The sequence below is a fragment of the Micromys minutus genome (genome assembly GCF_963924665.1).
Source record: "Micromys minutus genome assembly, chromosome: 25".
Lineage (NCBI taxonomy): Eukaryota > Metazoa > Chordata > Mammalia > Rodentia > Muridae > Micromys > Micromys minutus.
Genome location: NC_137960.1, coordinates 23,284,407 through 23,402,485, shown reverse-complemented (window position 1 = coordinate 23,402,485; position 118,079 = coordinate 23,284,407). Strand labels below are relative to the sequence as shown.

General features: G+C 50.1%; 2 protein-coding genes and 1 pseudogene across 3 annotated transcripts; 2 read left to right on the top strand and 1 right to left on the bottom strand.

Annotated features, from left to right (window-relative positions):
• Window positions 1–5,538: 5,538 nt before the first annotated feature.
• On the top strand, window positions 5,539–17,475 carry TBATA (thymus, brain and testes associated; the record flags this gene model as incomplete). Its single annotated transcript, XM_080938198.1, has 9 exons — window positions 5,539–5,579; window positions 6,850–7,097; window positions 8,498–8,656; window positions 9,279–9,358; window positions 12,382–12,573; window positions 14,333–14,414; window positions 15,217–15,361; window positions 16,526–16,578; window positions 17,390–17,475. 9 exons carry the CDS (start codon window positions 5,539–5,541, stop codon window positions 17,473–17,475), a joined length of 1,086 nt encoding a protein of 361 aa, XP_080794324.1.
• Window positions 17,476–21,556: 4,081 nt separating this feature from the next.
• Window positions 21,557–22,001, top strand: LOC308437124 (glutathione S-transferase 3, mitochondrial-like; annotated as a pseudogene). Its single transcript has one exon. The product of its transcript is annotated as a glutathione S-transferase 3, mitochondrial-like (transcript).
• Window positions 22,002–26,163: 4,162 nt separating this feature from the next.
• Window positions 26,164–98,656, bottom strand: ADAMTS14 (ADAM metallopeptidase with thrombospondin type 1 motif 14; the record flags this gene model as incomplete). The annotated part of the gene is made up of 22 exons (XM_080937663.1): window positions 26,164–26,728; window positions 28,099–28,209; window positions 28,997–29,126; window positions 30,498–30,705; window positions 32,895–33,027; window positions 33,410–33,578; window positions 33,757–33,920; window positions 39,632–39,712; window positions 40,625–40,748; window positions 41,083–41,216; window positions 45,420–45,595; window positions 49,114–49,262; window positions 50,935–51,048; window positions 52,253–52,385; window positions 53,296–53,439; window positions 55,007–55,112; window positions 57,259–57,406; window positions 58,014–58,097; window positions 71,819–72,009; window positions 75,582–75,738; window positions 96,560–96,960; window positions 98,575–98,656. 22 exons carry the CDS (start codon window positions 98,654–98,656, stop codon window positions 26,247–26,249), a joined length of 3,621 nt encoding a protein of 1,206 aa, XP_080793789.1. The 3' UTR covers window positions 26,164–26,246.
• Between the last annotated feature and the right edge of the window lie 19,423 nt (window positions 98,657–118,079).

Below are 118,079 nucleotides of genomic sequence, written 5' to 3'. Positions count from 1 at the left end.
TTCTGTTTGTTTTGTTTTGTTGTTTGTGACAGGGTTTCTCTGTGCAGCCCTGGCTGTCCTGGAGCTTGCGCTATAGACCAGGCTGTCCTTGAACTCACAGAGATCCACTTGCCTCTGCCTTCCAAGTGCTGGCCTTATAGCCATTTGCCACCACAGCCTGGCTTAAGACATTTGTTAAGCCATCTGCTGCCTTCACCATGCATCCAGACCCTGCTTCGGCTTTTCACACAATGGATGCATTAAAGGGCACCCGTAGGATTCGTGGGGGGGGGGGGGAGGCGGGGTGTTCTCAGCTGTGTCAGCAGATTCTGTGGGAAATCCCCCCAGAATGCTGGAAGCTGCAGGGAGAAGCTTGCATGAGGGGAAGCCCTTCTTTCAAACACAGTAGGATTTAGATCAACGGTCACCAGACTGCCCAGGAACATGTAACAGGGGCTTTCAAGCTGGTTTCCAAAGCGTCGCTTCGAATCCTGCAGAGTCAGACCCAGGAAAAGTCCCCTCTCAGACAGAACATACTCTCGTGAGTGAAGTGTTTGAAGCAAGGGCAGAGTCAGAGGCTGTCTTCCTCTGCAATGGCTGGGGTCCTGTCACATCCTCACCCCTGTCCCAGCCCCCACTCCCTGGCTGCTTCAGGTAAGCAGGGTGGGCAGAACATTAGGAGAGGTTAAGGTTTGCCCATAACTATCCATTCAACCCCCTTGCTCCCCAGAGAGTCTAGACGCCTCGGAACACTGATGTGAGCCAGCCCTGACATAAGCCACAACATCAGTTCTGAAAACAGGTAGCCTTGTTCCTAGACGCTTTCTCAAGCCTTCTTGGCTTACAGAGCCAATACACATGGCTCCCAACCGAAAGAGCTCCCAGATCAAGGATTAACCCTCATCACTGTCTCTGGGTTGGACTTCAGAGAAATAAAGTGAATGAATCACGAAAGGTAGTTATGGACAAAGAAGTCACCCCACATTCCACTTTCACTTAGTGACCAGTAATGGTAGTCATCATTGTTCTTTGGAACATCTCTTTGATTTGTGTATGTGTGTGTACACAGGTAGAAGTGAACATGTGTGCACATTTGAAGGTTAGAGAGCAAACTTAAATAACATTCCTCGGGCAACTCCACTTTTTTTTTTTTTAAAGACAGCATCTCTCACTAACCTAGAACTCACCAAGTAGGTTAGGTGTCCTAGTTAGGGGTTTTCTATTGCTGTGATGAAACACTATGACCAAAGCAACTTGAGGAGGGAAGGGTTTATTTGGCTTATGCTTCCACACCACTGTCCATTGTTAAAGAAAGTCAGGACAGGAACCTGGAGGTAGGAGCTAACACAGACCAGGAAAGGATGCTGCTTCCTAGCCTCTGGTTTGTTCACCTTGCTTTCCTGCTCAGCTCAAGGGTGACTCCGCCCATAGTGGGCTGGGCCTCCCTCAACCAATCATTGATTAGAAAAATGCCTAGCAGGCTTGTCTACGGCCCAATCCTAAGACAGCCTTTTCTCAGTTGAGGCTCCCTCCTCTCTAGTGACTCTAGCTAGCTTTAAGTTGACATAAAACTAGCCAGTGCAGGGCTGACCGGCTCAGCTACCTCCCAGGCCCAGGCCCATGGGTTTGAGTTGGTCCACCCCAACATCTACATCATCTGTGAACTGTTGAGCAGGAAGGGACTGTTCTTGTTAATCCAAAGCTGCAGGATCTCCATGACACAGGGCAACAAAAACAGGTTAACCGGGGGAGTCCCAGTGAGGTTCCAATATTGATTGTGTCACAGAAGCCAGAGACCTCGAACCAGATCAATGACTCATTGCAATGAACATTTGCAAGTGAAGTTGTGTGGACAGAGGGGTACACTGTGGGACACAATGTGACACGTTACAGCTTCCATGATGAGATGTTTTCTATGCTTTGTGTGTGTGCCTATGTGTATGTTATTTTGGGGGGCAGTTGCAAGGGCAGAGGGCAGATATGAGGGGATGAATGAGACTGGGGTGCATGCTGTGAAACTCACAAGGAATCAATAAAAGGTTCAAACAAACGAGAATCTACCCAGCACACTAAGCTAATGGCCCAAGAGTGTCAGGGGGCCAGCTAAATCTGCCCAGTGCTGACATTGCAAGTATGACAACACTGTGACCCAGCTTTTTGATTTTTTTTGTTTGGTTTTTTTGTTTTTTGTTTTTTGTTTGTTTTGTTTTGTATTTTTGACATGAGGGCTCTGGGGGTTGAACTCATGCCCTTGTGCTTGCAGGGTGAACACTTTGCGGACAGAGCCACTTCCTCAGTCCGCGTATTTTAGCATCTCCTGCATGCACTGTACTCACGACCGGCTCATTTATTCTTCAAAGCAAGCCCGGAAGTAGGCAAGAGCAGTCATTTCCCAGTCAAGAGATCAGATTTGATGCTGCATAGTGTGCTAAGCACTTTAATGTGTGTGAACTTGATTTCCAAGGGACCCCATTTCAGCCCTACCAGACGTGAGCCAGAGAGTAATTAACCCCCTGCTTGGCCTCCTGAGCAAAATGTTGAAAATAAAAAGCCCATAGATTCATTAGAAAATTGTTCAAAATTGTTCATAACATGCATAGCTGGTTAGATTTAGATGAAACTCAGGGAGACTGTTGAAAATAGACATCTGCTAGTCCTGCTATACTGGGAACTTGGTTTTACAGACATTTACATCATTCTGAATATAGCAGGAACTCTGTCTGATAGGGTCAGGGATATGAGGTTCAGAGCCTTTGGGTGGACTGAGGTCACATCAGGATAAACAGCACAGTGAAATTTTAACAGAGGGTCCTTTGCACTTCATACCTCTGGCTACAAACTGAGGACCTTAATCTTCCCTCCCTGCCACCTGGCCAAGTGAAGCCACAGGAACCCTCCAGATCCTGTGATTGGGTCCCCCTTTTCTACCTAAGAAATAGCCAACCCCCCCGACCAATCCAAAAATCAAAGCTCCCAGAGGCAGAGCAGCATCTGGCTTTGATAAGCTGGCAATATCAGAATCCAGCCTAGCCTGAATCCTTGGACAGATTTTCACCCTCCATCGGCTGCTGGCTGGTTCAATCAGGCAGCTAACCTGCTTGAGTGAGTTCGTATTGGAAGTGCCCGGATAGGAAGAAGAGGAGGAGTTTCAAGGGAGAAGAGAGTGTCCTCTGTGAGCTGTCTGCCCCCCCCAGGAAGGGGAAAGATGAACTCCATGGTGGTAAGGGAGAAAGGTGTTGGGCTACGTTCTGGAGTTGTGGGGAAGGGGTAACCTAGCAACCACTGGGCTCAGCACAGTCACAAAGCAACAGGTTTGCCCACAATTCCGACAAGCCTCACCCTTGATTAGTCTTCTAATCCATCCTGGTCAGGCACCAGGGGCTTCTTGCTGATATGCTATAGTGGACATCTTCCTGGTGAGTTCAGGGACCTCTCTGGAGGGCAGGGAATTAAATGGGCTCTGGCCCCAGGTGACAAAGGAATAGGGGGATAAGAGGGTGCCCTGTGGTTATATTGGTGGCTCTTTTCAGATCTCATGTACCTGACTATCAATGAGCCCAGGATCAGAGGCAGGGGGGAGGACAGGGATGGGCTGCAGTGACTTTGTCTGTCTCGCTTCCTAGGTCCCTAATGACCCCTGTAGGTGGGTGTTGACTCAAAAGCTTATTGAAGAATTTAGTGGGTCATGTATAACATTCATAAAGAAAAAAATAGATGCAAGTATTCACGTGCATCTTATGTATAGATACTGCTTCCGAGTACCCCCGTGTCCATTGCAGACATATACACACATGCACACACTTACACATGCACATGCATACACACAAACACTCAACGCAAATTTAGACCTAAGGGAAAATGGATTTCTTGCTGCGATGGTCAAAAGCGTTGAGAGTTTCTATTCTAAGGAGCATCTTTCCTGTAGGCGGGTGGATGAGGGACTTCCAAATGTCCTGTCTTCAAGCATGAAGCGTCTAAGAACCCCAGCCCCTGTCACTGGTGATTCCTGCATGAAACTTCCTGAAGAGGGAGCTCTGCTCAGTGTTTTTAGACAAAAGATCAGCAGCCTGTGAGTCAGATGCCTGTGCTGGCCCTTGGCTGTGCAGCCTCAAATGAGGCAAACCCATCACGTAACTAGCCTGATGGTGGTGGTCCTGAGGCCTCTCAGACAGCCTTGCTGAGCTGTGGTCCTAGGGCCTTTCTCAGAACTCACTCACATCCTGTCTCTGTGGGGGCAGTAGATTTAACCACAATTCTGGCTTTGATATCTGTCATCTTTCATCCATTTTTTTTTTCCGTTGGTTTACGTACTAGCGCACTGAGCTGGAGTAAACGAGCCACCTCGAGCCACAGCACCACCACGAACTGATCTCCTGTGTGTTCTCTTCCTCGTGTCACCCAAAATACCATTAGGGGAAAGTCCTTAGTTATTTTATTGTCTGATCTCATGTTTGCAATAATTCTGTTTACCTGGGAACTGTGTGTGTGTGTGTGTGTGTGTGTGTGTGTGTGTGTGTATTTGGAGACGTGTATATGAGTGTGTGCATGTAAGGGTATGTGTGCATGGAGGTGTGTGTGTGTGTGTGTGTGTGTGTGTGTGTTTGGATGTTTGTGTTTGGATGTGTGTGAGAGAGTATATGTGTATGGATGTGTGTATGTGTGTGTGTGTGTGTGTGTGTGTGTGTGTGTTTGGATGTTTGTGTTTGGATGTGTGTGAAAGAGTATATGTGTATGGATGTGTGTATATGTGTGTGTGTGTGTGTGTACGAATGTGCCTCAGCCTGTTGAGCCACCTTACTGCTCCTGTGAACTTTTACTTTTAAAAAACATTTCAAAGCTTGGCATGGTAGAGGTGCCTTTAACCCTGTCACTCAGGGGTCAGACACAGGTGGATCTCTGTAAGCCTGAGACCAAAGCTGGCCTGATCTCCATATGAGTTCCAGGCCAGTGAGGGTTACATAGTGAGACCCTCTGTCATTGCTTCTCAACCTTCCTAATGCTGTGACCCTTTAATGCGGTCCCTCATGTTGTGGTGACCCCAACCATAAAATATTTCTTTGCTTCTTCGTAACAGTAATTTTGACACTGTTGTCAATCATAATGTAAATATCTCATATTTGACCCCCGTGAGAAGGTCATTTGACTCTCCAAGGGGTTCCGACCCCCAGGTTGAGAACCACTCATTATGTGGGCTTCCAAACCATACTGAGCACTATGTTTGCAGGGTTTGTCCATGCTGTGGTTGTCACTTGGGTCATGGCTTCTCACAACACAGTGCCCTGGCTTTACATGAGTGTTTAGACATAGGTGAAGTTACTGGGTTTGGGTTGTTTCAGACCCTCTGAATGGCACTACTCCCCCAGACAGCCGCTGTAGGGGTTTCTCTTGTGTCTGGGAGGGAAATGACTGGTCCAGCTTTACCAGGTGTTGTCCTTTTCTCGCCCTCAGATCGTCTGTTTCAGTTTATACACCAGTCACCCAACCACCAGAGCTGCGCTGTCCATCGAAGACACAGGCGTTCTGAGTCTAGTCTTTCCATCTCTTATTGCAAACCCTGATATGACTACAGAGGTGAAACTGGCTGAGTATCCTCTAGTGAGGTGAGGCCCTAAATATACATGGGCTGGAGAGGTGCATGTAAGGCCAATGGGGAGGTGACCTGGCAGCATAGAAGAGGGCTTTGGAGGAACTTGGTAAACAGGGTCCAAGTCCTGGGAAAGCCTTTCTACCTTTTGGAAAGCCATCTACCAAGGGTCTGGGTAGCCGTGTTGACACAATATCTGATATACACCGGGAGGAGGTAGGGCTACAGCTGAGGGGCTCTGGAGTTTCCAGAGACTTGCCCTTTATTTGGGAGTAGAGGAAGTCTCATACTGGCACTTCAGAGAGGTTTGCTTTCTTTCTTTAAGACCCGGATTGCCTAGAGCTGAAAGGAAGGAGAATGGAACAGGTTACCCAGGGGGCCGCCCAGCAACGTCTTCCCAAGAATCGCGGGAGGCACACCTTGCTTAGCACATTCCCAGCCCACCTCCACTCCACCAGGGGACCTCCCTTCAGCCAGGGCCAGCAAGAGAAGGAAGTGCAGAAAGCTACCAGGCAGGTGGTAGGGTGCTCGCTCTCCTGGGACAGATATCGATCTCCTTCAGGGACAGAAACTAAGCATCCTCAAATCCTGGCCATGGGGTGGATTGCGGGAAACCTGAGTCGGCTGGTCTCCGGCCCCACCCAATAAGAGAAGAGTTGTACGCTTCTGGCGTCCGTTTCCCCATCTCCGCCCCACCCTCGCGGCTTGGTATCAGCTCTGCGTCTCCAGAGAGGGACCACGTGGGCAAAGGACTCACTAGGACCCTCCCTGGTCTTGGCTCTAGTTCTGACCCCTGGGTTCTGAAACTAAGATAATAATGACCCAGGGGAGGGTAACAGCCTGAAGCTGGTTTCCTGGGGTTGCCAAGTTTTTGGTTGGGGAGAAACTTGTGTTGGAGCCAGCCTCTGTCCCTAGGGAATGTATATAAGAGGCGTTTGGCACCTCGTAGGGGATGAGGTGACTAGGTGAGTCTGAGGTTTCTCTTTCTGGTTTTAGATCTGGTCTCAGGAAGAAAGCGGGGATCCTGGGAGGTTCCATCTGTTCTCTGACAGATGGGCCCCAGCTCCTCACCAAATCATCTTAGGAAGACAGAGGTCCACTGAGACCAGATGACACCACTGGGAAAGGATTCTGGGGAACCAAGCTTTGGGGGTTGGGGGGGTATAGTAGGGTGGGGCATGCCATGAAAGCAGATGGTCTCTGGGGCTGGGCTTCATGATAGGTACTTGAGTCCTGTTAAGACAGAGGAAACACCACTGGCCTCTCGTCAACTATCTCTGCTTCAGTCCAGAGGCAGAGCCCCAACCTAAGAAGAAGCCGGAGCAACTTCCAAGGAGCCACGGGGATATCGGTCCCCAGAAAGAGCCTGTGGTCCCAGGCATCCTGGATTTCGAACTGATCCATGAGGAGCCGAAGACCACAAAACCCCAGACACCACAACCAACACCCAGTGCCTACCGCTTCGGACGCCTCAGCCATCATTCCTTCTTCTCGAGGCACCACCCCCAACCTCAGCGGGTGACTCATATCCAAGGTACGGCGCACTCCTGACCACGGGAGCCCGCAGAGGCGGCAGCCGATCAGCAGAGGGCGCACTCCTGACCACGGGAGCCCGCAGAGGCGGCAGCCGATCAGCAGAGGGCGCAGGACCTGACCACGGGAGCCTGCAAAGGCGGGGGTGGGGGTGGGAGTGGGGGGAGGTCGATCGCTGATTGCTCATGAGATCTGCTACAGAGGCATGCAGTTTTCCTGCCAGAGTCTAGAGAATGTGGAGTCTGACAGGGGTTCTAAGACTGCCCAGTGGCCAAGCCAGGACTGACCTGGGGGTGGGGGTGGGGATGCTAGAGGAAAAGGCAGCCTATAAGGGCATATTAGAGGTTCCCTACGGAATTTCCCTCTCAGTCAGAAAAAGAAGGGATGGGTGGCCCACTCTAAAACAATGCTGACTTCTGACCAATCAATCCATCCACAGCATTGTGAGCTCCAGGAGGGCACTTGTCTGGATTCTAAGGCTATGACAACATGTGTGCGTGTGTGTACACATGCGTGTTCATGTGCATGTTCATGTGTGTGCGTGCAGAGACCAGAGCTGTTGTCCCCCAGACACCATCCCATTTAGCTAGGATGGCTGGTCCTGTGAGCACGAGGCCTCCTCCTGCCTCCATCTTCCCCGTTCTAGGATTATAAGCATAGGCCGCCATGCTTGGCTTTCTGTGTGGGTGTGTGCGCACATTCACCTTTAGGAACGTGGGTGAACCTGTGGCGTGTGGAGGTCAGAGGTCAGCCTCAGTGGTCAGTCTTTGCCTTCCACCTTATTTGATACAGAGTATCTTTGTTTTCCCACCAAATATGCCAGGCTAGATGGCCAGCAAGCTTCGTTGATATTTTCTCTCTTCCCCGAATCTCCCCATACATACATACACTAGATTATAGATGCCCTCGGTACATATCTGTCTTCGATGTGGGTCCTGGGGAATTCAAACGCAGACCCTCCCATTCGCATGTCAAGTGATTTTACTTACTAAACCATCTTCCCCAGACCTTTCGAAAAGTCATGGGTCTAAGCATTGGACACACGTTTTCTTGCTTTCAGTTTGCAAACCCTTCCCAACTCAACTGTCTTCCCAGCCCCTCTGTCTTCATCGTAAACTACCTACAATTCACTGACCTGTCACAGAAAGCCAGAAAGACCTCAGGAGGAGGTCTCATGAAGGCTTGACAGTCTTGCATCTGTGTGCCCAACTCACTGGTGTCCCTGAGCAGGCCCTTGTCCTTATGCCCATGAGTAAGGCAGCTGCTGGTCTAGTTGTTGCCTCTAACACTGAGTGTCTAGTTACAGGAAGAGGAGGACCTGGAGCACTCCCTGCTCCTCCCCACCTCTTTCTAGCCCCCTGGCTCCTGGGGTCCAGCCCACGGATCTCACTCTCTCTGCAGATTTCTCTGGGAAACCCGTCTGCGTGGTCAAGGACGAGTTGTCTCTGGCGGCCTTGCCTCACTCCACTTTCTTATCCCACTATCTGATGGGACTGCCCACCATCTCTGTTCCCATTGGGGACCCACAGTCCAATCGGAACCCCCAGCTTCCTACTTCCGGTGAGTACTTGGGCCACACCCTTCTATCTGGGCACACACCTTTCCCAAAGTGTGTGGTTGGGAAGGGGCCAGAGCAGGAAAGATCCATCCTTCTTCTCCCGGGGTTCCCCCCTTTCCCTCATTTCCTGCTACCCTCAAATAGTGCGCCTTTTTGGATTTAAGGAGTAATGAAGAGCGAAGTTAAGCCGATTTGGGCCATAGTCATGTGACTTGGAGCTAGAGACAAGAGTGACACCTTATATTTAGCTATATTTAGTATCTTGTAATATTTAGGGACAGGTACTCGCGGGCAGTGGTTTATCATCACCTCCAGCTGTGATGCTGGAGAGACTTTGGAGGCCAAGCCCTACTCTTCTGTTCCAAGGGTGTGGGGGAGCTGCGAGGGTAGCGTGTGGTAGAGATCCTGCTGAACAGGATGGCAGCCAGTTCAGGGCAGAGAAGTTTGAGAGCTGACTGTGGAACAAAACAAACACTATTATCTGTCTTGAGAGTCAAGACTTCTCCCTGTGGGGTAGAAAGGCTTGCAGAGAGAGAGGCTACTTCTACCTAGAACCTTTCCCCTCCATCCCAGTCCTGACGACACAGGAAGGGCAATCCCCCTCGTCTTTTCCTGTCCTCTCAGACACCTGGAGGAAGAATTTAAAGGACCTGGCTTCCCGAGTGACCGTCTTCACTAAGGAAATCGAGTCAATGACCAATGAGGTTGGTGTTGAACAAAGAATGAAGCCTAGAGAAAAGCCTTTGTAAGTCCCCCCGATGCTCAGCTGCTGGCATAAGAGGGGAAGGACCCTCACGACCACGAAGGTGACAGTGACAGTGACAGTAAAAAAAAAAAAAAAAAAAAGAAAACCCACAAAATCACACCTAGCAGAGAAATCCAAGAAGGGTCCCCAGAAGCGCTCTCTAAAACAGTGGTTGTCAACCTGCCTGGCGCCTTGACACTTGGATACAGTTCCTTGTGTTGCAGTGACCCCCCCCCATAGCATTATTTTAATTGCTACTTCATAACTGCAATGTTGCTACTGTTATGAATCATAATGTAAATACCAGACATGCAGGATGGTTTTTTAGGAGACCCCTGTGAAAAGGTCACTTGATTCCCCAATGGGTCATGACCCACGGGTTGAGAACCCCTACTCTAGGGTCCTCCACGGTTGCTTATATGGGGAAGACTTCTGAGCAGAGACTCTCCTGGCCCATCTCAGGACATCTTTATCGAGAACAGATCCTGGAGCACAGGATAAAAGTGGGTATCAAAGGTGAGAGGTGGGGGGGTTGACTTTAAGTGTAGGAAGGAAGAAGTTCTTCTTTAAAAATATTTATTTATTATCTATAAGTACACTGAGGCTGTCTTTAGACATACCAGAAGAGGGCATCAGATCTCATTGTAGATGGTTGTGAGCCACCATGTGGTTGCTGGGATTTGAACTCAAGACCTCTGGAAGAGCAGTCAGTGCTCTTAACCACTGAGCCATCTCTCCAGCCCAAGGAAGAAATCTGAACTTCTCACACAGGTTAGCATCCCATCTCATCAGGAGTGGAGAGTCACCAGCGCCTTTCCGACAGAATGGAGGTGACTTTGAGGGTCCTATTCCAGGACAAAATGCTAAGAGACAGACCTGGCCCTTTTTAATGGAATGTGCTTTGAGCAGCCTGTGTGTAGAGGTGTGGACATAGCTTCTTGTCCCTGCTTGCAGCTAACTCATTATGGTGCTCAGGGTAGCTCAGGTGAGTGCCCAGGTCTCCTTTGCTTTAAAGTGTGGAGGAAAATGGGCTTGGGGATGCACATCACTAACCCCAGCACCAGGGAGACAGAGGCAGGAGGATTACTGCAAGTCTAAGGCTAAGCTGCTTTCCATAGTAAAGTCCCAGGCTTGTCAGTGCTACTTACTGAAGTTTTGTCTCGAAGCAAATAAAAGTAAAACAAAGAAAAAAACATGGGGGGGGGGCAGATAGTAAACTCTATAGCTAGAATTTCAAGGGCAGGAAGCTCTAAGCCTGCTTTGCACCCAGAGGCTTCCTGGGGCAGAAAAAGAAAGTCAAGAGCTGGGAACACCGCTTCTTCAGAAAGCACTTGCCTACGTATATGTGTATGTATATGTGTATGTGTATTGTATGTATATATGCCACTAAACTGATAGGCATAGTGGAGCATGCATTTAAACCCTTGAAGGCAAGAAAATCTCTATGAGTTTGTGACTTTGAGGTCAGCCTGGTCTACACAGTGAGTTCTAACATAGCCAGATCTATGTAGAGAGACCCTGTCTCAAAATAAAATAAAATACAGTACATTTGTGAGGACCCAAGTTTAACCTTCGACACCCCCTTTTTAAAGTCCCTGGGGATTGGAGGGCTGGAAGGATGGCTCAGTGGCTAAGAGTACCGGCTGCTGCTCTTCCAGAGGACCCAGGTTCAGTTTTAAGTATCCACATGGTGGCTCACAAGAATTCGTAATTCCAGTTCCAGGGAATAAACAAAAGAAATGGCACACATGTGGTGCACATTCATACATCCAGAGAAACACATACACACAATTAAATAAATCTTAAAAAAAAAAACTTGACATAGCAATGCATGCTTATAATCTTTGCTCTAGGAAGGCAGAGATGAACAAGGTTCGCTGTGATACCTTATTTCAGGAGGGAAAAACATAAGAAATGACACTTGAGGTTATTCTCTGAACACACATGCACACCTGAGCATCCATATGTACCTGCATACACACACACACACACACACACACACACACACACACACACACACGGTGTGAGGAAGCAGATGGAGAAGAAAGGGTGTTAATGTGTAAGGAACAGACCTCACACAGAGGGGTAGCTGAGCCAGGAATTAGGGTGGAGAGTGGGGTGTGTGGAGATGAGGGTTGGGGTGTGTGGAGTTAAGGGTTGGGGTGTGTGGAGTTGAGGGTTGGGGTGTGTGGAGTTGAGGGTTGGGGTGTGTGGAGTTGAGGGTTAGGGTGTGTGGAGTTGAGGGTTGGGTGGTAAAGAGGTGGTAGTGAAGGTGTCCACAGTCCACTAGACCAGAAGGGGAAACAGCGGAATCTGAGAGGACATTTGTTGTTTTGGGGTGTACTACTTTTTGGGAGTCAGGAACAGAGAGAAAGAGGGAGAAGGGAGGAGGGGAGAGTGGAGGTCTATCTTTCCCTGGCAGAGAGGGGAAATCGAGCTGGAGCCCCAGATGAGCAGAGCCCAGTCTGAATGTGAACGAGGGCTGGAAGGGAGAAGGCATTTCTCCAGAGTTCTAGGTGTGGCTCTTTAAGGCCTTCCCCCACAATCCTTAATGAAAGGCCGATTTTTGTTTGTTCACACTGGTTTATTTGGCAGCGGATGTGAATGGCATACACTTTATTCAGGGTGAACCAGGGATTAGACACCTTTTGGGGAAAGGAATGCCCAGGCAGGGGAAGCTCATTGGCTGAACACTCAAGGGCTCTCTGGATACCTCTTCAGCATGAAGAAGAACTCCAGATGTTGATGCTACCCAGCGCTCATGGTCCTCAGTGGGGTGTCATGGTTACCTGCTCCAGAGCAGGTAGAGGCAGGTAGGGGACATCTCCACTCTTGCTGGTCTCAATTCGGAGATTCCAGGAGTTTGAGCTCATTCAACGTTACCATTCTTATGCCTGTCTGGTAGCACGGTCCCATGTCCCACCCTACATGCCTTCTCCTGCCCTCACTGGCTCCTAGAGTCTCCCGTCATTTTTGTTCTAGCAGAAGGAAGAGCCTTCTTTGAGGGATCCTCCTCCGAGAGAGCAGGGGGCCAAGTACTCAGCTGAGACCGGTAGGCTTATCCCTGCTTCCAGCCACACCCTCACCCGCCGCTATCGCCAGGGCCAGCGGGGCCACACTTCTGCCAAAGATGGAGGAGTCCAAGCCTCCGCTCTTCAGGATCAAGAGCTGTTGGTAAGCCCTACTCTGGACGCAGGGACTGCAATGGTCTCATCCTTCAGGTTCCCAGGCCTTCTGAGCCAGTACCCATCTCTGTGGGAGGCTTTTTTAGAGAAGCCTCCTAAGACTGTAAGACCAGAAAGACCCTGTCCCAGGAGTCAGCTTCCTGGGCTTCTGATACCCTCTGCCTCTAGACAAGCCTGTTGTCATCCTGATCCCCCACTGTGTAAGTCCCCTCTCGTGGGTCATTGGCCAAAGTGGGACCATGCGTATGTTTCCACTGTGTGGCAACTGAAGAATGCTTCCAGTGTTAACAGCCATTGTTGTTGAGAAAGCTGTACAGATGCTGAGAAGTTAGGAGGGAGGGGCCTGCCCGGTGCATCCTCAACCCAGAGCCTGCAAGGCTAGCCTAGCCTGGGCCTTCTGTTGCTCCTTTTCTCATTGAGGCTTGAAATGAGCCCCACTGTGTGACAATGGATTAGGGCACTGGGGATCCCAGTGAGCCCGGTGAAAACATGAGAGTGCTGTTCAGAGCCAGAAAGTCACCACCTCCCTCTTAAAGGCAGTGCTTTTGGACCCCGCAACATGGATAGATCAGGCAGATCCCAGTATCTCCATCAACAGATGAGGGGGTTTGGACTCTGTTGGGTAGTGTTCTGTGGCTCAGGTCCCTAAAGGATGTCTAAGCATAGCCAGGCTGGTATTGGTACATCCTCCACCATAGGGCGGCCTCACCGAACCTGGAGTTAAGTTCATAGGTCCTGTGGGGAAGGGGGCTCAGGGGAGGTAAGGAGGATGGGGAGGACTGGGAAGGGCCAAAGGGCAGTTCAGGGTGGGTCACCACTGCAAGGGGCTGCTGGGAGCCTAGGGTGGGCATCTAGCAGGTACAGGCCTGAGGCAGAAGCCCAACCCAGTTCCCATCCCACCAAGGATTAAGTGGACCTGCCAGGGTCTTGTAGACCCTTCTAGGTCCTTGGAAGGCTGACTGGAAAATGCTAAGGAAACCCCACTTTCCTAGGGCTCCCAGGGCTCTACCTCCTACCTCTGGTATCCCCTCCACCCCTCCATAGCTACAGACACTACCAGAAACCTGGCCTAGGAAGTCCCCCAGGACACCCGGGAAACAGGTGCCGTTAATTGACCAAAGGCCACAGAAAAAGTCAAAAGCAGCTATGGGTCAAGATTCCTGGCTGCTTCACTGGATGGAACCCCTCACTAGACATTTGGCAGAAACAACCCACTCTGGCCAACAGGCTGCCTGCAATGAGTCCCCTACCTCCTAGCAAACATTTTCAGATTGTTGGAGCTCCAGGGTGGGGAGGCCCGTGGGGTACCCCAAGTCACCACCCAAAACATCACAGCATACAGGACTCAGTGCGTCTCTTAGGAGGTGACTGGCCAGCTCTGATTTTGCTGTCCCAGTGAGGGGCCCTAGGTTCTAACCAGCTCAATGGAGATTATGGTACTGAGGGGTATATCTGTCTGATAATTAAGGCTTGATTCTGTTTCTAAAGTCCCCACTTGATGGCTTCCTTTTTCCAGGCCTCACATTTTTTACCTGCCCAACAGGGAGCTTAAGTGTATCTAGGACAATTGTGAGAAAAAGTCTAGACCCTCAAAGTGCTAGATCCTGTGAAGGAACCTTTAGAGGAAGCAGCTTGGCCATGTCCAAGGACTGACCCCAGGTTGAGGGGAGGAGCCTGCTGTTTCCCAACACATTTTCCTGTCTGTGACAGAGGCTCCCACTGACCATGGCCTGTCCTCTTACACTCAGATCTTGGAGCTTCTTTGCCAAATTCTACAAACAGATTCTCTAAGAGCAATCCAATTCTGGCTGCTGTACGCTCCACCAAAAGGTGAGGACCACAGAATGTGACTCTCTCTCTCTCTCTCTCTCTCTCTCTCTCTCTCTGTGTGTGTGTGTGTGTGTGTGTGTGTGTGGAGGGGCATATGTGGGCTGTCAAGATCTTGCCCTTGTTCCTGATCCTGCAGGGCAGATACCACCCAGTTTCTACTCCAGGACCTTCTCTCCTTTCTTTTGGGAGTTCAAAGCACCCCAAAGTCTTCCCAGCAGAATTTCTGTGGCTCCCATCCCTTGGAGGAGACCCTTCTTTAGTACTGACCTAGGGCATAGGGATGAGAAAAAAAAAATCCAGATTGTACCTAGCAGACACAACCCCCCCCCCCCAGCTGCTGTTAAAAGCATATGCACACTGGTACAAACAGAGGAACAAACACACAGGCTTGTATATAAGACCCATGAGTACACATGAGGTTTCTAGATGGGAGGAGGGAGTTGGAAGGGAGGGGTGTAAAATCCCAGATTTCCAAATGTGGGGTGGGGGGAGGAAAGAAGTGGGAGGGAATGGAAAGGGCCCAAACCAAAAGTGCATATGGGCTTTCATGGTTGGAGGGGGTGCTGAAGGGCTAAAGGTCTCTGCTCACATAGCTACAAGCACTGTTGGGATTCTTCCTTGGAAGCGGGGGTGGGTGTGGTGTGGTGTGGGGTGGTGTGGGGAGTTTGGAGGGGAGTGTGGGGGGTACGGTGGTGATGGTGTGGCCTTTGAGGAATGTAACACTGTAACACTACTGGAGAAAGCTGTCCTTAACTGGATGAGGTAGGAAACAGGGCTGAGCATACTGCCTGTGCTTTTTCAGAAAAAGATTTAGCTTTGGGGCTTCTGCAGACTGCTGTGGCTCAGCTCATCCCTCAGCCCCTCCCCTCCATCCCAGCAGAGAAGCTCTGGAATCAACTCCAAGAGCTTCAAGAGCCTCCTCAAGAGACACAACAGGCAACGTACAGGTGGGCTCCGGCCCCTCTCCAGTCCTTCTGTTCCCAGAACCACACCCTGCCGCTGCTGCCGCTTCGGGGTAGTCCCTGGTTTACTGACCCACCTATAGTCTCACTGTAGATGGGGAAAGGAAGGTGGATCCTTGAACAAAGCTGGTTAGCTGAGCTGATCTATCAGTGTGGTTGGATGCAGTTGAGAGGTCTTGCCTCAGGGAGCAGGACCAAGAACACCGATGTGGGTGCTGGACTTTTGGTCCTCACACACTTGCACACCAAGTGCAGTGTGCACATAGTCATCTCCTAGCCAAACACTGAGGGTTGGAAACGGCAAAATTGAGAGGCTGGGGAAAGGCCATCTCAGGAAGTAGGAGGAGCAGAAGCCTACTGGTCAGGAAAGGACACACTGCAGGAAGTAACATTTGCCAGAGAAAGTGGCTTTGATTTGGGGGAGGCTTATTTTGGTGGGAGGTTTTTGTTTTGTGGACCAAGCTGGCCTCAAACCTGCTTTGTGTCTGAAGATGACCTGGAACTCTTGATCCTTCTGCCTCTGCCTCCTGAGTGCTGGGATTACAGGTGAGCACCACCACATCCTGTTTCCAGGATGGACGGGGGTTCATTCCTAGACAGTTTTATAGGCCCTGGGTTTTGTTCCTAATGTTGCATGCAACATTGTAACTAAGCCGACCGGAAAGAGCCCAGTAAGAAGGGCAAGCTCTACTGTGATTGGATGAGAAACCCCAAGTTTGCCTCTTCACCTCATCTCTAAAGCCTTCTGCCAGAGTTACAGAGTTACAGGGGTGAAGAGGGCGACAAAGGCTTAGGACTCACACTAGGTAGGAGACCATTAACCACTTGCCCAGAACCAGCTTGAAAGACAGGGTCTATGGGATCAGCAATAGCAGTTGCTGTCCCTTACAACTCTAGACAAGAGGTCCTTGGTTCCCCATGGTGTCAGCATGCATAGAAGCACAGCTGACGGGCTCCTGCTTAGGAGGTGCAGGGAGGTGCCTGGGTCTGTGTATGGACAGTCCTAAGCCAGGCTTTTCAGGAGGGGTGGGGTGTCTTGCTTTTCTTGAGAGCTGGTGGTATCACACCCATGCCAGCCACCAACTCCTACCCGCCCGACCACCTGTAGACTCAGCCGACCGATCCTGTCTTTTGTATTTGGTTATATAGTCCATCTCTGAAGAAGAAGAAGACACCACCTCTATCCAAGACAGACAAACCAGGTAAGAGTCCTCAGAAGGGTTCAGTGAAGCCAGCCAGAGCAAGCAGGTTGGCTTCCTTCTCCATGCAGCAAAGCCTGATTGAGAACTTACTATGTGTCAGGCTCTGGGGAGTCATGAAGGAAGAACTGGGACAAGTTCCTATGTCATCGGGGCTTATTTCTTAGAGAGGAAGTATCCAAAGAACAGAATGCCCTGGGAGGACAGTAGGTGAACCAGGGAGGACTCCCTGTCATGAGGCACAGACGCTCCCACTTGGCAATGCCAGGCAGAGTCTACAAGTACAGCTTTCTCCTGCCTGGTATGCTGACAGAAGGCCACGCTGAACAGGGTATCTGGGCTCTGTGGGGAGGGGGCAACCATATGAGGTAAGACAAGAGGGTCGGCCTCTTGAAGAGTGTAGGTCACTCTGGAGGTTATGAGCAGGATATGATATGTCCCTGTGGTCACTATGCAATGCACAGATGGCAAACAGGGACTAGGGAGCCCAAGAAAGAGGCCCTGGCAGTGGACACAGTATCTTAGACCAGGGAGTGTGGGGGTGGGGTGGCAGCTACAGGGAAGAAGAGAATGCTTGTCATCGGTGGACGTGACTCTTTCTTATCAGGCTGTGCAAGGGTCCCAAGCACCCAGTAGTGTCTGGCATAGCACAGGGGCTCAGATTCGTGTTTGTTACACAGATGAGAAGGGACCTGGGTGTAGCTGGGCTCCCAGAGGGGGACCAGCGCGTTCAAAGCTGAACTCAAGGAAAAGCTGGCCTTGACCGTGGCACTGCCTAGTCTGCTCTCTTGACATGGCCCTTCCCATCCCCTAGAGCACATGGGCAAAGCCCAAGTTCTCCTAGTGCATCCCAGCGAGGATCCAGAGGAGAAAACGACCAAGCCAAAAGCAGAAAACTGAGGAGCACAGGCCGGAGCACGGAGACTTTTGCCTGGCTCAAAGGCATCTCCTCAGCTTGGAGAGGGGTGGGTGGCTCCAGTCCTGCTACCTCAACTCCAGCCCCTGGCCTCCAACAGTACTCTGCTAAATAAAATGCTGCTCTCCCTCCCTGGGTGAAGGCAGTGCCACACACCTCCCCAGGAGTGTCTGTGTTTGGATGGTTTATTCTACAAGAGTAGTGTCCCCTCCCACAGAGCAAGCCCATGGTACCACCCACAGTTAGCAAAGGTGTTCACATGTTCATGCAATCGAGATAATCTCCCACAGGCATGCACTGAAGCCTGACTTGTAGGTGATTCTAGACACTGTCAAACTGATACCTAACATGAACCATCCAGCCATTATGCCTGGCCTCCTGCTTCCTTTTCCCCCTTTGCCCCCCACCCTCTCAGTGGCAGTCTAATCAACAACTGTGCCCATTGCTGTTCTCTGGCTTCATCTTTACCCTGCAAGTATATGCTTCCCAATTACTTCCTTTCATGGTTCGAAAAATGTGGTCAAATATAACAGGAGTGGTACCATCTAAACCACCAGGGGGTAGCAGTTTGAATAAGAATGGCCCCTTGGATCTCCTGTTTATGTGTTCAGGAAGTGCACTGTTTGAAAGGATTAGGAGGTGTGGTCTTAGAGTGGGTGTGGCCTTGTTGAAGGAAGTGTGTCACTCACTGTGGGCCTTGAGGTTTCCCAAGTCCATGCCAGACCCAGTGTCTCTTCCTGCTGCCTGTGGATCCAGATGTAGAACTCTCTGCTACCTCTCCAGTATCATGTCTACCTCTGTTCCACCATGTCTCCTCCCAAGAAGATACTGCACCAAACCTGTGAAACTCTAAGCCAGCCCCGATGAAATGCTTTCTTTTGTAGGAGTTGCCTTGGTCATGGTGCCTCTTCATGGTAATAGAACAGTGACATAAGACAGAAAGGCTACTCCATTGTGAGACCGTCACTCCCTCCATCTCTGGAGCTTTGACGTCTTGCAGAAGTGAGACTCTGTCTTGTCTTTGTTTTCTCTGTTCGAAAAGCTACCACACAGATACCTTGGATTAGGTAATTCATAGGCAATTGAAGTTTGTCTTACATTCTGGGAGTGAAAAAGTCCAAGGTCAAGGCTCTCGTAGGTTTGGTGTCTGGTGAGGACCTGTCATTCTTGAATGAGGACCTTCTACATGTTTTAGATCATAATGGGGAGACAGATTCCCCACAAGTCCTCTTAGAATGGTGCCTATTTGCTCCCTATTCATGAAGTGAAAATTCACATGAGCCCATTTCTTTCCAAATGCCTGCTTTTTTCAAACTGAGATGGGGCTCTTCATTTAACCTCATTCAGACTGGCTTTGAGTGTACATGCCTCTTGGTTCAGCCTCTCCTGTTCTGGGATTACAAATATAAGCCACCACCCCTGTCCAGGTCCCAACTTCTTAACACTATGAGTCACCTTGGGGGACAGTGTTTAATACTGTCACCTTTCAACATATGAATCCAGGGGATCGACCAGCAGTGGACCCATAGCACCCACAAAACAATAAGTTCCCATTCCCCTCTTCTTGACTGCTGGAAACCACCCTCCAGGTTTCTGTGTCTGGGTGTGGAGCAGTTCCTAGGTGTCTCCTAGTAGAATCCTCTTCATCTTTTTGTATCAGACTTGTTTTTCTTGGCATAACTTCAAGAGTTCAATGTGTCACAGTCTCCTGCCTCCTCTGTTTTTATTGATGTAGGTAGCACTGAAGCTTTCCAGTTTCAACTGCCGAAACCCCACCGAGGGTCCATTCATGGTGAAGGGGACATAATACAGTCACCTTCCTTATCCTAGATAAACTATGGCTGGCACTAAATCTTCTTGGGTCCCTCAAAGTGTATTATTATGGGTGTCTTAGGGTTTTACTGTTGTGAACAGACGCCATGACCAAGGCAAGTCTTTTAAAGGACAACATTTAACTGGGGCTGGCTTACAGGTTCAGAGGTTCTGTCTGTTATCATCAAGATGGGAGCATGGCAGCATCCAGGCAGGCATGATGCAGGAGGAGCTGAGAGTTCTACACCTTCATCTGAAGGCTGCTAGAAGACTGACTTCCAAGCAGCTAGGATGAGGGTCTTAAAACACATAACCACAGTGACATACTTATTCCAACAGGGCCACATCTAATAGTGCCACTCCCTGGGCTGAATATATACAAACCATAGCATGGGGTAAATACCAGTCGTTGTGGATTCTCCCTTATTTTAGTTCAGGGGATCAGTCTCTGGTCAGTGGCTGCTCTGCTATAGTCCTGGGGGGGCAAGAGCATCTTGACAGCAAAATGCCAACGGAGGTAAGAGTGTGTAGTAGAGGTGGTGGTCACTGCAGCCAGGAAGCAGGGAGAGGGACAAGAAAGGAACCTGGGACAAGATCTAGCCTCTGAACACACAGCCCTGTTGGACACCTCCCTCCAGCTTCTCCCCATCTCCAAAAATTCCCACCATGTTCCAACAACCGGACTCCATCAGTGGGTTAATCTTGAGGGAGGGGCCCCCTGTAATTTAACCTCTTGAAGTTGGGTTTAGCCATCTGGGGAGAGAGAGGAAGTACCTCCTCTCCCAAGCTTTGCATGAAGCCAGGCTGTGTCCAGTCAGGGCCTGGTCCTTTGGCATAGACTTGATCAATGGGAAAGATAAGCGTGTGACCTGCACTGGGCCAAGCACACGCTGACCTCGGGAAGATTTCGTGCTGGCCCCTGAGCATCACAGGATTCCATCTGTCTTTAGTCATCAGTCCACGGAGACAGAAGGCACATTCCACTCATCCCTGATTCGCCCGCACTCCTTCCCATATGTGAGCCATCAAAGTACCAAAAGTGTTTCCAGGTTCTTGTGGCATAGGCCTTTTATCCCAGTACTTGGGAGGCAGAGGCAGGGGTTCCAAGACAGCCAGGGCCACACACAGAAACTCTGTCTTAAACACCACCACCAAAAAATTCCAAATAGTAACTTTTTTGCTTATTGCTCACATAAGACTTGCCATTTTGTCATGTTGAAGCATCAAGAATGTTCCAACTGTTCCCACTGCAGTAGAATCTTCCTCATCCTTTCCTAGGGCAGCGGCTCTTGCAAAACCTTTATTGCTGTTAAACAGGAATGCTCCTTCCCTCCTCCAAGCCACTCCCAGCTCTCATTCTATTTTGTTTCTGAGTATTTGGCTGCTCTAGATTTAGAGCATCTTTTCCTGAGTGGCTTATTCCATGTAACAGTTCATACACATAGCATGTCAGAATTTCCTACCTTTTTGAAGGCTATATAGTATTCCACTGTTTAGCCAGATTACATTTGTTGGGTTGGTGTTAGTATTGGTGTGTGTGTGTTTTTGTTTTGGAGGATGGGGCTAGTGTACCCAGTGCTCTAAGAGTTGGGCCCAGCTGGTTAGAAGAGACGGAGAGTGTTATACCAAAGATAACTCTGTGTACACACACAGGAATGTTCTGGTTCCAGGCTTCTCCCCTCCTAGTTCGATTGCTCAACCACCAGGCCCTTCCCTATTCCACTGCAATAGATAAAGGGACATCAGTGGCAGGGAAGTTCATCCCATAGTCTGGCTGCAAACTCTATATCAGAGCATGGCCTTGAACTCTTGATCCTTCTGTTCCAGTGGGCTTGGGCTACCTGCATCTTCACCTTCAACTCTTAACAGTTTCATCGACCCAGAACTTTCAGGGGGTAGATGCTTTTGTTGCAACTGGATTAGGGACTTAAAGGAGTAGAGCATGGTTCGGGGAGATGGTTGAATAACCTGGGTTTGGGTACTCAGAACCTGTTGCAATATCCTTTTCAACCCAATCGCCAATTTGTTGCATTTTCCTCTTCAACCCAAATAAACCCATTCAATGAAAACGCGACTCAGTAATTAGGAAAATAAACTGCGGTCTATTTTGGGCAGATTTGCCACTACACTCTGCTCCCCTCCTAAGAAATCCCTCTCAGTGGGGCGGGTCCAGCGGGACAGCTAGAGCCGCACCCAGGCAGCTCTGCGCCTTTCAGGTCTGCAGCGAGCGCGCCAAGGTGAGCCAGAGCCAAGATGGCTGTCCTCTCTAAGGAGTGTATGGCTCTGTGCTTCTTACTGGTGCTGCCAGCTTCGTGATGGTGCTCCACCTGGCCATCAACGTGGGCAAAGCCCGAAAGAAGTACAAGGTAGAGCACCCTGTCGTGTACAGCACAGATCCTGAGAATGGGCATAGCTCAAGTGCATTCAGCGCGCCCACCAGAACACATTGGAGGTGTACCCTCCCTATTTTTCCTAACCATGGGAGGTGTTTACCATCCGCGCATAGCTTCTGGCCTGGATTATTGGGCTAGTTCTATATGCATATGGCTACGGCGCAGGAGGCCCTAGCAAGCGGTATCGAGGAGCTGTGGGCTCTCTTGCCCTCGTTGCCTTGATGGGCACAACTGTGTGTCCCGCCTTCCAGCATCTGGGCTGGATTAGGCCTGGCCTAGGCTACGGGTCCAGATCCTACCTCTGAGGAATGGGAGGCCTTTCAGCTCTTACCCTTGCTTCCAACTCCACTGTTTTTTAAAATATAATAAAAACTTACGTGGCATCAAAAAAAAGAAAGAAAGAAAGAAAGAAAGAAAGAAAGAAAGAAAGAAAGAAAGAAAGAAAGAAAGAAAGAAAGAAAGAAAGAAAAAGAAATCCCTCTCACTTGCCGTGAACAGTCCAGTCCTCTTGTTCCCGTTCTGTCCTCTCCTCCTTGTCCTCTGACTCCTCCTCTTCCGTTTTACTCCCTGACTCTTCCTCTTCCGTTTCCTCTCCTTTTCCCACCTCCTCTCCCTGTCTAATTATGTATTGCCTTAACATAAATCTACAAGAACCCACAGGAACCTAGGCACAGCAGTGTAGACCTGTAATCGCAGCACTTCTGTATATCGATGGGGGACAGGCAGAAGACTCCCTGGAAGCTCATGGGGCAGCTATCCCGGTGCACAAAGTGGTAGATAAGAAGGAATCCTGTCTCAGATCGGATGGAAAGCTAGGATGGTCACCTGGGGTTGTCTTCTGACCTCCAAACACACACATAAGAACTGCAGTGATTTTTATCGTGAGGACTCAGAGATAATCCATCTTACCTGCTAAGCATGCTGCTGGATTTAACAGGTCCTAGTGACCCATGTCTCTAAGCAGCACACAGATCAAAAAGCAGCTGAGGCCCAGAGAGGGCTGTGGCACTTGTTTGGAACATGGAACATCAGAGCTGAGTCTGCTCTGAACGCTATGGGAACACCTGGTTCTTGTTCTTGGCAAAAGCTCTCAGGCAGCACAGCCTGGTTTTCATGGTTCTCCTGGAGTTCAAGACCCCTGCCCAGTTCCACTGCAGGCCCTGGTTACCCACTCCTGTGTCCTCAGCCCCTTTCACTCCATGCTCAATGGCCTTACCCACAGATCTCCAGGCTGGGAAAAGATTGGGCCCCAGGAAAGGGAAACTTTGCCCATAGTCACTGCACAAGAAACACACACACACACACACCCACACACACACACCCACACCCATGTTAGGTCTTTATGTAGCCACCCATTTTTCAGGCGTGCTGTTTTTAAGGTGTCCGAATAAACATGCTCTCTCAGAGTCTCTGTCTGAGGTAGGGTCTTAGGTATCCAGACTGGCCTCAAACTACATAGCAGCAGATGACCTTAAATTTTGGTTTCTCTTGGTTCTACCTCCCAAAGTGCAGGCAAAAGCTACCACATCTGAAAATGGAGCACTGGCCTTCCTACATGTGAGAGATGCATCCATTTGCTTTCCAGTTGCTTGTGTAAGACATTGGCCAAAAGCAACTTGGGAATGAAAAGATTTGCTTGGCCTCCATGTCCCCAATCAGTCAACCATGGGGAAGTCAGGGCAGGGACTCAAGTAAGAGCAGAGGCAGGAACCATGGAGGAGAGCATTTTTCTGTCTTGTTCAGCTTGTTTTCATGAACTATCCAGAACTGTCTGCCAGGAGGTGGCTCTGGCCACAGAGGTCTGGGCCCTCTTGCATCAATCATTGATCAAGAAATTGACCCCACAGACATGACCACAGGCCAATATGATGGAGACAATTCCCCTTTCCCAGATATGTCTAGGTTAGAGTCAAGCTGACGGAAACTTCCCAGCATGCTCACTATCTAGACTGTGCAGATGGGCTCAGGGACCCCAGGAATGCTAGACAGTGAGGACTGCTTGAAGAAGCTTCATGTCCAGCCTGGATTCTGTGGACTCCTTAGGATGTGGGACAACCCTGGAGGTCCCTTGGGCTTGTTTCTGGGCCTCTCTTTTACCCTGCAGTGGGAATATTTGCTAGATGCTCAATCAGCATGTAGGGAGAAGTAAGGCATATGGAAGCAGAGCTTCAGTATCCCCATCAAGGAAGAGAAGCCACTGCAGGGTAAAAGTTCTGTAATAGACTAGTAATGTCTGCTGTGGGCACAAGCTGGGAACACGTAGTCTGTGTGTCCCTGAGAAGTCTGGATGGAGTGTGTTCAATAAGCCAGAGCTGAGTCCTCTAACAGTATCTCCCCAGGTTGGTCCTCTGAGATGTGCATTCCCAGGCCCATGTGGCTGTCTACAGAGAGGCAGCTCCTTGGAGCAGGCAGTCTGTCAAGGGATAGAGATGGAGCTTCGGTGTGAAGCCTTCACTGTCCACACTGGCATGAAAAATGCCTGCCAATTGGAAGAAAAGAGGCATGTGCTCTAATTGAGGGTGGGGGTTTGTATAGTCTTAGCCAGGGTCGTAAAAACATCAGGGAAGAGACAGTATAGTAATAGATTATTGATGTCTGACACAGACACAAAGCAAGATATGGATTAATTTACCCTTCAAGCCTTCCCAACCGCAGCCCTCTCTTGGCTGTGAGGCTAAACCCATGGCTCAGAAAAGCAAAGCAAACATTCTACCAATAGGAGGTGAGGTAGGCTGATTCTTTCTCTCTCTCTCCCTTACCTCTGCAGTATTGGGACCAAGGGACTCTTGCATGCAAGGAAAGTACTCTATCAACTGAGCCCAATGGATTAGTACTTTAACATCGCACAGTGATTTCTCATCAGCTCTTCTTGTCCAGTGAGATACAACCACAACCCTTCTTCCTGCTTGGCACCCAGATTCTTTTGAATCCTTCCTGGGAGAAAAAACTGTTTCACCACCTTCCAAGGAAAGTTACCCCTTGCAGGGTTGCAAAGCTCTGATCATTAGAATACTTTTCTTTCTGTGGGTTCCAAAGCCACCACCCAGCCATCTCCACCCTTGGGGTGGTAACTTGCCCAAAGCCATTCAGGTCTTTGGTGGCCCTTCCTTGTTTGTTTCCACCTTACAACTGCTGGGCCCAGCTCTTAGAGAGCTTGGGTACACTATCCCCATCCTCCAAAACAGAAACACACGCACGCACGCACGCACGCACGCACGCACAGCATCACTTTTGTTATCTAAAACAAAACACCAAAAGCAATACTAATAAATAGGCAACATTTTAAAAGTCCGAATCTCCAGGCAGGCCCACACATGACTTGACTCAGGGTAGCCCCAGCCACCTGTAAAGCGGAAAGCAGGAGTGTGAGGAGCACCCAGCATCCCTGCTCTCCACAGAGCTTGCAGGCCTGGGGCTTTCCTTCCTCCAGATAGGAAGGCAGATAGACAAGCACCTCTGCCACTGACCCTCAAAATGAGGATCTAGGTGATTTCCTGAGAGCCTGAGGACCAGGACGGTGCTCTCTGCATCCTCCCTACCCTAACCCGAGAGCAGCAGCAGCTAGCATCCTGCCCAGGCCCTCTGCACGGTCCAGCTGAGTGGATTCTCTAGTCGTTGGCTGTGTGACCCACCTGACTGACCTTTTGAACATCACACATTCAGGCCCAGCTTAAGTCAGAAGGGAGGATCCCCCTTCCCCCCAACTCCAGCAGGAGTAAGCGTCAGCATAGAGTGACGGATTTAGGGGACAGTCTTGGAAGTGACATCCCTCCAGTGGCCACCTTTCAAGCTGGGCCTCCTGCAAGCCCATGATGACTGAAGTCACTGTTCCTGGCCCAACCAGGGGTCAGACCCCAGCTTGGAAACTCCTGGATGTTAAAGCCATGTATCCGGCCCGGCCTCTTCCTCCGGTGGCTCGAGTGTGACACTGGGAGGTCAGTCTGTTACCTAGAGTCACCAGCAGTGACATCTCCAGGGACAGAGTGGGCCACAAAAGTGACAAAGGTGGCCCTGCCTGGGAACAGCAGCTCTCAGCTGACAAGAGCCAGGCATGAGACGAGCTCTCCCCTGCCTGACCCTGCAGCCGTGAAGCTTCACCTCTACATCCATCTCAGACCCTTCCCAAGTCTGCCTTGTGTGCAGCCCTACCTCCTGAGCCCTGCTTTGCTTTGGGGGTATGTGTGTGTGGCTGTTCAGGCCTCCCTGGTAGTCAGAAGTCATGGACAGGCCCCTGCATGAGTTCCAGCCTTATCCAGGCCTGGGGGTTATGGAAAGACACAATACTGAGCTTAGAGGAACAAAACATAGGAAACTGTTGGAGGTGAAGCCCGGGCTCTGCTGGCTGAGGTATTTCTGGTTAGGGCAGTCCCTGATCTCCCTTCCCCCACAACCCTGGCATGGGAGTAAAAAGTGTCACAGCCCCAAACAGAACTAGAGGGCAAATAATTTAAGGGAACCTGTGTTACCTCCTGTCCCCTGTACTTGAGTCCCCTGAGCCAGGATCACGGGGGAGACCACATGCAGGGTGTAAACCTGACCAGGGGGATGGTTCATGTCACTGGGGAGGTAGCAGGAAGGCTGGTGCCTCCAGGTCCTGGTTCCTCCCTGGACTGTCCTTGACCCTCAGAGGTTGGCACAGCCGTTTGGGTCTGGTCCCAAGGTGGGCCCTGTGGGGTGGTGGGAGAATTTCCCTCAAACGCTTTAGGGCTTAGCATCTGGGGGGTGACCGGATGCTGAGTCACTGAGGGGATCCTGTCCGCCACCCCTGATAGCTGCGTGGGCTGGCTTTGCCGGCGATCTTCCAGTCTGGTTACCCCCCTGGTAGATTCCACATCCTCCTGAGTGGCCTTGGGTTCTGGCAAGAGACTCCCAGGGGTGGAGAAGGTGGGTAGTGAGGCCAGATGGGTATTGGGACCGGAGGTCTTCTTTATGCAAGATTCACAACACAGCCGGAGGTAGCCGGGGATGCTGCAGTAGCGGTCTAGCACTTCCATCCGGCAGAAGATGGATCTGTCTCCCACACAGGGCTCCACTGTACATACACAAAGGCAGAGGGGTGCCCATCAGGAGGGGACATCTTTCCTCCTCCTGTCCCAGCTCATTCCACCCAGGGAAGAGAAACTAAGCTGCACCCCACCCCCAAACACACTATCAGCATCCCTAGAACCTTGGTGGTGAGACCAATTGTCAAGCTCCATGCCGACCTGAGCCAGATCCTCTAGGGTGGAGCAGAACTATTTTTAAAGAACCCTCCAACCGCTTCTGGAGTATAGGAAGAGTCCTATAGCTCTGTCTGGTTCAACCACATACTCGGCTATGCTGGTTATCACCCAGGAAGTCTAGATTCAACCAAGCGTGAGAACCCTGCTCTAGGGAGAAGATGGAGCCCCTGAGTCCCCTAGCTACCCAATTACCCCTGCAGCTAAGGTCCGGTAAGCTCTCCTGTAACCAGCAGATCAACATCCAGCCACTCGTTGGGGTGCAGGTGGATCATTAATCCCCTCCCACTAAATCTCAGTCAAGAACACCGTGGTTGAACTGTTCTAAAATGTATCTATGGTTGGCCCAGGCAAAGCCCTTTAGAGAAACGTGGTGGCAAAAGCTTAGCTTTGTGCTTCCCCCGTCCCCCGTCCCCGCAGCTAGAATCAATAGCGGACTCTGGAACAGAGACAATGAAAGCCAATAGTCGCTAGATGGCGCCAAAGCTCTAGGGCCAGAACCAGACCCTCCAACTTTAAGAAATTTGCCCAACTTCTGATCTGAGAAGCTGAGAGGTCAAAGGGTTGTTCAAGGTCACATTCTTTAACTAGAATCAGGGTCTCATCTTTCTGCAGATTATCTTGCTTGACAATTGGGGGTGGTGGTGAAGGCTCTGGTAACTAGGGAGTGTATCATAGTAGGTGCAGGACCAGTCTTTATTCACAGAGACCACAGGATGAATTAACTGCTACTCCTCTGAATAGCAGGGGACACTGGTTCCCTCTCACGGTTAATTCTCTCAGCTGCTCTGAGAATGCAGCTCCTCTCTGCGACTGCAGCTCCCAAAAGCACGGAAGCAGATAGATGAGCATTCTGAGCTCTGGGGCATGCTTTATAGATAAAACAGGACATCCTCACAACAGTGGGACAGCACCTTGTCACCAAACATGGCAATGTCCCTTCAGCAGAGAAGCCTGCATGACTTCTTTTTAGTCTGTGGCAGGTTTGGCCATCACAGGAATAACACCAAACTTAGCTCTTGGGACCAGTGCGAATCACAGAGTAGGTCATCGACTAGAGTGACATCATTTGTACTTTCTGAGGCCACCCAGACAGGTAGGCTACGTCTGTCCCATTGCTATGCTCCAAACCCTGGGACGACAGAAAGGTTGGGGGAGGGGAGGGGCCCATGACTATACTTACGTGTTGAGATCCTGTTCGTGGGAGTCAGGGGCGTGGATTGGGGGTCCCAGTGTCCCACTTTGGTCACAGGGTCCTGGACCTCCACCTTTACTGTAGAGTTCTGGAGATCTCCTGAGAACAGAGATATAGCTGTATTCGATGGTGAGAGTCCCTTACCCAGAATGTTTGGGACCAGAAGCGCCCCCACTTTCTTTCCCTGGAATTTGGGATATTTACATAGACATGATGAGGGCTCTTAGAAGCAAGGTCCAGATATAATCCTGGGGAGTGCATCTGTTTCTGTTTTCGCTTGTTTGCACTTTGTCGTGTGTGTGTGTGTGTGTGTGTGTGTGTGTGTGTGTGTGTGTACCAGTGTGGGTGATATGAGCCGCAGAGCACCCACAGAGGTCAGAGGAGAGCTTTGGAGGAGTCAGCTCTCTTGCTTATTTATACCTTATGAGACTTGGCAGCACGTGCCATCATCCACTGAGCTGGCCCCATTGGTTCCCTATGCCCAAAGTGTGCAGGTAGTTTTGTACGATGCTTTAAATGGTTTGGGAACTGAAATGAGGTGTGTAAATATAAGAATGCAAGAGTCTTGGAAGGCCTTTTTTTTTTTCTCCTCTAGGATGCTGGCTAACTGGGCAGTGATGTTTCCATCAGAACATATCCTCTGCAGTCAGGAATGGAAGCGCACATCCGTGCGAGCACTCCAGAAGTTCTGGATTGGGAAGCATTTTGGATTTTGGATTAGGGATGCCCAACCTGTCTTTGGAATTTCAAAGGGCCAGGAACCATGCTGCTGGGTGGTCTTGGCCAGAAGAATGAATGGGCTAGGCCTCCGATCCCATCATCATCATCATCATCATCATCATCATCATCATCATCATCATCATCATCATCATCATCCTCGGCTCACCTCCACAGGCAGGCAGGATGCAGACTTGCACGGTGTCTGGCTTGACCCCCTCGCACGGCCCGAGGGCACTAGAGCTGTTCCTGCACACCACCTGCCGTTGCTGGATGCCTTCTCCGCAGGTGGCAGAGCACTGTATAGGAGCAGGAGAGCCAAGAACCAAAACGCCGGGGGCAAAGTAGTTGGGGTGGGAGGGGAAAGGAGGGGGGCAGTGAACTCAGAGGTCAGAAGAGTATCAAGATGTCTGCTATGTTTTTACTCAGACTTGCAAAGCCTGTAATCTCACCAGGACCTGCCATTGTCAGGTTCTCCTGAGACCATGTGACCAGCACTGTCCAATGGGACTCCCTAGATCATCCCACAGTTTGAACTGAGTCTCAGATGAGGATTTCCGGGGCCCGTTCCACCAGCTGCCTCCAGTCTCCACTCTGCCCAATTCTCAATTGCTTTATGCTCCGCTCTGACAGGCTCCTCTGTTCTGACCCTACCACACTGACATGCCCTGCCTGGCTGACACGCTGACACACTGGTTCAGTTTCCTATTCTGTAAACCAGGAGAGTTGGAGGACAGACCTGCAACAAAGTTGGGGCTCCTTTTACCCAACACTGTTTTGCAAGGGTATGTCCACAGGGTCCTCCTCCTAGAAGTGTCAGTCAAGAACAGAAAGCAAACTGACCCCTATGTGCAAAGGTTATCATATGCCACCCACACAGTGTCCATATAGTGACACACTCCTGTCTATGATAAATGGACTGGCCGGCACTGGGGTGGCAGGGCAGGATCCCTGGGAAAGCCCTATTGCCCCACGTGACTGGGTCACTTCTAGACAACACCTACAGCCTCTCCTCGAAGGACCTGGAAGAATTTTCACTGAGACACGTGACCACGGATCAAGACACAAGTGTCACAGAACCAAAGGGAACCAGGGGACACGTGACTCATCTTCCTTTGTGCCTGTTGCATCCCCAGAAACCCCTGCAGGTCCAGCTTGCAGTGTGTAACATTTGTCACTGGCCTGTTTATCTCTTTTGTTCCCTCATGGGATTGGAAGCTCCTGGGCTTCCAGCCTTCTTTGAATAACCTCTGGCATACAGTCGTTGTTCAGTAAATATTTTTGAAACACAAGAATGTGCCTTAATTTGTTCCTCTATGTCACGGGGGCATGCAGCTTAGAGGAGATGAGAATGGAGGGAGGAACCTAGCGAAGGGTCATCATGCACAGCGCGCCCTCGAACCATCATGCACAGCGCGCCCTCGAACCATCATGCACAGCGCGCCCTCGAACCATCATGCACAGCGCGTCCTCGAACCATCATGCACAGCGCGCCTTCGAATCATTATGCACAGTGCGCCTTCGAAACGTCATGCGTAGGCCCGCTTGGGGGCTGCTCTTTTTCTGAGAAATGTCAGCCCTCAGGTGCACTAGAACCTCCTCAGACACCTCCCCTGCCCACACCCGTTTCTGTTCTACGTGCTTCCACCCACTCTATGAGGAGCACTCACCTGGGACCAGGCTCCTGTTCGCCACTGGGCTGGGCAGGGCACACGGAGACATGGCCTCTTGGCCTCTGGCCGGTTACCTAGGCAAGCCTTGGCTGGCATGGCCTTGTGGGTGCCGTTGGAAAGAGGTAGCAGGCATTGCACCCCCCGGGTCTGCAGCCCCAGCTTCCCACAGCTCCGGCTGCAGGCTCCCCACTCTTCGGTCACCCACCTGGAGACAGACAGGAGCGAGTTAGAGGGAATGGGACCACGGGGACACTTCCCCTTGGGGCCGCATCCCACCAGAAAAGGCACATGCTTCAGATTGCTGCTGCCTGGTTAGTTGGCTTCTGGGAGACCACTAGTCTCTCTTGCTGTTTTCTTGGGTAGGGGAAAGGTAGCTATTAAAATCCTGACCCCTCAAGTGTCTTTGGGCAAGCTGTTAACTCCACCAAGCCTCAGTTTCCCCATGTTTACACAAAAGGTTCAGAGCTACCGTATGCAGGGACGTTCCGGATGCTGAGACTTAGGGGTGCCCCCAAACACACCATAGCCACACTTCTTGTAGATGTCCCCTCTGTTGGAGACAGGAGTGCTACTAAGACTGCTCTCAGCACCCAGGGACTTCAGCAACTACAGCTCTATAGTGTGTGTGTGGGGGGGGGGGTGTCTGTCAAACTTCTCAGCAAGCAGTGCCAGGGAGGAGTTAGGCAGCAACCTAAGCATTCAGGGGTAGAGAGAGAGAGAAGGAAGCCCCAACCTCGAGTCTTTTCGCTAACTGGAGTGGGAGGCACATTCGCAAAGTCAACCCTTTTCTTTAAAAACAAAACACAACAAAACAAATTTTGCCAGGTATGATGGCATATACCTGTAATTTCAGCACTTGAGAGGCTGAAGCAGGTGGCAGCTAGCCTGGGTTGTGAAGTTTGTTACACACACACACTGACACACACACACACACACACACACACACTTTCACACACACATACACCCCACCCCTCAGAGATGGGCAGAGATGGGAGAAGAAGGGAGGGAGAGAGGAAGGGAGATAGAGTGTGTGTTGTGTTTATAAAAGGATAAAGAGAGGAGGAATATGTTTGATGGATGTGTAGTCAGGTATGGGGGAAGGGGTGCCTTGGTCGGTGCTGAGGTATCCCTTCCCCCTGAGGGACCAGCTACATGATGGTGTAGTATAGAATAGAGTTTATTCAGGGAATGGGGAAGGGAGTTGAGAAGGTAGTAGAGACAGGGAAAAGGGGGGGGGGAAGGAGGTAGGGAGAGAGGAGAGGAGGGGAGGGGAGGGGAGAGGAAAGGAGAGAAAAGGAGTAAGGCCCAGGCCATGAGCACGTGGAGAAAGGGGGAGAAGGGAAAGGGGGGAAGAGGGGATGGGATGAGAGGACAGAGTAGGAGGAGGAAAGCAAGAGCAAGAGAGAGGAGGAAGCAAGCAGCCCCCTTTATAGTGAGTCAGGCAGACTTGGCAGTTTCCAGGTAGCTGTGGGGTGGAGCCTAGACAAAATGCTAACAGAGGTGGTGGGCAGAGGAAGAGGAGAGGAAGGGAAGGGATGGGGTGGGGGGAGAAGAAAGAACTGCCCCTAGCAAGCCCTAAGATTGGTTGGAGAATAGCCAGCCCAGGATCTTAGACAGTGAGTCCTGCCGCATGCCTCAGGATCACAGTTGTAGGCAGTCCTATGAGTGACAGCGGAAACACAGAGTGGATGACACTGTCCTTTCCTGGTTGTGCCCCAGAAGATCACAGTAGACTATTGCTAGCTACCAATTCCCACCCCAGATCACATGTCCAGCCCTGGAGATCCACAGCCCAGCCGGGGACTCCTAGGGACGCAAGAGTGTGGTGAAGACCCTTTGCAGTTTCCTATCAAGCAGCTACCCCCACCTCTCTGGGAGTCCCTGGTCAGCACTGTCACAGGCTGGAGCCCAGCTCAAACCTCTCCCTTCAGACTCTTTTGAATAATCCCAAGAACAAGATCTTGGGCTCTGAACAGCCTGCTTCTCAGGTTAGGGAATCTTAACCAGGGATTAGACCATGGTGAAGGCTAGACTCCCAGTGACCTAGTAGAAATAGAGAAGGCAAGTAGATCATATTCTGGCCTAGAGACAAGAGCCCCCTGCCTCACCAGCAGAAAGCCCAGGCCCTATTTGTGAAAGAATGTTGACTGGGGCAAACCTGGCGATACCATCTTCTTTCTGGCTGTGTGGGATGGCAATGCAGAAACCTAACAATGATGGCTGGCCATGAAGGGTAGCCACAGTGCCTCTTGTGGGCTGTGGTCTATCCCTGAAAGATCTGAGGCTGCAGGCTTTGGCATGAGGAAGTGCTAGGGTAGCAACTTTAGCTGCTTTTCCTTGTGGGCCAGGGTGGAGAGAGGCAGGGGCCAGACTTTGCTTCCCTGAAACACTCACGTGGGCTGGGGACACGGGTGCTGGTTGCAACGCCGTCGAATAGGCTTGGGCCTCTTTTTATGGTCACACAGGTGCCGCTGCACCATGTGATGGTCCCTGCGGCGCCGGCAGCCGTATTTAGTGAACTGGATTCCTGCGAAGGTCAGGCTGTTGTGGGCCAGCTCCAGGCCTCCTGGCCTCAGGGGGACATTTAAGAGAGCCTTCTTTCTAGAAGGCACTTTCCCTTCATGCCCCAGCCCTCTGTCCTGAGCAGCAACTTTTGACAGGACGCCTCCTGTCACCAGTGGAGAAGTGGCTTTGGACAGCAGCTGGACAGACAACCTGCCCTGCAGCCTGTTCTTGAAAGTAAGCCCCAGTTTCCCCCCAATGCCCTGCTCAGAATTGCTTGTAGGCATGGGAGATCTTCAAGGACAAAGTGAGACACTTCTTCCAGACTCCTACCCAAAGTCTCTGGTCCATTCTCCCCCAGCCCTGCCACTCCCCACAAGGAGCCATAGGACCACATTAGCTGATACCTCCTCCACAGGCCTTGCTGCAGGGAGACCAGCTCTTGAGAGCCCACTCATAGGTGTCCGTCTCTTCCAGGAGCACATTATTGCTCCCGATGAGGGGCAGCAGGTCCTCATGGATGACATACTTGTAGGCCAGGCTACCTCGGAGTTTACCCTCAGCCGGGGGGAGAACCTGGAGGGGGAGACACAAAAGGGGGCCCACACAAGACCAGAGATAGAAGTAGGGTCAGCTAGGGGTCCAAGGAAAGCAACTGCTGACCAGAGCTGCCAGATGGGGCTCCAAATTGTGCTTTGGGGTTTGCAAATAAGACACAAAACAGTAGGCACAAGGGACAGGCAAGGAGGCTCACCAGGACAGCAATGGCTTCAGGCAAGGGCCCACTGGTCTTGAGGCTATCCTTAGTGTCCTCAGTTGCATGCTCCCATTCCAGGCCCAGCGCAGTGAAGGTCCTGCTAGATGCTTCCTTGCCCTTGGGGCTGAGGATGAAGCTTCCGGTCACCTGGTTCTTCACCGCTAGCCAGGGGAGAGGGACAGAGATTTCTATTTCTTTCTATAGGGGTCCATGACTCTGATATTCAGGGACTTTCCAGGAGGCCCCTCCTCATGTTCCCTGTCTCTTTGTCCCCTTGAGCTCTCCCATCAGGGCCACCCAGGAGCCCTCTGCACACCAGTCCTGCCTCTGAGCCCTGATGCACACCACTGATCTCACACCAGCCCCTCTCTTCTTCCACAATGACTAATGGCCACCCATCATTATGACTCAGTTTAACTGCTTTCAGAAAATCTCCTTTAATTGTCCTCAGAGATGCTGCTGTCCCTGTAGGGTCGATCTATAACAAAGCACGAAGCACGGGAGACCAAGTCTCATAAGGAAGTGACTTAACCTCTGTGTAACCTGTTTGACCTCTGTAACCTGAGAATGATATCTGTAGCCAGCACAGGGTTGCCTATCCAGGTAGATCTTACAATACCCCCAACACACACATGCATGCTTGTCACATACATGCACACACACACATAGACCCTCATCACACACATGCATGCTCATCACACACACATATATGCACTCCAAGGCAATGAAAGGGAAGGAATTAATGTATGTAACAGCCAACTATATACATTGCTGAGGCTATGTACATGCTGAGCACACACACACACACACACACACACACACACACATGCACACACACATGCACAGAACTATATACATTGCTGAGATTATAGATGCCTGTTGCTCCCAGTACCCTGCCAGTTTGTCTGCCATTTAGGAGTCCTTGACTGGCACAGAGAAGATTTAAAGAATGTCTGTAAGGTCAGACATGCTAACACATGCCTGTTATCTTGGTAATAGGGAATCTGGGGTGGGAGGATTCCCTGGGAGTTCAGGTCAGCCTAGGCTGTTCAGTGAAACCCTTTTAATGCTCTCACCCAAGAAGGGTTGGGATTGTGGGTCTGCGGCAGATCACCTGCCTAGCATGTGAGAGGCTCCGGGTTCAACCCTCAATAAAACTCTTGTAATCAACCCTTTAAGGCTCCTGTCGGAGGGTGACAGGAAGCTTATTACTGAGGAAGGCGGCGACTGTCCAAGTGCAGACTCTGGTCACAGTGTCGGCTGCCCTGGAAGCCACTCAGGCTGGGGAGAAGCAGCAGCATGGGACCCTGCCCTGGGGAAGGGTAGAGGCCTAGAGGTCTGGCGTGTCAGGGAAAGAACCACTGAGAGTCCCCATCGTCTAAGTGAGCAATCTAAACACACTGACCTCTTGCCACATGCTGTTAGCACTTACATTTTGCAGTGTCCTGAAGGGTACCACAAGCACAGATGGGCTCAGTGGCTCCATTAGGAGGGGGCAGGCACTCTGTCTGCACACACACTGGGCTGCATCTGGGCTGGGCCCCAGGATAGTGACCACAGGTAGGGCAAAGGCAAACTGGAGTGCCACCACCCCACCCCCACCTCCTGCCCACCCAGCCCCAGACCACTGAGCTGCCCTTGAGGTCAATCACCTCCCAGATCTTAATCATTTGCATGGCTCACAGCAGCCACCTGGCTGTCCACCCCACATCTCAGAAGGGGAAAAGACAAATGTGCCCCTGTAATTCAGACCTGGGAAGTTAATAGCTCTCAAGATCATCAACTAACTACCTAGCCAACAGTACCCTCAGTTTCCTCAAATATGAAAAACCAGATAACATTATCTTCCATAGGTTGCCATGGTGATTAGATGAGATAATGGATGAAAACTTGGTTGGAGTTTGGTCAGAAACTTGGCCTTCATTATTAGGATGGCTGCCCAGCCTGGGCTTCTGCAGAGAGGTCATACCCTGGCTGGCACCATGAATGTTCCACATCCATGCACACACACATGCACACACAAATGTGAACTATCACACCCACACAGGTTTCACATTTCGTGATTTGAATAGGAATGACCCTCAGCGATTTATATGTCTGATGCTTGGCCCATAGAAGTGATACAATTAGGAGGTGTGGCCTTGTTGAAAGAAGTGTGTCACTGTAGGTGGGCTTCCAGAGCTCCTATGCTCAGGCTCCACCCAGTGCAGAAGAGAGCCTCCTCCAGGCTGCATGAAAAAGACAGTCTTTTTCTGGCTGCTTTCAGATCAAGATGGAGAACTTAAGCTCCTCCAGCACCATGTCGGTCTGCACGCTGCCACGTGTCCTGCCATGATGATAATGGACTGAACCTCTGAACCTGTAAGCCAGCCCCAATCAAATGTTTTCCTTTATAGGAGTTGCCTAGGTCATGGTGTCTCTTCATAGCAATAAAACCCAAATCAACACACATACACACATACATTCATGTGTGCTCACATAGGCAAATGTGGTGGTTTGAATATGCTTGGCCCAAGGAGTGGCACTATTAGGAGGTGTGGCCTTGTTGGAAGAAGTGTGTCACAGTCTGGGGCTGGGGGGTGACTGCAGAAGACAGTCTCCTTGTGGCTGGGTGTTGAGACCCTTCTCCTAGCTGTCTGGCAGCCAGTCCTCTCCTGGCTGCAGTGGAATCAAGATGTAGAACTCTCACCTCCTCTAGCGCTATGCCTGCATGGGTTCAGTCACACTACCTACCATGATGACAATGGACTGAACCTCTGAACTGTAAGCCAGCCCCACTTAAATGTTGTCCTTCTAAGAGCTGTCTTGGTCACGCGTCTCTTCACGGCAATGGAAACCCTAACTAAGACAGCACATTTTCCACATTTGCACTGATGACCTACCATGGAACTACATGTCTGTAGTAGGTTTCTGATCCATGGCACCTCTTGCCCGCTGCCAGGATCCCCATGTGTGGTACTCCACCTGCCCTGCCCACCCCAGGGGACAGCTATCAACCTGTGCAGAATATCCCCACTGGGAACCAGTCAAGAGGTTGACTGGGCAGGAGTCACCTAAGTCTGGCTCCCCAAACTCACGTTCACTGTAGCGTGGAACCAGCTGACAAGGGTGTGGTGCTGGTGCTCAGAGACCAGGACCCAGGGCCACTCAGCCTCATCCCAGATGAGTGACTCAGAACCCGGAGAAGACCCTGACTTGCTTCAGGCCTCAGTTTCTCTTTGGCCATCGAGTGGATGAACTATGGCTTTTCAGGTACCCTCAAGGCAGAAGGATGGGAGCCACTACAGCTGCACCAGGAACAGATGCAGCTCCAGGAAGCTCGGAGTGTCTCGTACGACCGATAACGATCTAAAACGGTGACCGTGAACTTTTTGCGACAGCTGAGCTTGCCGAGAGACACTGCGTTTTATGTGGGTGTAAAGGAAGGCTGACAGGACTTGCTAGGCTACCGGGCTGGAGAGGCCTCGGTGACTTGCCACAGTGATATCGAAGCTCATGTTCTCTCCATGAGGGGGGTCTGCCTGAGCACAGGCTGACATGGGAGAACACAGCCGCTGCCCACAGCCGCCAGGCAGGGTTCCAAGCTGAGCTCTCGAGTTTACCACAGAGACGCAATCCACACCGTGTAATTCGCCCTATTAAAGCGTGCAACCCGATGCTGGTTTAGCACCTCCAATCATCACCATGTGTAATCTTAGAATACTTCCAACACCCCAAAAGAACCCCAGCACACACCAGCATTCATCCACCCCGCCCCCCGACCCCACCACAGGCCCTGCCACCACTGGAATCTGTACGATGTCTCGGGAACCTCGTTGGTACGTGCCTAGTTTCTGACTGCTGATTTGGTTTCAGTAAAAGCAAGACTAGACCAAATGATAAAAACATCTTTCCTATCGCATTAATGTCTTAACATGAATTTTTAAAACTGAAAAAAAGTTTATTTACTATTATGGGGGGGGGTTCATCATGGCCTATGCGTGGGGGTCAAAGGTCAACCTTGTAAAGTCAGGTTTCATCTTGTACCTTTTAGAGGGTCCCAGGGATCAAACTGTGGTTATTCAGCTTGCGTGGTAAGTGTCCTTACCTATGGAGCCATCTTGTTGGCTCTTAACTTCAATATTTATTTTATTTTAGTTTGAGATACAGTTTCACTAGCTAGGTACCTCTGGCTAGTCTAGAATTTGCTATGTAGATCAGGTTGGCCTCGAACTCCCAGAGTCCCATCTGCTTTTTCCTTCTGGGTGTTTGGATGAAAGATGTGCACTACTATGTCTGGACTTGACTTTTTAAGTTTAATCTGTTTGGGCATTCTGATGTGTGTGTGTGTATACATGCATGTACATGTTTTATATATGTATATGTTTGTGTATGTGTGTACACATGCGTGTAGTGTATGTGGAGACCAGGGCTCACTGTTACAGTCTTCCTCAGTCATTTTACCATATAAATATCTATCTATCCATCTTTCTATCTATCCATCCATCCATTCATCCATCCATCTATCCATCCATCTCTATTATCTACCCACCCATCCATCCATCTACTCACCCACCCATCCATCCATTTATCCATCCATCCATCCACCCACCCACCCATCCATCCACCCATCCATCCATCCACCCATCCATCCATCTACTCACCCACCCATCCATCCATTTATCCATCCATCCATCCACCCACCCACCCATCCATCCACCCATCCATCCATCCACCCATCCATCCATCTACTCACCCACCCATCCATCCATTTATCCATCCATCCATCCACCCACCCACCCATCCATCCATCCATCCATCCATCCACCCACCCATCCATCCATCTATTTTTGAGAGAGGGTCTGTAGTGAACATAAGGCTCAGAAATTCAGCTCCAAGGCTCTTTGCAAACACTGCTCTAGCACTGTGATTGTAGGCACACACCACACTGTTGGCATTTGTGTGGGTTCTGGGCAGCCAAACCCAGGTCCTCATGCTCCCAAGGAAAACACTCTGCCCACTGGGCTGTCTCCCCAGCCTCTGGAGATCCAGCTTTCAAACTGTCTTGGCTTCATGTTTGTGCAACAGCCGTAACACCTTTTTTAGTAACTGTTTATGTAGCATCACAATGGGGATCTAGGGCCCGTATGGTGGACTATAGCAATGGCTGCCAATACCTCATAGTCCTGTTATTTTTCCATTCCTTCAACAAGTGACAATCTGTGGTTTTAGCCATTGACGGGTGCTTGGGCCATGTGACTTGGGTCAATGCAGTGTTAGGGGTTGGCAGAGTTCTTGCACTCTGAGGACCTGCTCTCTCTCTAGCTACTGCAGATGGCCAAGGGACAGACATCCAGTAAATATTCCAAGATTTGCTTTTTGGGGTCAGTCATAGCTCTGTCAACCTCAGACTTAGCCAATTGCCAGTACCACCCACACTTCCTAGACCAGTGAACTCCCATCGGACCCACCAGCTCCCAGTGTTTGGCTGTTTGGGTTCAGGCAACCAGAACCACTTAGCCGAGCCAGCCATGACCATGGCCACGGAAATGAGGTCCTGTGACAATTGTTACTCCTGACCCTATGTTCTTGAGGTTGTGTGCCAAGCAGCAAGAGCTGTCTGAGCCCTTCTGCAAAATGACTTTTAAAAAAAGATGCCACCTGCTCACGTAAGAAATTTAAACAGTAATTGATCCTGGCAGGAAGAGACAAGCCCTGGGGGATGGAAATGCTTACCATACTCCCCTCCATAAATTTGAACTAAGTGATGGTTCAGCTATTCAGCATAAATTTAACAACTAAAAGGTACTGTCTGTCTTTATTTAAATCTGAGGGTCCCTCCTGCTCTGGGATCCCTGCCCTCCCTGCCCTCCCTGCCCCACATGGCACTCACCGATACGGTGGGGAGCCTTCTCCAGCAACTCAATCTGAATGTGCCTGGCACCTGCCGGGATCTGCACCTGTTTGAGAGCCGCTGCCACCCAGGGGCATCCAGAAAAGCAAAGAGTCCTGAGAGGGTGGCTCCCTGCTCAGTACCCCATCTACCTCACCCCACACCGCCTTACACCACACTGCCGGAAACACAAGGACTTCTCCAACTCAGAGCCTTTCAGAGAAACCTGCTTCCTTGTCTGGAAACTAGGCTTGGAATCTTCCCCACCCCAAGGATGGAAGGGCATATGAGATGTTATAGCTGCAAGTGCCCTCTAGGGGTCACTACCACGGGCACTGATGCCCGCATTTGTGAGTTGCTTTTATTTCCCATTGTGACCTTCTCTTCTGCGTTCTCCATCTCCCCCTTTTCTTCCTAATCTACTGTAGAGCTGTAGATGAGATCAGCCATGAAGATCCTACTTGGCTCCTTTAGAACGATTCAAAGCTTGGAAACAAGCCTTTCTTGGTCACCAACCTTCCCCTGCTTCTGCCTGCTCCCCTTCCATAGCAAGTTTTGTGAGGTTAGAGGTGGAAGTCGAAGAACTTAAGGGACCAGAAATTCAAAGTGGAAAAAAGGTCCCAGATCTCGTTTTTAAAACGAGAATAGAAAATGACCCCTCACTTCTACCAAAAGCCCCAGGGTCAAAGCGATGGCTCAGGACAGGTCCTCCCATGTTACCTAACCTCCCTCTCTCCCCCCAAATGGTTTCTGAGCTTCTGTGCTCCTGTGAGCCCATAAAATATGCCAGGAAAATAGGGGACCAGCCACAGGCAGACTGGGAAGGTCTGCAGCCAGGCTCCAGGGCCCTCCCCTCTCCAGCACTGGTTAAGAAGAACCCTACATACATATATGCCATACACCCAGCCATGCTTCCCTGCCTGCTTGGAGACCTTCCGCAGTGCCCCACCCCCAACCCCATACACACCCCCTGCCTTGCTCCCCCATGCTCACCTGCCTGCTTGGAGGCCTTCCCCAGTGTCCCCTTCACAGTCCTGCAGTGAGAGTTGTCCCCACCGCAGACACCACACTTGTCATCCGTCTTCATGGACCCCACCTCCTTGTCGCAACCAAAGGGCTGGAGGTGGAGGTGAAGTCAGCAGAAGGAGGATCCCTTTGCCTCCACCTCCCTGGCCCACTGGCTCCCTCCTGAGACTCCTGGCCCTTCCCAAAGGGGGAAACCCTGGCACATGAGAACTCCCCAAAATTCACCCTGTGTTCCAGGCGGTCTTAGCCTGGGTCACTTTACTTCTCTAATGGTGGAGGCCAGGAAGGGACCTCTCTGCAGCAGCCTGGCTGCCCTTAGGTGTGACAGGTGAAAAACACCTATTATCTCAGGAACCAAGAAACAGCAGTGAAGCCCCCCAGCCCCATGAGCCAGCAGCGTGTAAGCAGTTTGCAGCAGTACCCACCACACACTCTCCACGGGCACAGACGCTGTAAGGATCCCGATAACTGCAGCGGGTCCCATCGTGGACCACTTGGTTCATAAATACCACATCTCCAGTGTCTGCAGACTGGCAAATGAGCTCACACTTCTGGGCATCTGTAAGGAGAGAGACTCTGCTAAGCCCACTGGATGGCTTAGGATGTCATCAGCCACAAAGTCCAGTGTCAGCTCTGTGACAGTGGTGGGGACTCTGTCTGGGGGGTTGGCTTAAGAACCCTGCTGTGGCATTTAAAATTCGGTCCTGTGCCCCGAGGCAAACGTCTCTACTCCCTTTGAGCCACGGTTCCCTGATTTTCATGATCCCTGACCAGGAAAATGCATTATCAGTTTACTGAGAAAAATCTATTGACAAACTATCAATAGTAAACCAGCAGTTAGAGCTGGAGAGATGACTCAGTGGTTAAGAATGCTTGCTGCTCTTCCAGAGGTCCTGAGTTCAATTCCCAGCACCCAGGATGAGTCTCTAACAACCAGCCTACTCCAGCTCCAGGGCATCTGAAGCCTTCTGGCCTCTGAGGGTAACCAGCTCTCAGTCCCACTCTGATGAGTGAGTATTTAATATAAAATTATATCTATCTGCCTATCTATCCATCCATCCATCCATCCATCCATCCATCCATCCACCCACCCACCCACCCACCCACCCACCCACCTATCCATCCATCCATCCATCCATCCATCCATCCATCCATCCATCCATCCATCCATCCATCCATCCATCTATCTATCTATCTATCTATCTATCTATCTATCTATCTATCTATCTATCTCAACCTAGCAGATGCTCACTGGATTCCAGATCCTTTCAAGGCCCTTTTACGCCTTTGAGAAACAATAGCAAATGCTTGTCATGATGACTTAAGTCACTTCATTTCAACATACTAGTGAGGAAGGTTAGAACTTATAGGACTTACTCTGTTTGTAGTAACTCAGTGAGTTTAATTAGGATCACTTGCATGAGCTTTAGTGAGGGGTTACATGGGCAACTTAACAATTGCTTCTCCCTCTCTCTTTCTCTCTGTGTGTGAGTGTATGTGTGTGTGCGTGCATGTGTACCCACTGAAAGACAACCTTAGTATGTGCTCAGGATCCGTCCAGTTGGGTTTGTATGTATGCATGTATGTGTGTGTTGTATGCACACGCATGAGTGTAAACACATGCAGAAGCCAGGGGTGGACATCAGGTGTCTTTCCCAGTCCAGTGCCAGCTGCTTTTTTGAGAAAGCATCTCTCACTGAACCTTAGTTCACTGATTTGTTGGGTGTCAGCCTGTCCCCGCCTGCCCCCTCCAGTACTGGGATTATAGATGTGTGGACACTGTGTCCAGCTTTTGTGTGGGCTCTGGGGATCCAAACTCATGAGTTCATACACTCACGCACGTGCACGACTATGCAGTGAGCACTTTATGTACTGAGTCACCTTCCTAGTCCCTACCTTCTTTCTCCAGGACTAGAAGTGTGCCATTTAGTCGAGGCTGACTGGCTAGTAAACCCAGGGACCACCTCTCCTATTTCCCTGGTGTTGGGACTACAAGTATATGCTACACTGCTCAGATTTACTTATTTTATTTTAAAGGTTTATTTTTTAATTGTATGCATATGTGTATGCCGTCGCTGTCTTCAGACACACACCAGAAGAGGGCATCGGATCCCATGACAGATGGTTGTGAGCCACCATGTTGGTGCTGAGAATTGAACTCAGGACCTCTGGAAGAGCAGTCAGCGCTCTTAACCACCGAGTCATCTCTCCAGCCCCCTAAAGATTTATAATGTAAAACTTTCTATATGTGTGGGTATTTTGAGTGTACATGTCTGTGCGCCACGTGTGTGCAGTGCCTGTGGAGGCCAGAAGAGGGCATCAGATCCCCAGGAATTGGAGTCACAGACTGATTTTAGCCACCATATAATGCTGAGCCCTCTGGCAGAGACATGGGTGCTCTTCTGAGCCATCTCTTCAGCTCAAGACTTGTGGGGATCAAATCAAGTTAACATACTTACATGGTAAACACTGTACCAACTAAGTGATCTTCCCAGCTCCCCGATATCCACCCCCCAACACTCTGCGTGGTATTGGGAATAAAACCTAGGGTCTCATGAATGCTAGGCAAGTGCTCTACCACTGAGCCACACCCCAGCACAGGTTCTAACATCTCAGAGGAAACACAGGACCAGAGGCTAAGTAATGTGCTTAAGGCCATACATGGAGTGGCTTAGCCAAGCTTGTAACCACAAAGTCACTTGGGTCATGCTTTGGCTCTGCAGCCTAGCTGGCACACCATTAGGAGGACTGTATGTCCAAAATGAAAATTTCCCTCCCTCTGTGAGCTGATTATGTCCTAAAAAGGAAGTCGTAGAGAACAGCTAAACACTCACTGTGTTTCTTAGAGAAAGTGAGGTTGGGGGCTTAGCTAACTTCCTGGAATTGGTCGAAAGTCCTGGGAAAAGCCTAACATCCAGCTGTCCCTCAACTCTGCCTAACCAGGCCTCTCCCTGTGGACCTGCAAGGTATTTAAAGACAGCCTTTCCCAAAGCTCATCCTAAGGAGTCTGGTTAGCTCCTGTTCCCAAGCTCCCAAGAGACTGGGTCACTTTCTTCTCCTCCTCCTCCTTCTCTTTCTTCTGATGGTTTTGTTGTCGTTGTTGTTTTGAGATAGGGTTTCTCTGTGTAGCCCTAGCTGTCCTAGAAACCGCTTTGTAGTTCAAGGTTGGCCTCAAACTCAGAGATCTGCCTGTCCCTACCTCCCAAGTACTTGGACCAAAGATATGCATCACCGCACTGGGCTACCAGGTTCCTCACATAAGACTCCAGTACAGAATCAGAATATCTAAGACCACTTTAGAGAACTTCATTGAGAGTCCGATTCCTGGTGGGTTTGGGGGCTCTACCTCCAGATGAGAAGCAAGGTCATTCTAGTGGACCCTGCAGGCAGCTGCCTGGACATCTGACACCACTCAGAGTAGGTGGAATGCAGGCAGAAGAAAGGTCCTGCCCACTCTTGCCCCCTCCTGCCTGCTCCTCCCCCCTGCTGCCCCCTCCTGCCCCCTCCTGCCTGCTCCTGCCCCCTCCTGCCTGCTCCTGCCCCCTCCTGCCTGCTCCTACCCCCTCCTGCCTGCTCCTGCCCCCTCCTGCTCTCCTCCTGCCTGCTCCTCCCCCCTTCTACCCCCTCCTACCCCCTCCTGCCTGCTCCTGCCTGCTCCTGCCTGCTTCTGCCCCCTCCTGCCCCCTCCTGCCTGCTCCCAAAAGGCACGGATGAGAAGTCTGACCCTGGCAAGACTCTGAAGTCCCTTATATTATGAGAAATCAGCATGAGCCTGAGCTCAGGGTGCTGATGTTGACGCAGGTTTGAGAAGACATTGTTCTCATAAGCACTGCCTGGGATCCAAGGGAACCACTGCATCGGTAAAGCCCGTCTGGCTTCGAGCCTGAAGAGCCAGGCACCCAGGCATTCCTAACCCTACAGCAGGAACACTCCCTAAACATGCAATAAAAGACTGGGTGTTGGCCTCAGTATGGTCCCCCACATCAGGCACTCCGGTTCCTATCCCAGAGCAGCCGGAGCAGGAGGGCAACACGAGACCCCCACCTCCAGGTTCCTACCTACCTGCCTTTCAAGCCGCCTTCAGCATGCTAAATGTATGCATGCTTCACCCATAAAACCTATAAACCTGGCCTAGCTTAGGTTGAAGCTCCTCTGGACATGGCACCCCTAGAGAGCACTGCAAGGCCCTGGGGCTGCACGCTGGGCCTTCCCCAGTTCCAGAAAGTGAACTCAGCCTTTGTCCCCCCCCATCCCCCGCCTTCCTCCCTTCCTCCCTCCTCCTTGTTTCTGAGATAGTGTCTCGATGTGTATCCCTGACTGGCTTAGAACTTACTATATAGACCTGGCTGGTGGTATTAAATTCGGAGATCTGCTTCTGCCTCCTAGGGCTAAGATTGAAAAGTGATGCTGTTGAGATCTGTCTGAGTTTTCCTAAAGTGTTCTGCTGTTTCTTTTATAGGGCAGATGCCTTCATATGCAGGTAAGGACTGGATATCTGAACAGCACTTACTCGACCCCAGCTCTGTGCTCAGCTATGGGCATCCCTGGAGAGGGGAGCCCCCTCCGAAAGATGCCTGCCTTATAAACATACAAACCGGGGGTGGCCTCAACAGCAACAGTGTCTCCACAAGTGCTGGCATGCAGGTCTACCTAAGGACTCAGGCGAGTCAGCCCACGGGTTCCCCGTGGCACCCTAGGTCTCAATAGGTGTGAGAAGAGGAATGGGAACATGTCCAAGAGTTGAGCAGAACAGGCAACTCACCACTCTCTGGCTCATAGGGTAGCCAGCTGTGCTTGGCATTCTGGTGGGTATAGTAGGAGTTTCGCTTGGCACACTGCTGGGCCCGGAAGTCCTCGTAGGGCCCAGGACAGTCCTCACTGTTGCAGATCTGGTACTCAAACATGGACCCTGAACACAGACGACCTCCATAGGCTGGGCTGCAGTGGCAGAGAGACCGGATGACTGAGTGGGGGGAGGGGTGGGACAATGGGAGGAAGGCTGGAAAGAGGAGAGCTTCCACATGAGACCTGGGACAGCTTCATTGTACAGTGGTAGATTATTTCTCAACCCAGACCTATAGTGTTAGGCCATTGAACTCAGGGTCTTCTGAACTCTCTCTTTCTCCCCCCTTTCCTTCCCTCCCTCTCCCTCTTTCTCTTTCTGTTTCTTTTTGGGTCTCATGTCACTCAGGCTGACCTTGGACTATGTGGATGGCTTGACCTTTGGATCTTCTAGCCTCTACCCTCTGAATTGGGACTACAGGTATCTACCACCACTCCCAATTTACGTGATTCTAGGGACTGAACCAGAACTGCACCCTGGGCAAACACTCCAACTAGTGACTTCTCCTCCCCCTGACTATTTCACCCATAGGAAGAGTGCTAACTCCTATCTCCCTAGGGGGAGAGGGAATGGGGGGGCAGGAGACATAGGGACAGACAGATGAAGGACTGGCTAACCCTCTCTGTCAGCCTTTCTTATTCTTTAAATTCCTTCAATGCTTACTGCAGACCGCGCAGGCACTTGGTCAATACAAAGAGTTCTCCACACCCACTCCCGTCTCATAATGGGATACAGTAAACTCAGGAGCAGCCAAAGAGTCTTGGGTTTTGAACCAGAAGAGCCAACATCCAAGTCCTGACCCTGTGGCCTTGGTTTGGCTTTGCTCGGCCTTGATGCCCCCCTTGAAAGGTGGGATCTACGTAACTCACCTCCGGTTGTGACAAAACAGAGGAGAGCAACTGACACTCTCCCCATTAGGTCAAGAGGATTAGAAAAGACAGTCAATTGGTCAGTATGGAGCTGGGGAGATGGCTCCACTGGCTACTCCTGTGGGTTCAGTTCCCAGCAACCACATGGTGGCTCACAAGTCTATAACTCTAGTTCCCAGGGATCTGATGCCCTCTTCTGGCCTCTTCAGGAACTGCAAGCACACAGTGCACATGTATACATACAGGCAAACAACTCACATAAAATAAAAATAAATCTTTTTAAAAAGACTATTAAGCTGGTTTTGATGGCATATACTTTTAATTGCTCACACTTGGGAGGCAGAAGCAGGTGGATCCCTATGAGTTTGAGGCCAGCCTGGTCTACATACTGAGTTTCAGACCAGTCAAAGTTACCTAGTGAGACCGTGTTCCAAACAAAACAAAATGAGAACCTTTCAATGTAAAGTATCCAAGTATAGGAGGCAACAGTGCCCCCGATCAGAGACTCTGGGAGAACTCTACAGGCATGATTCCTACCTGAACACACAGCATCCTGCACACAGCATCCCGTACACAACACTTAGGGCACTTCCTAGTAATAACATCTGTTGCCTCTGGAATGCCTAACGCATGCCCCAGTGTGAGGCATACATATTATTCCATTTAAGCCTCATAAAGCAAAAAGGTATTTGCTGCGGTTTTGGTCTTCTGCTATGTATTTAATGCTAAACACTATCCCCAAGGCCTGGTTGTCCCTAGGGATGAGAGAATCTGCACGTACATTAAGTAATGCTAGGTGACCTTGTTCCTTAATTTTAAACTATTAGTTAAATAAAGAGAGATAGGCAGGGTTTGGGTTTCAGGGCTTGGGGTCTGAGGCAGGACCACAGGGGAGAGAAAGGAGAGGAGAGAAGGTGGAGAGAGAAGAGGATGCCATGAGGTAGATGAGTCCTGAAAACATGGCCATGAGGGCTGGCCAACTGGAATTAAGAGCTGCCCAGATGGAACATGGCGAGTCATAACTCAGGGTTATTGATGGGGAAGTAGATACCCATAGCTCTGAGGGTAGATATGTGCCCAGCTCTAGTGCTTCAAAGGCTTATCATAAATGTAAAGGTTGTGTGCCTTTTACCTGGGGACTGAATGATCTAAGGTGGGGTAGAAACCCCCAATGGAGACTAAACACCTACTACGACAGGTTTTGCTACAGGAAAGGTAAGAAATGGGAGAGTTGATCAGGGGAATGACTTGCTGGCAAATGCAAGGTGGTTTGTCAGAGCAGGCGCCATGACACCTTCCCACCTCCTTGGCTTTGGCATCTCCAACAGAGGAAAACGACAAGGGAGTCCGTGATCACTGTCATCTGTATGAGGTCAGCCAGGTTAACACAGACACCAGTGGCTTTGGTGGCAGAGAGCCAGCAATCCGTGTATGGTATAGCACCAATAGCCACTGTTTCTTTTATCCCCCTTTCTGCACGTGCCTGAGTGTGTGGCGCACATGTGTGTGTGCATGGTCACAAGTGCATGTATGTGCATGTGTGGACATGTGCATGGTGGCCTTAAGTTGACACTGGGTACCCTCACTTTCTAGTTTATCCATTGGGGCAGGGTCTCATGTTGGACCTGGCACTTGATTCTGACTGGTCTTCCCGGCCAGCTTGCCCCGAGGAATCCTGCATCCCCATCTCTCAGATGCTAAGATCATGAGCAGCCATCACACTTGCCCCATTTTAAAAAAATGACTTAATTATTTTTACTTTATATGAATTGGTGTTTTTTTTTTTCTGCAGGCATGTCTGTGTGAGGGTGTTGGATCCCCTGGAGCTGGAGTTACAGCCAGTTGTGAGCTACCACGTGGGTGCTGGGAATTGAACCCTGGTCCTCCAGCAGAGCAACCAGTGCTCTCAACCACAGAGCCATCTCTCCAGCCCCCAGACTCGCTTGGCCTTTATGTAGGTTTAGGGATGTGAGTCCAATCTGGCTTGCACGACAAATACTTTATTCAGAGAGCTCCAAATGACTAACTACTATTTTTAAGGAATCAGCTATGGCCATCTGGTGTAAGGAGGGCCTGGACTAGGCCCTGTGGAAGTCTCTAGGCGGTGGATCTGTGGCAGCTTCAACTAGTTCACCCATTCCTTGTTAGAGTGTCAAACAAGCAGTTCCACCCTGGGAGATGAGAACTGTGGGGAACTGGGGCTCGGACATCCCGTAGCCGTGAAGTAGAGGAGGGGATCCCACCAAGATGACTGAAAGGAAGAGTCAAGCGCTCTCCAGTACACTGAGGTGGGGGATGGAGAGACTGGCTTTAGGCAGAAGAAGTTACAAAAGTGTGCAAAGGGATGGGGCAGGAGAGTTTACATCTGTAGCAGAAAGCTAACTTGATGGTGTGTTAACGCATTGAAACTGGTGTTTACTCAAAGTTGCACTAAAAGATTGGGCTGAAGGAGGTCTCTGAGTACCTGGCAGGGGTCTGCTGAACCCACTCAGTTTCCCTGGAGTCTCCTCTGGACAGGACAACTTGAGACATTTTATCAGGCGCATTTCCAGAATTCAGCCCCGATGGCTCATCACGAACAAACTGCTTTGCTCCGACATTCTGGGCCCTTATCCAGGAATCATGTGTCTGGAAGGGTCACTTTCCTGCACCTGGTCCACCTTCTGCCTTCCCTCTGTCTCTCTCTCCCCTACATAAGTGGCATCCTCTGCCCTGCCCGCCTCTACCTAGATCACGGCACTCACGGAGGGTTGTCGCAGCTCCGGCTTCGGGACCGTACCCCACCTCCGCATGACCGAGAACATGAGCCAAAGCTGGTCCAGGAACTCCAGCCTCCATCCTGGCCATACGTCTGCTCCGGTGACTTCCAGATACAATGGCCTTTGAAGCACCACTAGGGTGGAGCATAGGGCATATGGTCACCTTAGGACACCACCATGGAGTGTGCAACAAGGGCGTTCCTTGGGACATACAGCATAGCTAATACTATGGTAAGCCCAGGGGCAGGGGCTCGGGAAGAAAGGGGGAGAAGAATCCATTAAGAGATTAGCCTGGGGAATGAACTGAGCAGGATCCCAGCCCTACTGAAGTATAGGTAGCTGAGCCGCTTCAGACAAAGGACTTGCCATCCAGGACATAGCCACTCTTCTCCAATGCAATGCTGAGAACAGCATCCCAGCAAACACTAGTCAGTAATATTTGTGACGGTGCACTATTTCATGCATCCACCTATTTGGTGTGGGTGTGTCCGAGAGGGGAAAAGGACGATTGTCTCATCTTGTCTGAAGCTGACCTGTACCCTGAAATGCCTTCCTAGGGACCAGAGACATACATCTGGGCCAAGCCTATGGCCTGGAGCCAAGGAATAGATGCATAGACTCCAAGAAGCCTGGGTTTGAATCCCAGCTCAGCTGCTGCAAGATGTATGTGGCCACCTCACTTTGTTGGACCCCAGTTAAATGGTCCTAAGAACAGAAGGCGTGGGGCTCTGGAGAGATGGCTGTGGTTAAGAGCATTGACTGCTCTTCCAGAGGTCCTGAGTTCAGTTCCCAGCAACCACATGGTGGCTCACAACAATCTGTAATGGGATCCGATGCCCTCCTCTGGTGTGTCTGAAGTTAGCTACAGTGTGCTCATATGCATAAGACCAGAAGGCAGAGGACTGGGTACTGAGATAGACTTAAGGTAACGCTCTTCCCCTTTGCCATGGGACACCAGGAAAAACACGGCAGAGTCTTCTGGGTGCTTCTCAAGAGATGAACTGCTCCTCTCAGAGTCCCCAAGTAAGAATTTAATAACCCAGACACACCTGGGCTTTCTCCGACAGTCGAGTCAGCCTTTAGGGTCCTGAGATGTTTAGAATGCGGTGTGATTTACACACCACCGGAATCACTCATTTTGAGTGTGCAATTCGACATCTTCAAAACCCAGAGGTACAGAGCCTTCACCACAGTTAACTCAGAACACTTTCACTACTATCCCCCAACTCCTTTGTACTCCGCTCTGTGGTCCTCCAGGGCTGGGATTTTTAAGACTTCCCAGACGTCCACACCTTATCAGTATGGAGACACACTGGTTAACGCAAATGCAGGACTATGACAGGGGAGCATCTGGGACTTTAAATAGAGCGTCGTAGGGCTCTCAGAGGAGCCAGGGAATTCTCTGAACCATGCAGGCTCAAGAAAGCAAGCACACACCCGGAAACACATGAAGGACAGGCTGCAGAAGAGGAGAAAAGACTTCTGGGGTGAGGAAGAGGCAGCCTCCCTTTATCCCTCTCTGCTAATCACTTGCTGTGTAGCCTGACCCTTTTCTTAGCCTATCTAGGGTTCAGTCATTTTATCTATACAGTGACGGGAAGTGAGCAGGCTGTAGCTCCAGAGACCACGCTAAACCAGGCTGACCACAGAGGCCAAGGGAAAAAGGGCAGAGTAGACGTGCTGAGGTCATGAGATTAGGCAAGTGGGCCATCCATGAGCAGGGCCCTGGCACCTGCGTCCATGCCAGTGACGCATGTCCCACACCTTAGGGGGAGGGTCACTTTCTGCACAGCCCCTCACAGGTACCTTGCCCGGTGCGCACTCTGTGCCATCCAGCGGAGGCCCCTTCTTGGTCTTGCAGAAGTATGGGTTGTCCGGGTGGCTGCACCACAGCTGCTTGCAGGGCTCAAAGGTTCTGAACTGTGGGGCAGGGGGATGAGGTCAGTAGTGGCGGGGAGAACGGAAGGCAGGCGATTGCCGGGACGCAGGGTGGCAGAAGGTAGGCAGAACCTCATGTGCTATCAAGCGTCACTAAGGCTCCAGGGCCTGCTCGGGCCCTTCCTGTGGTCTGAGAAGGGCTCTGCACAGTGCACACTGCTCTCTCATTGACTGTTCCAGGAGCCACATGGAGGCTCCGCAAAGCTCTGGGCCCAGGATGCCCCTGATCCGTGGGCATGTGGGGGATCTTGAATGGATCCACATGACCTTGAGACTCCCCCATTTTCTTATAATATGGATACCCAGTGAGGTCAGAGGTCAGGCACCTTGTGCTCCAGCCTAGAGGGATACCCCCAATTTCATTAGTATTTTCTTAGCATCTCCCCTAAGGCAGACGGGTGTTCCTCAAAGACTTGGAAGCACGTGGCCGCTGAAGTCCACACCCTGCTCTTCAGCTCCAAAGCAGTGCTGTGTCAGGCCACATGTCCCACTGAGGCGTAGAGAATGGGAAAGGTGACCACACAAGGGTTCCATGCTACCAAGCCGGGCACCCTATCCTGAAGGGGAGGGAGGTCTTATTCTCTGGGTGCAGGTACAAAGTACTAGAGTCACTAGAACCCTGTTCTGTAGATGTCTCTACCCTGAGATGTCCCCTTGGGGTGGATCCCTTCAGGGTAGATCAAGCTGACCCTCCAACCTTAAGGGTTGCCCCTGATCCTGTCCTGAAGAGCAGGAACAGGGTTAAGGTCTCTGGTGTCCATGGCCTTGAGCAGCATGAAGAGGGAGTGGGATGGTCCCATTGAGGAGAGACTTCCAGATACAGGGTTATGGAGGCAGACCACCATGTCCCCACTACAGTGTTCAGAGGTGGAAACTCTCTTCTAGCCCATGGATCAGACCCTGGCCTGACCGATAGGTAAACCCCTCAAGGGGCCAGGCTAGCCAGGGCGTCAATAGCTGCTTGCCCTCCCTACCCCACTCCTCCCATCTTCTCCAGGTCTGAGCCCTGCCCAGGCCTCTGCAGTGGGATTGGATGGAGTGTGCACCTGACCCTCCATCCCCCACCCTTGTGTGGTGGCTGGAACCAAGCCTGTAAGTGCACCGCTAGGCCCACGGCTTGCAGGGCTGAAGGTATTCAGTAAAGGAAAAGCCCAGGTCCAATTAGCCTGGCACACAGTCTACTCACAGCCAAGCAGGTGTGGTACCCAGTGCCAAAGTCAAACCGGCATTGCTCGTCCATGGAGTAGTCGATCCCGGGCAGTTCCGGGGGCTGGGGCCAGGTGGGCTCGAAGGGGTCATCAAGGAGGCAATTGTAGGATCTGCGGCAGGGACAGGGAAGTGAGCCAGCCTGAGGGCTATGAATCCTAAGCCTTCCTTTCCCAAATTGGGGCTTTTAATAAGCAAGGAAGGCCAATAGGACTTTGTGCCCACTGTCGAGGGTCCCGGCTGTTTCTTCTAAGGATGATCGACTGTCACATAGTCTCTCTTCCTAGGCGGCTGGTTAGCAGGAAGATTCTACTAATATCCATGGGCATGGGTACCCAGGCCTGCCTAAAGAACTCAGGGTCAACCAAGCTGACCTTGGCCTGTCCTGCAGGGTAGGGGGTAGAGTTATGTCCCCCGGTGACTATGGCCTCATAGACACAGCTGATATGTGGCTCAGAGTGTCCGTTTGCCCGAATAAAAGGGATGCACTATGGATTAAGATTGGCAGTGGCCTTGTAGGCAATTTGAGGTCACACTGTCTGAGTCTAAGTGTATCTACCACACAGGAGGGTAGGCAGTGCCATCCAGCTTCGATGGAAGGCCAGTGTCACCATCTCTGATTTCAATACCTGCCCTGCACCTCCTGGTGTCCCCCACCCCGATCCCTGTTTCTGGGGCCCTGGGGGAACTGAAGCTGTGTATCCCCAGTGTGCCTGGTGTTTGCATCCTTCACGAACCCAGATTCCCAGGCCCAACCCATAGGGAATTCTAAGTAACATCCAGGTAAGGCAAGAGAGCCTGGTTTTTAATAGTACTCCATGCTTTTGGGGCCTCTAGGTCACACTGAGATGGGAGGCTGAGTCTCACTAACCCACCTGGTGAGTGTTTTAGGCCAGGTGAGGGATTGGGGGTTACAAGAGATACAGAATGACCAGGCCAATAAGGCAGGGTGATTGCAGGACAGGACAGCCATGTAACCTGGGTTTGCCTGCCCATTCCTATCTTGGGGTGGAGATAACCTACGGGAGGTATCGGCTGAGCTCCAGCTTGCTGCAGCGAGACCAGTGGAACCGGTGGAAGGCAGCCTGAACCAGGGGCGCCATGACACTGCCCAGACTGGTCTCATCATCACAGCCATTGCCCTGGCCGTCATGTTCCATGCCAAGCCTGCGGGGAAGGAGAAAGTCCTGCTTGGGTCCTGACCCCATGAGGACAGGCAGATGGACCGAAAACAGCAGACCCCACCTTGACTGGGAATTCAGATTAGCCTGTTAACCTCAGTTTCTGACCACGCCTCCGCTTCACTCCATATTCCAGTCCCCCTGGAGACCCATCCCTCTAACTCTTGAGGATAGCTCAGCTGGGACACCAATGGCCACTCACCTTCCTTGTCCCCCTCTTCCCATTGTTCCCACAGCCTATGGGCAGGACTGGGGAGTGAATTCTGTTCCTTCTGCTCCACACCCCTCGTGTGACTGGCAAACTGGCAGGCCCATTCCTGGACCCATTGCTGGCCTGGGTAGAAAATCCTTATGTGCAACATCAGCTCCAACAGCCACACTTGGCTTGGCCTCTAGAGGAGGGACTACTTGCTTTGCTATCGACCTCTCTCTCGAATTGTCGCACCAGAAAGGCTTCTGCATGCAAGGCCTAATCTCGTTAAGTTTGATCTGGTCAGCCTCACTTGTGGAATCCTTCAGTGTGTGAACATCTTAAAAACTCTCCTCAATGGATGGGCCTGTAGCACGCGCCTTTCATCCACCTCTTGGGAGACATAGACAGTCACTATGAGTTTGAGGCCAGTCTGATCTGCATAGTGAGTTCCAGGCTAGCCAGAGCTACGCAGTGAGACCCTGTCTAAAATCAACCAACCAACCAACCAACCAACCCTCCCTCCCTCTGCACAGGATTCTACACATAGTGGGTACCCGTGAAAGTTTACATTTAAAATTTTGTTCTTTAAACTGATATCCAAGACCAAAGCCCAACTAATCCCTTAAACACTGCCAGTGACTTTGTGGACCCCTGACCATTAGGTAGACAGGCCTCTAAGTCTGACATTGCAGTGAGGGGCTTCTACTTAGGAAAGAGTCGATACTATTGCCTTTTACAGCAAGTCAAACCCTAGCACATGACAGGTGCTCAATAAATTCTGAGTGAAGCCAGGTGACCTGATACATGCCTATAATCCCAGAATGTGGCTAATCTGAAGCAAGAGGGTCCAGAATTCAAGAACACCCTCAGCTAGTTTGAGACTAGTTGGGACTCTATGAGACCCTGTCACAAGCAAGCAAGCAAACAAACAAACTCACAAACCAAAAGAATAAAACCAAATGCTGGCGAGGGAGTGAATGGATGTGTTTTAAACAGCATCCGAGACCACAGAACTGGCTGCCAGTCCCATCTGGCTTCCTGCCTGGGCTCAAAGTGTGCCTGTTTATGGTGGGCTTGGGCCAATCTCTCAGTAGGCACAAGCCAGGGCGAGCTGGAGTCGGTTTCTAAAAGATGCTTGGCTGAAGACAGAAAGGAGAAACGGCAAGGAGAGACCACCCAGACAGCAGGTCCGACCTGTGACAGGGCACATGTGGCCCCCCACAGCCATGGGCAGCTGGACGATACCACGTGTCAATGACAGAACCTGACCTGGCTTTTTATCCTCAAGTCCCCTCTGAGCTCCATACTTGGTCCAGAACCCGAGAGCCACTCCTAAACACCCCCTCCTAATGCTACTTACACATGACCTGTCTCGTGAGCCACGACAAAAGCTGAGGAGAAGCCATCCTCGTGGTTGAGGGCACAGCTTCTTAGGGGGTGGCACATACCAGTAACAGGCGCATACCCTGCCAGAGAGAAGGAGAGAGGTCACAGGTAGATGCAATGGGGCGTATTGATCTGCGTCCTCAGCCTGAACAATGCAGAGACATCCCAACCTGATGGGTGTGGGAGGTTCCTGGGGAAGAAAGGTTCTCAAAAATCTCTTCCCAGAGAGCCAAAATGAGCTGGCTGCCACCCTGTCCCAGGATTAGGGCTTGTTCTTAGACTACAGTTTTCCATGTGACAGCGGCAATGTCTCTGAACAAATCCAGGTGAGACCCATACTACACTTCTGTAAGCCAGTCAGCAGACAGACTCAGAACACTGTCTATGTGGAGGCTGGGGATGGCCCTGTTTGGGTATGGTGGGGAGCCAGGTAGAGAGGCACCAGCCTGCAGCTCCATTCTTGAGACTAAGGTGGGAAGACCACATGAGTCCAGGAGTTTAAGACCAGCCTGGGTATCATAGACACATCTTAACAACAACAAAGAAGGGAAAGGAGAAAATGAGAAGGATAAGAGGAGGAGTGAGAAGAGGGGGGGAAAGGAGGAGGAAAGAGAAAAAGAAGGGGGAGGAACGGAGAAGAGAAGGGAGGAGAAGGGGAGGAGAGCAAAGGAGGAGGAAGGGAAGGAGAGAGGAGGAGAAGATAAAGGAGGAAGAAGAGGAGGAGTGAGAGGAGGATAAAGAAGAGAAGGGGGAGGAGGAGAAATTCTCTTTAGCTACCATGGGAAAGACAGACTAAGATGGCATCCTCCCAACAGTCCCCATTATTAAGGAGGGTCTAGCCCAGCAGGCAGACAAGAACTGAGGACAGGTGTGCCTGAGGATCAGGAGTTCTAGGACGAGCAAAGGAAAGGAAGGAAGGAGGTTTGACAGGACCCAGGGAAAGAGACAGAAAGAGTGACTTTTGAAGGCCACCAAGCTAGAGAACAGGCATAATTCTCCAGAATTTGTGGAGACACAGGGCCACATGGGAAGAGAGCAGGCAGCGAAGTGCTCAGTAAACACTGCTGTGAGAAGGCCCCTGAGCTATGGGTCTGCCTTTAGGAGTACCGCTAGGGAGAGGACTGTGGCTCAATGATGAAGCCTATGCTGAGCTTGCAAGGGACACCCGAGTGGCAAATAAACAATCAAACAGACCCCACTTGCACCAGGAGTGCAGGCTGGGACAATCTGAAGCCAGCAGCATGGACAGGAAGGACTCCTTACCTGGGCCTACAGTGACTAGTGAGCTTTCCTTGACTTAGGAATTGTGCTGATTTCATGATATTTTGACAGGGCTTGGGGGACACAGTGCTATGGTGCAGCAAGAAGAGGTAGCCTGTAGTCCGGGTTAGCATTACATGCCATGCTGTTCCCACACGTGTGCCAGTCTGTGTCATGTCCACATGTGTACATATGTCTGGTGCCTGGATGTGATTGTACATGTTTCTCTGTGCACGTGTATGCACGCATGTCTGCTATATACATCTGAAAACTGGTGGTTCAGACAAGCAGCCCTATGGGTAGGCAAGCTAGCTGACTCATTTCTTCCACTGGACTAGAAAAACACCCCCAAAGTCCTCAGCATAAGATCTGAAGAGCCAGTGTAGCATCAGGTCTGTCCCTGCCTGCGGAGAGGCATAGGCACCACCTTGTGCCTCAGTTTCCCCACATGAGAACTATGATCAAAGCCGTACACATAAAGATGGCTTAAAGCTGTCAAATGCTGTCTTGCACCCCTCTACCCACCGAGAAACCGGGAGGGTAAATATTACAGTTCCCACACCACTATTTGCAACTTGGGAGAATCCAGAAATTGAAGAGCTTCCGGATTCACGCAGTGGCACAGGCATGGGTTTGCATTTCTACCCCTAAGCGTTCACAGTCCGGAGTGAGCAGAAACTTGGATGTGGTCCCTGAGGTCTCTAAGCAGCTGGGGACAGGAACAAACAGTACATGCAGGCTACAAGCAGGACTGAGGCAGCAGCCACCAAAATGAGATACTTTCCCTAGTCACAGTCCTTATGTTCCAAGGTTTACCCTTCTGCCCGACCAGGTCCTGTCCCCTCTTCTTCCCTGGGAATGGTCCCACAGAGAGAGAGCATCGCTCTCTAGGTCCAACCTTGCATCTCCAGGTCTGCCCTGCAAGCTGCTCACACCGGGCTGTGGTGAGTATAATACCCTGCATACCTGAGGGGCCAAAGTTCTGGCGGGTGAGGAAGATGACGTGGTCATGATGTTCAGTGTGGCTAGGGTCTTGGCGCTGCTGGGAGTGTGCCCAGCGACACACCTGCTCCAGGCTGCGCGCTGGGTTCCCTCGCTCGATCAGGCTCAGGGACTGTGGGGGAAGCAGAAAGGTGCCAGCAATGGAAAGGTCAAAGACACCCCCCCCCCCCGGACTCCAAGGGAGCTCTCCTTAGAGGGAGAGCACTGAGGCCCAGGACCGCAGCGCCTCTCCTGGAGATCACTAGCTGTCTCCACGTGGCAGCTGCTGGCACACAGTCCTCTCTACACAAGTGCTTTGTGGACACGAGTATTCAGTCCCCATGCCCACTAGAGACTCCACACATACTATTTTTACCCTGCAAGGCAGTGAACCATGCTGAGCACCTCCCTATACTAAAGCCTCCCTCATGGGGTCTCTACAGTAGCCCACGAAGATAGTATGACTGTCACCCCCCATTAGGGGGCACAATAAGCTCCTGGTTTAAGGCTGCAGAGTCAGGGTCCCTAAGTTCAACAATGAAGTTCAACAATGACAGCCTTTGTCTCCACCAGTGCCCCACCCCCAAGGGGACTACTCAAGGAGAATGAATGGCAAGTTGTCCTATTACAGTGTCCCACCCCATTACCTCCTTCTGAGCAGCAACTCCCATGTGTTGCTTTTTAGGGAAGTCTCTTGCTTGTCATCCACCCTGCCTCCCTTCCAGACAGCAGAGGCTCACCTGTCGGTAGCCCACCATGATCAGGCGGACAAGGGCGATGTTCACGTGGGCCCCCAGCGATTCATCATGGTAGATTTCATCCACCTACAAGAAGAGCACATCGTAAGGTTAGCAAATTTCCCGCAGGGGACCTACTGCATGCCACACGTGGGCCAGGCTCTAACATATAGCACATCGTCTTCTACATCCATGATCTTACCCAGCAGGCCTTTCCTTCCTACTTTACCAAATTATAAAACTGAGGCTGACCAGGTGTGGTGAGGCACGACTCTAATCCCAGCACTTGGGAGGTGGAGGCAGGCAGATCTGAGTTTGAAGCCAGCCTGGTCTATAGAGTGAGTTCAAGGATACACAGAGAAGTGGGGAGTGGGGAGAGGGAGAGGGTGAAGGAGGAGAAGAAAAGAAAAGAGCCCCAAGGCTAACAGAGCTGATACCTTGCCAAATCACACCTGACATCTTCTCAACTGACATTGAACCCCAACACTGAGCTCTTTCCACAGAGCCCCAAGTCTGTGGGAGAGAGATGTTTGCAAATTTAGCAACTCTGACCAACATTCTCATCTGTCCACCTCTGAAGTGTCTCTTCCGGATGTCACCCAGCTCAAGGGTCCCCCTTTGAGGCTTCCCATTTTGTGCCATCTCTACATACTTTCAATTTCCCGCTGGAATGGCACTGCCCAGTGGTGCCCGCACAGTGGAGCCCCAGCCTCAGCCCCTTCTCCAAGGCAGATCCCCAGAAGAGGGCAGGGCTCATGGGCCTCTGAATGGGCAGCGACTGAATTACCCAAGAGCATGTTAGAAACACAGTCTTCACACCAAGCCCCCCATCACCCCCACCCCAGTCAGACCTGCATTTGAACAAGGTATCCTGGATGGTTTTGGATTCTATCGAGGGTGAGGAGCCTGGCTCAGAACAATTATTTTGTCTCTCAGGTTCAGGGCCTGGGAGACTGAGGCAGTCCCCCCGCAGCTGCATCTAGAAACCCAGTCCCAGACACTCCCCTGTCAGGAAGCCTGGGGGGGGAGAGAATTCAGGAATTCAGCCTCTACCCTCTCCTAATGATGGCCACAGTTAATCCCTTACACATTCCTGCTTTCTTTGTTTAAAAACTATTTTTGGGTAAAATGCTTTTATCTAAGTACAAGCAGGATGAAATAGTATGTGCTTCTGTAATCCAAGAGTTCCTGTAGGGAGATGGGAGACAGACACAGAAGGTTCCCCAAAGCTCATACACCAGCTAGCCTGGTGTCTGCAGTAGTGAACAATGAAAAAGACCCTGTCTCAAACAAGGGCTGTCAGTTCTGATCTACACACACACACACACACACACACACACACCACTAGGGCACAAAAGCCTTTTCAAAAGCCTTAAACAAACCAACAAAATATTTCAATTTAAACACACACATACACAAGAAAATGAAATTGCTTAGCAACCAACTAAATAATGACCAAAGTCTGCTGACTTACGGTCACATGTGCACACCCGTGTGCTAGTTTAAAAAGCTGGGGTCACACTGAACATATTGTTTGTGCTTTGTTGGATTCCTGGAAAAAATGTTCTGTATCTTTAACTGTGATTCCTGATGTCTGCGTAGAACACGCCACCAAAGCTGTGACAATCCTAGACAGCAGCTGAGAGTCTTATGAAGAAATGTTTTCCGCAGCCACTCAACGTAGGCAATAATAAAGCAGCTACTTGGAGTCCCACATTCAAATCCCAGCTCGTTTTTTGTTGTTGTTTTATTTTGCTTTTTGCTTTTGTTGCTGTTCTTAGTTTGTAATCTTATGTATGAGGGTTTTGCCTGCAAGTATGTCTGTGTACTAAGAGCATGCAGTTCCCACAGAGGCCAGAAGATGGCGTGGGCTCCCCTGGGGCTGGAGTTACAGGTGGTTGTCTGAGGTCAGTGCTGGGAGTCAAACCCTGGCCTCTGCCGCTCATTTCTGTTTTGTCCTAATCACCCGGCTGGCTTGGGGCTCAGCACAAAGCTCCTTAGGACCGTTTTCTTTTTCTGCAGAATAGAAATACAAATGGCCACTAGAAAGCCACCCTACACAAATGTCTGAGAACTGCAAAGGAGCTACACAAGCCCAGAGGCACCATCAGTAGTGACACTTAGTGGTCCCTCTGAGGCCTGTCTGCATGGTTCCCTGGGAGTGGGATGGTTTCATGCCTGACCATGTCCCATCATTTCTGTGTCCTGTGCTGTCTACATATCAGTTTTCTCACGCCTATGGAACGTAACCCACAGGCCATGAAGGGGCAGCAGCCCACTGTTCACTAAACATCGAGGAATCATCCTTCTAAGTCCGCACTTGGGAGTCCGGGGGCGGGGGGTTGGGCAGGAGGGAAGACATGATGAGCCAGCAGAGGACTAGACGGTGGACTCAGAGCCATGGATTAGAAGCTGCCTCCAGCACAGAGCCCAGCCCCAGCCCATCCTCCCAGTGCCCAGAGCTGGCAGTGACCCCTGTGTATGAATGTGCAAACCTCAGAGCAGCCAGCATTGGGCTTCCACCATTGGCTTTCCTGGCGCCTGTGTCTAAATCCAACCAAGTACCGAGACCAAAGCCTAGCACTTGATCCAACTGAGTATAGAGATCAAAGCCTGGTGCCTGCGGTGGACACAGAGACCCTGCCAATCCCCACCACAAGACATGATGGAGACACCCGGGGCCCAGTTTCCTCCCATCCTCCAGACCAAAGACTTCATAGAAGGAAAGTATTTTGTTGTATAGTGAAGGCGCTTTCCCTAACCCACACGTCACAAGCCAGAGACTTATCCTACGGGGTCTGCAGCCTCTATCAGCCACACAACAAAGCCAAAGAATTCGAACCCCACAATACTTTACTGACAGCTGACAGCCACCTTCGAGAAGATGACTTTTTTTATATGTGAGAGCCTGAATGTATGTGTATGAGCCTGTGTATATATGTATGAGCCTGCATGGATGTGTATGAGCCTGAATGTATTTGTATGAATCTGCATGTAGAAGTATGAAGCTGCATGTGTATGAGCCTACATGTATGTGTATGAGCCTGCATGTATGTATATATATAATCCTGCAAGTGTATGTATGAGCCTGCATGTATGATTCTACACTGAGTACATACTCATTGCATGCAGAAGGCAAAAGAGAGCATTGTATCCTCTGGGACTGGGGTACAGACAGCCGTGAGCTGCCATGTGGGTGCTGGGAATCAAACGCAGGTCCTGTGGAAGAGCAGACAGTACTCTAACCACTGAGCCATCTGGCCAGCTCCCATGAGAAATAACTCTTATTTGTTTATTTTTATTTCACATGCATTGGTGTTTTGTCTGCATGTCTGTCTGTGTGTCAGGTCCCCTGGAACTGGAGTCACACAGTTGCAAGATGCCATGTGGGTGCTGGGAATTGAGCCCAGGTCCTCTGAAAAAGCAGCCAGTGTGCTTAACCTCTAGCCACCTCTCCAGCCCCGTGAGGAATGATCTTTAACCTGACTTTTCAGGCCTCTCAGCACCAGGGCACAGCCTTTCTCTTCCACAGGGCTGGGGTCAGCACTGTATGTGGACCCAAGGGTAACAGGAGAGCCACGCTCTGCAGCTTGTCCCAAGGACAAGGAGAAGAGAAGCACTTCCGTTGAGGTATATACTGGGTTCCAGGCATCTGGAGGGACTCCTGGGTTATTGTCTTCTCCCGTGTGTCTTCTAGGAAGTTGGGTTGTTGGAAATCCTGTCTGAATCCCGCATGTGGCAGCCAGCCCCGTGTTGGAAGGCTTTGCACCTGTAGGCTTAACCGTCTGTGAACTGAAAATCTGAGAAAAAACTGTTTATAGGAAACACATGCTGGTTTTTCTTCTCTTTGCCACTGCTGCCTAAGGAATACAGCCTAGCAGCTGTGTGCACAGCGCTTCCATTGTATTCATTTGTTCAAAGTCATCTGGAGGACTGGGAGATTGTTCAGTGGTTAGAGCACTGGCTGCTCCTCCAGAGAACTTGGGTTCATATTCTCAGCAACCATGTAGTGGCTCAAAACCATCTGTAACTCCAGGTCCAGGGGCCCTGTTCCCTCTTCTGATTTCCATGGGCACTGACTGTGTGTGGTGCACAGACATGTAGGCAAAACACCCATAAGCATGAAATAAAAGTAAATCTTAAAAAAAAAACTTTTAATCAAAGTCCTCTTGAGACTACTGTCAATTATATATCCAAGGGTTCTGCCCCAACGTGGTGGAGTACTTGTCTGGCAAATGGAAGGCCCTGATTCAATCCCGTCCTAATGAACAAAAGCAACTTAAGAGGAAAGGGTCTATTTAAGATGACATGTCCTGGTCACAGGCCATCATGAAAGAAAATCAGGACCTGAACTTAGGCAGGAGCTGAAGCAGAGGGCATGGAGGAACACTGCTTACTGGTTCATTCCCCATGGTTTCCTCAGCCTGCTTTTTCATAAAAGCAGAGACCACCAGCCTAGGGATGGAGCCACCCACAGTGGACAGTCCTTCCCCCATCCATCGTCACTCAAGAAGATGCCCTACACACGTGCTTACAGGCAATCTGATGGACGTGTTTTCTTGATTGGGGTTTGTTCCACTTCCCAAATGACTCAAGCTTGTGTCAACTTAGAAAAACATAACCAGGACAAAGGTCGGGGTGGGGGAGACGGGAGGGGAGAGGCTGTCAGGAGAGGGTATAGGCTACAAAAGAGACTTGAGCATCTACAGAGGGGATTGAGGGTAGGGTCTTGGGGACATTGAGGGACAACTCGCCTCATTTCTGTCACTTGCTCAGCAGGCCAGATCTATTCATCAAAGCTTTCAAAGACCCTTGTTCTGACTTCCATCTAGCCTAGAACACTGGCAGACAGGCTAGGCCCTGTCCTCCCAAGCTCCCTGGCCCAGTCCTGGCATGCTCATCTGCATACGCCCCAGTCCTGGCCCTGAAGTCAGGAGCTCAGGGGTGATTCAGCTGGAACTACCTCAGTAGTCTACACAGGCCAGAAAAGTGCCTGGACAGGGCCACCAAATTAGCTGAACCTACCCCTGCACAGGGCGCCACAATCAGGGGGTGTGGCTACCTGGCAGGCCCAGGAACCTATCTTCCCTGGGACATATCCACAGGAGCCCCCTGACAAGCTCCACCCTGGCTACACACCCAGGGCTTGGCCTAGCATCCTCAACCTCCAGGACTGCGGAGAGAGGTAGTCTGGGAGCAACCAGAAATTGCTTCCCAAGGTTGGACGGGGAACGGCCAGAAGGCACACCCGAGGGGTCAGAAGAACAGTGTATCTAATGGTTTCCTTGTCTCTTACCTCTGAACCTAGTTCAAGGCCACCCTTGGCAGGTCTCCTAGGTTAGGGTTTGACATCACCTGTTGGCCTGAGATAGCAACTGGGTGTGTACTAGAAAAACAAGCAAAGGTCAGGATGCTGGCCAAGGGGAGACAAACCGGCAGAGGGGAGGGGACTGGTGGGGAGTGTGGGTCTGCAGGGGCCAGCTGCCGCTCCCAGAGTAACTATTGTGTGCCAGGCTTTGTTTATCACCTCCTGCCCACCTTAGAGAACTACGTGAAGAGCTATTCCTGTCTCATAAGCAAGAAAACAAGGTTCCTTCTTTCCTGTATCTTCTCTTCCTTTTGTGTGTGTAGATGCAGGTGTGTGTGTGCGTGAGAGCGTGTGTGTGCACACACGCACGCACGAGAGTACGCAGGTGTACATGCTCATGCTAGAGGAAGACATTGTGTGTTCTGGTCTCTCTTCCCCACTTTCTTCCCCTGAGACAGGGTCTCTCACTGAACCTGGACTTAGACCAGCAGCCAGGAAGGCCCAGTGATCCTTCTGTATCAGACTCCCATAGAGCTGAGGTTAAAGGGTGTGCCCGGCTTTTTATGTGGGTACCAGGGATTTGAACTCAGGTTTGTGTGCTTGCTATAATGGCTATTTTGTTTGTTTGTTTGATGTCAATTTGATACACGCTATGGTCATTTGGGAAGAGAGAGCCTCAACTGAGAAAATGCCCCCTCCCTCCAGATTGCCCTGTAGTCAAACCTGGGGGGGTTCTTAATTATTGATTGATATAGAAAAATGATGCCATATCAATGGATGGTGCCACCCCTAGGCACCTAGGGCATATAAGTAGCCCTAGGGCATATAAGCAGGCTGAACGAGCAATAGGGAGCAAGCCATTAACTGTAGGAACCCTGCCTCCGTTGCTGCCTCCTCCTCTAGTGGTTCATGATGCAGTCATATAAACTGAAATAAACCCTCTCCTCTGCAGCTCGCTTCTGGCCAGTGTCTTACCACAGCAAGCAGAACCCCAACTACAACACCTGCACATCCAGTTCTTTCCCCCTGAACCACTCCCCCACCCACCCCCATGACGGACACAGACTTCTTGAGGGCTGGGGGTGGAAGGGCGCTTGCCTGGTGTGTATGAGGCTCCAGTAAACAGGGTTTGGTAGTGCCCAGTGTAATCCCAGCTCTTCGGAGGTAGAGGCAGGAATTTCAAGGTCCAAGGTCATCCTTAGCCCCACAGTAATACCTTGCTGAAGGAATGAAGGGAGTGGGGAGGAGGAGGGAGGGAAGGTGGGAAGGAGGGAGAGAGGGAAGGAAGGACCATCCAAGCTTCAGAGAGTCGATTCCCAAGCCCCTCTCTTCCAGCTGGGAAGTGGGAAGCCAGGATTTAAATTGAGATCTCCATAACTCTGTGGCCCCAGTTTACACTCAGGGATGTCCAGACAGTTTCTGGGCGACAGTGAGTGGGCTTTCCATAGCCCAGAGAGAGAGAGAGAGAGAGAGAGAGAGAGAGAGGGAGGGAGGGAGGGAGGGAGGGAGGGAGGGAGGGAGGGAGGGGAGGGAGGAAAAGCTCAGAGTTCAAAGTTAGCCTTTTCCCTACACCCAGGGCCTGAGCTAGCCAAGCAAGCACGATAGCCAGCGAGCATCACCGAGAGGAAAACAGGCAGAAGCTGAGCTCCTCCTGGGCCAGGGCTGCAGGTGTGTCATTCTGTCTCCTCAGCACGCAGACACAGCTGCGTCTCCTCAGGCTTCATTTCAGAAGCATGGCTCCTGAGAGGGTAGGTTCATGTAGAGACCCTATTGCCCAATGATTGACAGTCTCCCTGACCTGAGCCTCAGTGCATTGTGGGGAGATGTGGAGGGCTGGTGGAGATGAGAAGCCACAGGACCGCCATGCTCCTGAGCCCCGAACATAGCGGCCATCAGAGGGATAGACATGGAGGGACGGCATCTTCTGTGATAGGAAGGAATGAAAAAAAAAAAGACACCAGGGGAAGAGAACACTGGGCCACAGGACTCCATGCCTCTGAGCATTCTGGAACCTTCTCCCAAACAAACACCTTTGCTTCCCAAAACGCAATTTGAAGTCACAGAAGAGACTCCTCAGGTTGCAAAAGGGGGTGAGGTAGGGTTTCCCAGCCCAGTGGTCAGCAACACAGCCAGCCAAGCAGTAGCAAAGTCCCCCCTTCCCCAGAACCCTCTAAGCTTATGGGTGTCACGTGCCCACAGCCCCGTGCTAGGAAGACTCCACTTTTTCGGACTCTGAGCCTGAGGCAGGAAAGTCCCAGCTTGTTTGTGGCTAGAGAGGTAAACCAGGTCCCCAGGAGACCATGAGAGGACTGTGGGAAGCCTTCCTCCCTGTTCCACCTCAACACCAGCCTCTCCTTGGCAGAGCTGGGGCAGAGGGCTGCATGGAGCATGGCGTGCGGCATTGTGCACTCTCTCTCTCGAGGGACAGTGCTCAGAGGAGCCACAGGACAGATGCCCCATCTCTGTCAGAGGGCTCAGGCAGGTTTCAGGACAAGAGAGTAGGGCTGGTGCTAAGAGGCAAGACCCTGGAGCCTAAGGCCACCTACGCTCACATGGAGGCAAAGGCACCAAGTACCACTAAGTGCTGGCCCAGCCCACCTGGATCCCTTCCTGCATCAACTCCCTGCCTGAATCCTAGCATGCATCCCAGACAGAAGAGGCAGTCCTGCCTGCCTGCTTTTTAAGAACTTCAAACATGTATACAATGGAATATGACCATGTTTTTCCCCTATCCCCTCCCAAATTCATCTCTCCCCCCTCTGGAAGCCACCAAGTCTAGTTAGTGCTATCCATATGCGCATGGGTGTGAAGCCACCTGATGGAGCATGTGCCAGTGGATGCATCTTTAGAAGATTGATTCTCCACTTCCCTGTGACTATTCACTGCCGGGATTCCTCAATATGGAGCGGAGGAGCCCCGAAGACTATTGGCCTGCTCTATCTGTATAGGGATTTTTGATTGGCTTGTTCTTGTACGGATCTTGTGCAGGTGACCACAGTCACAGTAGTTCATGTTCAAGTGAGAGCATTTCATCCGATCTTCCCCAATTCCTGCATCATACATCTTCCTCCCCCTCCTCTTCTGAGATGTTCCCTGTGCCTTGGTAGTGGGGTTGATAAGGATGTCCTGTCTAGAGCTGAGCACTCAAATGTCATACTGTTAACACTGTGACCAGGTACCATCTCCCCGCTGACTACTGCTCATTGCAAAAGGAGCTCCTGTGACCAGAGCTGAGAGTAGCCCAGGTCTGTCATCCCCAAGAGTTGTGTAGGTGTCCTTAGCCCTGCTTTCTTTTGAATTACAGGTTGAACATCCTAAATCTAAACATGGGCTCTAATTTCCAGATTTTTTTTTCTTTTGAATGCCAGCATAACATTGTAAGTGGAAAATTCCACAACTGGGCTCGTGATGGGTCACTGTCAAAAATTTAGGTGCACTAAAAATAATGTGTAAAATTACCTCCTGGCTGTGTATCTAAGGTGAGCATGAAGTATATGTGAACTTCAGGTTTAGACTTGAATCCTGTCCCCAAGATTGCAGCTGCTGATATGCAAACATTCCAAACCTCAGATATTCTGGTCTCAAGAATTCCAGAGAGGAGATACATGATTTGTAAGGTTTGCAGAGAAGTTGCCAGGGCAGAGGGACAGTCCATCCACCCCAAACCCATCATTTCCCATGCCTAGCATCTTCCATAGTATGGTTAAAGTTGTCAGGATAAGCCAACATCTACTGACAGACAACTATTAACTCAAGTCTGAAAATCACTCTGGCTCCTCTAATTTCCCCACAACGTGTTACTTTTCTGGAGAAATCTCATCCAGGATACAATAATGAACCAGATCATGTGTATGCCACAGCTTTTCTGCTCTTCCTGGCTTCCGGTGGCTTTAATGACTTTATGGGGAACTACCCAGAGACTTTAAAGAACGCCCATCAATTTGGATGTGATACACACACACACACACACACACACACACATTTCTTTACTTTCATTTGTACATGGAGGGAAGGTAGCCCAGGCTAGATTCACCACCATCAGTCTGTCTCCCTGGTGCTCATCCTGACCCATACATTAGCCAGGCCTGGACCCAAAAATCCTATCCCCTAAGTCAGAGCACATCTGGCCAAAGTACCGCACTTCCTCATGTGCCAGATGAGCAAGTCCTGCCTGCCTCCAGTCACCAGCAAAGGGGTGAAAGAAGGATGCTGACTCTCCTAACTTGTCCCCTGGCCCGAAGCTCATGACCATTGCCTTATATTTCCCAGCGCTGGCGTGGGCTCCCGGTGATTGGTGTCCTCTCTCTGCCAATCGGCACGCGCTGAGGGACACGGTGTCTCCAAGGCTCCCCCGAGCCCAGGGGCTGGCCTGCACAGCTCCCCAAGGATCAAGCTGTTTGGCCCACCTCATATCCAGGTTGTTTGTGCAGGGTGGCTCCAGGAGCACAGGGACAGACAGACCCACCCAGCACAACAGACTCCCTTTCATCAGGCCACAATGCTCGGCATTTAAACCCCACAACCTATTTCTGAAACACAGAGGCCTTGGTGTCTCAGGCAGGCCTGCCTGCATTGAATCGGAGGCATGAGGAGTCCTGGCAAGCCTGGACTTCCTGCCTCCTGAGCTCAGCCTTTGGAGCCCACTGTGCACTTCAATGGTGTGGAAGAGACAAAAGGGGACAAATGTCCAGCGCTCAGAGCCCGGGCTTAACCGATGACATCTGCTAGTTTAAAATGGCCCAGAACGCCACCCCAGAAATAGAATGTTGGGAGTCCCCTCTGTGTCTCATAAAGTGGAATGTCATGTGGAAAAGAAAGTGTTCTGGGGACGGTAGTGCCCTCTTCACCTGTGGCTAACATGTGTTTTGTGCTGGGGAGGAGAGCGCCCATGTGCTGTGTTTTCTAGTGCGGTAAGAGCTGTTTCCTCCCGGGTAGGAAGGGTTAGAAAATATCCACACCTGTGTGTGGCAACTGGGGCAAATCCCTTAGAGCAGGGGCTTTGTGTGCCGCCATGGACAGTTTGACACTGGTTGGGGAGCTGCCTCATGCACAGTAGGGTACTCTGAGGTCTCCCTGGTCTCTCTCTACCCGTGAGATGTACTTGCCGGGACTCAAAGGGTTCCCTGGTACTGAGATTTGAAGAAACCCTAAAGAAATGGACCAGGGGGCAGGAGTTAGTGGGTAGGGAGACACCCCCATAGAATCAGGGGGAGGGCAGGATGTGATAGCAGGTTTATGGAGGGGAAACTGGGAAAGGGGGAAACATTTGAAATGTAAATAAAATATATCCAATAAAAAAAATCTTAATAAAAAAAAAAAAAAAAGAAAGAAATGGACCAAAGAAAAGGATAAACTAAGGCACAAAAAAAAAAAAAAAGCACCCAAAGTCTATCATCAGGTGAGTGAAGAATGAGAAGGGAGCATTCCCTTCCCCCGCACCTTCCTACCCCAATCCCCGCCCATCAGCCTATCATGGTAGCTCTAGAGCTTCCTAGCACAACCCAAGTGAATGCAGAATTAACCTGACAAGCAGGCATGAGAGGCCTGCCACTCTCTGCAGCCTTGGCTACTCTGGGGCCAGAATCTCCTTGGCTGATGGTAACTGCCTCACTCTGGATCTGCCCTGACTCTTCACCCCCCTCCCCCACACACCACACCAGCACAATAAGAGCATCCAGCCTGGCAACCAGATATCCTCCATGATCACACCAGGCTCGCCTGGCAGAGACAAGGCCTCAGGTAGACAGACCTTCAAGGCAAAAGTAAAGGGATACCTGTGTCCCTGGGTCCACAAAGCACCTCCCCCCCCGGGGGGGGGATGTCTGTGTTTCCAGCATCCCAGCCAAATAAAAGCCTCACACAATGAAGGGGATGAGTCTGGATCCCAGGGGCAGGAAGTCTAGCTAACCAACCTTTGTTAAGGGGAGTCAGAGCCCCACATAACCTGCTTGGCTGGTGTGTGTGGTGACAATCCTTAAAGCCTGTGGCTCTCGACTATACTCTGAGGCTCTCTACTATAGACGCAGGGATTTATGGGAGGCACGGCCTCAGCTGCACCATCCAAGCCCCGTGTTTCCGATCCATATGGCAAGCTGACCATGAGCAAGCAACCCAGCCTATGGTATTGAACACAAGCTGGACAGAGTGGCCCGTTCCTGTGATCCTAGCACTTGGGATGGGGTTGGCAGGAGGATCAAGAGTTCAAGGCCAGCTTGGGCCACATACTAAGTTCAAAGTCAGCCTAGAACACACAGAAAGACACCATCTCGAAAACAAACAAGCAGAGAGAAGGAAGAAGGAGGAGGGGAGAAGGAAAGAGAGGGAAGGAGGGAAGGAAGAATAAGCCCAGGCTATCCACATAGGAGTCTCCAAAGATGCATCTCAGAGCATTATAGTGAGGGGAAGCTGATAAGGATTCCTGGCCAAGGGTGGAACCCACAGGTCAAGGGTCAAAAATCAGAATTGGGTGTGCCAAGAGTGCCTCCGTGGGCCACAGGCCTCCTTTGTCTAACAGTAAAATATGGGGATGTGGTGGAGGGAAAGAAGGGCAGCAGGGTGCAGACCTCCACATACCTAAACACACCAGGTCTAAGGAAAAACCTCCCTCTCCCTTCCTCGTTAGGCCAATGACATTCTCTCACAGCCCCCAACCTGAGGGTTTCGCCAGCTCCTTCTAACCGTGTCACACTTCAATGAGCAAGTTTCAGAAGTACTCTGGCCTTGAAAAGGAACGCCCTCCTTACGGTTCCTGCAAAGACCTCCTCCTCACCATTGAATGAGCTGACGGTGCAGTCGATAACCTCTAACCTGGGCCTTCACAGGTGAGCTCAAGGCCAGCCTGGGCAAGTTAGCAAGATCCTGTTTCAGAAGAGTTAAGAGCGAGGAGCTGGGGGTCAGAGGTCTATGCAATGATCGAGGTTCAGTTCCCTGGGACAAGAAAAAGGGAAATAAAAGGAAAGAAACTCCAGGTAGAGCATTTAGTGAGAAACAACTGGGGCTGCAGAAACAGTGCAGAGACTCAACAGACTTGCTGCTCTTACAGAGGACCCAGGTTCGGTTCCCAGGACGCACATGGCGGCTCTTAACCATCCATAACTCTATTTCCAGGGAACCCGACACCCTCTTCTGAACTACCAGGGCGCAGACACAGATGTGGTACACAGACATACATGCAGATAAAATAAGACACATAAAAAAATAAGTTTAAAGAAACAACAACAATAACAACAAAAATGTATGGCCTCTTCCTGTTTCCAAGGGAAGCCCTGAAACTGGGTGGTGACCACATTCCTGTCCATCTTCTCGGCATCCCTTCACCTCCCTAGTCATATTGCTTCAGCCCTGAACCTCCCAGTTTCCCCTCCTGCCCCAGCCCCCGAGAGCCCCCCCTTCATCCCCTCCCCAGAACCCACACACATGGGTTTCACCATAAGCAATAAACTCATGATACGCCAGAGGGCCGAGGCCCCTCCAGGACATACATGCATGTCCGGGGGCAGCTCCTGGATGATGGGGACCCACCTCTAACCCCAGAGTAGTTAGATATAAAAATATCTCTAGCTGAACAGAAACCTCTGGAATGCCCCTTACTGAAAGAAACAGCAGCAATTTCTAGAAAAGGGGACCACAGGAAATCCCCCAGGAGAAATCCCCTGAGCAGCAACCACTAACTTCCTCATCTCCACGCTCTCCTTCCTTTAAGAATCCCTTTGAGAGGCTGGAGAGATGGCTCAGCAGTTAAGAGCCCCGACTGCTCTTCCAGAGGTCCTGAGTTCAATTCCCAGCAAACACGTGCATGCAGGCAAAACACCGATGCACGTAAAAGAACCTTTTGTGGCTTTTTGAGACACGGTTTCTCTGTGTAGCCCTGGCTGTCCTGGAACTCACTCTGTAGAGCAAGCAGGCTGGCCTTGAAGTCAGAGATCTACCTGCCTCTGCCTCCCAAGTACTAGGATTAAAGATATGGACCACTACCACTCAGCAATAAATAAATTATTTTTTAAAAATATTCAATAAAAATAGAAGAACCCGTTGGAGTGTCTGACAGATAGCTCAGCAGGAGAAGGTACTCATGCCAAGCATGAAAATCTAAATTCAATCCCTGAAACCAACTTCCTACAGATTGTCCTCTGATTCCCAACTAGCACTCAGTAACACACACACACACACACACACACACACACACACACACACACACACACACACACGAGTGCACACACAATAGCACCCGGAGTCCACTCCACAAGAGACCAGCAAATTCCAGCTGGTCCCCCAAACAGGCGCTATAACACCCAGTGGCATGGTCCTGGCTGGACCTGTAGTTTATTGTCTTGGGTGGAGAGTCAGTACTCCAAGGAGGGAGGTGTGTCTACAGCATGCTTCCATGGCTAAGTTACGATCTGTCATTCCCCACACTCTCTGAGGAGCTCCAGGCCTGAGACACTAGCACTAGCAGCAGCCCACCCACCCCACCCAAGGCACAGGGTAGGGGGGTACTCACAATATTCATGAGCGTGAGCACGTAGTTCTGCGTGTGCTCCCTGCCGTGGAAGCGAACAACCGAGTCGTCCACCGCCAGCAGCACCTCAATGCTGTAGCTTCCGGGCTTGGCGTGTCGCCGCTTCCTCTCTGCATCACCCAGCCGGTCCCCCACCAGATCCAGCACATTGGGAAGGTCACCAAGGTCAAAGGCTAGAAACAAACAGGATAGAAAAAAGTAGGAGGCTGAGCTAAGGTGCTGAATGGGTCATTATATCTTTCTTTTTGTAGACAGGCTCTCCAGTGGTCTAGCCTGGTCTTGAACTTACTATGTAGCTGAAGATAGCCTTGAACATGTGATTCTCTTATGTCCACTTCCTGAGCTTTGAGATTGCAAGCCAGGGCCACCACGCCATTTCCTGAGAAGCAGCTGAGTGAACCCAGGGTTTCTGACTGCCGGGAAAGTCCATATCCCCAGTTCCTCAGGCAGTTCCTCAAACACCCATCTGAAAACCTACTAGAGTGGGCCCAGAGCTGGGGGTATAGACAAATGCCCCACAAACACACTACCTGCAGCTGGCAGATGAGTAGACAGACAGATGGATAGACGGACAGATGGCAGTTTGGTGATAATGGGGAGCCTACAGTTTAGTTCAGGTGACGAAAATGGTTGGAGCTGGCATGCAGTTTGAGGGCTGCTTATCTGAAACACTTCAGACAGCCATTTTTCAAATCTGGGAACTCACACGCACCCTGACATCTGTGCATCCCTGACCAAAAAAAAACAAATTCCAATTTGAAAATGCTCCAAAATCCAAAACAGCAACCATTCCCAGAAGCCTAGTATCTAAGCCCAGTGGCAATCCTAGTAGCTTGGACCAGCCTCTGGGAGGCTCAGAAAGGTTACCTAACTCACCCTAGGTCACACAGCAAATTAGTAAGTGGCAAGAGCCCAGACTATAAACTGGAGTCTCCCCTTCCCTATTTCCACACCCAGGGTGGAACCACGCAAATTTCCTCCTCAGTTAATGAGAAAAGGGGAGTCTCTGCTAACGGGTGCTTCAGTCATAATCTCTTCTATGAGCCACGGCTGAGCAGTATCGGGGAGCCCACCCAGGAAGCCCCTAAGTGAATGGGAAACTTAGAGCCCCTCCGAACCACCAGCAAGCTCCAATCCCTGAAACCTGGGGTGACCCACGGATTCCATTCCCAGACCGCACCCAAAGCCAGCTGCACTCTCAGAAGCCTGCATACACATGTCCAGACCAGCGCCGTCACCAGCCCCAAAGGTGTGCACACAGAATCGTGCAGACATACAGGGGACAACTGCTGTGTCCCAGAGATGAGAAGCTTTGACCACTAAAGGGATGACATCATAGGCCTGAGCTCTATGCCTCTGTTCACAAGACTCTACCCTCGTCTTGGGGAGAACTCGAGATTTTAAAGAGGGTGAAAAGGGTATTGGTTGCACTCCTGGTGAAGACAACACAAAGCCACACAGTTACGTAAAAAGGTGACTTTGGGGACTGAGGAGATGACTCAGTGGGTGAAGGGCTTCGATACAAGCATGTGGCCCAAAGTTGGATCCCTGGCCCTAGATAAATGCCGAGGAGGTGGGGTTGCCTCCCTGGAATCCTAATGTGTGGGAGGCAGAGGTAGACTCCTCAGAGCAAGCTACCCAAATCCTCTGTCTATAAGGTAAAGAACATTCAAAGAAGAGACTCACACATATGCACTCCCGCAAGTACACGTTCGCATACACACAAGCAGCAGCATGCTCACGAACACACATGTATATATACATCACGTGCATGTGTTCATGGCTGAGGCCCAGAGCTCTGACATAGGTGTCTATACAGGCTTACATCCAGCTACTTCCTCAGGAAGGATGTGGAGGGGAAGGAAGACTGTGTGAGTATTGGGGTACAGGGGTGCACAGATACATGTTTTTGTATGTATACAGTATCAGTGTGTAGGTGTGCAGGTGTGTGAGTGTTGCACACATACCCTCTTCAAGAAGCCACAGCTAAGGTCACACCCAGAGGCTCTAGACAAATTGTTCTCTTCACCCTAAGTTCATGGATGAGCACTGTACCCCTCTACTGGAGGCAGTCTGAGTGACAGGCCCATCTGGTAGAGCCCCTCACACACACAGGGACAAGAGTCCACAGGAGTGACTGAAAGGTGATGAAGTTTTGGGGAGTCTGACCTGCAGGAACCCCAGCCTATGTAGAGCATGGATCAATGGGCCGTAATGTTGACTCTGAGGGGTCAGGAGAAGAACACCCACAGAGAATGGGGCCAGGCAGACACAGGGGTGGGGCTCAGCCTGGGGGGGCTCCTTTGCCAGGCTCAGAGGTATTTCCTCATATGCCAGGCAGAAAGCAGGCCTGTGAGAAGCCCTCGGCTTGCCAGTCACAAGGGGACAGGCATACCTGGGGTTTTCTCATGAGAAGTGTTCCTCCCAATGTGCTTCAGATTTGAAGGGACCCAAGAACATCCTCCCCTACCCCTTGTCACTTAGAGAAAAGACCTTGAGTGGCCAGGCTACAACCATTGGCTGCTACACAGGACTTTCACCCAAGTGGCTTGAGGTACAGAAAACCGGACACTGTTCCCTGGGCTGATACCTCGACTCTGCAAATTTGGCCTTGGGGCCGCCACCTTTGCGGCTGCTGAGCAGGTCAGAATCGGGCTAATAGAGAGAAGCTAGGCTTCCCCAAGCCTCTCTTCAAAGATAGATTTATGGCCATTAGATTCAGAACTGACCTTAAAAAAAAAAAAGCATTTAAGACTTAATGTTATCCTTTGAAAGGGGCTACTGTGCCCACCCAAGCCTAACTCCAGCCCCTCATTCCCACCTGCAGGCTACCCCCTCTCCTCCCCTCAGTGACACATGGAGAGCAGCTGGGTCTTGGGCGACATCACTGTATATAGAACAACTGGTTTCCGGCATTCCTTCACATGAGGCCCCATCCCACAGAACCCTAGCATGAGGGCGTGGCCACTCAAGACCAGATTCCATCCATCTCTCACCACCCCTTCCAGTCAAAGAAACTCCACGACAAATAGAAGACTCACTGCGAAGTTGGCCACAGGGCGGGGACAGGCACCTGTCACATACAATATATATCTCTCAACAGTGGTGCCTAACTGTGTTCGACACGGAGTGGAGTTGGGCCCAGTTTCAAGGGTTCCCAAGTCCAGTGACTATGGTGAGACCCGGCATTTGTCAAGGACCTACTGTTGGCCTCAGTTGGTGCGGGCTTCATAGGCATTCCCTAACACCTACAACAGCCTTAGTAGTTAGCACCCATTTGTTTCTTCAGTAACAAAATGAGGTTTGGGGGTGATAAAGCCCTTGCCTGGGATCACTGAGTAAAGCCCTGGCCGGACACAAAGCTCTCTCTGTTGCTCTGCCACCAGGTATTGACTAGTAATGTCCTAAAGACACTTCCTGTTGCTCACACATAACAGATGTGACATTTAGGGGGGAAATGGTCATTCAACCTTCTGTTTCAGCTCAGCCACAGCCTTCAGAAGCAACATGAAGCATCCTCAGAGATGCTGGAATCCTAAGGATCCATGTTCAAGACCCAAGTGACTGTCTCTAGCCCCTGGTTCTGGCCAGTTCTAGCAGCCCCTTTAATCTGGGTTTTTCCTCCTGGCATGTCTGCTCCTTATGGGCTGGACCCATTTTGCAAATGAGAAGACTGAGGACAGGTGCTGAGAGATGGGAAGTTATCCCAGAGACAGGGACAAAGGTCACTTCTGTCATAGCCTACCTTCATTGTGAAGGTCCCCATGAGGCTCTGTCCACTCCCTCTGGATGGCTTCCCGGCGGTAAACGACGTGGTTCCTCCCGCCAGCCTCCTCCTGCTGCTGCCCTCGCTCCAGAGGCTCGATGAAGTAGTCTGAGTTGTCCATGCGGATGAGGCCAGCCTGGGGGCCAGGGAGAGCGGGGAGCAAGGGGAGAGAGAGAAGAGGTGAGGAAATGGGACACAAAACCAACAGGTGTGAGGGCTCTTCCTCCAGGGCCTTAGGAAACCCTGGGGGTCCTGAAAGCCCCATGACAAAAAACAGGGGTCAGGAATGCTGAACACAGAGCAGGGAGGGGGAGGGCCGCCATTTTAAACACAGCATTGCGTGTGCTAGTCACCTGAGCCTTATTTTGAACAAAGACTTAGTTCTACTACTTTGCAAGGTGAACGGGGGTTGGGGTTAGAGGGAGCACACAGCCAGATATGGCATTCTGACTGTACCCTACCCTCCACCATGGGCAAGAGGGAAAAGCCCTGAACAAAAGGGAAATCAGTCCTTGGAGAGGTGTGGAGCCTGCTCCAGTACAAAAAGCTATTGTTTCAGACCTGAAGCGTGTGGTACAGCAAGGGGCTAATGGGCCCCTCGGGAACCTAGCCAGGATGGTGCCTCGAGGGTTCAGGTTCCACTTTCAAGGTCTCAGACAGCCCACCTCAAAGTATCCCTTAAAAAAATAAAATCAAGAGCTGGCCTTGGAAATCAAGACACAAAAATCTAACCTTGGCCAAACCCAGAGAATGTTATTAGCCACCAACTGAGACTATAATCAAAGAGGCCAATAAAACATAAGGAGATGAATAATGTGTATGTTAATATACATAGGCTTGCATATGAATATAGACACACACACATGCACGTACACAAAAACATGCATGCACATACACACACACAAACCACACCATCTCTATAAAGTAGGCTAGCCCACTTACTATGGTGTCCCCAATATAGCAGATAACATATTTGTTAAATTCACTCACTAATTGATTCTAACAGATATCTATCTAAAGCCTTCAGCATCCCACACCCTGAAAGCTCAGCTGTGAACATAAAACCCTGCACATTTTATAAGCCCACAGATCTCCCCCATTTGAACCAGAATTCCCCTCCTTAAAGTAGCCACTGGACACCATTTGGTTTTACCCACCGCCCCAGCTCAGCCTGTTTGGAAGTTGTATCTCAGGATGGTCCTTCCAGGACCTCAGTGTACCTGGCCCTGAAGCATCGGGCCTTCCTGTCTGTCAGCAAAGCAGAAAACAGAGATGGTCAGGACCAGGATGGCCACCTTCACACCTCAGTACAGACCCATTCCTGAGGCCAAGAAATTCTTTGGAGGAAACAGTTCCACTGTGATGGAGTGCAGCCTCCCTGGGCTCCATTTTGTCTGTTAATATGACGACCCAAGAAAACCCTGGTGTGTTTACTAAACTGCGAGGGACTGGGCTCTCGGACTGGGAAGACAGCACAGCATAAAGCCCTTGCTACATAAGCCAAACAACCTGCATTCGGATCACCAGGACCCACATAAAAGCCAGACAAGTAGCACAGGCTACCCTCATAGTCTCAGCATGCCTGGTGGTGTGTTTGTGTGTGTGGGAGGGGGTGCTGAGTCAGGAAAACCTCAGCCAGCCTGGCATAAGCTTCATGAAGAAGAGATCCTGTTTCAATCAAGACAGCAGAAGACTGGAACCCCAGCTTATTCTCTGACAGCATGTACACTGTGGCACATGAATGTTTGTATGCACACACAGCACACACACACCAGCAAGCACACACACACACACACACATACACCACACAAATGTGCACACACAGCACACATACACTACACACACCACACAGATGTGCACACATACATCATACACACACCACATACACATGCATACACACCACATACTCCACACACATATGCACATATATACACAAACACACACCATATACATACACAGACCAGCACACAAACACAAACCATATACATACACACACCATACATACACACACACACACACCAAGGCATGCACAAACACATACACCACAAACAACATACAATGTCAGCCAGCATCAGCATTCCTTTAAAAGACTCAGCACCCGCCACTTTCTCTGGCAAACAGGTAAATAAGGTTCGGCCTCTGGCTCTGGGGAGGAGCCAAGGATGAGGAATGTCCTACCCTGCCCAGCACTAGGGCAGGTGTGGCCCTGAGGGATGGGTGTACATCAGACACCTGGTTACAAGAGCTAAAAACACAACCTGATACCCCTGCCCAAAGAGGCGTTGGTTAGCTCCATGGAAATCTTAGCAAGAACAGGACCAGAAGCTAGAGGCTCAAAAGCTTCCCAGCATCAAATTCATTCTCTCCATTGCTGACAGTCCATCTCCGCGCTGCCAACAGACAACAAACCTCCCTTACAGGCCTGTATACATCCTGAGGGAGAGCCTTCGTGACCCTGGTGTCACAGGCATCCTGAGACTGGCATCCTGGGTTAGACCCCACAGCTCAATGAAGGAGGGAGGGGGTTGTGAGCATGAAAGGAAGAGAGAAAGCAGTAGGTTAGTCCAAGAAAGCCACCCAAGATGGAAAGGTTATGTCAGGTGGAGTCATGGGTCATGCCAGAGACCAGAGAGGCTTCAAGATCACAGGCAGAAACTGAGAAAAGGCAAGAAATAATGGCCAAACTCAAGGGCCTCTCCCACTGGAGAGCTGGAGAGCCCCAGGGCACAGGAAATGTGCAGGTTTCAAGGGACCGCTGGTGGCCTCAAGTACAGGACCTGTCCCAATACATCACAGCTGAGCAGTCTTGACAGGGCTAGTGAGAAGGCTCAGCCCAGCCCACCATCGCTTCCTATGCCCCCATCTGCCAGCGAGGGGCTGTTCCGAGGACAAGCAAAGACACCATCCCTTCACAGGTCTGTCCAGGCCAAGGTCCACCCAGCTAAGCTTGCCTAGGGCAGTGGCCTATGCCATCTCAGCCCCCATGCTTCCTGAAGTAGCCTGGCAAGTAGGTAGAAGACCCCATGCACTTTTCCCATGCTCTGGCCCTCCTTGCCCAGATCCTCTCCGTTCTGAGACTTGTTTCGCCAACTACACCAGCCAGATCTTTCAAATGCTGACAGCTCCTGCCCCCACGGATCGGTAATTTCTCATGGCTCAAAGCAGAGATGTAGGTTCCAGAAGGGTCTGGATTACTGCCCAGCCCACAGACACCGACCACACTTCTAAGTGCCAGATTGAGATTTCCTACGTTAATGACAAAACCAGCCAGGGGACCACTTGCCTATGGTTGGATGTCTCCAGTGACAGCAATCTTCTTCTCTTGTGATGCAGGAGAGCCTCGATAGTGTTGGGGGTTGGTCTGCGGCTGCTATGCATTCAAATACTAAACGTTGGCCCCCAAGATCTGGTTGCCCCACCTGACAAGGAGATCCTCATGTACATTCGGTGATGCTATGTAAACCCTGCTCCACTTAAAGTTAAGTGGTTTATAAGAGCCTATGATTGAGCAGTAGGGAGAGAAAGGAGGGGTTTGAGGATCCATCGAGGGGTCTGAGGAAGACCAGAGAAGAAGAAGAACAGAGGGAAAGGAGACAGGGAGAGGAAATGGACCATGAGCATGTAGTCAGGAGAAACAGCAAATAGCAAGGGACATATGGCTGGGATGTAAGTTAGAATCGATCAAACCCTGCCCTATCTAGGCTTACAGCTAGTAAATAAAATACTAAGATTGTATGTCTTTTATACAGGTTACCTAGAATAAATAATTCTTTTTTCACTATAGGAGTACTCATTGAGAAGAGAATCCCAGTTCTGTGATTGCCTTTATCTGGTTGGCCTAAGAGTATGTCTGTGAGGGATTGTCTTGATTGTTAATTTTCATAGGCGAGCCCAGCCCACTGTGGGCGGCACCATTCCATAGGTTGGCAGTCCTGGGCTGCATAAGAGAGCTAGCCGATCATGAGTCTGAGTGAACTGGCAAGAGTGATCCACCGTGGTTTCTACCTTTGAGTTTTTGCTCTGACTTCCCTCAGCGATGCACCGTGACCTGAAAGTGTAATCCAAATAGGTTCCCTTTTCCCCCTAAGTTGCTTTTGATCAGTGATTTATCACAGTAACAGAAAGGAAACAACAATATGCTTTATAAACTGCCTTATTATCTGTTATTATTAAAAATAGTTCCTATAGCTTATGCTGTCTTGCCCTGTTTCATCTTCATTACCCTTTGGTAAAGGCACTAATTCTAGAGCCATTTCATAAATGAGTTTTAGAAATTTAGAAAATAAAACAACTTGCTCAAGTCGCCCGGCGAGGGTCACCATTGAACAGGAGCCCAGGTCTGTGTGGTCCGTAACTGATACTCCATGTAACCTTGGTTCATCTGGGCTGGCATCTGCCCTCTGGGTCCTTTTCTAGTCCCACCTGAAATTCTCTTGGCTTCTGTTGGAATTCTGTTGACCTTGCAGAACAAGAATGCTCAATCTTGACTCTGGCCAGCTTTCCCCATGGACACCAGCCCACTTCCCACCATGAATATGACAAAAGACCCGAAGCACACGGCTCATCTAAGGAACAGTGCCCTGTTACTGCTCAGGTGACTTCCCATCTCTCAATTGGTAAGGGTCCTCAGCTCACACTGTCCTATCACACAGGCAGCTCTCCAGCACCAAGGACTCCTCAAGCCCCAGGAGCTTCTGCTCAGCCTCCTAACCTCAGGTCCTTCCCCAGGGCACACTTGAGAAATTCCCAAGACAGTTTACCGAGTGGGGCAAAAGAGCCGGACCCAGCAACTGGGGGGCGTACTTTGTGATTGTGGGTTTCACTGGTCTCCAGAGACCAAGAGCAGAGCCTCTCCAAAGACTGTCCTTATCCCATCTGAGACATGATGTGTGGGCCGGGGCCGGAGGCAGATCTGGGCCCTCTCTGGGCCTCAGATTCCCTTCTCTTGGAGAGAAGACAAGACGGTAAGGCTGGCCCTGGCCCCTGGCTTCAGCCATTTCTAACCTAATGGAGACCACTAAGGTATGACCCGCCTGGGTAGCACACGCCCTGACCCTTCCCCACAGCACTGCTCTCCTCTAGACAAAAAGAGATTTGGCACAAATTCCCTTGAATCTCTGCCCTGGCCAGGAAGCCAGGCACCACGCGAGGCAGACAGACTGGCAAGCAGCGCCTCCTGGCTCCCTGCCTCCTCGCTAAATCACTCCATCTCCCAATTTATGAGATGTTTATGTTTCTGAAAAGTGGTAGCTAATTTTAAAGTACTAAAATCAAATCAAATTTCTAGGTAGGACATCAAGGACGAGGGGGGAAATTATTTGTAGACGGCTGGAAAAGAACCAGCGTCAGCTCAATGTATTTGTTCTCGCTGCTTGTTTCTTCATAGACATAGGTAGGAAGCGTACACACACACACACACACACACACAGAGAGAGAAAGTTCCTCACGCAACAAAACAAAACAAAGACTGAATCCTTGGTTACGTCTGACACAGCCAGATACCACGTGAGCCCTCAGCCAGGAGAAGGCCTGGCCATTCTAGACTTCCACCAAATCCCCTTTAATGTGGTCGTTTCTGAGTGTCCTTCCTGGGAGGCATCTGCTTAGTGGGAGCAGGAATTTTATTTGGATTTTCCTTCCAGTGTGCCTTGTGGTGACGTCACTTTCATGGCAAAAGCAACAGCTTCTCGCTGTCTATACCTAATGCCTCCAGGGACCATGCAAAGGTTTCCCCAGTTGCCCAGGTGAGGAGGAGCTCTTGATTTCAGTGTGAAATCCCAGGGCATCTGAAGGAGAAGTGGTTACATGGCAACTGGAGCGTGGAATGGAGCTTAGAAATCACCTTGTGACCTGCTGTGCGCACTAACTGATCAGGCTCCGTTCGTTACTTGTAGCTGCATACCATTGGGACAAAGTCCCAGATATCTAAGTAGTTAACTGAGGCCAAATTATTTCAAAACTTGTACATAAGTGTGCTCTTGCATGCATAATATGTTTGCTCTGTAGGCTACATGTGCGTTCGTGGAGACAGAGGCAAGGGGAAACTGAGGCAGCAGTCAAAATCTCCAGGAAGGCCTGGGAAATGTGTCCTCAAATGGAACGGAAATCCAAACTTAGAGATGAGCCAGGCTCTGTCTGTGCCCTGTCAGGTACAGAGACGGTGAAAAGGGGACACAGCTAGGCAGGTTCAATAAGCCTGGCTCTGAGACATAAGAGCAGGGCATCTGGGAAGGAGGGTCTCTTAGGTGCCATGGCTTCCCAGTTGCAATCGTCAACCGTAACTGTGCTCAGCAACTGGAGGCCGGATGAAGATTAGATTCTGCTTCCACCGAGTTCCTGAAGAGGTGTCTGGATTGTTTTTACCCCAGCATCCTGATGTGTTACACCACCCAACGCTGGTACCTCTATCTCTCCCTATACTACAAGGCTACCATAACCCCCTAAGTCTTCTGCAACCTAGAATACTGACCACTGCTCCCAGTCTCCCGGCCTCCATCCCTCCTCACCACCTTGGACCTCTTGGTCTACATGCATGATAATTCCCCTACAAAGATCTGTCAATCTCTTCCCTCTTTTTTTCCCTCCCCTGTTCCTTCTCTCTTCTTCTGGGGCTGGATGTTGTCTTCCACCCTGTGCTTAAGGTCACTTCTTGTTTGCTCTTTGGGAACTCAGCTCCTGCAACCATGGCTGTCTCTTTGGTATCGTCATATAGACCTCTGCTAGGCCACTGCCCTCAGCATTCAAGTCCATTCGAGTATCCCCACTCCACATGGCTGGCTATTGCTCCAGTGTCAGGAAAGAGCTCTGTACTCGCTGTACTCCCTGTCTCACACCCTGTGTCTCCCTGTTTCTTTCTACCTATTACAAATCAGCCTCCAGAGCTACCGTTTTCTGTAAAAGTCACTCACATATGACTACTCTGTGGTCGAACCTGGCTAGCACTTCCTTGCCCTGTCCTGGTTTCCTTCACATGCTCTCTGAAGCTTCTCCCCAATCCCGGCCTCATGCTGACAGATAATTCCTGATCACCAGCCACTGCAGTCCTTCTCAGTACTCCTTATACGTATATGTAGTCCTCTGATATTACCCAGAAACCCCCCTTGATAGAGACCCCGATCTCCACCAGGCAGGCTAACTTCAGACAACTCTAGGCTTGTGGCCAGACGCAATCTTCCTCCCCTGACTTACTCACCTCCAAATTTAAAAAAAATCAAGGAAGGCCAGGGCTGAAGACCTGCACGAGGTAAGTGAGAAGTGGCACAGCTCTTCTATGCACAGACATGACAAAGAGCAGTGACAAGAGAAAAAAATAATTAAAAAAAAAGACAAGCCTCTACTAGTCCTAACGAACTTATATCTTTTACGACCCGATAATTAAGACAAACAACCCAATTTAAAAATAGGCAAAGGATCTGAGCAGCCATTTCTCCAAGGAATATATTTAAATGGCCAATGAAAAGGTGCCCAGTGTCATTTAGTCAGCAGGGGAACTCCAATCCAAACCACAGCGAAATGCTGCTTCACGCCCACTAGGCTGGCTAGAATCTCAGTAAGGTAATCACAAGTGCTGGCAAGAATGGGGTGAAATTGGAGCCCTCACACACTGCTGGTGGGAGTGCAGACTGAATGCCACTTGAAAGCAGTCTGGCGGCTTCTCAAGCAACTGGGCCGCATTGATACAAGGTCCAGAAAGTCCACTCCTACGTATAGACCCAAGACAAACAGAAACACATCCGCCCAAAGACCTGTCCACAGACTGTTAGCCTCCATTGTCAACTTGACGGGATTCGGAGCCACCTAGGAGACACACTTCTGGCCTTGTCTGGGAAAGCATTTCCTGATAGGTTTAACCAAGGAAGGCTGAGCCACCCTGAATGTGGAAAGCATCATTCTGTGGCCCTAATCAAAAGGAGGTCAGGGGAGGAGAAGCAAGCTGAGTCCCAGCATTCCCCTCTTCTGCTGCCTGCACAAAGACAAAGTCTGGCCAGCCACCTCACGGTGCCTGTGGCCATGCCTTCCCACCATGATGGGCTATCCCTTTTCTTAAACCCTGGAGCCCCAAACAAATCCTCCCTTCCTTCCTTAAGCTGCTCTTTTCAGGGATCATAGCAACCAGAAAAGTCACTGACTCCCGATGTTCCCAGGAGTACTGTTCACATCGATCGAAAAGTGCAAGGAGCCCAAGATGCCTATCAACCAAATCTGACACATCCACACAATGGGTTATCTGGCCATAAAAATGAGTGAAGGACCACTGTATGCCACAGAGAAGATGAGTCTGTTGACACCAAGTGAAAGAAGTCAGATACGAACGATGGCAAGTTCCATGGGCGCCCTGGGAACAGATACTCGGTGGCCATTGGAGGTGTTAGATCCTCACAGGAAAGAGAAGAGAAGAACGTATACAGAAAGCAGTTGAGGGACTGCTCTGTGAACAGGTGGAAACCTCATGCTGATGGTGGAGACAGCCTCACATCTCTACGGTTATCCACTAACAATCCACTGAACGCCAGGTTGTGGTTGGCACACAACTCTCCCTCAGGAGGCAGAGACAAGTGAATCTCTGAGTTCGAGGCCAGCCTGGTCTACAGAGCGAGTTTCAGGGAGACCCACACAGGGGGAGTCATTGTCACAGCACACAGTGTGAGTCAGCATGGCTCAGATGAAAGCCCGGGGATGCTGTGAGGCCCCAACTGAGGGAGACCTGCTGGAAACAAGGGAGTCAAGGTCTCAGGCAGAGCCCAGGAAAGTCTGCCGCTGGCTGGTTCAGACAGCGCCACAGCCTTTGAGGGCAAGCAGGGCCATGGGAGCCCTTACAGGATGGGGCTGAAAAAGCCAGACTTTCCTTCAATTAATATATGCTCTACTGTCCTTCAATAAAGCAGTGAGGACTCCCAGGACAGGACAAAGGCTGGAAGAAACGGCAGGGATCCAGAGTCTCCACCAGCGGGGGCTGCTACCTGCCATGGCCGCTGAGTATCTGTTCCCTGAGTCAGGACGTCTGTGGGCTCTGGGAGAGGCCGAACCTGGTCCATCTGCAGCGATACTGTGGGTGATATGGAGAAATGCAGAGACCCTCAGTCCAGAGGGTTCCCAGTTCAAATCCTGACTTCTCTGTTCATTCATCTCATCTTGGGGAAGGTGACATCACAGTCTTGTGCACCTGTCCGGTTAGGAGGTAATACACATGCGACATCCAGACATCATTTCTGCCTTCCGGTGGCAGCTGCTGTTGTATTATTGACATCACCCAAACTATGCTTCAGAGCGGTGGCTCTCGACCTTCCTAAAGCTGCAGTCCTTGAATACGGCTCATGTTGCGGTGACCCCAACCATAAAATCGTTTTCGTTGCTACTTCATTGTTGCTGGGAGAGATACTAACCAGAGGGTGACTGCAACTGAGATAAATATGTTAGTTCTATACGGCCCTTGGGATACCAGAACCAACGTGGGTGAGCCCGCCTCGGTCAGAGAGTACCTGGGGGCAGCGTGGAGGGCCGACACACTGGAACTGGTCGCCGTCTTTTTAATATTTACCACAACAGTAATTTTCCTATTATGAATAAAAATGTAAATTCCTGATATGCACATGGTCAGGTTCTCTACCTGTAAATGGGAATACATTCCCAAGAAGAGGGGGGAAAAAGCCCACCAGGTAGGAAAAGACCTTACCAAGAACAGGAGACTGGCAGAGGGTAGCTTTAATCAGATGTGATTTCTTTCTCTTTAAAACACTACGTTTTCTGACTTTTCTATGGTTTCTTTATCCCAAAAGACAATCGCATTCTGCCTGGGAGTCTACAACTCCCCTCCCCTAAAGCAACTGGTAGAAGGAAACTGTGTTATCAGCCTTCCACAGCTGTGGCAAAATGTCTGAGAAAAATCAAGGTAAAAAAGAAGAAAGATAGGGCTGGAGAGGCAGCTCAGTGGTTAAGAACATGTATTGTTCTTGCAGAGGACCTGGGTCAATTTCCAGCACCCACCTCAGGTCGCTCCCAACTACTTCTAACTCCAGCTCCAGGGGATGGATGACTCTAACCTCAGGCACAAGGCACATATACAGACATACGACCTTGTACATGTAAATAAATAATACAGATGTTTCTTTAAAAAAGGAAGAAAGGTATATTTTGTCTCATGGTGGTTTTGCCGCTGTTGTTTTTGAGTCCGTGGTGGCACAGGGCAGTGTGGCAGAGGATATACAGTTAAACAAGCTGCTCGTCTCATGGTAGCCAGGAAACAGAGAGCAGGGGAAGGTTTGGGGTCCCCAGTGTCCATCAAGGGCTTAACTCAGTGACCAAACTTCCGTTAGTCTCCATCCCTTGGCAGCAGCACAAGTTGCCGTTGGTGGAACGTTCCAGATTCTGACCATAACACCAATGCAATGACCCCTTCGTTCTCTGCCATGTCACTTTCCCGGCAAGTGGTGGTAAGGCTCCACGGGGAAGTGACCCATCTGAGATTTAAGTCCAGGCTAGGTGGCACGGGCCCCTTCAAGCTGCAATGTCCACATCTGAAGCCAAGGGCAAAATAAACTAGGAACAGGAGAATGCCCCCACAGGGTCTGACCCTCAGCTGGGTGTGGTCTTTGAATTTCTTTTCTTTCTGAGCCAGAGCCCCAAGATCTGAATCCAGCTTCTCTGTCATATACGTGGCCATGACAACCATCCTTGCTCTTGGATGCTTATGTCAATCATGCAAGGAATTTGCAGATCTATGGCCACCCAGGCTACACAATGACATCACGCCTCAGTTGAGGGGCTTGGACATGCCCCTCAAAAGCTACCTGGGGTTTTGCCAAGAACTGAAACCTTCTGATCCATGGAACAGTACCCTAAGGGAGATGAAAGATCTTTCACAAAATGGGCAATCAGCATGGGGTGAGCAGAACAAATGTAGAAAACGGACAGGAAATAGAAACCCCAGTAGACTATTTGCGCGTACCCTGAATGGGGTTCACCATCTGCGCATGCCCTGAATGGGGTTCACCATCTGCGCATGCCCCGAATGGGGTTGTGCGCCGCCAGGCTGCTCCTGAATTCCTCTGGCATTGGAAGCATCCTATCCCTGCAGGGAGTGACCAAGGACTCCTGAGACTACTCTATCTGTGCCTCGTACCATCTCAAGACCTCACCCATCTCCTCCCCCAAACACAACTTCACCAGGGTCTTGAGGTCCAGGAAAGGGCTGAGAGGGTGTGATCTGCAGGCAGCCAATAGCAAGTCAGGGATGGCAGTGGCCACGCAAGGTGGGGGAAATCCACAGCACAGACAAGTCCCTCTGTGTTTTTGATGGTGATGTTGATAATGAGAACGACATTGGTGGTGATGATTAACTGTCCTCTATTGCCAGCCAGACCTCAAATGCTCAGACCATTACCGTCTTGATACGTACACGTAAAGGAGGGGGTGACTTTTATTTCCACCCTCCCCCATCTCCAGAGGTCCTGATGTAGGTGGCAGGGCAGGGCTCACACCTACAGGTGTTCTGAGCCTCCCCTTCCTCTGCAAACCATCCAGAGTCACAGTGTTTCTCTTTGGGGCTGAAGCCACCACGTGTCCATTTCCCTCTGTCCAGAAGCCACGCGGCTCCAGGGCTCCCCTATGCCACTCCGTCACCACCGCAGCCCACCATGATCGGGCTGGGAGCTCTGCCTGGCCCTCTGCCTGGCTTCCAGCCCTGGCAGTGACTGTAGCTTCGGGACGAGGAGACAGGAAGCAATCCTCGAGTGCCAGAAGACGGCATGGCTGCCAAGCCTTGAACTGAGAAGCAGCTCTGCACAGAGGCCCTACAGTCCGCACCCTGTGGCTCAGATGCCAACCAGATCACTTGGGGCAGCGCCAGGCCGCCCCCCTCAGCAGGGGAGAGTCGGCCAGGAGAGGGTCTTGAAGGTTCTGCCTTGGCTGAGAGCTACATCTCTCCTACGTTAAATCACAACTGTATATCTATCTCAGACTCCGATACAAGGTCAGTCTGTCGCAGGCCAGGAAGAGGTCCCTGAACAAGGCAGGGAAGCACAGGGAGGTAGGAGGTGGGGTACACCAGACACCCACATCCTATGCCAACAGGCTCCAGCCCCAGTGGCCCTAACAACACACTGACCATCTGGGAACCACCAGTTTCCTCTACACAGGGTGCAAGAGCAGACAAAATACAAATAAATCCTACATGGGAACGGCACGACTAGAATGTCCCATATTGCCAGAGTTCAGACACCTCACCCTCACCAATGCGCCTGTCACTGAGCACACAATTCCACCCTGCAACCATAAGGCCTCTTCAACGGCGGCCTCATTCACCTATTCATTCATTCATTCATTCATTCACTCAGTCATTCATCCATTCATTGTTCCTTCATTCACTTGTTTAGTTATTCAACCAAGAGGGCCCATTCTAAACACTCGAGATACAAAAACAAACAAACACTGTGTCTTTATGACCTGGGGAGATGGCTCAGTAAGTAAGAGCTTTTGCTGTGTGGTGTGCAGCTTCGGATCCATGTGAAGAGCTTAGAGTGGCTGTGAGCGGGGAGACGATGACAGGATTGTTGGCGTGTGCTGGACAGTCTAGTGGAAAAACAAGCTCTGTGGCTGGTGAGGATCTGTGTCTCGAGCAAATGTTAGGGGAAGCCGCCGGACATCTTCCTCCAATCTCCATTTGTGCATGAATACATGCATATACACACAGACACACACACATGCATGCACATACACACATGTGCACACATGCATGTATTTGCATGCATGTACGTGTATACATATACACACATACAAGCATGCATATAATGCATGCACACATACATGCATGTATGTGCACACACTCATGAACACAATGCATGCACGCACATACATACATGCATGTGTATGCACACATGTGTATGCACACACATGCATGTACACACATGCACACATACATGCATGCACACATACACATGCACACACGTCCATCTTCACACTGAGTTACCACTTCACTGAGATGGAGACAGACAACACATCTATAGAATTGGAGCATCCCAAAGGGGATCCTAACAAATGATAAAAAGCATGTGCAGAGACACTGGAGGCTAGGATTTAATTTGCTGCACTGGGAACTGAACCTGGGGCCTTGTGGATGCTAAGTGCTTAGCGCCCTGCCACTGGCCTACATCTCTAGCCATCTTTGGATTTATTTAAATTTCGGTCTCACTAAGTAACCCAGGCTGGCTTTGAACCCAAGCAGGCTTTTTTTTTTATTTTCAAATAAGATAGGGTTGGCACTGTAGCTCAGGTAACCTGAAACTTTGTAGCCCAGGCTTGCCTCAAACTTGTAGTGAGCTAAGCCTCCCAAGTAGCTGAGATTATAGGCACATGCCACCAAGCCCACTGAATGTGGCCCTGACAGGAGATCTGCTTTGAGGATTGAAGAAATGAGCAGCTGAGAGCTCTGACAGAGGACCCAGGTTCAAATCCCAAGATGGTGGTCTTACAAGTAAGTGTCTGTAACTCCAATTCCAAAGGATCAGACCCCCTCTTCTGACCTCCTCAGGCACATGTGTGGTACACAGACACGCATAAGGGCTAAACACACATGAGGGCTAAACACACACATGGAGCTATGAGGACAAAGTGGCCCCAGGGCAGTAACCTTCCGGAAGCAGCTTGTGGCCAGACTGATATTCTTGCTTGCAGAGCCCTCTCTCAAGCCAGCCTCTCTACAGCTCCTACCACCATGTCCCCAAAAGCTAAGCAGACCACAAGGCTTGCTTTCCGTGTTCCATGACACGAAACGAGCATGTCACAGCAGTGTGCTCTGAGATCTGAAAATGGGCAGGGGAGTAGCCATAGTGACCAGAGGCTGAGAAGGCAGTCTCACTGGAGCGAAAGCCCACTCATGACGACACAAGCCATTGACAGGTCCTTGGTGTGTCATTTTTTTTTCTTAGTTGGCTTCCAAGTTTTAAAGAAGACCATGCCACGCAGAAAGTGGGCAAGTCCAGTCCCTGGATCAGGAACTTTACAAATACCCCATTTAGCACTCAGCCAAACCCAGGAGTCCCCAGGACAGCTGGGTGGCTTTCAGCATCCAGCATTCTGAAGCTGTTGCCATGGCGACCATCTCACTGGCCAGCACTCATGTGAACCCTATCCTTTTCCTTTGAGTCAGGACAGGCTGAGGAATTGTGGGAGGAGCCTGTCTAGCCCCACCCATTCTGAGAGGCCATTCCCTTGCCTATATGTATCCTAGGTCTCTTTCCATCACTGGGCCTTAGCTTTCTCAGCTAGAGAATAAAAAGGGACAGGAGGCCCCAGAGCCTCTTGCAGACACAGCTTCTCCAAGTCGGGCTAAGGACAGGGAGAGGACAGGCACTGCTCTGAACTGAGACTTACTACAGGATGTCTGTGATAGGGACCAGCTTCAGACACACGGATAGTTGTTGCAGCCACTCCTGACCAGCCAGGGACAAGGTATCATGTGAACATTGTTATTAGCAGTGGTTTTAGGACTTTAGGAGCTCGGGCAAGGCCCACGTGCTGGAAATACCATGCCAGGGAACTGGCAGCAAACTTAAGAACTTTCCACTGCAGAGCTGGGGGAACTCCTGCAGGGCACTTGCTGGGAGCCCACCCAGGTCTCTCCCACGGAGACCAGAGGGTAGATAGGCAGGCAAGCCCAGCCTTCCATCTTTACCAGCCCCAGCCACCCTCCCTCCAGCCATAGACTGGAGAAACAGCCGAGGAAGAAAAAGCAAAGCAGCCCTGGCTGAAAGGGGAGGTCTTTATGCCCCAGAGAGGCAGTGAGGTGATGTCTGGCTTTTATTCCATATCATAAATAGCTTATTAATCCAGGGCCGACAGCAACGTAGGGCTTGTGGAGACTGCGATATTGACTGCCTCAAGAGCTGGAAAGTCCCAGAAACAAGACAACCCCACTCACACAGACCAAGCAGCCCAAGACAGAAAGCACGCTCTGAAGCAAAAGGTAGGACTTGGAGAGACATCCAGGTGCCACAAGTGAACCTGTTGCATGTCACATCTGTCCTCACACAGGTTCCCATTTGATGTTCTCAACTTTGAGCAACATCCTAAATGTGTGTGTGTGTGTGTGTGTGTGTGTGTGAGTGCTCTCGAGCGCGCACGTGCATGTGTAGGTACCTGAGGCAGCCAGAAGAGGGAACCAAAATCTCTGGGGCTGGAGTCACAAGCAGTTGTAAACCACCCATTGTGGGTGCTGGGAACACACCTTAGGTCCTGGAGGTGCAGCAAGAGCTTTTAAGAACTGAGTGCAGCATTGCTAATAAACAAAACTACAGCATAGTTGTGTGTAACTTGGTTGATAGAATGCCTGCCCAGCCAGTGTGAAGCTTGGATCCCTTCGATAATACTACATACAGGGCATGGTGGTGCACACCTGTAGTCCTACCGCTCAGGCGATGGAGGCAGGGCAACCCTGTGTTCAAGATCATCTTCAGCTACAGAGCAAGTTTGAGGCTACTTAACCTGGACTACTTAAGACTTTGTCTCAAAAAAAAAAAAAAAAGAAAGAAAGAAAGAAAAAGGAGGGAGGGAGGGAGGGAGGAAGAAAAAAAGGAAGGAAGGAAGGAAGGAAGGAAGGACATCACTTTATAAGTACAGACTAAAATATGCTTAGAGAGGTCGAGTCCCTCAGCATGGAGGAATGTTGCCACTCCCGTTTTTGTGTATACACTCTGTGTGTGAGACTTAGGCACTGATCCCTCCAAGAGATAGAGACCATGTTCTTATCTGGGAAACTTTCCTGGGGCCTTATGGTATCACTTGGCCAATACAAAGAACATCTCAAAGCTTTCAAGGCTGGACCTCAAGAGACCATTTGGCTTCTGCCTTCCCCATCTTGGAACGCTGCCTGGACACTGTGGGGAAAGGGCTGGGATATCTGTTAGAGGAAGAGAGGGGAGAACTCAGGCCACCTAACATATAGCCAACACCATATTGGCCTGAGGATGAAGCCAGAAACCTTCTAGCAAGCCCACCCACCCACTCACTGAAAGTAGCTTCAAGAGAAAGTCCAGAAGACAATCAGAATAAGGTCCACCAGCATGGGGCTGGGTGAGGCTAGAACCAGCATGGGCTTTGACTACCACGTGAAGTCTAGAAACCCCTTGGGTGGCCTTCAGACAAAAGATTCCCTTGCCTTCCTCTTCCTGCCAGCCACCAGCCCAGACTAGGGAATGTAAATGACAAAGGTACATCAGGAGATGGCCATAGATGACAGGTCTAAAAGGGGCTCTTTGCACACTGATGAGTCTATGAAGTAATGGTTATGATGACCTTTGCTTTCAAGATAAGAAAACTGAGAAACAGGTTACGGAGTTGGCCATGGTCAACATGCATGCACAAGGCAGAGCTGGAATTTCACCCTAAGTAGACCAGCTCCTCATTATGAATATATACAGCACTGCATCCTAGTGTGAGCAGAATAGGCTTTGGTATCTGAGTATTAAAATCTGTTCACTAATGTGACTGTCTAAAAGGTGAGATCTTTGGTATATGATTAAGTCATGAGGATGGAGCCCCAGAAATGGAATCAGCCACTTATAAAAGGACTGGTGGCAACTCACTAGCCCTCATTGGCTCTCATTCTTCCCACCTCTCCTTTCCTTGTAATTGCCTGCAATTCCCACTTTGTGACTTTAAAAGCTCATCTACACCCTTTGATACATGTTCCCTTGAACTCTATACCCCTGCATCCTTCCTTGCCAGTGCAGCCCCTAGAGTTGAGTGATATTTGTTTGAAACAATGAAACAGAAGATTGAGTATCAACCCTGAAACCCCAGAATCTGGCCAGAGACTAGGTCTGTGCAAGGCCCCCAGACTGTTAGGAGTGCTCCATGTCAGACTGGGAAAGTGTCCCTGATCTGGGAAAGTGTCCGAGTGGTGTGATAATCATGCTCTCTGGAGCTGGAAAAGCACCACTCACCCACCTGACAAAGCTACCCAGCAAGGCTTTTCCAGACCTTTCAAAATTACTTGATTAAAAACCAGTTCACATATGTACGTGCAGTGCACCACAAATGTCACAGCTTTCGGGACTTGCTGCTTCTCCACATAAGCAGAGTTATGGGCCCACAGCAAGAATACTCATTTCTGCATCTGTCCTTTCATTTTCCCAGAGTGCTGTGTGTGTGTGTGTGTGTGTGTGTGTGTGTGTGTGTGTGTGTGTGTGTAATATGTATCATAGGTACATACATGTGTGTGTGACGGCTGGCACCTTTCTCAATTGCTCTCCACTCTATTTCTTGAGACGGTTCCTCACCAAACTTGCCCATCAGTTCAGACTCTCCTGTCTTGATTTCCCCAGCACTAGGATCATAAGCACACAGTACAGCGCCTAGTTTTTTAAGAAGACTCTACGGATCTAAACTCAGGTCCTCAGGTTTGCCCACCAAGCCTCTTACCATCCCAGCCCACTGAAGCCTCATTTTTAAAGGCAAAAAGACTCTGGCTTAGAGATTGCTGGGACCTAGGGATGGGAGAAAAAGAAGAACTGGATCCTGCCTACAGGGCCCTTCCCTGGCCCCACCCAGCACCACTAAAAATGCAGCATTTGCAGAGTGAGAAAACAGAACCAGATGTGACAAATCTTACACGTGTGGCCACTTCCGTACCAGACCTTGACTCACAGAGACACTGAAGGCAAAGGGGGAGCACTGGAGGCAGATGGGGAGCATCAAAGTCAGATGGGGAGCACCAAAGGCAGAAGGGAAGCACCAAGGCATAGGGGAAGCACCAGACGCAGAAGGGAAGCACCAAGGCAGAGGGGGAGCACTATGTAGCCAGGCCCTTTACAAGGCCAGCACAATGCCTTGAGGCCCAGAACTCAGCTGATAATCTAGGTTCTGGCTACCCAGTGAGGTCACAACTCTTATCCATAGGTTGAGTCCTCATTCTGAACCCTCCAGCACCCATAAAATTGGTCTCTACTGAAACTCCCATAACCTTCCAGATACAGAGTCTTGACGAGCAGCCCACTGGGTCACTTGTAGTCACCTGGTGCTGTTTGGCAGTTCTGAGGCAATGGTCCTCCTCCCCTACGTCCCTTTCAGCTCAGTGTCGGTATCTCATGGCCCAGGGCAGGCCTGGCTACGGGGTTCAAAGCCCAAATCTGGAAACCCATAGCTGGTTTCTCCCTGCCCCTAACTGGAGCACAAGACCAAAACTGTGCAAGATCCAAGGCTGGCTGCAGAACAGAGAACAGTAAGGCCCATCCTGAGCTAGCCCTTCAGGATCTAGTGCTCCTTTTGTTGTGAATCAAGCCCTGCTTTGACAGCTTTGCAGCCAGCTTCATCTCTGCTTTGGAGAGACCGTCCAAGCAGGGAGTCCATTCTCATCTGACCTGTGATCAATGAGATCAAATGAGCCAGAGGCAGTGACCTTCCAGCACCCGCTCAGTCCTTCCGTCTGGCAGGGTAGACATCCGGGATGAGATGTCATGTTCTACACTCTACAGTTAATCCTACATATGGTTGGGGACAGACACACACACACACACACACACACACACACACACACACACAAAATAAATAAATGTAATAAAACAAAATTAAAAGTGTCAATCTCAGAGACAGGAAACAGCTTGTCCAAGGTGACAGAGCTAAAGAGAACACTTACACAGAGGTCACACCATCCCAGACATGTCCAGCTCCAGGCACGGCCCACTCATCAACCCCACCACCTACAGTCCCAGCCGCCAGGCGCAAGTGTCATCCAGGGTGCTGCACCCTGTGACTATGTAAGGCACATTACTTTACTATGTTAGGCTCCCATATGGCCCTGGTCCAGCAGCATCTGGCAGACAGTGAGGACTTGTCAAGAGACTGGTGAATGGGTTCAGTGACAAAGGCAGCTCTGAATGATGCTGTCCACCCTTCACAACTCAGTTGAGACCTAAAATGTACAAAGCATCACTCCATGCCTCGATCCAGATTGACATACAGACAGCCTCAGAACCAACCGTCTGGCCAAGCTTCTACTTCTCCCATTGACCCTGCCACCTGGCATTCTCAAAATCTACCTGTGGTTAACCCTACCCCAGATTTCCTGGGGAGTCTGGTAGACAATACTGATCCTGGGCCCCGCCCTGGAGGGGGAAACACTATACCTCTAATGGGGAGCTCAGTAGCCCATCCTAAATGTGAAGAACCAGCCACTGTCCAGACCATGTTTTCCAACGGTGACCACATAGCCTGCAATGGCATGAAAACCGTGTGTGTGTGTGTGTGTGTGTGTGTGTGTGTGTGTGTGTGTGTGTATTCATATATGCACATATGTATGAATGTATATGTGTATAAGTATATGTGTATGTGTGTATATGTATATGTGTATGTGTGTATATATGTATAGAGTATGTATGAGTGTGTGCACATGTGTGTGGTAGAAAGATGGTTCTGTGGGAAAGAGTTTGCTATGTAAGCATAGGGTACCTAAGTTCTGATCCCTAACAGCTATGCTAAAGTCAAGTGTGGCAGTGCCCGTGAATCTTACCAGAGCTTCACTGGTCTGCCGGCCAGCTTAGCCAAACCAGCAGGCACTAGCTTCAGTGACAAACTGACTCAGAGACAGGCAGCCTGAGCATCACTTTTCCTTAGCCCAAGTTCAAGCACCTTTGTCCATTGTTACCTGAGCCCCCCGCGGTCAGCCTATACTTGACTGAATGGCCTTCAGGGAGACATAAATGTGTGAACATACATTCTTTCTGCAGCCATCTGGTCTCTTTTATATTTAGCAGAAGTAAACAAGCAAGAGAAAGGTTAGAGGGCTGACCTCAGGCTGCCACACACTGGTGCAGAGGGGACCATGTCCACACACAGGCATCTAACACACATATTGTGTGTGTGTGTGAGAGAGAGAGAGAGAGGGGAGGGAGGGAGGGATGGAGGGAGGGAAGGGGAGGGGAAGGGGGAGGGGGAGAGGGGAGAGGGAGAGGGAGAGGGAGAGGGAGAGGGAGAAAGAATTCCTACCATCTAGAGAATGAGGGGCCGTGTGGAGCAGTCGGTGAAGAGCAGAGAGCTTCGGGCAGACACACGGAGAAAAAAAGATTTGCCGTAATGACAGTGTGACTCTCACCATGTGAGCCTGGCTGGAAAGTTGGTTCACAGTCTTAGTATCACATACCATAATGACAGCTCACACGGTATTAGTATCACACTCGTTTTATAAGGACAGGGACCGGGTTGCATCCCCAGCTGCTGGAGCAGTGACTAGATGCAGATGGACAAACGTGGAGGAGCCTGAGCCTCACTCAACACTAAGGCAGAGGCAGGGGAATCTCCAGCTGAAGGACTATGTGGCAAGACCTTGTCTGAATAAGCAAATGATAAATACACCCGCTTTAAGCAGAAGGAAAAGAAGCATAGGGAGGTGAGTTAGTTTATCCAAATCTGCAGCGCACCAGTTCACCCCAGACCAGTATTTCTCAACCTTCCTAATACTGTGACCCCCTTAATACAGTTCCTGACGTTGTGGCGACCCCTCCAACCGTAAAATTATCTTTGTTGCTACTTCATAACTGTAATTTTGTTACTGTCATAAATCTTAACATAAATATCTGACTAGCTGATCGTCTTAGGTGATTCCTGTGCAAAGATCATTTGCCCTCCAAATGGAGTTGTGACCCACAGGTTGAGAACCACTGCCCTAGACTTTGCCTTACCACTGCCTTAGACTATGCCTTCCTCGGCCCTGTTTTAGTTTGGGCCCAAAGGTCCCAGCAGGTAGCTTATTGGGAAGTTCCTAGAGAGGAAAAACTATTAAAAACTGTCCCACTATGACTACCTCCCGCCCGGCACCCAGCAAGCTATGGTGATGCTCATTTGAAAGACAACCAAGCCACTAACAGGTGGTGTCCTGTACCCTTTCCTTGAGAATCCCAAATCTATAGGGGACTCTGGGTTGGGGAAGGAACTTGATGCTCAACAGGAGTAAACGTGCTGTCCCTTACCAATCCATCACAATTGCTGATGGCCACAGCTGCCCCAGGCATGCCAACGATACCTCCAGTGTACACACACTCCTGCTGCAAGGGTTGTCGGAAGAGTTCCTGAAAGTCCTCCTGCCATTCCACGGGGGCCCCTGGTGCCACCAACCTCCGGTTGGGTTGCAGCCTCAAATGAAGCAGCTTCCCAAAGACAGTCACATTGAAGTAGAGGAAACGATGCCTCAGACCACCAGGCCTTAGAGTCTCTCTTTCCAGGCTCAGGGGGCTTCGAGCCACCCGGAGGTGGCTCTGGGATGAGGCAGCTGAGGGAGCAGACACCACATGGGACAAGAAGCGTCCCTGGAAATCCGTGCTGCAGGGTACAGTCACAACATAATCGTGAAGTTTCCCAGAGAGGCGCAGGTCTGTTGGAGGTAAACACAGAGTCACTTCACTATGCACTGTGCAGAGGTTGAGAAGATGGGAATCCAGGGGTGGGGGTCATGGGGGGAGGGTGGAGATGATAGACAGGCAGCCTGAGCATCACTTTTCCTTAGCCCAAGTTCAAGCATCTTCTGCCCATTGCTACCTGAGCCCCCACGGTCAGGCTATACTTAGCTGAATGGCCTTCAGGGAGACATAAATGTGTGAACGTACATTCTCTCTGCAGCCATTTGGTCTTTATATATATATATATTTAGCAGATGTAAACAAATGACATCAAACAGAGTCCTGTCACCATAGCAACAGGCCTTCCAACCTTGAGCACTGCTTAGAAAGGGCTGAAATTCCAGATCTGCCTCAACTCCCCCAGTGTGTTGAAGTCACCAGCCCAGCCTGGGCTAGGGCTTTTGTCAAGCTCCCAAAAGTGTAGCTGCCAAAACAAACACACCTAGAAACCCAGGGGATTCTGGCCCCTGACATAGAGAAAGGAGGGACTGGAGGAGGGAATGGACCGTTATATATTTTTCCGAAGTTAGAAAGGAAACTTTTTAAAGCATCACAGTGGCTGTGAGATTTCTGCACGGCCCAGCCCCAAGCAGGATAAATATAGAGTTCAAAAATAAAAAGAGGCACAGGGGGTGACCTGCCCACTTGGGCTGACTTAAGTGTGAGGTCATGGCCCCATGTTGTAGGCCACTTGCCAGTGGGCCCCATCCTCGCTCGACTTTCTCCCTGTGCAGAGCCAGTCAGAAAAGACAGCTCATTGGCTCCCAGGCCCGGTGATTCACGGACACAAGTTGGAAGGAGTTTTCACTCTCCATAATTTTATGTCTTGCCTTCTCAGCTCACAACCCTAATAAAACACACACAAAGGAAGGATGCACCCTTGAGATTTCCCCTGGGAAGCCATAAGTGGAGTGTGGCGCTCCTTTATCTCTTAGCTGGACAGCTAAGACTGTAGAATCCAAGCGTGCAAGACGGGTCCCACTTGGGCACATTAACTCTGCCTGGAAATAACTAGTCTTTTTCTGTATGCCCCAAAGCCCCTGAAGGGTACCCATGCTGTAAGAGGTATGTGGTGTGTCTCTGCTCTTTTTCCTGAGAGACTGTCTACAAGGTCTGAGGATGCTATGTGGGGGGCTTGGAGGATAATTAAGGTACGAACTTCTTCCTGGTCGGAAGTAAGAGTGTCCACAGTTTTCTGTTATGGGAAGCAATCATCTATTAGCCTGAAGCTGTGTGGGACATCTAGACATGCACACTCGGAAGCGCACATGCACACAATCCCACAGTTAGAGACAGGGCATTGAAAGACCAATGGGGACGGTGGGGTGAAGAGTGGGCTGTGATTTTTCTTCACTGGAAGAAACTCCTGTTCCCAATCGTCTTCTGCAGGTCCCGCCACCTCCAGTGACAGACAGAAAAGGGACAGAGATCACTAGAAGCAGCCACAGTTAAGAAACTCAACCCGCAGCAAGCGCACCGCCTTCCACCCTCCTCCAACGTCTGCCTGGTTGGCTCCTGCATCCTGGGGCCACTCTGGACGCCAGCACCCCCAGAGACCCCACGTCCCCGTGCGCCCGGCCCGCACGCACCTGGGGTCTGACTGCGGGCGGCGGCGCAAAGCGCGCAGTACCAGGGCAGCAGGCAGTGGAGCAGAGCGCGGAGCCGAGCCATGTGGCTGCGCGGGGACGGGGACCGGCAGGAACCCGAGTCCTGGGACAGCCGGATCGCAGACCAGCAGGCAGCCTCCGCCTCCCGCTGGCCCGGTCCCGGTCCCCCGGCGCGGCGCCCTCACTGCTGGCTCCAGCGGCGGCCGCTCAGTCCGCCTGCTCTGTCCCGAGCCGCAGGGACTCGGCGAGCCGGGCTAGGGGCGCGGGGCGGGTACACGGGCGGGGCGGGGCGCGCGGCTCGGGCGGGGGGCGCGGGCGCCGGGGGCGGGGGCGGGCCTGGCGAGCCACGGCGTGCGGCCCGGATCGGAAGTGCCACGCGGAGCCCGCGCAGGGGCTCCCGGCGTACGGGGTGATCGTCCCTTCAGACGTCAAGAGTTTTCCGGAGCCACGGCCTGAACCTCTTCCCATGGCCGCTCCGCCCCGTTTTCAGGCTCTATGACTACTCCAGAGCCACCGCACCCAGGAGTGTCCCACAGAATTTTTAAGGCGAGGATGAGGAGCTTCATCCCCCTTCCCGCCCCGGGATACCCAACTAGCTCGCGACTCCTTGGGTCTTCCCACTTTGCAGATGATAGCTCTATGGACCCTAGGGTATGTCTGCTGTCCTGTGACCACGATCAGGTCACTGCGAGGTGGAGGGACCCTGTGAGGTCTCGAAGCCCAAACTGCCCAGGTAAAAATCCTGATGCTGGGCCTCAGTTTCTTCATCTGTGGCATAGTTGTTAACCACAGCACACAAAAGACGAATGCCCAGCTTGTCCACCCCTGACACAGTACCGAGCACCGCAGCTACAGGGCAAGGGACACAGCTTCCACAGGCAGAGCAGATATCGGCTTGGCAATTCGTTGAGAACAGTTAGACAGTCAGGCCCCAGAGCCCAACAGAAAACCCCATATTCGTGCTGCACTTTACAAGTATGTCCTTAACAATTTGAAATTGGACCCGAATTCAAACTACTCACAGGTGGAAACGTAGAGAGTTGGCTTTGCTGTTATTTTGGTGGTGGTGTGTTTAACTGTGGTTATGGCTTTGAAACGATGCTGAGGTCTGGGGAGGCTAGCTCATGCCTGAAGACAGCTCCTAATTCCAAGTAACGACCAAACACTCGGGTTACAAATGTCACAACCACCAAATGAGTAAATATTAAGTCTTTCTCTTAAAGACCCCGGGGGGGAGGTCATGACAAGGCAGGGTGAAGCTGATAGGGCAGGAAGCAGGCCCGGGTTGAAAGAGGGTCAAGGAGATGACCAGGCTGTAGGCTACAGAGGTTCAGCCCCAGAGCTCTGCCAATCCAACTAAGTGAGTCTAGGATAAGGGCTTGCCTTTCCAGGGCCTCGGTCTTCCAAGCTGTAAATAGGGAACAGATGTGGCAGGTGACCTAAGGATAGCTCACTTGCTCCCTACTGAGAAGCTGTCCCAGAGAAGATTCCTTTAGAAAGCTCAGGCACCCTGGCCCCATTCCAGCTCCTCCTTTCCGCCCCCAACAGAGCAAGCCATGAAGAACAGACTGTAGCTTCGTAGCTTCGACCCCCTGAGTCTGAATCATGAGCTGTAGGCTGGGGCCTTCCCTGGAGCCAGCCTTGGTAAAGAGAAATCAAAACCTCATCCCATTTCTCCATCCCCGCCCCCTTTCCCTGGGGCTTCAATGGTTGCTTGTGTTGGCCAAGGATTATGTGTCCGGGCCCTTCTCCACTGAGAAAGGCTTTGTTAGGGAGAGGGCATTGGGGACACAAGGTAAGGAAGCGGCTGGGTGGCCTTACTCCGGAATTTGAACAGGGCCCTGTGAAGAAACCACTGCTGTAGGCTGGAGACCCTCCTAGGATGGCGAGTTCTGGGATTTCTCAGACTAATTAATGCCTTAGGACTTCGTACAGGGGAGAGCAGTTTAGTGGGGAGGGCAGGTGGCACTCTCTGGTTAGTGGCCTTCCCACGCTTATATCCAATGCTCCATGTAAGGCTCCGGGGCAGAGAATGCTAGAAGGTGTCATTTGTCCCCAGTCAGAGGAGATGGCTCATGTTCCAGTCAGCTCTGAGCTTAGAGAAGGTTGGAGAAGGGCCAGTGGATGGAGAAGCAGGGTTACTAGCAAAGGATGCCTAGTGGGAGGAGCCTAGGGAAGGCAGGAAAGCCAAGAGGAGAGAATGGCATTGTGTGTGAGAGGAGGGCCATACACAGAGAGGAGGACCAGCCTGCCTGTAGGAAGGAAAGGCAGCATTAGCTAGACATTGTGGTCCAGCTATTCAAGGGGGGAGCAGAGGGAAGAGGGAAGGGGTAGGGACGGGGAGGAGGGAAACCTAGTCCCAAAATGTTTCATGGCAGCAGTAAGTGTGGGGAGGATCCACAGAGCAAGCAGGTAAAGAGGTTGCCCTCCAACCTGAGCTCTTCTGAACGGCCCAAATCCCAGAGGTTAGGGGCCACAGGAAGGGGTCACCAGCTATTTTCTCTCTATTTTACCACAAGACAACTGAGGTCACACAACTGAGTACCAGTAGAGTCAGACCCCCCCAGCTGAGGTCCCCTGTGTAAGCCACCCCCCCCCATCACCACTTCCTTCCCAATGGCCTGCTTGCGGTCCTGGAGTGAAGATCAGGTGGCTCGAGGTTGAGACACAATGTACCTTAGGGAGTTGCTGGTGCCCCCGCCAAGGGTGTAAGTTTGAGCCAGAGCCAACCTATAGGCACTGTTGTTACAGCACAGATCCAGCTGTTGGGTGGTTGCTGCTTGTTAAGTATCAGCTGCAAAGACAGACTCAACATATCTGATTACCAACCCAGAGGAGATGAGAAGCCCAGGACACAGAAACTCTCATCTTAAAGTTTCTAATACAACCAGTGGCCTTAGGGCCCTGAAATTCTCAAGAGAGGAAGAGAGTCCCACCAGAGCATCGTGCAAACCTCTCCTACCCACCTAGATCACCGGTTCTCAACCTGTCCCTCACTACCCCTTTGGATGTCGGAGTTTTGCATTACAATTCACAAAAGTAGCAGAATTTCAGTTATGAAGTAGAAACAAATACAATTTTTTTTTCTTTTTTTGGTTTGGGATTCACCTCAATGTGAGGAACTATATTAAAAGTTCTCAGCATTAGGAAGGTTGAGAACCGGTTACCTAGACCATCAGGAAACCAGGCAACTGGAGCCCCCACCCACCATGACCTCGTTACAGAGCAGACTCTAAAGATCTTCCAAATACAGCATCTTCTGTCTAAGACACATTCATACCCGCAGCACCCAGAACACAGCATGCCTTTCCTGACCAGCAGCATGCCGTGTTTCTAAACCCATCTCTCAGCTCTCTCGAATCTTTTCCAGCTATCCCCAGAGAGACAGCCCTTCACATTGCACGACTCTCCCTGCTGTCAGACCTCCAAAGCCTCGGTCAGTCTTGGGATAAAGACCCTTTGTTTGCAATCCTCCTGTCTCCACAGCCCTCCAGCCCAGCTCCTTGCAGGCACTATGCTCATTTGACCTCTGGACCTTTGCAAAGCTCTTCCTTCTCTTTGGAGGAGTCTACCTTCTTTCTTCTAGTCAATTCTTAACAGCCTTCAGATGTCATCCCACATGATTGTTAGATTTATATCTGCTTTCTCCGGTCCTCCATAGGAAGCAGGGGCCTGAAAGAACGTTTTTAAAACTCCTGTGTCCTCAGTGGCTATCCCTGTACTGGACACATAGTAGGCCCTCACGAATACTCAATAACCAAACGAGTAGGAGTCAGAGAAGGAATCGTCCCATGGAGAATCTGAAGAGTCAGGTATTTCCCAGAGCAATCAGACATTCCAGGGGAAATCTCAAGACATGTATGGAAACCATGAGCTAGCATGGAGGTGTCCAGGCTCCACAGTGGGGGCAGGGATGGGGACAAAGAAATGTCTTCCTGGTTCTCTAACTGTAAAAGAACATTGAAAATTGAAACAGTTGTCATAGCTAACACTTGACACATCAACCACAATCTCTTCTTCAACAGCCCCTTCCAGGTCAAGTAACTCAGACCAGAACCAGCTGGTAAACACCCACGGCCCCTATATTACCGAGTTTGCAAAGCACGTTGACCACTAAGATGCCAGTCTCTTCAGAGCTGTCTAGTTCATTTTCTATTCCTGTGTATTTTCCAAAATGTCTTCCTGTTGGCAACCGTAGTTGCGCTGACTGGATTTATGTCCAGTTGACACAAACTGCCATCCTCTGAGATGAAGACATTGTAAGAAAATGCCTCCATAAAATTGAGCTGCAGGTAAATCTGTAGGACATTATCTTAACTAGTGATTGATGAGAGAGGGCCCATCCCTCAACTATCCCTCACCCATCCCTCACCCATCCTTGGGATGGTAGTCCAAGGTTCTATAAGAAAGCAGGCTGCACAAACCTGGGGAGCAAGCCAGTAAGCAGCACTCCTTCCTGGCCTCTGCCTCAGCTCCTGTCTCCAGGTTTCTGACCTCTTTGAGTTCCTGTCCTGACTTCCTTCAGTGATGGACTGCAGTGTGGAAGGTTAGCCAAATTAACCCTCTCCTCCCAGAAGTTGCTTTGTTACATTGCTTCATTATAGGAAGAGATAATAGTACCTACAGAAAACTGTCAATTGCTTATTTTACAGGGGCACACATTGAGGCTCAGTGAGGTCATTCAGAGCATCTATCACCCTAAGTCCCTGGGCTCCCTGTCCAGTGGCTTTAAAGCATCCTCCTGCCCAACTGGGCTGAGGTTATAGTTCATTTGTTTAGCATTTGTGAGACCCTGGTTCTGTGCCCAGCATTGCAGAAGAACAAGGCACACAAACACACACGCACAAAACAAAACCAAAAACCAACCAACCAAAGATAACGTAAGTCTTCTCCCAGCTCCCATGAGGGCCACTTTCAGCTGATCACTGATTCAGCCAAAATGAAGAGGGTGAAGGGTTTGAAATTTCTCCTTCTACTACAGGAAAACTGGGATCTAGCAGGGGTTAGAGCCAGTGATTGTCAAAAAAAAAAAAAAAAAAAAAGGAACTTTACTGGCAGGATCAGCCTCTTCCTTTGCTTGAGTCAGAATGCAGGTTTTCAGCCCCCACCCCAGAACTGAGGGGGTGAACCTAGTAACCTGTATTCAATGGGAGAGTCTGACATTTGCTCAAGTTTAAGGGTTACAGCTTCTACTAAACAAAGCCTTTAAAAATGTGACCACTTAAGACTGAGAAGAAACAGCAGTTTTGTGACCTGTTATTCAACCTGGGTACATGACCTCAGCATCCCAATGTCCAAGGCCTGGGTTGGAGTACAGCGGCGCCCCGGCGGCCCCAGGCAGAATTCCTGTGAGCATCCAGAGGACAGGGAGAGATCATGCCTTATGGCCTTTCTCCAAATCCTCCTCCTTTTTCTCCCCAGCATTTCCTCCACACATTTTTGGCAAGGGTCTAATGTCCGTATCTAGGAGACTCAGCTGGGTTCAGCTAACCACAGTGATTTGGTTTGCATTACAGAACAGTGGACAACCCCCCCGAGAGCAACTGGGCCATGAGGTCAGTTAGAAACAACGCTGTTTGCACCCTGTGTGTGAGCGTTGCATGGTGCGGCTGCTCTGTGTTGAGGGATTGCAGAGAAAGGAAGTCTCCATGTCCCCGTGGGCCGGAGGCCAGAAAGGACAGCTGTCCCTCCCAGCTCCGGTGCTATAATTTCCACCTCAGAAACTCTATGGTCTATGACTGGGACATAGGCATCCTCCTATCCAGAGGCCAGCGGACAGCACATTGCTCCTTTCTCTAGAGCTGTTAGGGTACATGTAACTAAATGATGTTTTTTGTTTGTTTGTCTTTTGTTTTACGAAGTTAAATAGCCTCTTATAAAAAGAAATCCGGGCTGGTAAGATGACTTAGCCTAGTAAAGTCCCCAGTACCAACAACCTGAGTTTAATTCCCAGAATCCTATGCCATAATGCAGGAAGTCCTCAAGTATAGATATACATGCATGCTACACGGACACACACACACACACACACACACACGCACATGCACACGCACACGCACATACACTAAATAAATCTAGTAGATAGATAGATAGATAGATAGATAGATAGATAGATAGATAGATAGGTGGATAGGTGGATAGGTGGGTGGGTTGACCTGGTGAATCAGCCACCTAAAAGAATTACTCACCAAGGAGTCAGCTTATGTGTCCATCAGCAGATTAATGGAAAATAAGATGTGGTTCATATACATCATGGAGGTCCACTGAACCACGAAGAAGGCAGTAATGTCACTTCCAGAAAACCTAAAGGAACTGTAGGTCATCATAAAGAGGGAAATAAACCAGACTCAGAGAGACAAGTGTCAAGAGTCCCCGTCATTGTTGATCCTAGGTTTCAAGTAAGTCACTTACTTGATATGTTCTTAAGCGCCCCTTCCTCACTGCCATACTTGATGCTTAGTTTCAGCTTCACACTTGTCCCCTCTTAGTCAAAAAAAAAAAAAAAAAAAAAAAAAAAAAAAAAAAAGACTACAATGCACCCAATGCTGTAGTGACCAGCTCTGTGGGAGAGGGGATGCTTTCTTATTGACCCTTCTGACTTACTACTCTGACATGCAAACTTGTGTAAATGAAGGTAGAATCATATGGCGACTCCCTTCTATTTTCTCATTACCCAACTTTAATCTTTGTGATCACATGACCAGTATAAATTACATCAGTTCGAGCCCTCCCTCCACACCCAAGTTATTAAAGCAAACCCTTGCGTCATCTCTCATTCAGCGCCCGTAGCTAACGGACAACACTTCTCATTCCTGTAAAAGCAAAACCAGGCCAGAGGACTGGCACAGTCAGTAAAACGTCTGCCATACACACACACACACACACACACAAATACACACGTGAAAACCTGAGTCTGATCGCCAGCGCCCATGGTGAACAGAGGAAGTATGGTGGCAATGGACTATAAATCACTTGGCAATGCCAGGGTCAAAGCAGCAGAGACAGGCAGTGCCTGAATTTCCAGCCTAGCCGAATCAGCAAGCCCCAGATACCAGAGGGAGAGATTCTCTCTCAGAAAAGGATCTTCAGGAATGACTCCAAAGGTTGACTTCTGGCCTCCACGTGGCCACACGTGAACACATACACACACACATAAAAATTTCAGAACACAATAGCAAAGCAAAACAAAACCAAAAAAGCACCATGTGTTTGGCATACCCAACATTATCAACAATAATTCCTTTAAAAATACTATTTAGAGTCTCTCAGTTAGCACACACACACACATACACATGCTTCTCTTGATTTTGCAGTATAGGAGCTGAGCCCAGAGTCTCAGGAAGTTAGGCAATCGCTCTTGCTAGAAGCTATAGCCTCAGACCTTGACCTAAAAAATCTGTTTCTTTTGTTTTGTTTGAGATAGGGTCTCACAGAGCCCAGGCAGCCCCTAGACATATTATGTAACCAAGGATGATGACTTTGAATTTCTGATCCTCCTGCCTCCACCTCCTGAATATTAGGATTATTGGAGTGTATCACCCTGACCATTTTATGAGGTGCTAGCATGGAACCCAGAGCTTCGTGGCAACGAGACTGGAAATCCCACCAGCTGTGTGTCAAGAAGGGACAGTGGCCATGCGTGGTGGAATACACGTTTGCTATTAGTGCTCAGGGAGCAGAGGCAGGCTGGTCTCTGTGAGTTCAAGGCCAGGAGCTTGTTATCTAGACCAGGCTGACCAGGTCTAAACAAAGAGATTTCGTATAAATAAATAAGTAAAGGGAAAGGGTAGAGAGCTGCTAGCAGTCTGTCCTGAAGCTCTCTGAGAACCAGGGAACAGAAGCCATCAGATGGAATAACACTGAGGTCTCAACTTACACTTTAGTCTTAGAAACCGAAAGCCCTGAATGACTGAGAAGCCCTCCTTGTGGCCACCACTCAGGCAGCCAGGCTAGAGATGACATTTGGTCATTTCCAGGATAACCTACCCCTGTCAAGCTGAGTCACACAGAGGTGTGGAAATTCTTGCTTTCCGTTAGGTCAGAGCATTTGCAAACCATCTCAAAACATCAGAGGTCCCAAGTTAAGGGGCAAATACCTTTACCCTACCCCTATCTATGAAAGAAGACAGGGATGTTTATTGAGCTATGGCACCTTGTAAAGTACTACAGGATCCCTTGTAGATGTTAACCCTTCCCACTCTGCTTCCCATTTGCATAGTAGGAAGGCAGTTCCGATGACTTGAACGTGTACCTGTTGGGACATAGCAAGAGGCAGACAGCCTTGTGTACATTACCTAGCATTTTCCCAGCAAGGAAGTGTCCTGCTAGGGATGAGAAGGCCAAATTCCAGTCAAGACTGCTTCAAAGCAGCTAGGTAGTGATGGGCTGTCCCTCCAGCCTCTGCATCCTTGTCCTAGCTTCACTGGGGGAAGAAGTGGGTGAGTAAGGTCACCTCTAAGGTGCTCTCTAGCTCTGAGAGCCAGGATTAAGTTCTCTGGGATCCTTTTCGCATGACTAGGAGTTCTCCTTCAGAGGTCTAGGGAGTCCTCCCAGGCACAGACCATCCCACTCCCCCCACAGCATCTCATTTCGTGCTCCTTCTGCTTTGTGCTGGTTACTTGCACCCCTTATACTGAACTTTTTATCCTTATGTGTATGGGTGTTTTGCTTGCGTGGGTGACAATGCATTAGATGTGCGCAATGCTTGCTGGGGGTAGAAGAGAGCATAGAATCTCCCAGGACTAGAGTTACACACATTTGTAAGCCACCATGTGGGTGCTAGGAATCGAACCTGGGTCCTCTGAAACAGCTCTGAGTGCTCTTAACACCTGAGCCATCTCTCCAGCCCCTCCCTGGACTGAACTATGCATCCACTTAACTTCTGCAAACCAGGAGTCTCGTTTTATCGGCATGTCCTGTCACTCAGACTGAACCCTCTTTGAGCTTTCAGAGCCAGTGATGTGCCCGAATGGTTGTGCTTTTGTTTCTTAAGCCCACTGAATGTTAGGAGATTCTTGTGGTGGTCTGGGAAGACATATACGTCTTCAGCTCTTGGTTTTGTCTGTTTTGTTTTGTTTTTTAGACATGGTCTTCCTGTGTAGCCCAGGTTGGCCTTGAATTTAAGCTCTTGCTAGCTCAGCCAGGGATAACAGACATGCAGCACTCGCCTAGCTCGAAGCCCAATTTCTTATGTTTTTCTTCCCTCTTCCCTTCTTGTCTAGGCTGACTTGGAGACTCCTGAACTCTTCCTGACATCCTCCTGCCTCAGCTTCCTAGGAACTATAGCAGAGCACCACCACACGCACCTCTCTTACACACCGGTGGTTTGTTTCTTGTTGATGTGTCCTTGGTATATGTTTCCTTATTACAATTTTTCCCCCTGCAGAAAGAGCCAAGAGCTTGGCCTCCTCTGAGAAAGCACTGTGCTCACCCCAGCCCCCTTCCTCTTTTATTTATTATTTTAATTTTATTACTATTATATCTTTATGTTACTATAAATATATTTTTATATTATTACATTTGTTATTATATTATTACTTTTTTTTTACAGTTCTTTTCATATGTGAGGAGACCACAGCTCATATGTGGAGGTCAGAGGACAAAGGACAGCTTGCAGGAGTCGGATCTCTCCTTCTATCCTCAATGTGGATCCTGGAGATTACACTCAGGTCTTCAATCTTAGCAGCAAGCTCCTTTACCCACTAAGCCATCTCTTCGCCCCATCTCCTATACATTTCCTCAGGGCAAAGCCAGTTCTTTGCTCACATTCAGTCTCATCAGGCCTTGGCACACACGAGGCACAAATGTGTATCACACTGCCAACTTCAGCAGACCTCCTCCCTGGGAAAAGCAGGCTCTCCAGGGGGCTGAGAAATTCCCAGGGACTTAGAAACCAGTGCTACACGGGTACGCAAATGAATTAGGTTAGAATAGAAAACAACTCCAACTGCACTAGGGTGGGGGCCTCAAAGGCCAGGCCAATGGAAGGGCTAACTAACTGCATTCCCAAGAAAGCCACCAATGTCACTGCTGGTGGCCCTAGACAAGAAAGAAGGTTCCCAGGGGAGACCTGTGGCATGACATCAGTGTAAAATGTCCTTTGCAGTTTCATGTGTTTGAACATTTGGTCCCCAGCTGGTGACATTGTTTTGGGAGGATACAGGGCCTTTAAGGAGTTAGAATCTAGGTACAGAAAGGGGATCACTACAGGGCTGACTATGAGGTCTATAGTCCTGCTCACTTCCTGTCTTGTCCCTGTTTCCTGGTCCCCAGTGATGTGGAAAGTGGATCTGGTGTTCCCTGTTCTCTCTTCTTACATTCCCTGCTATGATGAACATGGTCCTCAAACTGTGAGCCAATAAGGTTCTTATTAAGGCCTTCTGGGAATTACTTCTTGGCAGAGATTTGTCACAGCAGCAAGAGCATTGATCCACAGCATTACAGCAGATATAATTAATGTTTGCTGGAAGTGAAGGCCCCTGTGAGAGACCAGGCTCAGCTGGGCCAGGTGCCTGTGATCCCAGCACTTGAGAGATGGAGGCAGGAGGATTGAGAGTTCAAGGCTATACCAGGCTTCTAACAAGATTTAATCCCATAAACAATTTAAAATAATAAAGTGTATGTGTTATTTGCTGTTTATGTATTTATTTCTTTTTCTTAAAAGATTCTACTCTAGGGCTGGAGAGATGGCTCAGTGGTTAAGAGCACTGACTATTCTTCCAGAGGTCCGGAGTTCAAATCCCAGCAACCACACAGTGGCTCACAACCATCTGTAATGGGATCTGATGCCCTCTTCTGGTGTGTCTGAAGTCAGAGACAGTGTACTCACATACATAAAATAAGTAAATAATTCCTTTAAAAAAATGATATTGCTGTCTTTTCCATGGTGACAAAGATAGTGTCCTCACTTCAGAAACAAAGCCACCTGCAGTCCGGAGAAGTTTACAGACCCAATGTAAGGCAGTGCTGGGACTTGGAGGCTGCTCCTCAGACTCTAAACTTTCCACACTCCTGTTGGGTTTACAAGTGTTCAGCCTGTCATTCCTCATCCAACTTCTCTAACCGGCAGGAAGAGACGGTTATCCTTAGAGGGCATCATCTCCCACCATACCTGACCTGAATGGTGCAGCGGTTGGATTTCAGAAGACACCGTGGACCACGTTTATGTCAGAAGTGGACCCAACAGCCAGACTGGACGGTGAGCAGGCCTCTCAGCCTCCAGAGAAGAGCCTTAAGAAGGCAGGTAAGTGATCCATTGGCAACAGGACACCCAGAGCAGCTACTATTAGTCACCTACCGGCCATGGTGCTGTTGCTCTTTAAATAAATCCAAGCAGCTGAGCCCAGCTGGGCCCTCCAGCAGCCCCGGTATTTGGCTGCCAGGCCTCAGGGCTGCTTGTTTGGCAAGATCTCCAGGTCATTTAGCCAAGTCAGTATCGGGAAGCTGGGAGGTGGTAGGGTGGGAACCAGGTCATAAGTTCCTCCCAGGGCCCCTGACTCAGTCACCAGCTGGCTACTTTAGGGCCAGTGGAACTGAGCGGGTGCCTTGGGTGGAGCTCTCTGCACAAAGCCCCGAAAGATGAGGTCCTTGGAGAGCGAAGTGCATTGGAGGGAAAATCAAAACACCAGTGTGAAGACCCCAATCTGGATGGAGCTAAGAGATGACCTCTGGGTTGTATGTTACAAGATGCAAAGCTAAAAACCTGAGCAAAAGCAGTCCTCCAGCCCTCTTGCAACTGCCCAACAGGAGCTTCCTCTGGCTCAGAAGAGCTGACCTCAGCTGAGTTTTCCAAAAGAGATGGGTAGAGTATCTCCCCCTTGTCCAGGGAGCAGCTAGAACTGTTGCCTCTCTGCAGGCCAAGCAACCTATGATCTCATTCTTTGCACTGACCCCGTGAAGAAAGGAAATTCCCACATTCCGTTCCCGGAGACTGTCTTGTATAGCAAAAGGTGCATGTTATAAGTGTTTAAAACTCAAACCTAAGACCCAGTTTGGGTTTCGAGTCTCAGGATGAAATGTCCGTAACTGAGGTCTGGTGAGGGATCTCTGGGAGGGGTATCACCCTGCTTTGGGGTTCAGCATCCCTCTGACCACCTGGGCTCAGTCAGGACAGTCCTGAGCCTTCTGCATCAACTCTGCTGTTCACTGCTAAGCGAGGCAAACTCCTCGGCTGACTTGAGGCGAGTAAGCTGCTAACCCTTTCAAGGGCTGGGGAACGCTTTTTGTCTCAGCTAAAGACTCTTTGGAAAAACTTACAAGGAACCGCCAAGGTCACTAAAGTCACCAATGACTCATTCTTTTTTAGGCAACCTGAAATAAACTTGGCTTACTCCAGTACAGAACTGAGAATTCCCAGAAGCATTCATATCTGCCATATTTCCTTTCTGAACACATGGTCTAGGACTTGCAACCGAGCATGCCCAGGAATGTGTCAGCCATCTCTTCTGTTGGAACATGGACCTCTGGGACTTTAAACTGAGCATGCTCAGAAGCCTGCCAGCCCCTGTATTTGCTGTCTTACGTAGACATGAATAGAATCCTGGTGTTTCCCTTTCTTCCCAGGGGCATGGCTCTGTAAATAACTCGTTGCACTCATGCTGCAAGTGATAAACCTATCCCCATTAGCTCCTGAATGAGCTTCTCAGCTTTGTGCTCACTAAGGTACAAGTCTACTGTGCTCGCGTCCACCGCCTTGTGTCTGCTTGTGAGAAAGTAAAGAACAGATAAGGGGGTTCCATGTGGCGCGTCACCCCTTTAGTCCAAGCACTCAGAGGCTGAGGCAGGTGGATCTCAGCTAGTCAGGACTACACAGTGAGTCCCCATCTTAAAACAACACAAAAAGGAGGGAAGGAACAAGTGGCTTCCATTCCATCTCCTGCCTGACAGCTTCATTAGCAGGAGCTAACTTCTCTCTTCCAACCAGCTGCGCTTCCTTCTTTCCATCCTCCCCTAAGGAGACTTTAGAAGCTTGGGTCTTGCTTCTCCCTGCTCCCAGTTCTTTTAGGCAAACGGGATTGGCTAGCAGAGGCCGAACAGGGATGGGCGGCGCTTAATGGGCGGGTCCGAGCACAAAGCAGGGTTGTGATAGGCTGTGGCAGAGACCGGAGCGGCCCTGGACACGGACTGCAAACCCAGGAGCGGTATAGTAGAGGAGAAAGGATTTCTTTTGGCCCACGGTTAGAAGACCAGAAAGGCATGGCGGGGCTGCATGGCAGCAGGAACGTAGATAGAGTTCCTCACATCGTACCAAGCAGAATCAGACTCTCCTAACATGCGAGCTGTGCTCCTATAGTCTTAGGACTGCTAGTTCCTGCAACAGTGCCTCCAGCCAGGTACGAAGGGTTCAGACACACTTACCCCAAAACTTTAAAGTTAATCTATGACATCCTATCCCTGGTCTTGCTCTGTTTTAAACTGGCTCTACTCAGTCCCTGACAAATGAACCACATTCTACAGTCTCTTGGAGGTTCGATGGCAACTCAGGCTTCCTGTTCCAGGTTTCACACACCGCCTACTCGGAGCATATAGTACATACACATTACCCAGTTTCACTGGCTTTGTGACTCCAGTGATTGGCATGCCTGAAACACAAGTGCTCTTTGAATGACATCGTGTTCTGTGGCCAGTCAAGACGTAGCCTGGGAACCTTTTCTTACAACTGCAGCGACCTCTGGGTGCCCTCACGGCTGAACCAGAAAACTGCTGTCCCGATATTGTGGGAACTTGCCCTCAAGCTGTTATCTCTAATGTCTTAGTTCAGGGTTTAAACTTAGCTCAAAGGCTGGTTGCTTCTCTCTCAGAACCTTTTCTTGAACAATTCTTAATTTTCATAAGATTCAAGTTAGCCGTTTTCCCTTTATATGAAGATCTTTTTGAAGAGTCTGATTAGGAGGCTGGAGAGATGGCTCTGCACTTGAAGTTGTTTTCTGTTCTTGCAGGGACTGGAGTTTGGTTCTCAGCGCACGTCGGGCAGCTCACAACTGCCTGTAACCCCAACACTAGGGGATCTGATACCCTCTTCTGACCTCCACAGACACCTATGCACACACACACAGACACACACAGACTCTCACTCTCTCTCTCTCTCTCTCTCCCCCCCCTCTCTTACACACACACACACACACACACACACATACAGACTCATACACGCATACACTTTGCTCACACACACTCATACATATACATACTCACACACACATATACATACATACGCACACCCTTATACACATATACACTCATACACACACAAACACACACCAAAATATAATAAATTTTTTTAAATTATGTTTAATTAGTCTTTGATTTACCAACATTGTAAAGAGAATGTCTTATATTATCTTCTGGAAGCTTAGAATTTTTTAGTATGTGCTATGGTGATTTTAAGACCTGTGCTTTTCCTCTGTTGGGTATCCCAATTCCATTGGCAATTCTATGTCAGCAACATGTGTGACAGGGTTCTGGTGACAGAGCCATCTTTCCCTCCTGATGCTAACATCCAATTGTGGCCATAAGGCTGTAGTGATGGCTCAGTGGTTAAGAGCACTGGCTGCTTGGCTCTCCTAGAGAATCTGGCTTCAGTCCCAGCACCCACATGGTGGCTCACAACCGTCTGTAACCCCAGGTCCAGGGACTCTGATGCCCTCTTCTTGTCTCTGTGGATGCCTGGAATGTGAAACACATGCATTCAGGCTAAATACCTATACTCATAAAATTAATTGACTAATTAGTTAAAACATATGTAAGTAATGGTAGTTTTGTAGCCTTAGTTTTCCTAAAAGAAGACTGAAAATTGATGAGTTTCTCTTTAAAAAGTTAGGAAAAGGAACTACAGAAGCCTAAATAATAGAGAAAAAGAAAAAATGAAAAAGATAGGACAATAATTAACAAAGTAGGGGGGAAGCCTCTACACAGAGGTGACCAATAATCCAAGAACGGGGTCTTTAAAATTTCACACAATATATAAAATTCTTTAGGGAAAAAATCCTTTTCTAAAAAACAGGATCAAGCCAAATACGGTGGTGCACATCCTTAGTCTTAGCACTCGAAGCAGGTGATCTACGTGAGTGTGAGGCCAGCCTGCTCTGCAAAGCCAGCTCCAGGCCAGCCAGGACTACACAGTAAGACTCCTTCTAAAAATAAAACAAAATAGCATCCTACCAACTCAGACAGCTCTGTTTTAAAGATAGAAGGTACCATACTATATATAACTTCAAGGCCACAAGTCTGAAATTTTCTACAAGAAATGTCATTTGCCAAAACTAATACTGGGCAGGGGAGGGGAATATGAAGAAAAGCAAAAGAGAAAAAATAAAAGGAAGAAGGAGGAGAAAAGAAAGGAAAGGAAAGAGGAGGGGAAAAAAGAAGAAAAGAGAAAGCCAAGTTTTGCTATAACTATTGAAAGTCTGGTTGAATGAGTCCTAGGCTTCTCTGGAGAGCAGAAAAGGGGAAGTGATTCTCCAGCTTCTTTACATGAGCCAGGGAAGCAGAGCAGAAGGTGTGGGTTGCACAGTGAAAGGCAGAGAAAGGATAGCTAAGCTTCACAGCCCTGGGCAGAAAAGGAGCCAGAAACAAAGAACTACAGGGTAAACCACAACCACCTCACTGAGCTTCTGAATAGCGTTTGGGAAAGGGATAGATACATTGTTACTCTTCACGGCTGTGATTTGCTTCTGTGTATCTATAAAAAGCTGTAAGCAGGCACAGACTTTCCCTTTAAGCCCTCTATATAGACACTCCCTTAGCCCATTCCTGACGCTGCAACAGACCTCCCACTGGTGTCTTAGGCCATTTTCTCCATTGCGATAGCACAATACCGGACTCTGGATGATTCAGCTCACTTTTCTAAAGCTACACTACAGTGTAGGCATCCGTGAATGCCTTTTTTGCTGCGACATAACCTGGTAGAGGGTGTCCCATAGCAAGGCACAGAACTCCAGTTGTATGTAGTATGTAGTATGTAACATGTAGTATGGACTCCAGCCTTTGTGGATATTAAGAGAAAGCTCTTCCAACTGAGCAGATTCGAAACCCCTTCCCAATTCTTCTAAAGATATTAATGCTGTTATGGGGGAGGGGGGTCCCACCTTGATGATCTATCTAATTCTAATTCTCCCCAGAAGCTCTGCCCCTAAATACTATTATCATATGACTTTGAAGACTATGTTTTTAACTCATGGATTCTGGGAAACTGAAGCAAGCAGGTAACTTATAAACAATGCCATTTATTTCCCATGGTTACTTAGACGGTGACATCCAAGAGCCAGTGCTTGGTAAGAATTTACTCTGTTTCGTAGAAAGCACATTGTCACAGTGTCTTTGCACAGAGACCAGAAGGACAAAAGGACACAACAGACTCCTCAAAAGCCCTTTCTGAAGAACTGTAATCCTGTATTCCTCCTACAGTCCCACCACTGACCACCACCCAATTGGGAAGTGAGCTTTAGCATGAACTTAGGAGGGACCTCTCTCTCTCTCTCTCTCTCTCTCTCTCTCTCTCTCTCTCTCTCTCACACACACACACACACACACACACACACACATTTGGTCAACTGTGTGTAAAGGAACAGAGATGTGCATCTTTCTCACACAGAAGTTATTTTCAAAAGACCAGAAGTCTACATGTAGGAGCTGGACTGTAATGTGGTCAGAAGAATTTTCATGACCTTGGGTCCTTGACAGCCAGAACATCAGAACTCTTAGCAACAGAAGAAAAGTAATAAATTGTACTTTGTCACAATTGAGCATATCTGTACCTTAAAAGGACACCATAAAAAAAAAAAAAAAAAAAAAAAAAAAAAAAAAAAACCCAAGAAAGTGGTCCTGATGATGTAGACCTGAAATCCCAGCCTCTTGTGACTTTGGAGAAGGAGGATTGAAAGTACAAGGCTTCTCTGAATTATGAGTTCAAAGCCAGATTAGGAGCTGGAGAGATGATTCAGGGGTTGAAATCACTGGCCTCTCTCCCATAGGACCCGGGTTTCATTCCCAGCACACACATGGCAGGTTACAACTGTAACTTCAGTCCCAGGGAATCTGAGGCCACTTTTCTGGCCTCTATAGTTATTGCTTGTAAATGGCACACAGACACATACAGGCAAAACACCCATACACATTAAATATTTTTTTTAGAAAGTTTTTCAATATGAGTTTTCTCTGTGTAGCCCTGGCTGTCCTAGAGCTTACTATGTAGACCAGGCTAGAACTCAGAGATTCACACCTGCCTCTGTTTTCCACATGCTGGGATTAAAGGCGTGCACCTTCAACACCTGGCTCAGATGTAGTTCCACAGCCAAAGATTAGTCGGAGCTTGGGAGTCCTGCCAAGGAAGGGGAGGGAGGATGGGAACAGTCAGGGGAATCAAGGACATCACAGAACAGGACCCAGAATCAACTGCCTGGGACTCAAGTAGCTCAGAGAGATCACAGAGCCTGTGTGGATTTGACGTAGGTCCTCTGTATAAATGTCATCGCTGAGTAACTGAGTGTTTTTATGGACCAGTAGGAGGGGGCGGGGCAGGGGTGCTCTCTGGCTCTGTTGCCTGCTTTTGTGACCCTTTTTCTCCTACTGGATTGACTGGTCCAGCCTTGGTATGCGAATACATGCCTACAGCTTGTTATGCAGTTATTATGGTTGATATACCTGGAAGACCTGCTTCTCTTCTAAGGGAAGGTGAAGGGGGAATGGATCTGGGAGGGAGAGAAGAAAAAGTGGGGGGAGGGAGACTGAGGGAAGAGGAGGGAGGGGAAGCTGAAGTTGGGATGTAAAATATGAAAGAAAAATAAATAAAAAGAATTTTTAAAAAAATAATAAATCTCAAAAAATTTTACACTCACATTCTTTTTCTACTTTACATGTACGGATGTCTTGCCTGCCTGTATCTCTGTGCACTGTGTGCAGCCTCACAGATTTGTTTAAAGGAAAGAAAGATCAAAGAGGAGGCTGAGGACATAGCCTTGGGGAAGAGCTCTTGTCCAGCATGTGAGAAGGCCTGGCTTCAACTCCTAGTACTGTAGAGAAAAGGAGGAAGAAAGGGAAGCTGGGAAAGGGTAGAAGCTGATGAAAAGATGACTCAAAATAGAAATATTTGCTAACCATGTGTTGGGAGCCAGGCAGATTCCAAGCCTTTCTCAGGGAAGCGGATGGAAGAAGACTAAGAATTCTCCTTCTAGGTTCGTGCTGAGGGACAGACCTGGCAAGGCCAGCCACAGGCTGGAGCAGGACCTCGAAGAAATTAAGATGTTGGCTCCTGGCCACCTAGCTTTTCCTCCTAGAAGTGACTGGGGCTGTCAGTGTATTCAGTGTGTAGCACAGACTTGAGATGCCCTGTGTCCCTTTGTGTAGCATTAATTAGCTTCTTGCTGACTCTATCCCAGTGTGCAGTAGCTTTAATCTGACACTTCTCATTTCCCCTACAAACCATATATAAGATGCTGTGCTTGTGAGGAAACTTATGTGGGATAAGGCACAGCTTACGCAAGGCCTCCTGTCATGCACACCTTTAATCCCAGCACTCAGGAGGCAGAAGCAAGTATAGCTCTGAGTTCAAGGCCAGCTTGGTCTACGGAGTGAGTTCTGGGGCAGCCAAGGCTACTCAAAGAAATCCTATCTCGAAAAACAGAAAAACAAAACAAAGACCTCCAGGTCCCAGACTCTGCTATTTCTTTCTTTTCTGATCCCCTGGTCCTTTCCCCCCAGGAACCTATCAGTGAAAAGTAAGCTGCTGTTCCTGGTAAACTATGTGTCTGAGAAGGGTCTATAATTCAAACATATGTGAGGAACTACACATCACAGCTTAATAATAATAATAATAATAATAATAATAATAATAATAATAATAATAATATAACTCAGTGCAAAACCAGGCAAAGAATTTGAAAGACGGTCTTGGAAAGAATATGAACAAATGGTCCATGCATGTGCAAAAGCATACATTTCTTAAATAAATGAAAAAAATAAAATAAAACAAAATTCAAAAGGAAAAGACATGGCTACTCCTAGGTATGGTGGGAAATGTTTATTGTAGATAAAGGGGAGAGCAGAGCCAGAGGTGGACACATCTGGAATTGACATGACCAGACTGAGCTAGGCCACGTGGTGAGAAGGGAAGGGAAGGGGGGACCACAAAGAGAGAGAGGTGAACCCAGGGTGGGGGGCAGCAGCCTGGAGACCCAAAAGATTAGCCAGATAACCAAAACAGTTGGCTTAGATAGGGAAGGGCAGCTGGGGGGGAGGACAGTTGAGGGTAGTGGGCAGTGTGGCAGTATGCCAGCCTGTAATGGGTAGGGACCAAGGGATGCTGGGAGAAACTGACCACCAGATCCTTTTATGATGTGTTAAATAGGATTTGTGGGGTGGGGCAGGGCAGAGGCTGAGACCTAACATTAACCACAGGGAACTCTAAATAGAAAGTGCTGTAAGCAACCTCTTCATACCTGCGAGGGAAGCACAGTCAGACGATGGCAAGGGTGGAGGATGGTGTGAAAAGCCAG